At 36.5% G+C, this 144,179-nt stretch overlaps 1 long non-coding RNA gene and 1 other non-coding gene across 3 annotated transcripts; one reads left to right on the forward strand and one right to left on the reverse strand.

The window, feature by feature from the left end:
* Positions 1-7,842: 7,842 nt before the first annotated feature.
* Positions 7,843-93,864, reverse strand: LOC143669181 (uncharacterized). 2 transcript variants are annotated; one of them, XR_013168767.1, is made up of 5 exons: positions 93,800-93,864; positions 17,529-17,622; positions 16,864-16,920; positions 16,216-16,406; positions 7,843-8,082 (listed from the first exon to the last, which is right to left on the reverse strand). It is a non-coding gene; the product is annotated as an uncharacterized LOC143669181 (long non-coding RNA). The 2 variants fall into 2 exon arrangements; XR_013168768.1 differs by having other exon boundaries at positions 16,864-16,978.
* Positions 24,071-24,177, forward strand: LOC143669404 (U6 spliceosomal RNA). The gene has a single exon (XR_013168916.1). It is a non-coding gene; the product is annotated as a U6 spliceosomal RNA (small nuclear RNA).
* Positions 93,865-144,179: the final 50,315 nt, after the last annotated feature.

The following is a 144,179-nucleotide window of genomic DNA, read 5'->3' on the forward strand; positions in this document are numbered from 1 at the left end:
CCAAGGTTTTATATCTCTTTGGTTTTAACAGTTAATATAAATGCATCTATATTCTTTAACCTAGCATAAAAGTAACTCTTAAAATGTTTGGGTCACATTTCTTATTTGAGTAGCAGAATCGTTTCAGATTTTAATTTCTATTTATTTACTTTTATGAGTTTTCCATATGATTGACAATGAAAAGTTAACATTTTATATGAAAGTTATATAATTAAAAATAATTAAATTCATTAAAATTATTTACTTTAAACATAGATCAGAGGTTGCAAGGGGAAATGGGAAGTGAGGAAGGGAGAGTTTCTGTTTGGTAGGTATAGAGCATTTATAGATAAAAATTTATATATATATATATATATAGAGAGAGAGAGAGAAGGAGAGAGTTAGATTATTTTACACTTACTAAATGTTATGCACTTACTTGAACTACCAGGGAAAATCATAGTGAGTTTAGGAAATTATTATTTTTTTTAATTTTAGTATATTGTTGCTTCAGAGAGAATGGTACATTTGTGAAATAGCTTATCAATTATTGGCACCAAAAAAAATTTCATACCAGGTTGTTTATTTTATATAAAAGTGATACATTTACATTATTCAAAATCATCCGAAGCTACTGATGCTTTCCTTAGACAACTTTTTAAAAATATGAAAATACTAAAAAAAAAAGTTTTTGGAATGTACCAATACATTTTACCTTACTCAGTGGAAAAAAAAAAAAAGCAACAACTCACAAACGCTGGGAACAGAAACCTGAGTTTGAGTCCCTGACCAGTCACTTACTGATTCTGTAAACTTGGGAAATTCACTTAATATCTCCATCTCTTCACACTATCTATAGCCTCACAAGGCTGTTGTCGACAGATGCCACAGTGAGCCCAATGTTGTGAATTATAAATCTCGGGTCCCACTGGCTCATCTAAATTCACCCTAGTGTCCATGGATACCAGTATCCCTGGACTTTTGATGTTGGCTGGTTTTGAGTATTTGGAGAGAACAACCTTGCCATGAAATCTGGTATTTTTAGATGATCACTGTGGACAGAGGTGCTGATAAATCCCCAGTAGTTTCATGGGGTATGACTGCAGCACATGGCCAAAAGAGTAGAAAAAGAAGAAGGATGCAGTGGGTTTACAGTGGAAACTGATGTTGAAAGACTGCCAGGTAGGCTTTTCTGAGCCATACTAGGTTATGGGAGAGTGTATTACATAGCCCAATTTAGGCATGTTCTTAATCATAATTTGCAACCCTGTGGGTGTGAAACTATTATAAATAAGACTACTTGAAGATGCAACTTTTAGTTAATGTGTGGCCACCTGCATGAGGATGGCTCTGAATCCAGACTACTGGAGAGCTTGAAAACAAGAAGAGATTCTGAATGTGAGACAACCAGAGACCTGAAGTCAAGGGAACCAGAAAGAGAAGGGAGAGGGCATTTCTACGGGATGTAGTCAGGGATGAAAACCAAGGACCCAAGGGACTGCCAGCAGCCAGCACCAGGATGTTACAGATGTTTCAGGATGGTGGAGATGTTGGGGAGAAATCATCACCTTGCTGATACCTCGATTTTGGACTTTTCCTAGCCTCATAACCATAAGTTGAAGAATTCTGATTGTTTAAGACAAATCACTGTGTGTGGTTTGTCATAGCAGCTCAGGCAAATTGAGACAGTGGGCAATGCCTACTTTGGGGCTCTCTGTGAGGGAAGACGGTATTGTTCAGGGCATGCATTTCCCTACATGTTTTTGAATGAGATTACATTAATTTACTTGAACTTAAAATTTTATTCACTATTCAATTTGAAGTCAGAAGATCCTGGCATCTAACCATGTCTCAGGTAAAAAACAGTATCTGTTATATATAATCCTTTCCCCTCAAGATGGATCTTCTATATAGTAAATTGTGTAAGCAACTAGAACAAAAGCTGCCCCACTCCATATGAGAAAGGAGAGAGAAAGAGTCTGAGAACCCTCTAGGGTGGGGAAAAGGTTGAGGAGAACACGATGCTTGTTGGTTTTTTGGTTGAAAGCAGACAAGGAGGGAAGACAAAGGGGGAAACCTCAGGCAGCTGAAGAGGAAAGGGATGGAGCAGTGGAGAACTGAAATTTAAAAATGAAGGCTGGATGTTCTCTGATAGACACCCTCTCTCCTCTTCACGATGCGATCGTTAGTGGAATATCCATTTCCTGTTTTAAGTTTTCACGTTCACTAAAGTATCCCATTCTTGTTTTTTTTTTTTCAATCTTTATGTAAAAGCATTGACTTGTGGTGAGCTTGAAAGCATTTTACCCTATGGATTATTCATTTAATAAAATTAAGTGTGGGGAAAGAGAAGAACTTGGTCTTAGACACACGATGTCTTTGACTCATACTGCAGAAAATAGGATCACATCTTGAAAAGTTGGAAATAATAAAATTTAACAGCATGATCCCAAAACTTTATTTCAAAGCATCTGTCAGTAAGAGAAAAGGAGTAAATTGCAATATGGAGATTTGTTTGATCTGCCTTTGGAGACAAAATTAGAGCCACTTAATAGGAATGAAAAGGTTCAGAAACTGTCAAATTAAAACTCTGAGGAAGGCTCCAAGAGGAATGAAACACTTCTTCTATTTTAGGACTTAGAAGTAGAAATGCCATTTTAAAGTTATGTTTCTATTGAGTGACATCAGATTAAGTTTTGTTTGGGTTTTGACAGGCATGATGGCTTTAGTTTTGTTTCGCCAAATAAAATTAAAGAATGGACATGGGATTTTCTTAAGAGTGACTGTGCACAATATCATATTTCAGATTCTAACTAACCTTCTCTGGAGATTAGAGAATGTAAGAAATATCGATAGTCTGTGGAAGGTGGGATTAAATTCTTTCATCTGTTTTTCTTTAGTATTTTTCCTTTCTTTGTTTCCATACTTACTTTGCATTTAATCAGTTTTCAAGAACTTACACTTTTACTCAGTTGAAGATTATGCTGTAACAAGGCAATGTATACACATACTCAGTGCTGGGAATTATTTTTCCATAGATGAAAAAAGCAGAAATTAAGTATTTAGCCTTTTGCAAATGTTTTGTTCCTTTTGCACATAGTGGTTATGTATCCATTAATGTGGAAAATGAATAGGGTGTTTGAATGCTTCGTGCCTCATTCTTTTTTGTAAATATGTATTACTGAAGTTAAAAATAAATTCTAAATTCCCAAACTGATTAGTGGAATTTCAGGACATACTGTTCACTCATATTTTCTTTACATGGCTTGCCATTAATCTTTATTAAAACTGATGACTACATGATCAAAATTAGACATACAAAGAATACCATTTCTGGATTTTGTCTTACTTATGGATAAATCACTTGTATTCAAAGATAAGTCTTTTATTTCATAAACAGTAAAGGGTTCAGTAATACATAGCCATCTGGATATATTTTTTAAAGCTTTAATTTAACATTGAAATCCAGGGTATTAGGTTTTGTGCAAAATGAGGTTTTAATAATTTTAGCTAGTGTCTGTTGAATGTACTTAGTACTCTGCACTTAGTAGTTTCCATTCAGTACTGTGAATTCAGTAGTCCGTTCAAAGGATTCTGCTGAATACTCAGTAAATATTATCTCTTTACTTTTAACAACGACCAAATGGTGTAAGCTTTATTATTATTGTTCTTCAATAGATAAATAAAATGCAGTTTAGATAGATTTAGTACCTTTCAAAATCCACTCAAGTCAGATGACCAGACCACTAAGTGATCAACTTGTGTTTGAATCCAGGAAGCCTGCTTATGATCCTTGAGTTCCAAACCACAATTCATGCTGTTACTTTCTTCAACTCTTTTAAGGTTGATCATGATAAACACATAAATAAATAGAGGTATTCAACATTCAAACTATAGATGCTAAGAGATGGGAGGATTATGGTATGTAAGTGCAAAAACAATAAAAAAGGCAAAATATTTGACTTTGGATTACTACATTATTATTACCTTTCTTTAGTTTTAGCTTTATTTTTTGAGTTTTTGACCAATAAGAAAAATAACTCAAATTCCCTTAGCAGTCACATGTAAGTGTAAACATTCTGGGAATATGCTGAGGAATGGAAGAGATCGGAGAGTGGTGCTTCTGAAACTAACAGTGTTCTAACAGCAGGGAAGCAAACCACAAATGATTTGCTATTGATATTAAAGTGCTGAAGTTTGGTAAATGATTTAGTTTTTACAAATTAGATTGGGTCCAAGGTTACTGGTATAAAAACATCAGTTTTACTTGTGATTCAATAAGCCATTTTTATGTTGGAAGGATCTGTGTTTTAAGAACTGCACATAAACCTTGTGATACCACTGGGAGTGTGTCTTTAATAGGCTTTGGGGCAGAAAACAAATTAGAAGTGCTGTTCTCAGTCTTTATTGCCTTGTCACACTACTGGTTCACTTGACAAGCCATAAAATGGGATAGGGAATATTTGGGACTAAATAATACAGTATGATGCTGTAATAATACAGTACAATACTATGTTTATATTGTATGATACAATGCTTGAAGAACGAAATCTCCTTATACCAATTTTCTAGAAAGCTTTTTTACAACTATAAAAAAAGAGACAAATTCAGAAAGAAGTCCGCATGTGGCCTAAAGATAGTATCCCTGATATCAGATCCTCTGAGTAAATTTAGAGGACAGGTTTGATGGAGGCAAGTGTTTTATGCTCAGCAGTGCCTACAGCAATAGCCCACTCCTTTCACGTGTTGGTTCGTTTCTGTTAGCATTTTAATTACAGCACAGATTCGTCAATAATTCCTCAAGGTGGGAGAGATAATGGACTCTAGGTGTTCTGGGGTAGATAGAAAGAAATTTCCTATCCATGGTATAGTCCGTCATTAAATTCCCTTTTAAAAATCTCCATAACCTGTTTGACCCTTTTCTTGTGCCACCAACCACAATTTTTGAGGCCACCCATCATTTGTGAACTGGTTTCATCTGTTCTTTGGAGTATAGGTTCTGTAAGGACAGGGCTTTGCATTACTATTTGTATTGCCTCATAGTGCCTTTGAGAACGCTTTCAATAGAATTGGCACACATTTGCATTTGGGGGGTGAATGATTCTTTCATATTAATATAAATCTCCATGACAATTATTAAAGCCTGAGGAAATTTAGTCCAGCTGAGTTCTCTAAATGTTTCTAACAAATAACCAGTTTCCAAGAATATTTTCATTTGTTTGTTTTGTTAATTTAATAGAGTGTCTTTCTTAACATGGTTAAAATAATGCCTTGTATAAAATGCACACTTGAAATAATTAACATTTTATTAATTTTCAAATCAAATGTTTCAAAATAGAGATTAGACATAATTTGAAATACCATATGAAGGTTATAGTGAGAGAAAACATAATTATATTTTTAGGACCAATTTGACTTTATTTGAATGCAAAATTCAGGAATATTCATAAAACCCTACCTAGCCACTATCTTCTGCTGTTTCTGTCATATTTTTTACTTGAATTTATTGTAGCCAACCAAACATGTTTTATTAGATTACAAGAGTAGCTTGAAGAAAATACAATTTAGACTGGAAATAGGACAACTGATTTTTAATTAACTGGGTGTGTGATTTGGGGGCAGTTTAATATCTATGGGGCCCATCAAGTTTCTAATATGGGTGGATGTTGGTATTTGAGGATGAAGAACAATTTGTGATGCTGGTCCTACTTTTATTCTGATTAATAAAAGAGAACAACAAATTACAGCAAAAATGCAGAAAACAATGTGAATGTTTCACAAATAAATTAATTTTAATTTTCAATAGAAGTGATATAGTTTTTAAGATGTTTTATTCTAAAAAATAATGTGAAATTGTTCTTTTGAACTTAACTGGAATCATACATACACAGCACTGATCATGGAGGAATTTTTTATGCATCCAGATTCCTCCATAAAGGCTTCTTTAGGATCTCCTCTGGGGGAAAAGAGATTTTTCTTGAAAGTTCTTATCTACACATATACCTTGCTTAATGGAAGAGGCATCCTTGAGCGAGAATTTCTGTATTATGAATGTTCAGCAAACAACATTCTCCTTAATTTCCATCCATAATAAAATTTTGTATCCCCAGAAATAGGTTGATATATTGTCTTTCAAGAAAACTTGCTGAAATAATTAAATATCTGCATGTGAAAATTGAACTTCTATTTATACATTGTACCATTACAAAATTAATTAAAAATTCAGCATGAATATAAATGTGAAACTTAAAATTATAAAATGTCTAGAAGTGAAAATGTGAACTCAGATTTGGTAAAGGTTTCTTAGGTATCGTACCAAAAGCATGATCCATGAAAGAACAAATTGCTAAAATGAACTTCATTAAAATTGAAGGCTTCTGCTCTTTGAAAGACACTATTAAGGGAATAAAGAGAGAAATCATAGAATGGGGGAAAGATATAAAAATATAAATGTGATAAAGGACTTGTACAAAGAAGTATCAAACTCAGTAAGAAAATAAGCAACTCACTAAAAATGAGCAAAACTGATGGTAACCCCATAGATGAAAATGCACTGGACACGAATAGTCATTAGAAGATGGAAATTAAACCTATAAAGGGATATAACCACATACCTATCCTAATGATTAGAAGTGTTTGCTAGCATGCAAAGGAAATGGAACTCTCACACATTCCTGGTGAGAATGAAATGATACTGGTACAACCATAAGAAAACAGTTTGGAAGTTTCTCATAAAGTTAAATGCAAACCTATCATATGATCCAGCCATGCCTGCCCTCTCAGTGTTTGCTCAAGAGAAAGTCTATGTCCCCGTGAATTTTGTACACAAAAGCTCATGGCAGCTTTATTTGCTCTAGTTCAAATCTGGAAGCAACCCAAATGTTCATCAGTAGGTGAATGGTTGATCCAATTGTGGTATACCTTCACAACAGAACACTACTCAACAATTAAAATGAAAGAACTACTGGCACACACTGCAAGGGTGATGAATCTCAAAATAATAATGCTGAGTGAAAGTATTCAGGTGAAAACAGTTACGTACTGGATGGTTCCATTTACATAAAATCTGCTGTTTACCTCACTGATTTTTTTTAAACAATTGCAGATTTTACATATAAAATGTGCATTTGTTTCTTTATAAATCTACCTGGTCATTTTAGATAGTCTTTAGAAGAGAATAGTAAACCAGAAGTTAAACTGAATGTATTTCTCAGAAATGAAGACAGAGTGATAAAGAGATGGAAATATGAAAAAGAGGTTAAGAAACATGAAGGGTAGATTTTTAAAGTTTGCCATGTATCTAATCAGAATACCAAAAGAAGAAAAAAAAATTGGGGAGGATGGAGAAGGGGCAATATGCAAAGTGATAATTGGGGGAAATATTATATAATATATATTATATAACAAGCAGAATTTCAGACCACATATGAAGCTTATGGTGTGTAACAAGCACACCATGAGCCACATGTAGATATGTGGAAGCAAAATTGCAAAATCCTAAGTAGGAAGAGGTCATACAGAAAAAGAAAAGGAGCAAATTATATACAACAGAAAGAACAATTTGTATGACAGCTGACTTTTCTCTAGCCATAAGCCAAGCTGGTAATAAATCTGAAGTGTCGAGGAAAAAAAAAAAAAGTATCAGCCTAGTGTTGTATCCCCCCCACCTGCCTTTCTAAAATCAGGACAAGATGCCACCATTTTCAGATAGCATAAATTATGGGATTTGACCACAAAGACATCTTGCTAAAAGAGCCTAGCTAAGAAAGAAAAATACCCTATAAGGATGAAAAGAAGGGGCAAACATGTAAAAGAAATCTATACAGACCTTGTGTGAAATTGTAGCTATATCTGGTTATATGGAGTCATATTACAGGCTGTAAAAACAAGGCAGCAGGAGCAGGGCCAGTCGGATTCCAGGAGTTCACTGGGGTTTGATGCCTCTTCCAAGGAGAAGGACCTCAGGGTATGGCCACATGGTGTGTACGCCCTCCTTTCTGTGAATCCTGCCTTGGACAAATTTGCTGCGGATTGGAGTGGTGCATGTGCATCCATTTGATCCTGGACAAGTCATTGAAGCTTTTGGTACTTCAGATACTTCCTCTGTAAAATGGGGATAATAGTAGAGTGACTATCACATGGGTTGTTGTAAGGATAAATCAGTCGGTATAGGTAAAGAGTGTACGACAATGCCCCAGGCATAGTCTGAATGTGAAAGTGGACAGCTGTCATTCTTCCTGGCACTTCTACTGCTGTTGCTTATTTTATATATTAAAAAAAAAAAGTTTCCTAGGAAACTAACTGGATGCCAGAAAACAGACTTCAAAAAATGCAAGAAAGGAAATTCACAAATCAATCAGACATGTAGGTTCAGAAATTTTAAGTAATAAACTGAAATTTTAAATGTTGGCAAATCAAATCTACTAAAGTATAAAACATGCTCAATTTATTTCCTGACCAAGCAGAATTTATCACATTAATGCAAGGGTGACTTAGGATTAAACAACCTGTTAATGCAGCTTATCATTTTCCTTATGAAGATTCAAAGAAAAAAAAGCAATCAATGCAAAAAATATACACAAAAAGCTTATTTGAGATAAACACTAATTCATGCAAAATGACATTTAGAAAAACATAGGAGAAGGCAAGAATTTCCTAAACCCACTGAAAGCTTTCAAATAAAAATATCTAGCAAGTCATCATAAATAGGGATGGGCCGTTGGAAGCAATCTAATGCCAGAACTCAGACAAAGATGTCTCGTATCACAGCCTCTATTTGACATGGTAGAGAAGGATCCAACAATTAAAGGAAAAAAAGATAAAGAATGACAAAAGTGTGATAAGTGGCACTGCTACAACGAACAACTCTATGGGGCCCACTGCATGCTTCTGGAATGTGCAATAAAACAGTTCTGATTTTAAGAGTGGGAGGAAAATGGTGAAAGTGCCTTATTCACAGATTTGATTGTCTCTGTAAAGATTGAAGCTATGCGAACAGATTGCTAGAATAATAGATTTTAGCCAAATGAACAAAAATCAATATGACCGGCAATAATAATTTGACAATGTAAATCACTATAATAATAAAAATAGCATTACTCGAAATTATATATTTTTCAGACTATCTCTAAAAAAAAAGATGTAAAACCATGTGGAGGGATAAAATTATGAAACTAAATTAAAGGATGCTTATTAAATTGATGTATATATTTAATGCAATTATTTTTAAAATTTCTAAGAGCTCTTTGTCTAAATATAGTCACAAATTGATCCAAAAATTCGTATGAAACAACAAATAATTGAGAATTTTAAAATAATTTTGAAGAGGAAGAATAGAGGATGTTTATACTACCAGACAGCCAAAGTGGTGGTGAAGTTTAATAGTATTCATTCACAGACACACACATGTAAACATACATGTAGACAAACATGCATGCACATGTATGTATCTAATCTATACAACATATGCACTTATTTACATACATCGCATACTCACATATGTACCTGTATACATGTGTTAGATATTGCTATATACTTTGTGTGTGTAAATATACGTATGCATATGTAAATATATAAAGAAAGGAGAGAACAAAGGTACAGAATATTGAGCTTTGAAATGCAAAATCACAGTCTAGATAGACCGAAGATTTAATTGTGAAAATCATAACTGAAAACTTTAGGATTCTGTATAATTTAATAACCCTGAATTTTGAGTAGGGAAGGATTTTATAAGTGACAAAAAGGATAATCCATAAAGTGTTATTTATGAGGAAGAAATTCATACGTTTTACTGCTTTTAATTTAATTTGTTTAGTGCTAGAAAAGACACCACAAACAAACTTAAAATAGACACAAAGAGATTTTCAGTTCATCTACCCTCAAAGGATTTGAAACAAAATAAAGATCGTTACTAATCAATGAGTGAAAACAGCAATCTACTAATAACATGGGCAGCTATATGAATAGACAATTTACCAAAAAGGGTGCAATGACAGAGGATAACATAAATACAAGATGTTCATTAATAACCAAGGAAATGCAGACACTGGCAGTTTTAGTAGATGCCTGCAAAGTTTTGGTTATTCCTTCCTTCCCGATGTTGGGCGACCTGGAATTGCCAGTAAAACAGAGAGAGCCTCTGTTCTGTTTGTTCAGCCCCAGGGCCCACTGACCACCGGACCACCCGCCTCCCTCCACCTTCTCTCGGAGCCTCAAGCTCTAGCCCTGCCTTTCCCAGGCAGCCGAGGGGGAGGGAACCCACGGGTAGGGGTTCAGGTCTTCCAGCCTGCCAGTCTCAGCCAGTCGCCCGAGGCCAGGGGCATTCCACAGAGGCCCTCCACCGAACCTGCCCCTATGGCCCTGAATTCCTAATCCAAAACAGTAGCAACATAATTCGGCCGTTCTTTTACCCCTCTAAGTTTGGGGGTAGCTTGCTACACAGCACTACGCAATGCAAACACAGTTTGAAATAGTTAGATACTATTTGGCAACCTGTATATTACTCCCAACCCAAAATCTTTCAATGTCACCAAAAAATGCCAATTAATGTAGAACTCTTCTATTCTGCTGGTGGAAATGTAAATTTCTGTGTTCACGCTGGAGAACACTTTGGTAGTCTTTAACAAATTTAAGACAGCATTTGGCAAATGATTCAACAACATTATTCCTAGGATTGCATTTGTGCAGAAAAAGGGAGGAGAAGATTATGCATGCAGCATAGATTTTAGCAGTGAAAACCTGGAAGCAATTGAAATACCAGTCAATAGGGGAAATGGATAGATAATTTTTGCTCTCTTTCTATAGTAAACATATGTTCGGCAAACATTAGGCACACAATAAATATTTCTTGAGTAAGTGAATGAATTCAAGCCACATTATTCATCCATTAAAATGAATAAACAGTCTTTATGTATCAACAGAGATGATTCTTGAAAGGCAAGTGTCATCATATTATAGATATCATGATACCATTTAGGAAAAAATGAAAACATAAAATAACGCTCCACTATTTTCAGAGTTATGTGCTATGCATCATAAACATATTGAAGCATGGTAGAAAAGCATTCATACCAACTTCAGAATAATCACTGCCTTTCATCAATGACAGAAGTGATGGAAACAAGGAGTGTATTTTTTTAAAGTACAAGTCCTGAAACTTTTATTTTTATTTTATAAAAATAGAAGTCCTAAAACAAATATTGCAAAATATTGAAATTTGGATGGGAGGGTTGTAAGGTGCATGGATATTGTGTTGGGTTTTTTTTTTTTTCATCTTATTTTATATTTTTGAATTATATCAAAACATTTCAACCCTTTAAATTACAAAACTGCAGTAGGATCAGTGCTAAAATAGAGGTGTATGGCAAGGTGTGGCACAGTGAGAGAGAGATTGTGTGCAATTCAACAGCCATGTAAAGCCCATTCACCATGTATACAACTTGATCAGGTTTGCATTTTAGAGAGATCACTCTGGCAAGACAGTTTGCAAGAGTCTGGGAAAATTTAAAAGTTAACAGGCAATCACAGGTACTCGAAGCAGATGGAGGTGGAAAGAAAGGGACCTGATTAAAGGGATATTTAGGATGTAGAATTGGCAAGATGTGGTCACCCAGTGCATGTGCTAAGGTAAGGGCAGACCTGGAAGACCTTCCGGCTCTCTGCTTCTTCATGGCTAGGCAGGATGCGGAAAGATCGCTTTGAAGTAGGAGACAGCAAGCCCAGAGTTTAGACCTGACAAGTCCGGGATATCATTGGGATAGTTGCATAGTAAGGAGGCTACGAGAACACGGTATGTTTTGATTGAACTTCCTGCAGGAGCTCTAGCAAAGAAGGAGCAGCCTGTGGAATGTGGCTAGACGAGGCAGAGGGTACAAGAAAATCAAAGTGACCATGAGTGAGGGGAATCAGAGGAAGGCAAATTTGGGATGCTGCTGTCCAGGACAATCCGGAATGGTGATGGGTTAAAAGGTGAATGTAAAGCCCATTCATCATTAAAGTCACGCTGTGCTCTTTGCATAGACAGCCTCACAATTTAATCCAAGTCCTGTACTCACTGAGGGCCTGATGCATGCCACGCTCTGTGCTAGGAGCTGCGGTGGGAGCCAAGGCACAGACAGGTTCCATGACTCCTTTTTCAAGATGTGTCAGATGCTCCTTAGCACTAGCCATGCCCCAGCTTGCTGTCACCTCTAGGCCTGTGTGTACACCATTTGTCCTGTCTGGACACTCTTTATTTCCCTTGCCTTGGCCTCCTCACCCAGACCTCAGAGGGGATGTCTCTTTCAAAGACCCATTGCCCTCCCTCCCAGATGGGGTGCAGTACTGGAATAAGAAGGACTGTATCTCTGTGGCTGATACAACCCCTGTGCCCAATACAGTGCCTAATAATAGGCATTTAATGAATATTTGCTAACTATTAAGTGCTGTGGAAAGCACAGGATCTGCATGCAGGGGTCTTACTGTCGACCATATATAGGGTGTTTTGCTAAGAATCACACCCTGTGATTTTATGCTGTGTCTCTCTCTTGTTAATTATAAATTACTCAAGGTCACGGATGGTATCTTTTCCTGTTTTGGCATTGGCACCTCAACTTCCATAGTGTTCAAATAATGTTTCTAGCATTCACTTGAACAATATATTAGGCTATGAATAAGATTAGCTGATTTGTACCCTGTGCCCATATTAACTGTTCCACTGCAAATCTAATGATTTGTTGATTTAACCAAGGCCTGATATCCCCATTAGGTCCTATTAGCACCTCAATGTGAGCTTTGTAAACCTGGCAGAAGCTGATGAGTATCAACTACTAGAAATTTGTCAGAGTCTTTACAAAAAATTGAAATAGAGGAGCAGAACACTTCCAAGTAATGTTTTTTCTGAGTACGATTATTTAGAGGGTAGATGTTGTCAACATGATTTCTCAAATTCTGATGGTTAAAAAATAGACCTTAAATTTAGTGTTTTCCTAAATTTAGAATTATTTTAAGTGCATTTTAGTTAAATGAAAAAGACTTACATTTATTTAACCATATGGAACTTGAATTTTAAAACCTCTCAACATTTAATTCTAAATATGAGTTTGTTGTCAGAATTGGGAAGGTTTAGTTTGTTGATTTACATTATATTTCCAACGTACGCCTCTGTGCTTGAGAGATGGGAGAAATTAGAGGAGAGAGAAATAGAGTAGTTGACCGATGACCTTTTAAGTGGATCAAAACAACAGTCTATTTATATCCACTGGGAAATGCTCATCCCTTTGGAGGCATCTCATGGCCTCTTTCCTCTATGTGACCATTTTAGGTGTTACGTTTTAATCCCGATCTAAATAAAGAAAGTAAATACTGCTCAGGATCAAATTCCCAGTCTAGTTAAATGAGAAATCCATTAGGTTGGAAAATCTGTTGAAGTTGTATTGCTGTAGCCATTGATTTCTCTTTCCTGGTATCAGCTTGCAGTATGCATGGAGAACATCCTCTCATCCATTTACTAAGCTAGCATTGCCAACATGGGGTGATTAGCTGGACCCACAGATCATCTTCATGTAAACCCTTTACTTTGATGGCAACAACCTCACTGTGATGCCAAGGGTGTCCTAAGGACACCTGAGTGCTCACTGTTCTCTCTAACAGAACTCCCGAAATCATAGACTATAAAACCAAAATGAACTGTGGTTGACATTAGTAAGCCTGCTACGATTTCATTGTTCCATTCCATTACTATCTGAGCCACTCAATATCTATACTGGGAAAATTCAAATCACATAAACAAAAGGCAAGCAGTGTTTCTTTCTTAATTCACTCACAAGGTCCATCTTAGATTCCACCATAGAGGAAAAAACAAATACATCTTACTTTTCATGTGGAATCATTGAAAAGGGAAAAGTATAGGGCAGCCTGTCAGCCAAGCTTTACTTTGCTGGTCTGATTTATTTAAGGACTCAGACCCAATGAACTGAAGAGATCTTTCCTTGCGAGGCTCGTCAAGATCAAGTAGATTTGTTAAGGTATGGTCTTTTCATACATTGGCTCACATTGATCTTAGATAAGAGTTTTAATTTTAAAGAAACAGTGAAGAATGAAGTAAAATATGAGTATGGTGGCAATATGCCTATCTTTCCAACCAGGGAACTTCAGGAAATGTAAAGAACTGCTCTTAAAAATTGTGTGAGTGATATGTCCTCTCACTCTTATTGGCAGATAAGCTCACTGCTCTTCCTACTACGTGAGACATGACTTATAGGGGGGAATGTCTTCCTGGCAATATGGGACATGACTCCCAGGGATGAGCCTGGTCTTGGCATTGTGGGAATAAGAGAACCTTGATCAAAAGGGAGGAAAGAAATGAAACAAAATAAGGTATCAGATATTTCAAATAGAGTTGAGAGGTCATCCTGGAGATTATTCCTATGCAATATATAGATATCTCTGTTTAGTTTCTAGCATATTAGAATAGCTAGGAGGAAGCACCTGAAACTGTTGAACTGTAATCCAATAGCCTTGATTCTTGAAGATGATTGCATAACTACATGGCTTTTATGGTATGACCATGTGATTGTGAAAACCTTCTGACTGACACTACCTTTATCTAATGTATGGGCAAATGAATAAGAAAGTGAAGGCCAAAAAAACCCACAAATAAATAATAGAGGGGATAAGGAATATAGATTTTTTTGAAGTTTTATTTTTATTGCTTTTGGAGTAATGACAATGTTCTAAAGTTGATTGTGACACATTCACAACTATATGATGTTACTGTGAGCCATCAATTCTATACTTTGGAACATTATATAGTATGTGACTATATATCAATAAAATTGCATTAAAAAAAAAACAAATGCGGGAGTAATTTTGACACAGAGACCATTGAAAATGGCAATTCATTTCTACCCTCAACATCAAACCCAGCTTTCTTCTGAATAGCGTCATTGCTTTTGCTGACCCACTTTTAAAAATAAATATTTTAACATTAATCACACAAAATCATTGTGTGAGTGCAAAGAAGCATAAACTGGGATCATCTCTGACAAACCCCAATTATGGGGGTGAGGGGCAGAGCAAGTAAAGGTGAAATGCTAACAGTATCTATTAAGACTGAGTGACTGGGGCTTAGTTTGGAAACAGTGATATTCATTTGACAAATCTGGTCGAATAAATATGAAGCCAACCTCCGATATTAATGTGGAAGGTGAATAATTTGATTGGAATTATTAAGACCATTAAAACTGATTGCTTTAAGATTTGTTGTTATTCTGTTAGATTAAAAGATAAATCAATGTCAGCTTTTTTTTGCCAGGACCCTCCCAACTAAATCAATCAATGACTAACTTAGTGTGTGCGTTCTGTTTCCAGTCATTTTGGTTTCATTCTAACAGGCTAGTTTTTCCCCTTGAAGGAACTATTACTTGTATGTATGCAGAATGTGAATCAATATCTTTTCTTCCATTATAGCTGCTGGAAATTTTTCATTAAAAAATATGCAGTTTCTTTGCTTGATGGGATTGAGACATTGCACATCTTTAAGCCATTTAGATAAAAATGCATGCATGATTTATAAAACAAGCAAACAAAGCATGACCTTTCCTGAACTGATTAGCAGTGCTGTTCTTCAGAAAGGCAGTTGACTATAGATTCACTCACACTGAATGATTTTATAAGTGCATACGGGGTACAACACAAATGTCTATCATGAAAAAGTAATGGATTTGAAATAAAATTCGAACCAAACACCAGCAGTCTACCATCATAAGAAAGAAAACTCAATTCACTTTCCATGAGCCTGCGAGCCCTGTTTCACACTTCATAGGTGTAACTTAAGAATGCCATGCCAGAAATTATTTTAGTTTTAGTTTTGATCCCTAAAATATCCTTCATTTTCAATCCTAAAATATTTCTATGCATCAACTGATGCTTGCTTTAAGCGCAATAGAACCTGATGCACTTGAAAACAATAACAACTAGGCATTGATAGGCAGATTTCGTTTGTTTTTTTTTCCTGACAGCTTTTGTTCCCTTCTCTGTGATCCAGGGTATTGCATGAACGGAAGAAGAGTGTGATGTTCAGCCATCTGGAAATTGATTCTAACTACTCAGATGGGCCACTTTTTCAGTTACCAGAGGCATTGTCAAACAGTATAAAAGTACAGTTCTTTTTATTTCCGCCTTGCAATGTCAGACTCTCAAATTAAGATAGGCTTAGAACGATTGAGCTATCACACATTTAAAAATAAAAATGCATACCGCAGTTCACTTCCCAGTAAAAAAAAGCCTTCCATGCGGATGATGAGCTCACGAACCCGAAAATAACCGTCCTTTATCGTTGATTTGAGGCAGCTTGCTGTTGTTTACTTTAAGATCTCTGAAGACAGGCACTGTTTTTGTACATCTCTGTCACCTGAGGGCATGCATTGACCAGAATTTTGGGACTGTTTCTAAATAGAATGAAAATATGGAAAGCCGAAGTTTTAATAATATCCTCAATTTAATAGAGCATTATTGTGGTTATATGTTTACTTACTTCCTCCTGGTTAAAAGGCAGAATTATGTGAATTCCTCTTTTCAAGGAAATTCTTCAGAAAACCATGCTAAATATGTTTCCTATTTCTTCCTGCACACAATATTTTGTTTACCACAATATTACGCTCATGGGGACATTGGACAAATATTTCTCATCAACAGAAACAAACTCAAGTATTTTAAAGACAGCTTGTTTCTTTTTCAATTTCCTTTAATATGGTGTTAATTTTTAGGATGGACTTTGCTAGGGCAGTTCTTTCTTGCACGAATCTCAACTTATTTACATGCTGGTGTACATAAGGAAACATTGCTAAGTGTGGAGAACTATTTCTAGAAAACACTGAGAAGTAGGCCATTTCGTTGGCTTCTTACGTTTCCTGTGAGTGTCTCCCAAGAACTACTTCCAGCAGAGTCTCCATACTCAGGCCCCTTTTTACAACAGCAAAGAAGGCAGGAAATGGCATGTTAGAGTTTTCCGACTGATGTCCTATATTTTTTTAAAAAACCATGTAATTGGCAGTTTTGAAACAATGAATTCTATTTAACCCTGCAGAGGGATGGCTTAAAAAAAATTCACCAAGCAAAACTGTGTTTTAAAATAACAAAACTGCTCAGAGGAATAGACAAGCTGACCTTTGAAGAATGCTCAGTTAACATGATAATCTTTTATTGAAAACCCTCCGCAATGGCCATCTGAAATAGTAGAACAAAGGTCAAGCAGAGGCCATATTTTAAATGTTCATTTTTAATCTAGGACTGCTAGAGGAAAATGAAATGTAGAAAATGATGAAATTTTGTTTCAATGTTCCTACGTGAGGACAATTTATCTTGGAAAACAATGCAGTCCAGTCTTGCCCTAGTTGAGTGGGGAGAAGGGGACAGTGGATCTTTGCAAAGTAGTAGGACCAGGGTATGGACGAGGTAGCTGCGACTCTGCCTTGGGGAGGGGCAGATTATGCTACAGATCAACTTGTTCTATTTCCAATCCCCTTACGGAAGAAGGCCCTGGAAGAAGCAGCCGCCCGCCACTGACTCACCTACGATGCACCAGCTGATTTCCTTCGGAGTTCAGATAGCCAAATGCAATGTCACAGCAGCAGTGCATTTAGGAACTTGTTTGTTTTTAATTTCCTAAAAAAGCAGAAGAAATTTTTTTTCAAAGATGGCTTGAGAATCATTCTATTCTTGCATATAGTGAAGCCATTTTGCTATTAGAGAACTCTGCGAAGTAGGACTAAAAGTAGAAATAGTTTGTAGTATAATTCCCTCTGTTTCCAAATGCTTAGGTAACTAAATGCATGGAGAATTCCTGCAAAGAGAAATGCAACTAAAAGGAGGAAAAACTCTCTTTCATGTCAGACAACACAGCACCAAAATCAGCAGAGAAAAAACAATGAATCCATTTGGCCTGGGAACATTGGCGTACTGACTCTAAGCAGTCCTTAACCTCAGAAAAAAATGTTCAGGGTTCATTCCTATACATACAGAGGGGATTCTTCTCGCTTCACTTGTAGGACTCTGATATTTTTCTGATGCATCTCCTGTGAATCTTCTTTTAGGAATTTTTTTTTTTTTGGAGTACTAACTACTCTTCATTATGGGAAATGGTTGTAATAAAATGTTCAGAAATGGTTACACTGGAAATTGATATTCTCCAGATTCACGCTCTGCCTGTAGACATAGCGCATAACAACAACAACAAAAAAAGAAATAAAACATTCATGTACTTCTCTACTGATCATAACCCGACCTTTACTAGAGGATACTACCCTGGGAAAATAATAAAAATCTTTAAACAACTCTGGTTGTATTTTCTCTATTGAATTAAGGAATCTTATTCTGCTTCACCCAAGTAATATACCCTCTCCAACTGGGGAAGTATGCAGGTAAGTTGAAAGCATATTTCTTGTAAAAATTCAGGGGCTGTGACAATAAAGTTCTTTTATTAGTCAGGGCAGGCTAGGTTGTGCTGGGGTGACAAACTCTTCCCATATCTCCATAATTAACCCACACAAAATCTATTTTTTCTTAATCCTGCAAGTCCCACAGGGGTCAGTTGAGAGACTGCTCCACAAAGTCACTAAAGGACACATATTAGAAAAGATTCCACCATCTCAAAGCTCAACCAGGTGATATAATTGTCCTCAGTCTCTGCCAGAGAAGAAGAGAAAACCAAAAGGTAGAGCCCCAGCCACCAAATGCCCTAGCCTGGAAATGACACACAGCCCATGGCCAGGACTTGTTTGAGGTCCACTTATTTGTAAGAAGACTGGGAAGTAGAGTCCTCTGAGCTTCCAAGAAAGAAGAGAGGAAGAAAGAACTGGCTGGTGTTGTGTTCTGGAATTTTCTATCATAGGCTTATTTTTTACACATATGCAGATGAATAGAGACAAGTTTGTGTTATAGAACAGTGGAAAAATAAACTGGAGAAGTGGACTGCTGGTAGATTGCGGAGGGCATTGATGGTCAAGCAGAGGCATTTGTACTTTATCTTGTGGACAGTGAACCTCAGAAGCTGTTATTGGTGCCATCATGATATCATTTGAAGGTGAAAGTGCTATCATTTGGAGTGGAGGTAGAGCTGAAGATGGGCAAATTAATTGCAGATAGATACTCTATAGAATTTCCTCCAGGATGCCAATATTTACTGGTGTTTCCCTAGTTTATATTTATTTGGGTATGGGATTTTTTATTCCCTTATTCCCCACCTCTTTCATATTTGGCCTTGCTTGCATCTGAGAGTTACTCTGTGACAAGGTCACCTTTTCTTGGTTCATCTCACTGTCAGTTCCTGGTATTAGAATTTGGCATTTGCCAGCTCCCTGCTAGAGTCTGCCCCTGCCTTCCCCCTACCACAGCCAAAATTTGCAAAGCAGTCTGTAACATTTTTAGCAAAATTACAGGTTCCCGAACTGCTATAAGAAAGTTCATCCATCTCATATAGGCAAAGTGGATAGAAGACAAGAGAGACTGAGGTTAGAACACAATTCTAATTATTTGTTTTTTGCAGACAGTAAGGGCTTAAAGGAAGTGGAAGCAATGCGATTGAAAATTATTTGGAGAGTACAGGAGAATCTAGAGAATCAAAGGTGTCTGTTGGTGAACTTGAGTGACTGAAGAATCAGTACCTTATATGAAATTACTTAAGGAAAATTCTAGAACACTGCCCTTAGTTGTATATAGTTTTAAATACAACAAGTCCGTTCTTCAGATTTTTTCCAGATGTCTTTCTAAAACACAACTCTGATCCTGTCCTTTCCTGCTGAAACATTTGAAGTTCTTAATTATTTGGAATGCTATTTCCCCAAATAGGCTAATAATGTTACTGCACAATAAAGTCTGATGACTAAATAAATTGAATAAAAAATGCTAGGTTTTTCTTTGTAGGTATTCTTTGTAGGTAAATAACAATGATAAGTAAATGGAAATCACTTAAATAAAGTGGTTTCTTTAGTTGGTTTTATAGTGAATTAGAGACTAAATTGATTTAATTCTTCCAAAAAGATTATAATAAGTAAAATGAGAATTCTGGTTTGCCAATGGGAGGTAGTATTTAAAGTGAATTAAGTGGTTCTTTGTGCTGCAGTAGGAATGACAGAGAGAAGGTGAGGTAAGCACATTTGAGAGCTATTTAAGAGCTCAAACACTGAGGTATGGACATTTAAGCATGGCTGAGATTCTGACGTTATATAACTAACAGGGGTGGTGAGATAGGTGAGCTTGGAAATAATAGTAATATGTAATATTTATTGAATATTATGATGCCAGGTATTATGCTTAGCTCTACTTAGTTTGAATTACATGAATCTGAGTATTTTATATGAGAAAATCTAGGCAAAGATTAAAGAGTTCAAGGTTTTCATATTATAATTGATAGAATTAGCACTTGAACTCAGACATTTGACTAATGCTCTTAATCACTATGTTATACAAAAACTATATAAATACGCACATAGATCAACAGTTTAAAACTTGCATGTGGGGACAGAAGGGGTGGGAGACACCTTTTCTGTGGACATACAGAGTTAGTGGTACCTTTCTAACATCCCAAGAGAGTAATTCAATGGATGATTCTATAACTCAGAAGAGAAATTTGGAGATATGATTTGGGGATAATTGGCATAGAGATGGACACAGAATTCCAATGTGATTGTCATGGGAGATCAGAGAAGCCCAAGTCAAGAACAGTTTCATGTCATTGGTGGAGGAAAAAAGGCTCACTGGCTTCATGAGAACATTGGGGTGGGGAGCTAATGTAGGATTGAGTAGGATAAATAATGGGAAGTAAGGAAACAGCTGTCTTTAAAGAAGCTGTTCTAGAATTTGACTATGGATGGAAGAAGAGAGTAGGTTGTTACAGGGAAATGTGCAGATTAAGATTTTTTTTTCAATGGAGGAGGCCTGAGTATTTTTTTTTTAAGTTAAAAGGAATTGTCTTTTTGAGAAAGACATTGAAAACATAGGTGAGAGTAAGAATGACCAATAGTATAAGATTTCTGAGAAGGCAGGAGCGAACTGGACATACTAAAATAGAGGTTGGGGGAGAGGATATCTTTGTGAAGGAAAAGCATCTGCTATAATATTTTGGGAGCAGGACTGAAGAATATATGGGTGCCCCTGAGCGCAGGCTTACAGGGTATGACATGTGGTGGGAGGGGCCTCTGTCAGAGGGCTTCTTTTTCCCTGTAAACCAGACGGCAAAGCCATCTGCTGAGAAATAATGATGAAACATTCTCAGGACTCTTTCCAAGTAGTATAGAAAGTACTTGGAAAAAAAAGAAAACGTTGCAAGAAAAGCAATGTGCTATGCAGAGTTATTAAGACAACTAAAATCAATAATATTGAAAGACCAAATGGTCAATATTTGTTACATAATCCACAATTTTCATATTTGAATAATGTTTTACTGTTTATAACCCACTTCTGTCTACATTTTCTTGGAGCTTCACCATAATAATGTACTTCACAACATTTCCAGTAAGACAACTTTTACATCACTTATGTATACTACCTGATACAGATAACAATTAAATAAACAATAATTTTCTCATTAAGAGACAATCACCACTGACATTTTGACATAATTGTTTCTATGGTTGCTATCATATATGGGAGGGATCAAATATTCATTTAGCTTTGTAGTCTCCTTTTCTCCCATTCAAATACTCATTTTGTGCATTTTCCTACTGGAATTGTAATTGAAATTACATTGTATCAGTATAATAGGTAGACTCTCTGCTTCATGGTGCTGTGGTATTCTCTGCTCTCGCCGAATCTCCAGCTTTCTACAAAATATTTCCTCTTTTGTAGGATTCCAGTAAACTAATCAAGACCCACTTGAATGGGTGGAGACACATTTCTACCTAATCCAGCTTAAACCACTTTTGATTAAATCACATCTCCAGGGAGATGACCTAATTATAGTTTCAAGCATACAATACTGAATAGGGATTAGAAGAAATGGCTGTCTTTACAAAATGGGATTAGGATTAAAACATGGCTTTTCTAGGGGACATACATCCTTTCAAACCAGCACACTTTCTCCAGTCCTACAAGCTCATCCATTCTATTTCCAAATTTTTGTTAAACTACCTTCCTTTGAAAGATTTGGGAGTAAGTAGAATTCCTTCATTCCACATAGGAAATGTCTCAATTTTTGTTGGCCCCAACCTCTACTATTAGGGCTTAATCCTGAAGTTGTGATGACGTGTATGGGCATGGTTAGGACTTTTTTTTTTTTTTTACTACAAAGGCTTTTTGTGATTAGCCAGTGGCTTACACAGTGCCCTCCATCCTGAGGGTGCAGCGCAATGCTAATTTCTACTCATCACATCTACAGGACCACTTTTTCAACCCCTTTGGGAGATAATCCCATGACGATAATGGCACACTGTTCACAATGAAAAGTTACAAACTACCATTTTATGAAGAAAAGTTAATTTAAATTCTTAGATATAAACTTTCAAATAATGCCTCTTATCTTCAACAACTCTTCTTTTTAGATTAACTCGTCATCAAGTGCAAGTTTATGGGAGCATGGTGATGGTCTAGAGAGGTGTGGGATCTAGTTTGTCCTCTAGCACAGCTAGTCAATAGCCATGAGCTGTCTGGAACAACTGTTTGGAGCATTTCTGTATGCACATCATACACCTGGAAAAGGTGTAAGGGCTGACAGTGCAGCGCAGAACTCTAAGTAAATTCTTCCAGGCTGTGAATGTTGGTGCTGCTCCTCCTTAGGCATGGCAGGTTGTTTTGGAGTCTCTCACGAGTGCGAACAAAAGCCCTTAGGTGAGCAGTGGGAGCTCAGTTGCAGAATTCTTGCCTGCCATGCCATTCCCAGAGCCTGCTCATGCAGGGGAAAAAACAAACACACAAAAAACAAAACCCTCTCGACTAGGAGCAAAAGAAAGAGAGGTCGACTAAGCTCCAATTGCAGATGTCATTAACAAGTTCAGACTGCTGAATTCAAGCTCCTATCACAGATAAAACCACAAGGCAAATACAAAAGAAACCCAGCAGTGAGGAGGAGGCAGGACTGATGATAAAATAGAGGCTTTTGGAATTGGCTGAGCTCAGAATACAGGGAAAAGGCTGTGCCCCAGCAAAAGGGGCACGTAGAACTGGGTAAAACCTCCAGCTCTGAATTGGAGGTCTGGGAACTGGATTTGAGAAGGATTTTCTTCTTCTACTTCTCCTTGTCTTCCTCCTCCTTCTCCTTCTTCTTTTTCTTTTTAGCCGCCCATTAAAGAAAGACATTTTCAGTTATCTGCACTTCCCCATGCAAGGGCATAATTGAGGACTGCCTGAGAAACAAGGTAGCTAATCAGGTGAAGGAGACAGTTCACTAAAGTACATATATTCCCTCAAAAAAGATGGGGCGATGGCAAAACCCAGTGCAAGTGGTGGCTCCCATTCAGAGAATTTAGAACCCAGGACTTGGAATATCAATAGCACTTTCAATGTGAAGAGTAGCCTATCTCAAGCATACAGTAGTCTCAATCTATGAAAAGTGGAAACCAGTCTGCCTCAAAAATGTTTCTGGCAGTAGGGAAAAGAGGGCTATTTGAAAGACCTGTAACTTCTCTAGGCTGCTGGGAACAGGGGGCTGCAGATTGGCTTTTCACCCCAAAAAAGAGAAGGGAGCAAGACCCAGCATAGGTGGTGACTGTTCTTTAGAGAATTCAGACCCAAGGGACTGAAAAATAGAAACAGCTTAAATGTGCCTTTAGCCTCAGCCTCTGACTCAAGCACGCCCCTGGCAGGGACAGGATCTGCTGAGAATTAAAGGTTCCACACCACTTTACATTGGTAGGGGGCTGGGGGATGAGAAGCACAACCAGCCAGGTAGGATAAGAGAAGCACAGATGCATGAGGCTTCACAGGAAAGACTGACAGTCTGCTGGGCCTCATCTTCAGGGGAACTAGATACTGATTATACCTAGTTCATGAGTCGTGGGCCTAAATTGTCTCTGAAAATCTGATTGGGGTTGATCCTATCTGGGAAGATCATTTTCCCTGACCCAGACTTCCAGGTAAAGTTGCTAGAGATAACAAAAGTGGTGTTAAAACATAGAGAGATGTGCTCGCTTCGGCAGCACATATACTAAAATTGGAACGATATGGAGAAGATTAGCATGCCCCCTGCACAAGGATGACATGCAAATTCGTGAAACATTCCATAAAAAACAAAAAAAAACAAAAAAAAACATATAGAGGCAAAAAAAGAAAAACCCACGGATCACATTCCCTGAGGAGAAACAGGGTAGTAAGAGTTTCCCCTGGTGGTCAAACAATGACACACACACACAAAAGTTATTTCAAAAACTTCCATCTATACAGGGCAAGAACAAGCAAAATGAGAACTGAGAAATTCTGATCAGTTAAACAGAAACTACGTTAGAGGTCTAGAATAAGTTCAAATGAAAGTTCAAAGGAATAGATAGAGAACAAAGCCTCCCAACAAGAAAACTCTAAGCAAATGTGAGAAAATGACCTCCAGAATAAACTAATCAAGAAAATCAGATACCTAGGCACCAGTAAAAAAAAAAAAAAGAAAAGAAAAAAAAAATCATGAGCCATACTAAGAAGCATTTATGACCCAGTCAAAGGAAAAAGCTAACATTTCAAATGAGATACAGGAATTGAAAAAAAAAATGTATATATGTGTTATGGGTGTCCCAGAAGGAGTAGAAAAGGAAAAGGGGCAGAAAGAATAATGGAAGAATTAATCATTGAAAATTTCCCAACTCTTATAGAAAATTACAAGTCCAAGAAATTCAGCATACCCTAAACAGTATAGATCCAAATAAACCTAGACCAAGGTACTTACTAATCAAACTATCAAATGTCAAAGACAAAGAGAGAAATCTGAAAGCAGTAAGAGAAAAGCAATCCGACACAAACAAGGGAAGCTCAATAGGACTAAGTGCAGATTTCACAGCAGAAACCATGGTGGTGAAAAGGCAGTGATATGATTTATTTAAGATACTGAAAGAGTGAGACTGCCAAGCAAAAATTTTACAGGTGGAAAAAATGTCTTTCAAAAATAAGAGACAGTTTAAAATATTTACACATGAACAGACACTGACAGAGTTTGTGAACAAGAGAACTGCTCTATAAGAAATACTTATAGGATTTCTATAAGGGAGTGCTACAGGCAGATAGGAAAAGACAAGAGAAGTTTAAAGGAGAGGGTGGTAATGAAGATTATCAATAAAAGTAGCAAGGTAAAAGGAGAAAAATAAGATATTATATATATAAAATCCAGAAGAAAAAATGTTTGAAGAAAATACTTCCTTTACAGGAATAACATCATATGTTAATGAGCTAAACTCCCCAATTAAAAGACGTAGACAGGCAGAATGGATTAAAAAACAGGACCATCTATATACTGTCTGCAAGAGACATATTTTATATACCACGACAAAAATAGGTTGAAAGTGAGATTGGAAAATGGTATTTCATGCAAAAAACAGCCAGAAAAAAGCAGGGTAATCATACTAATATCAGATAAATTGGACTTCATGTGTAAAACAATTAAAAGAGACAAAGTAGGACACTATGAATAAATACATCAAGAAGACATAACAATCATAAATATTTATGCACTAAACCAGAGTGCACCAAAACACATGAGGCAGACACTGACAACAATGGAGGGAGAATAAATACCTTTACAACAGTAGTTGGGCCTTCAATACACCACTCTTATCAATGGATACACCATGTAGACTGAGGATCAATAAGGAAAAAGAGATCTTGAATAAAATGATAATTGACCAAGATTTAAACCAAACACTGTCATCCCCCTACCCCCAAAAGCAGGATACACATTTTTCTCAAATGCTCATGGATTTTTTTTGCAGTATAACCGCAAAGCAGGTTTCAATAAATTTTAAATGATCAAAATTATACAAAGCATTTACTTGAATCATAATGAAATGAAGTTGGAAATCAATAATAGGTGAGAGGTTGGAAAATTCACAAGTATATGGAGGCTAAACAACAACCAGTGGGTCAAGGAAGAAATTACAAGAGAAATCAGTAATCATCACAACTTATAGGATGCAGCAAAGGCAGAGCTGAAAGGAAAATTTATTGCTCTAATTGCCTATATTAATAAAGAATAAAGAACAAAAATCAATAACTTAGTTGTTCACCTGGAGGAACTAGGGAAAGAACACTAAATTAAAAAAAAAAAGAACCAAAATAAATGGAATTGAGAACATGAAAACAATAGAGAGTATAAATAAAACCAGAAGTTGATTCTTAGAAAAAATGATAAAAATTGATGGACCCTTAGCTAGACTAGCAAAGGAAAAGAGAGAGAGGATGCAAATAAATAAAACCAGAAATGGGAGAGGGTACATAAATACTGACCACACAGAAATAAAGGAAATAATGACAGGATACTATGAGTAGCTATATGCTAACAAACTAGGCAACTTAGATGAAATGGACGACTTCCTTGAAAAGTAAGAACAACAAACATTAACTCAAGAAGAATAGAAGACCTCAACAAATCAATCACAGTAAAGAGATTGAATCAGTCATCAAAAATCTTCCAAAAACAAAAGTCCAGGACCAGATGGCCTCACATGTATATTCCATGAAGTGTTCAAGGAAGAATTGGTACAAATCCTGCTCTAACTATTAAAAAAAAATTGAAGAGGAGGGAAAACTACCTCAATCATTCTATGAAGCCAACATCATCCAAATGCCAAAGCCAGACAAAGAAACTACAAGAAAAGAAAACTATAGGCTGATCTCTTTAATGAGTATAGATTGCAAAAATCCTCAGCAAAGTACTTGCAAATCAAATCCAACAGCATATTAAAAAATTTATACACTATAAACAATTGGGTTTTATACCTTGTATGCATGGATGCTTGAACCAAGAAAATCGATTAATGTTTTAATACCATATCAATAAATCAAAGGGGGAAGAACCATGTGATCATCTCAATTGATGTAGAAAGGGCATTTGACAAAATTCAGCATCCTTTCTTAAAGAAAACACTTCAAAGGATAGAAGTAGAAGGAAACTTCCTCAATATGATAAAAGAAAAATATGAAAAACCCATAGTTAACTTCATACTCAATGGAGAAAGAATAAGAGCTTTCCCTCTATGATCAGGACCAAATCCAGGATGTCCACTCTTAACACTGTTATTCAACACTGTGCTGGGTGTTCTAGCCAGAGTAATTAGGCAAGAAACAGAAATAAAAGCCACCCAAATTGGAAAGGAAGAAGTTAAAGTTTCATTGTTTCAGACAACATGATCCTTCATGTAGAAAATCCAAAAATATCTAGGGCAAAGCTACTAGAGCTGATAAATAGTACAGTGATGTGGAAGGATATAAGATCACTATGCAAAAATAGTGTTTCTGTACCCTAGCAATGAGCAATTTGAGGTGTAATTCAAGAAAAAACCTCTACTAACAATAGTAACCAAAAAAAATTAAATATTTAGGAATAAATAACCAAGGTGTCCCAAAAGGAGTAGAGAAGGAAAGGATATAAAAGACCTACACTCAGAAATCTAAAAAACATTGTTATAAGAAATTAAGGAAGACATAAATAAATGAAAGGGCATACTGTGTTCATGGATTGGATGACTAAATATATTTAAGATGTCAAAACAACCCAAATTGATATATAGATTCAATTGAATACCAGCTAAAATCCAAACATCTTACTTTTCAGAAACAGAGGACCAATAATGAACTTCCTTTGGAAGGACAGTGTGTCCCAAATAGCTAAAAACATCTTAAGAAAGAAAAATGAAGGGGGAGTGTGGAGAGCCGCCTCCCGGGTCAGGCCTAGTGGACACGCTGCAGCCTGCTTTAGAGTTCCCCCCGCCCATCGAGTGAGCCAAGATGGCGCCCGCATCCTGCCTCCGCGTATGACGTACGCACCCACCAACCCTATCTTCCAATCACCTTTGTATACGTGGCACTAACCTATTGGGTTTGGGCACAGTATATAAGAGGTTACCCGGACAGGGTGGGTGGAGACGACCCACAGGGAGCCGTACCTGACGGCCGCACAGAGGTTGTCTCCCCGCGGGGTATCTTGTCCCGCGTGGAATCTGTAACAGAGAATGCAAGCTTAACTCCAGTAAAGGTCTGTGCTTACAACTGCTACGTGTCTTGGATCTGTGTTTCTCACCAGCGCGGATTTGTCTGCGTCTCTCTGTCTCTCCTCATTGTCTCACCCGCCGGCCGGGGACCAGACGCTGAGCGAGAAGTCGCGGACAAGTGGTGGCCCGTACGGGGAAAGGCAGCAGAAGGGTTCCCCGTACGGGCCACCACTTGTCCGCGACTTCTCGCTCAGCGTCTGGTCCCCGGCCGGCGGGTGAGACAATGAGGAGAGACAGAGAGACGCAGACAAATCCGCGCTGGTGAGAAACACAGATCCAAGACACGTAGCAGTTGTAAGCACAGACCTTTACTGGAGTTAAGCTTGCATTCTCTGTTACAGATTCCACGCGGGACAAGATACCCCGCGGGGAGACAACCTCTGTGCGGCCGTCAGGTACGGCTCCCTGTGGGTCGTCTCCACCCACCCTGTCCGGGTAACCTCTTATATACTGTGCCCAAACCCAATAGGTTAGTGCCACGTATACAGAGGTGATTGGAAGATAGGGTTGGTGGGTGCGTACGTCATACGCGGAGGCAGGATGCGGGCGCCATCTTGGCTCACTCGATGGGCGGGGGGAACTCTAGAGCAGGCTGCAGCGTGTCCACTAGGCCTGACCCGGGAGGAAGAAAGGGAAACATCTTTAAACATTTTCTTGTTTTATTGTATTTTGTTTGTTTGTTTGTTTTTTACATGGGCTGGGGCCGGGAATCGAACCGAGGTCCTCCGGCATGGCAGGCAAGCACTTTGCCCGCTGAGCCACCGCGGCCCGCCCCAATCAGCGTGTGCCTACCCTACGCCGGCAGGCGCGGGTAACCCGTTGAACCCCATTCGTGATGGGGATCGGGGATTGCAATTATTCCCCATGAACGAGGAATTCCCAGTAAGTGCGGGTCATAGATGTCCGGGGCTGCACGCGCGCTACACTGACTGGCTCAGCGTGTGCCTACCCTACGCGGAGGCAGGATGCGGGCGCCATCTTGGCTCACTCGATGGGCGGGGGGAACTCTAGAGCAGGCTGCAGCGTGTCCACTAGGCCTGACCCGGGAGGCGGCTCTCCACAGGGGAGGTCTCACACTACCTGGCTTTAACTACAAAGCTGCAGTGGTCAAAATAGCATAGAATCGGCATAAAGAAAGATATATTGACCAATGGAGTCGAATTTGGTGTTTAGAAATAGACTCTCATCTACAGATAATTAATTTTTGATAAGGTATTCAAATCCACTCAATAGGAACATGGCAGCCTCTTTAACAAATAGTGTTTGGGGAACTGGATATCCATTTCAAAAGAATGAAAGCAGGTACTTATCTCACATCTTATGCAAAACTAGCTCAAAATGGATCAAAGACCTAAACACTAGAGCTAAGATCATAAAACATTCAGAAGAAAACGTAGCACAATATCTTAATGATTTTGTGGTAGGACATGGTTTTCTAGACCTTATGGCCAAAGCATGAGCAATGAAAGAAAAAATAGATTAATGGGATTTCCTCAAAATTGAATATTTTTGCACATCAAAGGACACTGTTAGAAAAGTAATAAGGCAGCCTGGAAACAATATTTGGAAACCATATATCAGGTGAAGGTTTAATATTCAGGATATATACAAATATTTTCATATGGGGGACAATATTTGGAAACTATGTATCAGATAAGGGTTTAATATCCAGAATATATGAAAATATTTTTGTGTGGAAGACAATATTTCGAAACCACAACGCAGACAATATTTGGAAACCACATATCAGATAAGGGTTTAATATCTACAATATGTAAAAGGATCCTACAACTCAACAATAAAAAGGCAAATAACTCAATAAAAAATGGGCAAAAAGTATGGATAGACCCTTTTTTAAAGAGGAAATGCAAATGGCTCAAAGCATATGAAAAGATGCTCAACTTCACTAGCTATTAGAAAAATGTAAATCAAAACCATAAGGTGATATCATCTTATACCTACTAGAATGACCATTATCATAAAAACAGAAAACCTCAAGTGCTGGAGAGGACGTGAAGAAATTTGTATACTTCTTCACTGTTGGTAGGAATGTAAAATAGTGCAGCCACTCTGGAAGGCAATTTGGCAGTTCCTCAGGAAGCTAAGTATAGAATGCCATATGATTCAGCAATCCCATTACTAAGTATATACTTAGAAGAGGTGAAAACAGGGACACAGATGGACATTTGCAAACCGATGTTGATAGTGATATTGTTCATAATTGCCAAGAGATGGAAATGGCCCAAATGTCCATCAATGGACCAGTGGCCAAACAAGCTGTAGTGTATAAATATGATGGAATATTATGCAGCTGTAAGATGTGATAAAGTCAAGATGCAAGCAATAACATGTATGAAACTTGAGGACATCATGTTGAGAGAAATAGGCCAGAAACAAAAGGGCAAATATTTCACAGTCTCACTAATATGAACTAACTATAATGAGTGAACTCTGAGAGTTAAACATAAGAGCACAGGTTATCAGGAAATAGAAATGGTGGAGATTGGGCATTTGATGCTGATGGAGTATAGAATGTTCAACAGGATTGATTACAAAGATTCAGAAATGGATTGCGCATTATTGTGTGATGGTAGTACAATACTGTAAGTACACTGAATAAATCTGATTATGAGAAAGTTGAAAGAAGAAGGTTATGACATGTATCAGATGAGAAAGAACGAGTATAAAAACTGGGACTATATAGCTTAGTGAAACATAGTTACAATGATGGTGATTAAATGTATAAATGTAAGAAAGTTTTTACATGAGGGAGAACACATGAATTTATCATTGTAAGGTGTTAAAAATGTGATTTTATGTGGAAAAATACAATTGAGGTATCAAATTAACAGTAACATTGTAGTTTTCCTTCATTAATTATAACAGAGGTAATATACAAAGCTAAATGTCAATAAGAGCTGTATATAAGGGAGGAGTATGAGATTCTTGTTGTTGTTGTTTCTCCTTTTTTTCTCCTCTTCTTTATTTGTGGAAGAAATGGAAACATTCTCATATAGATTATGGTGGTGAATGCATATGTGATTATATCAGGAGCCATTGATTGTACACTTAGGATGCATTGTATGGTGTGAGAATAAAAACTGTTTAGAAAAATAAACAGAAAGATACAAGTTCTGGAGAACATGTGGAGAGAGATATATACCTATTCGCTGCTAATAGGGAAGTAGAGTGGTGGAGCCCCTCTGAAGGTCCAATGGCCTAAGTATAAGGTTGTCAAATGATTCGAAACCCCATTATTAAGTGTATACTTGTTAAATACTGAAATCAGTAGATATCTGATTATATCATAAATAGATATTTGCACAAGGGTGTTTATAGTGGCATTATTCACAATTTGCAATGGCTGGAAGTGGCCTAAGGGTACATCAACTGATGAACAGAAGGGCCAATTGTAATGTATACATACAATGAAATATTGAGCGGCTGCAGAAGGAGTGAAATCATAAAGTGTGCAACTAGGTGAATGAGTCTTGAGGACAACATATTGAATGAAATAAGTCAGAAATGAAAGGACAAATACATGTTCTCACTAATATAAACTAATTATAATAAGCAAACTCTGAGAATTGAGTTTGAGCTTATAGGTTATCAGGGGATAGAAAGTGGGCTGAGATTGGACAATCAATAAAGGAGTACAGGATGTTCAATAAACCTCATTGTAAAGGTTCCTAGGTTGTAAGCTCTTACTGCAGTCACATCTATTCTTGAATGTTGTTATTTCTAAATATGAGATGCTGTGCACTTTGTGTATATCCTGCTAGTTACTTGGAATTTTGGGTGTCTGTGTGACACCTGAGACTAAGAATTAAAGTTCTGCAGCTCTGAAAGTCAGCATTACTCCATACAGCAACTGTTAAAGAAGCTGAAAAAGAGATCAGACTTCATTCAGAGAAATGAATCAAATGGACTTGGTTAGGACTAAGGTAAATCAGAATACAGGGTAAAAGATAATATTACCTGTATATTAAAACCTCAACTTCTGTGTGGGACCAAACTAAGAGATATTTATTTGTTCCAAAATTTAAATTTTCTGTAGCACAATATCTATTTTAACCTGTCTGGTCAGTTTATTTAAACAACATAATAGGACCTAGAATAAGGAATGAGATCTTGTTACTCTTTACAGGCCAATGTAATACCCCAATACATTCCAGAGTATCTTAGGCAGAAAATAAAAAAAAAATTTGCAAAGTCCCCTTGAAAAACTCAGGAAAAATGAGGTACTATTAAACTTCCCCATCTGGGGAATCTCTGATATTCTCTCAAGCATTGTGTACCCCAATTTTTATAAGCCAAGGTTGATACCCCTTTCCATCACCAAGAAATTAAAATGGTCAATGACCAGATATCACTGAGGTTGAGGGAATGATCAAATGTGAGAGAGGAAGTATAACTGAGAAGTTAGGATTTAACAAATGATTATGATTACTGGCTCATTTATAGATATTTCTTTTTAGTTTCTAGTATACTAGAATACCTAGAAGGAAATATCAGAAATTGTTGAACAGTAATCTAATAGTCTTGCTCTTTGATAATGAGTGTATAACTACATAGTTTTTTTCATGTGACTGTGTGATTGTAAGTACCCCCTGGTTAAGCGTCTTTCCTTTATCCAGTGTATTGGTAGTTGAATAATAAAGTAAAGACAAAAATAATAATAATAATGTGAGGGACAAGTAGAATGAATATTTGGGGTGTTTTTAAAATTTTTATTTCTTTTTTAGAATAATGAAAACATTCTAAAATTGATTATGGTGATGAATGCACAATTATATGATGATACTGTGAGGCATTGATGATAATTTGGATGAATTATATGGTTTGTGAATACATCTCAATAAAACTGCATTGAAAGAAAAAAAAAAACAACAATTTTTTGCTGAAATCTAAATGAATATTTCCATTATATTATTCTGGGGGCTTGCAAAAACTTTCCTCTTCCTGTCTTTAACATCACAATTTTGAAATAGGAGAAACAGCATGTGCAATAGGAGGGGAAAAAAAAGTACTGAAAACAGAAATGATAAATTTAAACTTCTAGGAAATAAAAGTACAACCAAAGTTCTGTTAGACTCGAAAAACAACATTTTATCAAATTCCATGCTCCAGACATAGAAAAGCATGCAAGCACTCTCCCCAGTGACACCTAAAATGACCCTGGGGCAAAACTTTTAGTTTGATTTTTAATTTTCTGGCATTAGTGTGTTTTCATCATTTACTATTTCTTCTCCCTCTCTGTGCTCCTGGTGAAAGGTGATAATAACCATCTTACTCTTGGTTTTCTTTTGACGTGACATCCACATTTCTATACATTCTGCTTCTTCACATATATCTAAAATATGAATTTATATATATATTTTAAATTAAATGGTTTCATTCAGTGGTTGTTATTACAAAGATTGCCTCTCTTGAGTAAATTTCGGAAAAGTCTCCAAGCCAAGGATGTTATTTTAAAACTACCTGTACTAAAAGTTACCAATATTTCTTATATTCTAATTTTTACTAACTTCATAAATCATAACTTAATTGGATGGACGAATAAGAAATGAATTATGGAAGCAAAGAAATTAGCTAACATACAGTACCATATTACATGAGAACAGTCAGCTTTGACCTAAAAACTAGTCAAAACCTATAGATAGCAACTTCATCTTCTACTAATAATCTAAAATCATACAGCATTTTGAATTATGATACTTTCTCTTATATATCCTCTTGTTCCAGCTGAAAGCTAAGGATTATTCAAGTTTTTGAAGTCAGAAATCTACCTCCTATACATGTTTTTCTATGGAGAAAGGAAATTCAATACAAAGCATTGGGTTTGTCTTTTTGAAAATAGACAATAAAATATGAGATGAAATCACTTTTCTTTCTAGTAAAATGCACACATTTATTCATTATAATAGTAAATTTTCTTCCTTTGAGAAATATCAACAACTTCTAGCAGTTTTTTCAAGTTTCGATTACATTTATTTTTAACTAGGAAAGCAGTCACTAGCACTTGTTTTTATGAATATTAGTGGTGAGATTGCCTCTTTTCCTCCAGCAAAAATGAAACAGTAAATAGTAAAAACAAATAAATAGTCTATCATTTCACTTTTAAATCATATGCTTGTTTTGCTGGGTTAAATAGAATAAACCACAGTTTATCTTTACCCACTATGGAGAAGTCACAGACCCTGATGGCAGACAATGAGTTTACAAGAATTTTTTATATTAAAAAGTTCACTATCAAACCAAAATTTAAAAATATGATTGGCACAATTAATTATTTCAGAGCATAGCTAAAGACACTACTCTAATTGTTTTACCAAGGTTTATCTTAAAACTAGTTAATTTGGGAATGCCAAGTGGTGTAGCCACTGTGGAAAGCAATATGGTGATACTTCAAAAATGTCAGGATAGAATTACTGTGACCTTCAAATTCCACTCTTATATATATATACTAGGAGAAATTGAAACCAAGGACTCCAATACTTGTTCATAGCAGCATCATTCATATTAGTCCAAAGGCAGAAATAATAAAAATGCCCATCAACAAATGAACAGATAAACAAAATATGTTACATGCATACAATAGAATATTATTGGGCCATAAGAAATAAAGAACTTCTAATAACATGCTGCAGCATGGGTTAAACCTGAAAATATGTTGAGTGAAATAAGCAAGGCGTATATGAACAAATGCCTTATGACACTTATATGAAATATCAAGAAATAGCAAATTCTGAGGGGCAGAAAGTTGATTAGAAGTTGCCATGCAATGCAAGCGGTGAGGGTTTGGGGTGGGGGTAGAGAGTACAGATAAATATTGGAAATGTTAAGATAAAATTAATTTAAAAAACTGGTTGACTAAGACAAAGGAAATACGTCTCTGATTTTAAGGGATTTTCTTGCTCATCATTACTCAGAAAACCTCTCTCTATTTCACTACCATGAATAGGAAACTCTTCCTTTTGTTGAAGGTTTCCCATTCATTAAGAATTCCTACTTAGCGTGCTATATGTATACATGACATTATATAGAAAATATCCTTGAGTCCCAGAGTGGAGTATTAGTCCAAACCAAATTAAAAAAATGTCTGAGCAGAAAAATGGTAGAGGATAGCTGCCTACAAGTCAAAGACCTGGCAAGGTACATGGGAGAATACTAAAGTTATTCCTTCTTTATTGCAGGATTTTCAGGTTATTCTACATGTAATGCTCTCAAAAATCCAGTTTTCTCAGATTTTTTTCCTGAAATGTAAATACACTTATACTGCTCCATGTACATTAACTTCTTTCCCTTCTGTGATTTAATGACTATGCAATGGCCAGTGTATAGTGCGTTGTCATAGCATAAGACACATTCATTCTTGTGCTCATCTGTTTCAGTAATTTAGCACATTGTTATTGACAACTATTCTCAGGTGAATACCCTGGGAGAGGTCTAAAAATGCAAAAATGAACAAGCTTCTCTTTTAGAAGATCACAACCTATGAAATAATTAGGAACACACACATATAAATGAAAGTTTTAGGAAATGAGCATTACTATATTGGCAAGGATGAAGTCCTTTCAGATTTCCAAGAAAGATAAAAATGCTTCTGCCTAGGCCGTGCAGGCCTCTGAAAAAAGATGAAATTTGAGCTTGTCCTGAAATTGAGTATGGACCTGCCATGGTGTGGTAGTTAGATTCAGTTGTCAACTTGGCCAGGTGAAGGCACCTAGTTCTGTTGCTGTGAACATGAGCCAATGGTAGGTGAATCTCATCTGTTGCTAATTACATCTGCAGTCGGCTAGGAGGCATGTCTGCTGCAATGAGTGACGCTTGACTTAATTGGCTGGTGCTTAAATGAGAGAACGCAATGTAGCACAGTTTAAGCAGCTCGGCATTCCTCATTTCAGCACTTGCAGCTCAGCCCAGGCCTTTGGAGATGCAGAAAGAAGTCACCCCAGGGAAAGTTGTTGGAACCCAGGGGCCTGGAGAGAAGACCAGCAGAGACCATCCTGTGCCTTCCACGTAAGAAAGAACCTCAGTGGAAAGTTAGCTGCCTTTCCTATGAAGAACCAACAAAATAAATCCCCTTTTATTAAAAGCCAATCCATCTCTGGTGTGTTGCATTCCGGCAGCTAGCAAACTAGAACACATGGCAAGCCAAATGAGAGGTGCTCTCAGGCAAAGCCTGCTGAGTCATCTCCTATCTCCTGCTTACCAATGAGTGGCAGAATGAGGAGTTATATTGACTGAAGTTTAATGTCTGCATGTCAGAAGGAAGGAGAATGACTCAAATGGTAGGACAGTGTTACTGTTTGCAAAGTTAAATTATTTCAAACGTTGGCAGAGAGAAATCTCCAATTAACATAGGAGCAGCATTTTCAGGATTATAAAGTAATCCTTACGAACGAGATCATGAATTTCCAGAACATCAGATTTGTTCACTAAGAGTGGAATTTGCTAAAATTTTCATTATCTCATCTACCCTTGAATGAGATGCAACTAGACTGATCCAGGAGAAAAATAACAGTCAAATGAGCTTTACTGTTGAAATGCAGCTGGATGATGGCAAAGCTAACATATGACAAGACTGGCTGTGACATTATTAAGCAGTATGAATTTATCATATTCAAAACATTTGGTGTCTGTTGTCAACACAGGCACATTTCTAGATAAACCCTAGTGAGAAATATGCAAAGATTTTCAGCTCATGGTTCAAGTTGAATTATTTTATCAGTCAGTAAAATTAAAAAAAAAAAGATTCTCATCTGTCAATTGTTAGGGAAGTCATTTAAACTTGGATAACAAATACTGTTCTTAAATGTATTCAGTCACTTTCCATCCATCTTGTTGCAACTCTCCGTTTGTGTTATAGGATCTTGTTGGGCAAAATTCCTGTTACTGAGTAGAGATGTTACTGAGTAAATGCCTATTACTCCACATTTAGTACTTGTGATTGTCTAATAATTTCATGCTCTCTATACTGTAAATTCCCCTGGTGCCAGGCTGTCCTTACATCTCTACATGTATACAGCAAGAACTCAATACGAGTTTAAAGGGAGTGGGTCCCATGATATTTGCTTCTTTGACCCTCCTTTATTTGAAAGTGAAATGTTGATTTTTTTCTGTAGTGTATTTTCGTTTTATTGCAGAATGCAAGAAAATCCTTTTATTCCCTCAAGTCTGTTTGAGTGCTTTATATTACATATCATTGAGGAATTGGGTTTCAGTGTGGTATAGGGCTTTTTCTCCTACAGTGAAATGCTTGATGGCTTACATTTCGCTTTTTTAAGATTCTGCAATCAAGCTCTCTCTCACCCACTATAATTGGACCAGGCACACAGAGTTCCAACTAATAATGTGATTTCTTGCATCATTTTGCACCTTTAACAATTTCCTCAATGACTCAAATCCTTTGGCCTTTGAAATGTATTTTGTTAACTGGAAAGATGTAAACAGCTCATTTAATTTGACCTTCAAATGTTTCTTCCTTTCTCATTCCTTTAGTGGGAACATAGCACAGCCCTTAGTACTCTCTTTAGCTGTGAGGTGGCATCCTTCTCCCTACCCCCCCGCCCCGCACCTCCGCTCTTCATGGTACCAGTCAAGCTCCTTCAATACTGACAAGCAATTATTCGTTTTTGTTTCCTTTACACTCTATATTGGCAAAACAATCATTGAAAGGAATTGTGGAGGTAGAAACCATTATCTCCGCACTATTGTGGTAACATAGCTCTTAGGCTTGCTGAGAATATCCATTAGTTTTGCTCTCTTATCTAAAAATGATTTCTTCTTTGCCTGGTATGGCCCCAGGCATTGAATATTTCACCAACTTCTGCAACATTAGGGATGGATACCTTTATTTCTTCAATAGCTGAGGTCTTTTCCTTATTGGCCTTTGTTCCTAGCTTAAAGGCATTCTTGGCTCATTTCAATTCCAGTTGTATTAGCTGTTATTTGGGTACTTTTAAGAAGCCTATTTGACTGAAGAGCTTTTTTCCCCATCTTTCTTCTCTCAGTACTGCTCTGACCTCCATCTGCTTAGGTAAATGCATCCTGAAACACGTTCAAATAGAATGCAAGTGTACACAGATGGAACAAGGACATTTAGCTGGGTTCTTCACTCAAATTATGACCAACAATGTTTGCCTTTGAGGTCATGATAATTTGTGATTGTTTTAAGCTTTGGAAATAGAGCAGGTTTTGCTTAGAAATATTATTCTTTCAAATGTTATCATTGCCCCTCAAGTTCAGTCATTTTTTTGAAGGTGTTGTCTTGTAGAAATAAGTGAAGACCACCCATATGCAAACAAAGGCTGTTTGTTGAGAGCTTGCTGTATCGAGGATTGACCACAATCCCCTGGGTTTAGTAACAACTCCAAGATCGACAAGGGAGTGGGAAAGCTGATTAGAGGTTGTTGGCATGGGGAGGCTAGAGGTGGGCTAACTAGAAGTGGGGCAGCATATGTGACTGTTTAAGCAACGCATTTGACTTTTTTCTGGTTAATTCTAAGTTGAGAGCAGTATAAAAAAGTAGGGAAGATGGCAGTCATTGACCAAACCTTGACTGTTCTGGGCTTTTTACTGCAAAGCTTGTAGGTTAGAAATCTGTCATCATTTGTTGTCTCTTTCAGTGTTCATTCCTCAATCTCTAGAATGTATCTGTCCTGGAAATAGAGTATTTAAAACAACCCTCAAGACCCAGAAATAATGTTTTGTATTCTGCTAAAAAAATCACTGGAGCTACTGACATCTAATAGATCTGGTTGGAATCTATTTTTTTTTTAATATATACTTGATGCTGTAATAAGTCTAGAAGAATATAAAAATGCCTGATTGGTAAAGAAATTTCTAGATGGTTCTTGGGAAGGGCTTCACCCATTTAATCATGGCTTTGTAGACTGAATGACCTTGAGCAGTCATTCAAACTCTCCAAAATATATTCTATCAACCAGATAGGAGGACGTATAATCACATTATTCAGTTACTCAGTCTTTAAAATTGTTACATCAATTTAGTCTTATAGAAAATGAAATTAGAAAGCTATTTAAAAGACAAAATATACACAGCTATAAGTCACCAGGGTCCTCAAAACACATGCCAAATTCTCAGAGAAGTGACAATGCTATGTCCTTTGAAGATAGGGAGTTTTGTGTCATTGACTGCACAGGAACAGGGCATGGTGGAGCAGCTCCATGGACCATGAGATATTGGAAGAGCAGGCAGGGTTGGGAGGGCTTGCTGGTATCCACTACTCACAAGTCAGGATTGAGTAGGCCAGCCCACTCATTTTAGAGGGAAAGGTGCCCAATTTTTTGTGGCTCTCTGAAAGAAACAGAAAGGGTGATTACTAAGGAGAGACACTACCAAATATACCATCTACTAACTGCCTGTGAATTGAAATAAAAGTAAATTCAAATTATTATAAGGAGCACTCCCTAGTGTTCTTAAATTGTAGCATAGATATAACTCCTGATTTATGTGTCTCTAAAGGTGGCCTGAACCCTGTAGCTGCTTTGATTTCCTGCCTCCTCTCCTACTCTTTTGGGTCAGCAATTACATTAAACTATTACAGTAATAACAGAGAGTATCAATACCTATCTTAAAAAGAATTGAATTCTAACCATTGTAGGCATCATCCCTGGGTTATATTCTGATGATTTGATGACAGATATATCGTAAGTGATCAGTCAATATTTCTTAGAGGATGAATTTTTTTTTTTCTTACTACTGGGTAAAATTTTGCCTTCAACAGAGAATTAAATTTGGCATGTATTTACACATATTATGTAAATTTCTTCCTGTAGCTTTACAATGCACATAGATTTATCCTGCATTTTTGAATACTAAGAATTAAGTTATACATGTTTACATACATATATATATTTCCCATTGTTAAATTTATATTGAGTCGAATGATTGGATAGCAATAAACATTAAGAAATGAGTGGCTGAGATACCTGTGAATTATTTACATGTTGTAACAGAGATAAGCTTTCAGTTATACATCCCATTTCAACTCTCAAATAAAATATCCATGAATCTGGGATATTGTGGCTTTTGTCATCCTTTCCACTGTGTGATTACAATGCCGTGTGTAAAGAAAAGGCATCCCTTGTGGTTGACTTAAATGTCCTTCAGGTATACAATAAGGATTCTGAAATTCAACCCTTTTAGAGCAAAAAAAAAGTTAGTGTGAACACCCCAAGGGTGTGTAGCCCTTTGTACTTAGGGTGAAAATCTAACATTCATGATGTTCTTGTATGTGAATTGTTGGTGATAAGTGGTGAAGGGGTGAGCAAAGAAAAAGGGGGATGAGAGTAGAGTGGGAAACATGCCCATAAAATGAACCAAGTAACAGAAAGAGGCTTGATTCTGGAAAGACCGCAGCTACAGAATGAGTCAGACCCAGCAATGATGTCTCATCTGAGCCCTTTTACTTTGTTCTCAGTTCCTTCCTGGTTCAATCATTTTGCTCAAATCTTTTCCACTTCTTTTAGCATCCACGGTTTAACAGTACAGTTGGTAGAGCTGGGAGGGAACGAAGGTCAGAATCTTTGTTGCTTTCTGTTTAAGTACGAGGAATGACTACTTACCCTAGACATACCGTAAACTCTTTTTGTCAACCTCCAAATCATTCCCAGAGATTCATTGTACATATTTAGGATTCTCAGAAATGAGAGATTTAGTCGCTATCCATAAAGATGATTTTGTTCATACTTTATGTAAAGTGTGACAGCTGAGAGGTCCCAATCAGACCAGACTAAACTGGAGTGTTTGCAAAAAAAATGAATATTGGTTTCATCACCCAACACTTCAGTATCTGGCTACACTGTCTTCTTCCTCTACTATTGGACAAGTTCCAAAGAAAGTTTTAATTTTTGACACGAAAACTTGGCCTTCTGAGTTTTTGCATAAATACATTTCAGCCAATAATATCTGGTGGGCTTCTTCTGCAGCAGCTGCCTCTATTCCTTGTTTGGCAAACTCTCCCCTAGCATCCCATCTGTGACAAAATGCCACATCCTCAAAGAAGCAATTAGGTGCCTTCACACTGTCTCATAGCTCCATATCTTCATTCACTCATTCATCCATTTATGCAATCAGATTCATTCATTGAATGCCTTCTATGGGTTGGGTTCTATTCTAGACACACGAAGACTTCAGTGAACAAAATGGAGGAAGCTCCATGCCATCCTGGACCTTACATTGGAGTGATGGGAGGTTGGAGGAAATAGGCAAAAACCAACAAACATTTCAAGTGGGCAAATTATAGAAAATGTCAGGCTGTGAAACATATAATGAAAAAAAATAGAGCAAGGAGGACAGGCAGGGACTGGTGGGGAGATGGTGCTGGACATGGAGTTCAATACTTTGGGTCCACCAAGACCTCAAAGAGATTATAGAGAAAAAAGGACAAAAGTGAGGAGGGAGGACTGATGAGTTCATTCCAGACAGAGGGAAGAGCTTAAATACTTCAAGTCAGGAACGTGATTTGCATGTCCGGACCAGAAAGGAAGCCAGGTGGCGGAAGTAAGGGAGAAGAGTTGAAAGAAAAAAAAGTCATAAAGGTGAAGGATGAGACTGTGCAGGGCCTTGCAGATCTTTGTAATGCCTTGGGGTATTGTTCTGAATGAGATATTTGAATAGATGAATGACACATCCAATGAGTTATAAAGGGCTTGCTCTGGCCACAGTGTAAGAGTCAGACCTTGTGAGATGGGGTGGGGGTGGGTGGGGGCAGAATTGTAAGGAGACTCTTACGGGCTCCAGAGGAGAGAGGCTACTGAGCATTCAAAGTGTTGATAGGTGGTCAGAGGCTGGATCTCTTTGGAAGGTACAGTCTAGAAGACTCCCTGACAGACAGAGTATGAAGTGTGAGAGAAAGAGAGAAATCAAAGATGATTCCAAGCATTTTGGCCTGAGCACTAGAAGGGATGGACTCTATACCTGTTTTAATACCTGTGGATGAAGCTTATCCAGGGAGAAAGATAATTCAGTATTGGAAATGTTGAATATGAGATGTCTGCTAGACGTCATGGGATTTATCAATTCATATTTATATGTATGGTCGTGTTTTAATGTCTCTTTAATGTCCTAATTTCTCAGTAAGTCCTTAAAGTCTATGTAGGCAGGGATCATCTCTATTTTGTTCTTTTCTGCATTTCCATTGTGGAGCATGACACCAAGCACAGAGCAGGTGCTCAATAAATCTTTGTTGATTATCTCTGAATTGAAGTAAAATTTTTGCCCCTGAATTTTTGAAACCCAAAAAGTCTGCTCAGGGATACACGGGTCAACAGCAATAAAATAGACAAGCTCTAAAGTGATTAAAATCCTATGTATTATATTAGGAAATGGTAAAAATTCCCACCACTATCACAGCAAACACCAATCACGAAGATAAACTGAAATGCTCTGAGAGTTTTAGGTAGAATCCCTTCCCCTCTGATGTCCTAGCAGATATTCCAAGAAGCTTCCCCCACTCATGATTTCCAGGAAACCCATCGAGCCCACTCCAGCCCATGCAACAGTCCCATGAATCCTGTTGCCTTCTGGCAGCTGCAATCTGGTGATAACCTCCTTTTCCCAAACTCTGCCCTCCAGCAGTTACAATCCTGCCTGACTACAGTGCTTAAAATTTAAATACTGCTAATGAGGAGCTACCAACTCCCCACTTAGAGCATCCCCACTTCTACCAACCAATGAGAACCTGCCTATTTCCCCTGCCCAAGTTAGGCAATGAAAGTCCACCACTTCCCTTTCCCTCCTTCCCACCAACCACCCTGTATCAGCTGTGCCCCTTCCACTGCTCTGAGCTGTTGCCATCTTAGGCTTCAGATCCCTGCTCTTGGCCAAACAGTAAAACTTTGAGTGAAATGCAGGGTGTTCATGGATATTTACCAGGATTTCTAGAAGCAATAAGCAGCACCCCATCATATGCGCCATATTTTGTGAACAATAAAGAGACGCAGAAGTCAAATAGACTGAGGTCTCTTTGCATGTGTAGGTCAGGGAGAGGGCACTGTGAATTTTATTAGTGATGCAAGTTAAATGGGAGACTGTGCCTAAGATCATTCAAGCACAACAAGCTTCACATGGTCATAAACACACCAAGGCAGCGAGAGGCAACACTGGGCAAATGCAAGCACTCCTGCTAGAGGCAGATCTGTAAGGTAATGTTCAGTAGAATACTATTGTCCTTCCAGAGAAAGAAAGATCTGAAATGGACTTACTCCATTCCTTCTGGGATCACCAATAAAATAAGAGCCTCCTTATTTTGGAAGGAAGGAAGTGTTTCTCACAAATTTTTCCTTTGTAGGGAGAGGGAGGGAATATTATTAAACCTCTAATGAATGGAAATGTAAAGGATGTAATAAATGCCTGTCAGTTCCCCAAATAAAAGGTTAACTCTCACAAAGGGCAGGCTTAAAGAGGAAATGACGTGAACACACTGTTGAGAGTAATGAAGAGGAGAGAAATTCTGGTCAGTTTCTAAGCAGAGGAAATTCCTGCAAACGCCATCAAGCAGATTGCTCAGCATTTTTCATCCTGTTTAGATTTGGGGAACTTGACCTATTTTCCCAACCTGACTTTTGTAATTATCTATTGCATCTTTAGAATGCTGGCAGCACTAAAGTCCCATCCCTTCACTTCTCATTTGGTGTGGGTTCAGACTATATGCTTACATGGAGACAGAGCACATTGCAAGACTGATTGTATATACTAGCTACATACCATAAAACTAATCCTCTGTTCAGCTCTGTCTTCTCTACTTCCCACCCCTTTCTTTCCTTCCCCCTGATCTGTTCACCCCCATTCCCTTCCCATCTCCTCCCCTCTCTAGGGGGACCTTCCTCAGCATCATGCATTAAGTTCAATTAAAGACCAGCCATACACTGAAAGCTCCCAGATATCCCTGGGCATGCTCTCTTCTCAACTTCTCCATTTGGTGGTCCAAAAGACATTTCTAACTTGACGGGCCAACAGAGCCCTTGGCTCTTGTATGAAACCATCCTTTTCCTCAACCTTCTGGTAGCTGATAGTGGCATCAGACATTACTCAGGAGCTCAGGCCAAGAACTTCGTAGTCTTGTGTAAATTCTGCCTTTTCCTAATTGGAGATCCTATCCATGAATAAGTACTGTCAGCTCTGCTTTTCAGCTGTAAAGCAAATGTATCCACTTCTCATTAACAAACAGCAACCCTCCTTGATCAAGCCTCTGTCTTCTATATTACCAGGAATGAGAAGAGCCTCCTAACTGATCTCTTTATATGTCTCTTCCACCCTGCAGTGTATTCTCAGGACACAGCAAGAGGCATGTCTTAAAACATAGATTGCCAAAACTCTGCCTTTACTTGTTGTAACACTGTTCATGACTTGGATGGCTTTTCTTTATTGGGGCGTTGTCCATCATGTGAACATCCATTATCACACTTCAGCCACATGAGTAGATATTGTAATATGATTAATTTTATCTTAAACATAACTATAATTATAATCTAGAAGTTTTTATTAATTAAATAAAACTGATTTGTCCTTTCCTTCTAAAATGCAGCAATTAAATGCTGACATGAGGTGGGGGCAAAGGAACGCATCAATTAATTTTTGGTTTCTGGTTACTTGGAGCACACAAGAGTGAAGTAAAATGAGTATAGGGGATTAGAGGTTTATTGCATGGAAGCACCCTGAGTGGGAAGGAGCTTCCCTCTAGCTCCTCCAGTTTGGACAAGATGCCATTTATTGAACTGTAAGTTCACTATCACTATATTATGAAACTCTTTTTTTTTTAAGCAGGAAATTGAAACTGGGAGAGGAAATCCTTTTGTGACAAAGTTTATCCTGAGGTCAACTTTGATGTAATAACTATAAAAGCTCAGACAAAATGAAAGCAAGACAGACAGACAAGCACTTTTTTCTTCCAATGCTTCTAGAAGTGATTAGCAGATGCCATGAAATCAATAGCTGTAATTCACACAAGAGTTTAAGACTCTTCCAGAATTAACATTAAGGTCTTTCTCCAATAAGGACAAGGATCTATTATATAGGATATGGTGTTTTCTGCAGGTTGCTGTTGTCTCCAGGAGAGAAGCTTATATAACATTTACATTCAGCCTGTTCTTGTAATTACAGGTTTGCATGTTGAAAGAATGACTCTTTCATTTGGAATTTGTCTTCCAGCTAAGTCCCACAGAAGAAACTGCATTCTCTCCCCATACTCTGGTACATTTACATCTAAGAATTCAAAAATCATAATGCACACCAAAGTCATTGAATCCTCAAATAAAAGCTCCTAATTGTGCTAATGGAGGCTACATCATTCAGATCAATTGAATCCAGGTAACACCTGAGGCTTCACTGAACATTTGATATTAACCCTCCATTTCTCATCTTTCTTCCCCTCCCTTCTGACCCAACTCCTGGCTAGATCTCAGCAGTTTAAAACGAGCAGCAGAATTGCACCAATTTGGCCTTCTCTCTTCCTTTCTTTCCTCATTCTCTTGCTGCGTGGAGAATAAATTACAAAGTGGAGGTACCCAGGAGGCAGTGAAACCAGAAGCATGGTTTCGTACAGTGCCTGATGCAGCACCACATGATAAAAGCTTCCTTGTTTAACTTACATTAGCAGCAATTTTTTGTTAATCTCATGTGTTACAGTATAGGTAAGTGATCAATAACACTGACTGGGTGTGTATGATTTGCTTTCAATATTTGGTCTGGTCAGAGGAAAAGACAAGAGAAAGCAAAGAAGATTGTGACCATTTCGTGTTTACTTTTACAGGCTTTATCCAAACAATGCAAAGGCCTCTCAGCTTCAAATAGGAAGCAGGGATCATGACCAGTTATTATTCTCTAGGAGGATAGGAAATTTTAATACTTCATTCATAATTTTCCAAACCAATATTTATACTGTTACTTATGTGATAAGGCAATAGGTGGCATATTGGATTGGTTCTTCTCTCTTAATAGCAAAATATTCTTGCAAAGATGGGTCAGGCAAATTATCCAGAAATAGCTGATTTTATAGTATGTTAGTAAAGGCTACTGAGAACATTACCAAATAGCCTTTAGGAATAAATGTAGGTTTACATTGACTCCCCATGCATATCTGAAATCATTGCCAAATTTATGGAAAAAGATGCTTACTCTTCAGGTGACACAGATGTGTATTCATTTTTGCCTCTGGGCCTTTCTCCGGTGCCATGCATAAGGTGGTATATGATTGATTGGAAACACTTTAGTGAACAAGATAGACAAGATCCAAATTTAAATGGGGTTGAGTACATCTATGGCACACTTAGTGTTGGCCTGAATTGGAGAGAAATACTTCAAACGTGTTGACTGCTGATCCTCTGAACAATCCTAGGAAGTAGGTAATCGTAGCTCCATTTTACAGATGATGGAGCCAAGGCGATGAAAAATTATCTACCATCCCCCAGAGCTATGGATGTGATGAAGCCTGGACTCAAGCCTGATGGCTCCCTTGTTCCCCGCCCCTGAATATAGGGTCCAGGCTCTTTATATGGACTCATGTTATCTCACCGTGAGCCCACAGGAGCTTCCACTCTAGTGAGGAAATGACAATAAATAAGACAATAAGGAAAAAGATAAATACCTGTTTGAAAGAAAAACATCCTAATTCTGAGCCTTGCAAATGTTACCAAGTCTTTTTATAATTAGGACTAAGAAAATCAGTTACCATTTGGGGAAAAACTTTGTCCTGTTGTCCAATACAGGGTGACAAGCCAGGTGATCGTTCAGCTCCCGCAGTAACTTGAAGAGGTGGGTTTCTAGTTCAGATTCTGTCAAGGGAGTGATCTGGCCAACTGGCTATAAGTGCATTTCATGTCATTTCTTTGTTTTATATCATTTTGCATTTCATGTGGTTTCTTTGTTTTACATCATTTTGCTGTTCTTAGGGTGTGCAACCTTTATGAAGAAGGGTAGATTTCCTTCCACCTTTCTTAAAAAAGGTATCTATGATATTTATCTACATTCACCTTCATCTCAGCCCAAGCATCCTTAGGGCCGGGGATGGGATTGAGTTATACACATCTTGGAAAAATGTTTTCTTAGAAGGCAATATCTAAAAATCACGGAGCAGAATACTAAGTGTCATATCTTATATTGCATGTCTGAGGAATAATAGGCTAGCCAGTATTGCAGTAACCCAAGACTCCCCAAACCAGTCTTTTTTTTAGAAAAAAAAAAAGGTTGCACTTTGTATATATCCACAGGGGTCCAGGCTGGTAGAAGCTCCACCATTTTGCAATTGCACCATATGAAGCTTACTGGGTTACCTTGGCAATGGAGATGGCATCAAAGTTTTGTGATTTAGTTTGGAAGTAAATGTGCCACTTCTACCTGCATCCCATTGATTTAATCTACATATATGGCTCCATTTGACTCTAAAATTGCTAAAGAAACTGGGGCATCAGATGGAACCACTGTCTTCCCCAGAGCCCACTCTGTTGGTCAATAACTCTTTGCTGATTTCTTTTTATACTCAGAATATGCACAACCAGTCTCAAAGGAAACAACGCAGGATCAATCCAGTCAAAACCCTGAGCTCAAAGTCTGAGATTGCTGGCTTTGCATCTGTTCTCTACATCAAATTTGGACCTGGTTATCTGTGACTAGGGACAGTTGAACCTCAAAGTAAAGGTATCTGTCCACCAAATAGTGGGTGCTAGAAAGTAGTAATACAAAGACAAGATCAACAGAAAACTTTCTCATGAAGGAAGAAGAAAAAGTTGTCACTGACTCATTAAATTTCTGAAGCCCCATTGGACAAATATTGTGAGGACTCCTTCCACTGGGACTGGGAAATGTTATTCAAATGGGAACATTTTGCTCACTTATCCATTGCTCATGAAGGGCTGTTTGGGGATACCGTTACTTTTCTTTTATCCTCCTCGGCCCCATCTAAATTGAACTTCAGGGAAAATGAATTCTTGGGCTTTGAGCAGCTTTCTCAGCTCACTTCCTATTACAAGAAAACTAAGCTCTGATCAGTCTCAGGGCTTTTTAAGATCTAGATAGGTTTTTGTTTGTCTGTTTTTTGGCAGGTCCATTCTTTAAAAATATAATAGATTTATTATATTTATGATTCCAGGTCTTTCCATATGTTACTGAAGTGTCTTATTATAGTTTCTTAAGTGTAATTCTCATATCAATTCTATTCTACCTTTCTGCGTTTGTATTTCTCCCTCTTGATAAAAAAGAGAGTTAACCTGAGTGTAAGGATTCTCTTAATCAAATTTGACCTGACCTAATTTTTTTTTACCAACAGGCAAGACTAAATCTGTCATTCAAAGTCAGGGCAGTGTTAGGAACCCAGGTCTCAGGGAGGCTGAGGGAGGCTTCTCATGTGCAGGAACTGTTTACTACTTGATCTGATCGCAAAGGTATATGTGCCGAAATTAATTGGATGGCATATGATTTATGCATCTTTCTATAGACATATTATGCTTTAATAAAGATTTTCTCTTAAAAATGGTACTAAAAGAAATTCATCTTCCTTTACTGATGGACTGGCTAAAGAGTGCCAGTACAATCACACGCTAGGTAACAGGACATTAAGGAATTTCAGGCCACTCTCTTGTTAAAAAGAACAATCAGTGAGTTGAGAATAGCACATGGGGCACTTTTCCATCAGAGAGATCTGTCATTTCTTAAACAGGCAGCAGAGGATGAGAAGTTCATTAAAACCCTCCAGTAACTTGGCTACAGAGATGGAAGAGGAGTTCAGAGTCTACAAAAGAAAGGACACCCATACACCTCACAGTCTCAGGTGCTGGATTCCTATGGGCTACATGTTAGGACAAAGGTGACATGGAAATAAGCCAGCCCTCCAAGCTGCTGCAGCTCAGTATGAAACCATCTCAAATCCTGATTAGATAAACAATCTTTGATTACTGAGGCCCCTAGACAAATTGTCTGCAAGAGACAAATTGGATCCTTTGTGAGGAAATGTAAAATTATTTGAAGCTTCAAAATTATCTACAGAATCTCATATGCAATATCAGTCACCCTTTTAACAAAGTATAAAAGAAGACAACAGTTGTTTTTAAAAATGAAAAGAAACAACAGATCAAATAAAGAGATCCAGGCAACTGTTGGATACAGAGTTTAAATTAGTTTGAAAACACCGAGTGTTGGAGAAAATATGGATCACTAAGATCTCTGATACAAATTCATATAAAAGGAGGTATTAAAAAATTGAAATACCCATTTCCTAAAACAATCTGGCATCATTTTATAAAATTGAGCACTGAGATTCCCTTTGAATCAATGATTTAATTATTTATTGTAACACCCAAAAGAAATGCAGCTAGAAGGTAATCCAGGACTTCTGAGGTCGGAAACTTAATATTGGGAGTACCCATAAGTAAAACTAATACAAAATTATAACTACTAAGTAGGCACAGTTCTTTGAAAATAACTTCTTTAAGAGGGATATCTGAAAAGCAATCTTCATGAATTTTTGTTAAACTGCTGATAGCATAGCGTGAAAGACATCAGCAGAGAAGGAACAATCACATAAAAGGGAAATTAAAGCAGAGCTGCATCATTAAAGCAAAGAATATTTCAAAGAAAAGATAGGTGGCAGTGTCCAAAGAAAAACCAAGGAAGAAGTGAATCCTAATATAAAAGTTTTTAAGCAGATTTGTTGAGGTATAGTTACAATACAATAAACTGCACATATTTATAGTGTGAAATATAAGATTTGACTCATTGCATGTATATATGAAACTACCACCACAATTCAAATGATGAATATATCATTACATCCCAAAGGTTTTCATGCCACTTTCTAAACACTTCATCCTATACCTGACCTTCCCACCCCTATCATGATACACACACTGATTTGCTTTATGTCACCATAGATTATTGTGATGGTTTTAAGCCATACATACCCAAGAAAACACATGTTATTAAGTTTAATTCATTCCTGTGGGAGAAAACCCATTGTCAGTAAGACATTTTGATGAGATTACTTCCATTAAGATGTGTCCCAGCCCAATCAGGATGGGTCTTAATCCTATTATTGGAGGCCTTTATAAGCAGAATGAAATTCAGACATGAGAGCGAGAAAGCCACAGGAAGCAAGAAAATGAATCGAACCCAGGAGAAAGAGAGACCAGAAGATGCCATCAGGTGCTTCGCCATGTGCCAGAGGAACCAAGGGCCATTGGCAGTCAAGATGATGACTTGATTTGGACATTTTCCCAGCCTCAAAATCATGAGTGAATAAATTCCCATTGTTTAACTCTACACATTTCATGTTATTTGGTTCAGCAGTCTAAGATACTTAAACAGAGTTTGGTACCAGAAAAGAATGGGTTACTGCTCTTAAAAATACCAAAAATATGGAAATGACTTTGGAATTAACTAATGAGTAAAGGACGCAAGAACTGTGAATCACGTGACAGAAATGGTCTAGTTGGTTTTAAAGAGACTGTTGGTAGAAATATAGATGCTAAAGGAACTTCCAATGAGGTCTTAGAAAGTAATGATGAATGCGTTATCGAAAACTGGAGGAAAGGTGATCCTTCTTTTAAATGGCAGAGGACTTGGCGAATTGAGTTCTGATGTCCGATGGAAGGCAGAACTTGAAAGGAATGAACTAGGATATTTAAGTGAGGAGAATTGAAAGCTAAGTGTGGCACGTGCAGCCTGGCTTCAACTTATAACTTATAGTAAAGTGCAAGAGGAAAAATAAAGACTGAGAACTGAAGTCTTGGGCACAAAGAAACCTGAAATTGATGGCTTGGAAAATTCTAAACTTCGAGAAAGTGAGTGCCCAGAGGAGAGTGGTCATGTCAGAGTTTAAGCGAATCCTAGAATTTCAGGTAAATAGAATCATGCAGTATGTGTACCATTTTTATCTGGCTATTTTTACTCAATGTAATTGTTTTGAAATTAATCCAAGTTGTTGGGTATATCAGTATGCAATTCCTTATTATTGCTGAATCCATCATTTTATGGAAGTATCACACTTTATTTACTTGTTGATGGGAATTTGGATGCTTCTAGTTTATGACTGTTACAGATAATTCTCAGATAAATGTGACCTTGACAAGGAAACCCTGGCCACAAAAGGGGATTGGGAATTTCTATTTCCAGTTCTGAAGGGTGTTAGGGTGGCCAGGAATGGGTATACAGTTTCATTCTTTTGTGTAAGTACCCATGTGTAGAATGGCTGGGGGACACATCGCAGGTGTATGTTCGGTTTTTAAAGAAACTTCCAAACTATTTTCCAAAGTGACTCTGCACTTACACATTCCCAACTATAGTATATGAGATTTCTGGGTAGTCCAAATTCACATCAACTCTTTGAATTGTGAGTCATTTTAATTTTAGACATTCTAGTGGATGTGTCATGGGATCCCATTGTGGTTTAAATTTACATTTACCTAAGGAATGACAATATTGAACATATTTTCATGTGCTTGACATTCATATAAAATTTTAATGAAATGCCTGGTCAAATCTTTTGACTATTTTTTGATTGAGATGTTAGTTTTTTACAATTTAATTGTTGATTTTTGTGAGTTCTCTATGTTTTCTGGATCTAGAACCTTTATCAAATCTCATCTGCAAGTATTTCTTCTAGTATGTGACTTAATTCTCTTAATGACATTGAAAAGATAAAAGTTCTGAATTATGATGAAATTAAATTTTTCTTTTTATTAGTCATGCTTATGGTGACATACTTCAGAAATTTGTGTTCCATACAAAGTGACAAAGGTTTTCATTTCTAAATTTTATTCTAATTTTACAATTTTTAAAATTTAGCTCTATGATTCATTTTGCGCTAAATGTGTATACTATGTGTGATACGGATTGACATTTGTTTTTGTCCCCATATGGTTGTCCAAATGGCCCAGCACCATTTGTTGAAAAGACTATCATATAATTATCTTTGCAGCCCCTCTAAAAAGTGAATTGGCCTTCCCTCCTCTGCCTGAGGGTGGGCTAAGTTAGTGATGCACTTGCAAAGAAAGAAAGGAGAGGAAAAATAATAGTAACTTTGCAGTGGAGGAACCTGGAAAAAGCCTCCTTGACTAAGAGTTCTAACATACCCACCTGTCATGTGGGTATCCCAGAGGCCCTGCTACAATGTATGATCAAAACAAAAACAAAAACAAAAAAGATGCATTGTGGATTCTGGAACACAAAGAGGGCATTAATGAAATCACTGGTGAAGTTCAAATAAAATCTACAGTTTGGTTAAGTAGTACTTCACCAATGTTGGTTTCTTAGTTTTTCACAAATGATCCATAAGAGTGTAAAATATAACACTAGAGGAAATTGAAGTTTGCTTAGGAAGACATTGGACCTCTTGTACTGTCTGTAATTTTTCTGTACATGTAAGATTATATGAGAATGAAAATTTTTATTTAAAAAGTTTGATATTAGTCAATAGAAAATAAAATTCACACTCCCATGTTGACAAGGACTATGAATGAGAAGTTCTGTGCTTCACTTTTGTACTGGGTATGAGGAGGTAAAGATGAAAGCACAACTCCCTGCTCTCATTATGTTTACAATTCACTGTGAAAATGCTAAGTAAAATACAGGAAAAACTCTATACATGAAGATGGAAGGAGTAATGGTGAAGCAGAATACAATCTAGAAAGGAAAAAGGAAGAGGGAAGAATTTGTCTATTTCAGTAATTTCAGGAAACATTCTGAAAGAGGTAAGAAGAGTGTGCAATGGTGTCTGTGGAGGCAATGAGGAGGGAGCATAACACAGAGGCGAATCCAAAATGGTAACCTTTGTGATAGAAATTGTGTACGTTAAGATTCTGAGGACTTTTGGCAGAGGCTTTGGTTATCATGTAGGTATACCTGTTCTATAGCAGTCATGACAATCAAAGTGACTTCAAACCCCTAAATCCTCAGAGCCACTCACCCTAAAGTAGCTGTTGGCCACCACATTCCACAGAATGACTTTGCCCAGCAGTTGATTGGAGTTTGCACTCAAGTCAAGGGCATATGTGTGTAGTGTGAAGTGTGAAGTGGCCTGATCTAAAAATATCAGCTTAGCTATTGTGATTCCCATTTCAAAGATTTGGATAAGGAACTCCTAAGAAAGCAGAGTAGCCATCCTCAAAGACATATGTTCAAGGCCATTACTTGTTGGGAAAAAGAGACTGGCCCTGATGACTGCACTCAATAGCCAGAGAATTCATGAATAAACCAGACTTTTGAGATGAAGAAAGAGGCTGAGTAGAGCTACGAGAAACTGGTTTGAATTGGAAAGGCACAAGAGGACCAGGCATAAAGAGAGCAGTTTTTTTATATTACAAATGGAGCAGCAGATGGAGGGTCCACAAGCTAGTGCTCATTCTAATCCAGTGAGTGCTAGCTCTGGTTTACCTCCCTCCTGGCCTTACAGTCACTCCCTCCTTCCTAAACTGAGCTAGCTTGAGGGAACTTCTGTTTCTCACAACCCAAAGAACACAATCACAGTGCATATGGGCAATATTAGAATAAGTGGAGGGGTGAATGTGTTTAAGTTGTTAACTATGGAGTGTGCTTTGGAACTCATGAGCTTCTGCCACATACAAAGCACTGGGTGGGGCATTGGAAGGACGAAGGGTGTTTTTACCATAGTTTCTGCTTCTTAAAGCCTCCAACCTGCACAGTGGGAGTTGTAGTTGCCACAGGATAAGATTTTGAGATATAAGAAGCTATAAGAAGAGTGTGAACCAGTTAACTAGTAGATTAAATAATATAAGAAAGTTGGGCAATATGGAGAGCATATGGGATGCTATTAAAAGAATGTTCACAATGTCCACAAAAGCTGCCAGGGAAGACTTCATTGGCAAACTGATACATGAGCAAGTTCTCAATGGACAAGTTGCTTTTCCTGGAGTATACAGGTTTGGCAGGTTCTACACTCCTCCCGCCCCCCCGCCCACTTTTTGATGTTCAAAACTATTCTGACATATCTGATGGACTGAGACAGCCAGATTAAGGAACAGCTGGTAAGGAAAGTGGTCTTAAAGGAAGGAAAGTGGTAGCGGTGGGATGAATTATCTACCCTACAAAAAGGCATGTTTCTCGTCTTAATCCTTGTTTTTGGGGGTGTGAACCATTATAAATGGAACCTTTTAAAGAAGTTATTTTTAGTTAAGATTTAGCCTGACTGAATCAGGCTGTGCCTTAATCCATTTCATTGGAGTCCTTTATAAGCAGAAGAAATTCAGAAGCATCAGTCCAAAAAGGTCTGATGGGAAGAAGCCAGATGTTAGTCACAAACAGGAAGAATAGACACAAGGCGAGATGGCCATGTGATGCCGGCAGAGATGAAAGCCAAGGAGCCCCAAGAACTACAGCAGTCCAGGACCAGAATGCTACAAATTTTGGGGAGCAGACATGGCTTTGAAAACTTTGGACTTGTAACCTTCTATATTATGAGCCAATAATTCCTGTTGTTAAGCCAACCTATTTTGTGGTATTTGTCATAGAATCTTGTAAAATTAAGGCAGTAGGACTGAAGCTGAAGGGCGGTCCTAGAGCTGAGACTACACAGGAAAGACGTGGCTGTGGGCAGTTTGTGACTGTTGGTTAGTCTCTCCTCATGGGTACTCTTCTTACCTAGCGTCTGCAGACGTTTTCTCTGAAGGCATTGATACGAAAAATTTAGGGTTTGAGGACTGTATATAATCTGTGATGTACATTTTTTCCCTTTGCTTTTTTTTTAATAACAACTCTTTAAAAGTGTAAAAACTGTACTAAGCTAGAGCAGCATAAAGAGACCTCCGGCCAGTGTCCCAGTGGCTATAGTTTTCTGACCCCTGCTTTAGACGAACTCTGTCTTATGTGAACTAACAGATCACCCAGAGGTGTAGTATTGGGGACTGTGACAGCTTTGGCTTGGAGCACAAACGAGTGAGCTTCACCTTGAAGACACGAGCCTCTTCTCTCTCCCATGAGGAACTGCTCTGTCCTGTCTCTTCTAATGGAGGAGGTCCCTACACAGACCATCAGACTCTAATTTCCTCAGGTTCTGCAACAACTCGCCCAGCATGCTGAGGGTTGTGGCTGATCTCAGAATCTCCTGGGCAAATCCAAGGGTAGTGCTGAAGGCAACCCAATGACTGGGTCCACGAGTACAGCCAAGGTAGAGAAACACACCAAGTTCTTCTCCTTCCTGGGTGGGGGAAGATGGACATAGCAGACCACGGGAAGCCCTCATGGAGGTCCTCGGGATCCATGGGTGGGAACTTCTGGAAAATGCTCAATTTCTTCTTGTGTTGGCCTTGACCTAGACATGTATTTGTCTGTAGGGGTCAACATAAAGATTTCCCTGCATGTACTCAAATCCAGGTGCTGTCATTTCAGAAGCATATGCCTATGGGAAAATTTCCAAGCTTCTCTGTACCTGAGGTCCCACACATGCAAAGTAAGAATAAGAACAGTGGCTGCCTTATGCAGTATAGTGGCAGTGCTTAAAAAGGAGGCCAGAAAGAAAGAAAAGGAAGAAAGGAATGGAAGGCTTAGAGAGGAGCTGACAGACAATAAACCTATAGTCAATGAAAAGTGTTTCTGTGTGATGAAAATAAGACAGTAAACATACTTATAGCAAAGTGATAACACTAGATGTCTTTGGATGGTGGCTGTTGCAGTTGAATTGTGTCCCCTAATATGTTCTGTTGAAGTCTTAACCCAAAATACACCAAATGTGACTTTGTTAGGAAATAGGGTCTTTGGAGATGTATTAAGAGACGCTACACAGGAGTGGAACGAGCCCTTCTCCAATATGCCTGGTGTCCTTATAAACAGAGGAAATTTAGACAAAGAAACAGGGAGATAGAGGAGAAGACACCTGATGCCAGAGGCAGAGATTGGAACAGCTGCAAGCCAAGGAACTCTGGGGTCATCAGCAGCTGGAAGGAACAAGGAAGCCTCTTCCCTTAGAGCCTCCAAAGGGAGCATGGCTCTGCCCACACATCAAGCTTGTACTTCTGGCCTTCAGAGCAGTGAGGGAATACATTTTTCTCATTTTAAACTCCCTAGTTTGTGGTATATTTTTATGGCAGCCATAGAGAATGATAAAGTGAACAATGAAGATTTTAATCTCCATCTGTAATCTCTTCCATCACTTCTTTGTGCACATAAATTGAGTGTGAACACTTTTAAGGAGCATCTCATCATCGTGACAGTCTGGCCAACCTCATTATATAATTCTGAGGATGTATACTGTGTCAGGTGATCGGATGTCACCTCTCTTCTCCGGGATTGTGCCCTGTATTGTAAAGGTGAGGCTTACAAAAGGACCTGATCTCAGCATAACGTGTTTTGTCATGAGGCAAGCAGGGAATTCTCAAGATGTCACACCTCCACCATCAAGGAAAATTAAGCTCTTGTTCATACATTTGCCAGAAGTGATAAAACACTTTTTCAATATCATACGGGTGATAAAACACTTCTGGCAAATGGCCAACAGCTCGTCAATCAGGATGGTGATATTGGGTGCTTATTTATTAAACAAATCAAGTATCCATTTCAAATCATTGCCCTCCCAGAGTTTCAGAACCCACGTTACCTGTCATGTTGAATGCTTGGAGATGTTACTGTTGCTACTCCTAGTACAGCTCTCCCCCACTCCTTTTCATCGGAAAACCTAGCAGCAGCCTTGACTAACGTAAGGCCACTTAATGATTAATTAGTGTCTCTCTCATGCAGCACATGAAAACCATGTTCTCACCAGAGAGTCATGATTAACTTTGAGCTGCAGATGTTGGAACAGTTACCACGTAGTAATGCTCTGCTGGCAATTGGTATATTTAGGGATTTTCATGTTTGGGGATTTAATTGCATTGCTAGAGAATATTTGCTTCCTATTATCCTTAAAACAACATCATTATGGAAATCCTATAGATGCTTATGGAAAAAATAGATGTAAACACATGCAACATAAATGATGTATCAGTGTATTTATATTCATGTGTATGTATATATTCAGGCAATTTTCTAGCTTTTGCTTGAAACCCATTTGTGAAATCTATTTGAAGAAATGCTAGATACTTGCACATGTATTATACCTCAATTTTTTTTTCTGGTTGAGAAATGTATTCCAAAAGTATGGATAAATTAAAAAGTAACGGGAAAAGTTACAATTTTTACACCCCAAGTAGCTGAGACTAGCTAAAAAACAAGATTGATCTTAACCACAAATGCTAAAGGCCTCTCTTCACTCCCTCTTTAAAATATTTCCTTCAGTATGTTTGCAAACATTTGGGTTGCTGCAGACACAAATTCTAATAACCCGTATGATATTGAAAATCTGACATTGTGAAAATATATTACCGTGCACATAGCTTGAGGGAATAAGGAAGTCAGAGGTTAGCTCATACATACAGACATTTTTTTTTTTTTTATGTGTGGTACTTTGTTTTCCACCTAGCTTTAGCCACTGCATTATTCCTCAAAACTTAATATTTACTCAGGACAGCATTAACTGAATTTGATGCTTTTTGTGTGACTCTATTTTTCAGTCAAAGTACAATGATAATTTTTGTTCTCAATGCATAGATACTTTTCCCTTAATTGTGTGTGACGAGAAAGAGAATAAGGCACACCGAGAATATGGATTATCCTATTCTAGGCCCTTATATAACTATGGGTCGTTATTGATGATATTCTACTAGATGGCAGAATAGGGTCGACGGTGGAAGTAAAGCAATAGAAGCAACTTGTTGAATTAATGCAGAATCCTGTTTGCACAAATAATTGTGCCCTGAATTCAGACATACACCCAAATTTCCAGCGGTGTGAGGAGTAAATGGGATGCTGAAAATGAAATCACTTTGAAAACCTTAGAATAACATACAACTCTGAGATAACATCATCATCATCATCACCATCACTATCATCATTTGTTTTCCATACTCTTATTTTGACTTTACCCTATCGAATCTTGTCTACAGGACTATAGTTAATACACGCATACACATTCACACACACACACACACACACACACACACACACACACACATTTCCTTATGCCTTTTCCAAATTTCATACAAGTAGAATCACAGAATGTGCAGTTTTCTGAGACTTGCTTCTTTCACTTAGAATGAAGCCTTTGAGATTCCTCCACATCAATGTGTGAACCACTTGTTCATTCCACTTTATGGCTGAGTAGTATTCCACTAGACGGCTATTTCACAGTTTATTCATTTCTCAACTGAAAGATGTTTGGGTACTTTCTAGTTGTTGGTGACTATAAATAAAGCCATTATAAATGTTTGCATACAGTTTTTAGTGCAGACCTGAGATTTTATTTCGTTTGGGTAGTGTCTAAGAGTCAGATTGCTGGGTTTTATGGTAAGTACATGGTTAACTTTATAAGATTGCCAAAAAGTTTTCCACAGTGGCTACCATTTTGCATTCCTACCAACAATGCATGAGATTTACAATTACTATTTTTCCTACTCAGACTTTTAAATTTATTTTTCTTTGATTTTCTCTGTTCTAATAGTTATATGATGGTATCCCAAGGTTTCAGCTTGCATTATCCAAAGAAAGATACCCAGCACTTTTCCTGTGCATATTTGTCATTTTTATATCTATCTTCAATGCTAAAGTCTGTTTGAAATTTTACCCATTTTTGATTGGATTGTTTGCTTTCTTGATGTTAACCTTTGAAAGATTTTATATATAATATTCTGTATGTTGGACGTCTGCTAGATCTCATTTGCAAATGTGTTGACCATTAGGTAGCTTCTCTATTCATTTTCTTCACATGTCTTTTGAAGAGCAACTAGTTCTTCTTTTTATCAAAGACCTTTTAACCTGTTTGTTTTTGGGTGGCTCATGCTTTTGAAACTGTATCTCAACAAGTTTTGACTGAACTCCCTATAGTGGTTCGAAGCTGTGTGTACCCCAGGAAAACTGTGTACTTAAATTTAATCCATTCTTGTGAGTGTGAACGCATTATGAGTAGAACCTTTTATGAGGTTTCCTCAATTAAGATGTGACCCACCTCAGTCAGGATGGGTCTTCATCCTACTGCTGAAGTGCTATATAAGCAGAATGAAATTTAGGTACACATAGAGGAAGCCACAGGAAGCAGAAGCAGAATAGAAACAAAACCCAGAAGAAAAGGGAGAGACCAGGAGATGCAGCCATATACCTTGCAATGTGACAAGTTAAGGACCCTAGCATTACTGGCAACCAGCTCCAGATGGTCACAGTCTTTGGAGAAATGGTATCACCTTGATTTGGATTTTCTCTTAGTCTGAAAACTGAAAGCTAATAAATTCCCATTGTATAGGTTGACACATTTTATGGTGTGTGTTTGTGCAGCCTAGGAAATTAAAATACTGCTTGTCACCAAATTTTTCTCCTTTGTTTTCTTATACAAATTATGGAGTTTTAGTTTTGCTTTTAGATCCTTGGTCAATTTCGAGTTAGTTTTTGTATGTGAAATAGAGATGATCCATTTCTTTGCATATGGATTTCCAATTATTCCTCATCATTTGATGTAAAGTCTATCTTTTCACCATTGAATTATCTTTGCAATTCTGTCAAAAATCAATTGACTATATATGTGTAGGTCTATTTCCAGAAATTGTGTCTTCTTCTATTGAACTGTATGTCTATTTTTCTGTCAATACCAGACTGTCTTGTTACTGTAATTTATAGGAACTCTTGAAATTAGTCAGCGAGTGCCCTGAGACTCTATAATTCTTCTACTTCTTCTTTTTTTTTTTTTTACACAGTTGCTTTGGCTATTTTACCTTTCTACATAAATCTTTTTTTTTTCTTTACATGAACAGGCACCAGGAATCAAACCCGGGTCTCCGGCATGGCAAGTGAGAAGTCTGCCACTGAGCCACCGTTGCCCACCCTCTACATAAATTTTGAATCAACCTATTGATATCTACAAATGCTGTTGGGATTTTATTGGAATTTTATAGAATTTAAATAGAATTGTCAATTTTTTGACAATTGACATCTTAATATTTAGAGTCTTCCAATTCATGGCTCAGATGTGCCTTGGTATAGACTCCATATTTCTTATGCTTATAATTTCATGAACTTCTTAGTTACATAAAATTATTTTTAATCGACTTTTGACAGTTTACCAGTATTTATTCAAGTATTTCCCATCCCCCTCCTCTCTCTCCTTTGTGAGCTACAATTACACTTAAATTAGAGTGTTAGAATATTTCACTGATTCTCTATTCATTTTTTCAACTTTTTCCTGTTTCCTTTGAATAATTTATGCTAATGTATTTTAAATTAAATGCATCTTTTCTTCTGTGTATGTAGTGCACTATGCCTCTCATACTGTTGTTTTTTTTTAAGGCTTCAACATTATAGTTTCATATCTGGGAGTTTTAATTGAGTCTATTTTTGTATCTTCTATGTACCTTCCTAATATGGCTATATTTTCTTCTCTCTCCTTGAATACATGGAATAGAGCCATAATAACAGTAATTGTCATAACTATTTGGATGTGATTTACTGTTTGATGGAAGGAGTCCCAACTTATTACTCTCATTTATTATAATTCCACTGGTTATCCTGGTCTATTTTATTTTCAATGTGAAATTTAGTATTAACATGTCTGTTTCCCCAAATAACATGTTGTTATTTTTATTGAAATGACACAATACTTATAAGCATTTAGGTTTGTTTTATATTGCAAAATGTTAGATCTGCCTATCTATGAACATTGGTATTGCTTTTCATTTACTCTAGTTTTCCTTTGTGTTTACAAACATTCAAATTTGTCTGGACTCTTTGCATTTCTACACATCTGCTGTGTTTTGTTATTTTTGTTTCTGGGCTTAACTGGCAGTACAAAATCCATGTAAGGGTAAGGTAGGAATTTAAGGAGGTGTGACTCACCTGTGATAACAAGCTAATGTTTTTCCAGTACTTAATATGTACTGACCACTGAGCTAAATTTTTTTAAATTGAAATATCTCATTTCATCCTGCAAACTATCCCTTGATGATGAAACTTAGTTTTAGAGAGATTTAGTGTCCAGCTGCTGGTCCTATACTTAGTATGTGGTAGAACCTGAACTTGAGTCCAGGTGGTTTTCGTTTAATAGTGATTTATTCAGGGACTACATTATAGTAGATGTTATTCAAGTTTGTGGGGAAACAGCCTTGTATCCTCATGGAGCTTACATTCTAGGCCCTTGGAGCCTGCTTTCTCAACTCATATGTTGAATTGCCTGCAATACAAATCCTACGTCACCAGAATTTTACAGTGTAGTATTCAGCAATCCCTTTGTATTATAGCCTAATATAAGCATTATAAAGGGTTTGCCCTGTCAACATATCTCAGCTATGAGAGAACTTGTTAAATCAGTTGTTTAAAAGTTTTCAGTGAGATTTAATAACATATCAAAGTACAAAGCAGCAAAATATTTGTTTGAAAATTTTTTTGAACTTGAAAACCTCAGAAATCTCAAGGCAAGGGAGTCATATACCAACCCTAAGAAGTAGAACATTAATGGATTATTTTATTAAAATTACTATGAAGAATGCTGCGAAGTAGAAGGCCAAGTAAAGGTACAGAAAGTGAAATCACACTTAGTGTAATATTGATCTCTTAGAGGTAAACTCATGGTGAAAGAGGGTAATATGTAATTGATTAATTTACAAAGTAAGCTTGGAAGCATTGGTGCTATAACTAGTTTCTATTGTCTATAAACAAATTACCAAAACATTTAGTTTACTTTCTATCTTAAGTGTTAACTTTTGTGTATAGAAGCAACCTATGTTGCTTCAGAACTTCATACACTTTTCTATAACAGTAATATTATAAAAGTCTGTCTTTGGAAGTGGTAAGCATTATAATCAAGAAGAGTAATTATTGAAATATTGTCTAACACAGTTAAATTGCAATTCAGACTTTCAGAACTATAGTTGTTCATTTAGAAATTTAATTTCTGAAAATTCTATTTCAGGACTTTTACAAATAAATTAGGGGAGCTTACAATGTTCCTTTGCTGACAGATGTCCAGGAGAAGTATTAAAAATGGATGCGCATCTAACATTCTGACTTTAAGGCTCATCTCCGAGAGTCTCTAAGCTGGTCATTCTCAGCACCTGCTGGACAAGAGCTTGTTGAGACTCGGTTTTGTTTATTAAAGGCTATTTAATGGTTGTCCTGTAGTCTTGCAACATATTATGATTTTTTTTGTCTAAATTTACAGGAAAGTTTACAATATTCTTGACATTCTGTTCCTCCCAGAGAACAAAATTTTCCCAAGACATTCTTTCCGGAATGGTGTTTGATACAGTAAAAATGATGTTATTTCCCCAGGACTTACGCTGTCAGAGCAAAAAATCCATGTCTGTAATTCCCAACAAGTCACACTGAATGTGTACTCGAGTGAATCAAATTAATTATGAAAATAAACACTCATGGGAAAGTAGACAGTAAAATGATTAAGTGATTTTTTTTTAACTGTAATGGATTTGCCCCTGAAAATATGTAATAGCTACTACTATTATTAGAAAAATCCACTTTCTTATTTTTAGTAGACATGTAATATCTAAGGGTCTAAAATCCTACATGGATTATATTTCATTCTATTCCTAAATGAATTAATCTCATCATATATATGTACATAAAAAACAAGAGTTCATCAATATATCTCAAATTAAGGTGAAGTTAACTTTCCCAATAGTTAACGTACTAAAAGTTCTACAAATGTTACCATAAAATGCCATGTTCAAAGTATGAATATTTTCAGATAATTTATCATAGGAATCATTTGCAAAGGAGGATTCTTCTGAGTCAACAGTGTAAAAATGATGATCATTGCTCTTTAACGCAATTCTGCAGCTCTCATAAAAGAAAACATCTCTATTAAATTTATCAGTAATCCTTTATCTCTGATCTGTGCAAACTGAAGTAAAACCTGTTGAGGTTACAACACTCTTATAAGCTTGCCTGCATGCATTCATGCACGCACACACACACATACACCAAAAAGGAAGGCGGGGTAGATTTTTCCGCTCAACCCTATGCTCATAAACAAATGCTCTGAGAATAGTTTGTTTCTCTTGAACCAAGTTTCTATTTTTAAAATCTTCCTCCACATACATCATGTGACACATGAACTCTAATGTCCTGACTTATTGTCTCTCTGATAACTTAATTGGAACCACTTCTCTGTTTAATAAATAGCTTAGTCACATATTTGGGATTCTATTATGCTTCAGGCGAGTTTTGTATTTTTCATTGAAATGATTGGAGCTGTGTAAACCGTTTGGATCTCGTAAGGGTACGTTTTTCTTTCATAAAATCAACACTTCCATTGTGATTCATACAGTTTCCTAAAACTAATGTTGTTTGAAAAGTATTTCTGACTATCATAACAATACCTTCTTTATCTAAAGTTCGTTAATGCAAATATTCCAGGTTAAGGGTGAGAATAAGAAAAAGGATATAAAAAACATTTAGCAGATGAATCAGGTCAATTTTTCATTGTTCCAAAAGTTGTTTGGAAGAGAGATCAAAAGACGGCTTCTAGGACCAATTTTTCCCATTAAAAGTTAGCTGTTCAAAAAAATTGTCCCATTAAAAGTTACTGCATCACAGCAAATCGTATATTTGGAGAATTTAGATGTTGTCGTTTAATCATAAAAATCAAATGCTTCTGCTTGTCATAGCTAAGAAGCCGCTGAGGTCATTGGCCCCAGGGAGAATAGCATCTGCCTGGAGGCTGAGAAGGATATTATGTTGAGAACCTGGAGGACCAGAGACCGCAGTTCAGCATGTTCAGCCTGTGGCATGGGCATGCAAACTTCTAAGTGAGTGGCAAGGCCACCTGAGACTTAGAAGTAAACTGGTAGTGCACAAAATTTCACGTGGCAGAATGGGGTCCCGAGCTTCTACCCCCTGAATCCCCATCAGTGTGCATATGACATTTTCAATTTTTACTTAATACCTGCATCTGGGCAGGAAGCAAACAAATGTTGAAGTGACCCTACATGTCCCAACCACAGCCCTGCCTGCCTACACATGTGCGTATATGCACAATCATCTTAATATTTTATAGAAAAAAATCACTGGGTAGGTTTTTAATTAAACATTTTAAGACTGAGGGGTCTTAATGTCAATGACTCACTGCTGATTCAGATCAATTAAAGTGATTGAGTCTTCTGTTCTACCATGGTTTTCATGGATTCAGCCTACAGCATAAAGCAAGAGAAAATGTATCTACACATTTTGTGAAGCATAGGAAAAGAAATGGAAAAGAATTATTAAGATATAAATTATTATTATTATTCTAAACATGAATCATTGACTTGAAATGTGTAATGGACCTGTTGGTCACTTTTATTTTGCTGTATTAAGACTGAGGCAAACATTTTAGTGCAGTAAACAAATTAACTGAGTGCTGTTCCCTTTGACCATATATCTAGAGCCTTCAAAGTTCTGCAGCCTGGGGACCTCTGCTAATTTATTTTATGAGTAGAAGTTCTTCAGTGTAATGACTTCATTCCCTTTAATCAAAATAATATTTTTCTTTCCATTCCCAAATGCAATTTAATCAATCAGCTTGAGACGTGGTAGGATACATGGAATCTGAGAATCTCATGGCGAGACTCATTTTCATGACTATTACTTTTGGGTCCTTCCATTATATCTACCTTCTTCAGGCCAGAATTATTTTTCTACTTATAATATTAGAGCAGAAAAATCTTCGATTACTTCAGGGGAGACTTTATGTACAAGGAGCCTGCTTTTATGACTGAACTGTATAGAATAAATATGCAAATGTGCAGGTAGAAAGTACAGAAAAAAGCATGACCTGATTCACCAAAACATTGCTTTCAAGTTCCAGGAAGTCAAGAGGTGCTGATATTGAGAATGTTAGGACAGTTAGGAGGGGGTCTTTTCAAGTGGCAATTCTGTCTTCTTCTTGTAGTGACATACAGCAGATAGTGTCTACCCAAACACATCTCTCCTGGCCCACCCAGATCGTGACACAATTTAGAAAAGCAGGGTGCAGAGTCCAGCTAAAGCACAGTATGTTCTCTCTCTCTTTCTCCCCATCTCTTCCTCTTTCTCTCTCTCACTTATGTGCTTTTCTTTTTTCATTTTTGATAGGGAACTAGAGCAAATCCTATGGCATTCAGCAAAGCATTTCTTGATAGATTAAGCTTTTATCCACAATGTCCTTGATGAAAGTAGATTAATGGATATGCGAGTTACTTTTTTGAAAAGATTGAACTTTACTAGGATAATTTTACATTTTCCCAACTTGAAATTTCACAGGTCACATTCATAAGCATGGCTTTTAAGTCCACGGGCAATAAAAAGGAGAAAATTTATCTTACTGTCAAAACAATAATAACTTAACTATATAGAGTTTAAACAAAAATTTGAACTCAAGCATAGCAAATGTTTACTGTTTGGGACTTGACCTTTGATTGAATTATCCTAGCTGCAGGTTCATTACTTAAAGAAAACTAAGTTCTCTTCTTGCTCTTGTGACATGTAGCAGTTCACGGCCTGCTCATGTCTTTTTCATCTATCATTTTCTTCTTTTTTCATTAGTATATTATCTATAGTAACCATCCTAAAAAGGAAAGTAAGATAAAAATAAAAACCTACAACGTCTTAATAACTGATAACAGTTGTTCCCACTGTGCTGTGGCATGGATGAAATGTGTTTCTGTTATCATTCCATCTGTTCTCTTTCATAATCAGGTAAATATATAAGCTGTGAGTGAGGGTGATATAATTTATTATTCTGCAGATAGCCTTTAATCCTTTCTGTTATGTGTATTTTAGAGAATACACACACACCTACATATGTACCTATGCATTGCATAGGTATATATGCATGATTGTGTGTTTGTGTGTGTATATATACATTATAGATTCCTTACTTAGAATCTGTTTCCTTTGTAAAGGCTTTGAAACATTTAGTCTTTCTAAACTCTTTTGGATCTTTTTAAAATTTTTTTAATGAAGTTTAAAGCCATGCAAGCAAATACCACTAGGTTCTTTCAAATCAAAAACACATGCTGGAAACTCAAACAACCCCTGACCCTGCCCCCCAAAGAAAATAACGAGAATTTTCATCTGCCAAAACCTTTGAGTCCCTTGAGGAACTTTATCAGATTAAAGAGAGAAACACTGACTATGTCACTTATCAGCTCAGTTGAATCTCACAAGTGAGAGAGTTGTATAGAAGATGTTAAGATGGCAGCCATCTTTAGGGAAAGTGTCTGGTCATCAGGGGAAGGAGAAATGGAAATGAACAATATGAAGGAAAAAATAACTTTAAATCTTAATGACCCATCCACAAAGTCCTGGACATAAGGAGGCACAAGGATGAAAGGCATGAAAGAGAAATCATGGTGTGTGCTCATAGCTCAATAAGGAATGCACTCCATCCCCATGAGGCAAAGATAAAGAAGACTGTCCTGCTGGCTGAAGAGGGCACTGTCAAAGGAGCTGTATCTTAATTGGTGATCCAAGGGGAAACTAGAATATCTTATTAAAACAAATGCAAAGACAGCAAAATGTCATAGAAACAAGAAAGAAGAAATAAAATCACTTTATAAAATATATATAAGGAAAATGGTATTAATTTAGTGATAGGTAAACTTATATAATGCCCTAATTTTTGAAAGAAATAGGAAACTGATATCAAATATTAGAAATATTCTAAAATTCCATGAACTCTATTTATCCCTCTTTTTCATTTATTTCTACTGTACCTATCATGAGATTGAACTAAGCATTGGTATTAAGCTTCATTACAAAAAATATCAGATTTGTACCTTTTATTATACATGAAATAGTAGATGCAACATTATGGTTTAAAAACATAAGTGACAATGGTAATGATTCTTACAATATTAATTTTTTGTTCCTAATTGAAAAACTTTTCATGTGATATGCAATTATTTTAGAGCAGACGGTGTTGCATTTTCTCATGACAATTTCATCTTCTCTTTCTACCCAAATTAGTCTCTCTCTGCCACACCCCATGTAATCATCCTCCACAGTGTGTGTCCGTATTATTCTATTTTCATGTGTTGAAATACAGATATAAACACCAGCACATATTCCATATACAAGTACAGTTTTCCTTCTGTCTTTGATTTTAAAAATAGGATAATATTAGACATACTTCTCTGTACTCGGTTTCTTTACTCAGAAATACCAGGGAAAAATTAGCTCTAATTAGTGCATTTTAAAAAAGTGCATGATATTCTACTTTTTCCAACAATTCCCCATTGACTGAGTGTTCACTTTGCCTCTTGCACGTCCTCTTTTACATCTGTACATGTTTACATGTTTACATTCAATAATTTTACTGTTATGAGATGGAGCTATAGTTGCATATTTGCTGGTTACAAACACATGAGGAGTCATAGATTCTGATAAATAGTTTCATTAAAATGGTTTGAACACATCATATCCCAATATAGCGTCACATTCCAAAAAGCAAAGGTGCTATTTGTTATTGTTCTTATTTTTTGCCACTTAGGTGGACACAAATAAAATAGGTTCTAGAAATTTTCTTTTTAGCTTTCATTTATACGATAGATATGGATGTTTACTCTTTCATCTGTATTATGAATATTTTTCCAAATTGAAATATTTTCTATTGACTTCAGTTTAGGTAGATCTCGCTATAACATTAAAAAAATTGCTATAAACAAACTTCTGGGTTTTAGTCTTCATAAAAAATATGTAATCTCTGTTTAGATTGTACTCTCTTCTTCTAAAATACCTTGCAATGTTTCGTTCTTTTTAAAAATAGATTGTAAAGTATTTTTTTCCCAAATTTTAGCTCATATACTACTGTAAATCTGATTAAGGCAATAACATGCTTAGTTTTAGTTTTATCATTTGTAAAATGGGGAGAATGATAAATATCTCAGTGCTATTTTAAAAATCAATGTTATTGTAAAAAATCACATGGTTGACAATGCTTCTATGTAAATGTTTTTTTAAATAAACAGAAAGATAATCAGGAATCATAAATAATTTTCTGAGATATTTTACAAATTTTATGTGAAGAATACAAAATTACAGTGTAATTTCAGAAAGCTACTTGGTCCACGACATACTTACTGCTCAACTTACGTGTTGCAGTCTAAGGATTTATGTTTTGTTTGAGTTTGCTATAAAGTTCTGATGTTAAAATCTTGTTTATTTCGTTTGAATTTATGGTCCCATCTAAAAGTATTCTAAGCCACTTCAATGTTCTCCGGCAGTGCTGAATTTCATGAGTTAATGATACATTGGCTTAAAAGGAATTTCCTGTTTTCTGTTTTGGGTGCTTTGCTGTTTTTGCAGTACGCCTCCAATTTTATGAGAAAGTTGCATTAAAAAAAATGTGACAGTGTGAGGCTATGCCCCAAAATACCTTTGGAATAAACTATCTAGCTTGTAAATATTTTTTTTTCAGGAAGCAAATATTTAAGAGGAGAGGCAAGCAAAAGCCTGTTGAAATTAATAAATAAAGTATAATGCTTTTAGTCATAGAACCAGCAAAACCCTTGTGTTGCTGCACAGAGACTACTTCATTCATGTTTCCTTCCTGACTGATATAAATTAGAAAGGCAAATCTATGAAAATTATCCTCATTATCAAATTTTAGTCTCCTTACGATGGTAGTTATAATTTGGCCTCAACCTACTCAGTTCTCAACCACGTCACCTTCCCCCATCTGTCATTCTCAGGAATTCCCAATGCAGCTGAAACTCTTCAAACTTTCATTCAAAGACACATGACACAGACACATTCTTTAGCCTGGGAGTTACTTCTCTGCTTTTCTTTGAGCGAAAATTCCTATTATTTTTTTGCTTCTGACCCTCAAAGGTGTTGGCCCCTCTGTGAAAATTTCAAGAGTATTCTACTCTCAATCATAACTCATTTCTCTCTTTTTCATGTTTCTTTGCTTTTTATATTTAGCTCAGATATAGCTTGTTGATCTGTCTGATGAAAGATAATTTTTAAATTTAAAAGTAAAATCTGTATAGGCTACTCTTTCTCTCAATGAGTGGAACTTTATTCAGAAACAGGAACTTATAGTATGAAATAAAAACATAAAAAATCTTAATACTCTTTTTTCCCCACCACCACCCCCAAACGGTGGATGGAAGTGGGATGCTTTCAAACCAAAGAGGAGAGTTAGGATTTCAATTCATGGCCAGTTTGCACACATTTGGGTGGCAATGGCAGTGAAGAAGGGGCAGGATCAGTGGTCCTGTTGGAGATTCTTCTGAGAGAGATGGAATCTTTGCATGAAGTCGGAGGCAGGCAGAAACTTCCATCAGTAAAGCTCGAAATGCACCACAGAGCCAGGGATGGGACCTGTTACTTTATACTCTCCTGGACAGAAGCCTTCACTAACTTTCTCTCCCCTTATAGGCTCCAACTCTATTGAAGAGCAGGACAAGCCCAGGAAACTTACTCCCTTCAAGGGTGGCCAAGGTGACGCCCAGAAATTTACTTGTGGTGACTCCAAGCAAAAGCACTAATTATTTTTAAAGTCACAATTAAAGCCATAACACATTTACAATTTGAACCATCCACACAGAAGTCTATATGCAAACTGGAGTATTGCTGGCAAGTTGCACAATCTATTTGGGCCTCATTTACTTTAGAAGGCATTCTAATGATTAAAAACACATATTTATTAAGTAATATTTTCTTGAATTTAGGAGTGTTCCAGAAGAGGATTTTGTGAAGGCCCTTGTAGCACAAAACCACACATATTTATTAAGTAATATTTTCTTGAATTTAGGAGTGTTCCAGAAGAGGATTTTGTGAAGGCCCTTGTAGCACAAAAACTTCTCATGCTGCATGTTAAAACTATTTATTCAGTTGTGCATTTCCTTCACTAAACCAGGAGATCCTTGAGGTCAGTGAAATGGAATGAAAAGCATATGGACTTTTTGGTATTGCTTAGCCATGTGTTTAGCTACTACAAATGTGACCATGTACAAGTTACTTAAGTTTTTGAGCTTTGTTTTTGTTTAATCTGTAAAACCTCCTGGAAATGATTCTGCACAAGCCTGCCTCATCTGAGATGCAGGCTGCCTACTTGTGGTGTGAATTAGTGAAGTAATCAATTAGTGAATGGCTCTCTGTGTGAAAGGATTCACAGTGCTATTCATTGGCATCTATGTAGTGGTGACACTAATGTTCTCTATTTCAGGGAAAGCATGCGCTTTATAGAATCATGCAACAATGGTGCCGAAGGTCTCAAAAGGAAAGGAAGGGGGCCATTTCAGAAACATCTGGTGCTATGCCTATGCAGCTTAACAGTTCTTCACAAGCCATATTACTTATTCTATCTTGTTAAATTTTATTGTGATGTGTTTAATTAATCATTATCTCTGTCTCCCTATATGCATCCCTAAAATGGGTAAGAACTGGGTTTCCAGCAAATGTCCCCATTTACAAATGATGAGTACTCTAACCTGAGTTCATATGACATGCAGGGCCAGCAGATTCTAACCTGGTGAGAAAGGTGGGTGAGAAAGATGGGGCAAGGACACAGAAGGAACGAGAGTAGAATTGAAAAGTGAATGCAAGAGAATTAATTACATTTGGAAATCAATTTTGTCTCATTTGAGATTAATGTCTGTGATTATTCAAAGTTTCATAAGTTAATGAGTCATAAGATATAGAATCAAGGTGTACAGGCTAACTAACTTTAGAACTTAAGTGAGATAGTGTTTATAGAGTGGTTATTTAAAAAAAAGTAAAGTAACTGGAAGCTAGAAAGATATGTTTACTGACAGAAGCTTGTGGAAAGAAGCTGACTTAAAAGGAGCTACTTGTTTGGATCAAGGAAAAGTAGCTTAAAGACAAATATTGTCAGAGGGCAACAAACCTGTGGTTAAGTTCAATGAATGAACACATCATCTTTGCAATCAAAGCAAGAAGAAGACTAAGCAGTTTTGTCTAAGTATAAAAAAGAATTATTTGTGGATGTTTATGAACTCAAGTGCATACTTTTAATGAAATTTTTATTCCAAAGATTAAATATGGAAAATGTCCCCCTTTTATCAATGCCCTTCTGTTTCATCAACAGAGCTGAGAGGCATTTAGTAGTTGAGAGCTTAGTGCTTCCTCCAGACTTCATCAAACAGGATAGCTGCGAGAGTAATCCACAGTTCATATGGGTGGTGTTATTTCTCTGCAGAGTGTTGTACTTGCCCACTGGATCAGAGATATCAGCGATACACATTTTCTTATCTTCAGTTTTGTGGCTATAATAAGGTGTTATTAACTCTCTCACTTAAAAACACACTTAAAAAATATTTAGCTATTTTCCCAAATGCTTGCGATGAGCCCTTCTCCTTATTTTAAAATTTGAGCCAGACTCACTTTTATATGTGCAAAATCACCAATGCTGTTAAACTGAAATCCATTTGATTTTTAAATTTTATTATCTGACATTACATAAGGATAGCTCCTTATTATTTAACATAAAACATCACTATATCTTTACATCTGATGATAAATTATTTATTAAGGAGGGAAAGTGTCATGAATTTTTTTTTCATATTACAAAATTGGGTCGAATTTGAACTTTTAATCCTAAAAATAGAATGATTAGATTATAACTGTCTCATAAATTTCAGACAACGTCTGCAAATGGCAGCTCTTATCACTGTGTGATTCACATTACCCAGACCTTTTTGTGGAGCAACGAAGAAAGTGAAACTCCTTTTTTTTCATTACATCATCTTGTATAGCATGAAAACTGAAAGAGCTGTGAATAGAGCACTCCGTGTTGGAAAAAGTGCTCAAATGGGAATTAGAAGAGGCATATTTTGGTCCATCCAGGAAAAGACAAACATGAAAGACCTTGGACAAATCACTTACCATCCATGAAATGTTGTCACTTATGAAATAACAAGGCTAGGCTACACGATTCCTCTAAATCTAAAATAAAGTCATCATTTACCTATCAGGCCAGATTCTTGAGACACAAAACACAAAATTTATTCTTGATGCCAGTCTAATTTATCACTGCTATCTGTTAAAGCTGTTCTCTTTGGCAGGAGCAATCTTATCTCCATCTCCACAGTCAACTGGTCCAGACCTTCAGCGTATTCCTGCACTATGGCAATGAGCCCTCGTGAGTTTCTCTTTTGCCCCATCAGTGTTGCTGGCCTTCAATATCTCTTTGCAATGCTACTCGAGGGCTCTCTCTAAAACAACAGCTGATAATGCCATTGTCCCGTTAAAACCAATCAAACTGTTTCACCTTAATTCTTAACATGCTACTCAAGGTGCTTCAGGATCTGTCTTCTCTTCACCTCTCTTCCTAACCTCCTTTCCCACCAACTTTCTTTGTCCATGACTCGGTCACTTGGTTTGCATTGGGGGAGTGATAGGACATGAAGCAGAAAAACTGGCCAAAGATGAATTTATGGAGACCCTTTGTGCTATATCAAGAAAAATTAGAACCTTATCCAGTTTAAAGGAAAAGGGATTAAATGAAAAAATTTGAGGTCATACATGTCTTTTAAATGGTCACCTAGTATGTAGTATATACCAGTATGGAGGGTGAAGACAAGAAGGAAGATAAAAAGATTCCTGTAGCAGTTCAAGTGAGGTTTGATAAAGGCTCACATTGAGACACGAGAAGAGAAGGACTTGAGGGGCTTTTAGGGGGGCAGAAATAGAATTTACTGATTGCTTAAACCAAGAGAAGGGAGGAATCTAGGACAATATATTAGTTTTTGGGCTAAGGAGACTTTTAGGATTTGGGTGCCTATAAATAAAACAGGAAATAATAGTTAAAAAAAAAGGACAGGATTGAAAGGAGAAGTGGATTTAAAATTGTTTATGTTAAATTTGGGATTCCTTTAGGGCATATAAGTCATATTCAGAAGTAAGCTTAAAATATGGATCTTTATCAGTTAATATCCTGTTTGTCTTCATGTAACGGAAAGCCTACAATCTGTGGTATGAGTGCAGGGCAGCTGGTATCTGTCTGCTCTTCAATGAAGCTCGCACCCATAGACCTTTTCTTTTCTTGGCTTTACTCTCATTCAGGCCTCTCAGTTGTCACCCGACGGCTTTTCCATCTCTACCCAACACTCACATCCCAAGTAAGATGAAGGACGAAGGGTCAGAGTCAAAATTAGAAATAAAACATTTAAAGAAACTTCCCAGAAAATGTACAACACCTGAATAGTGGCCTAAAGGATTCTGTGGACCTACTCCCCAGTGAAACGACCAAAACTGATGGTTATTATTTATCAAAATCAGTCATTTAAACTTGACCCCTGCCATGTAGCATATAAAAAAATCAGTCATTTAGGTCTTTGGATATTGTCTTAAGAGTACACAGCAAACACAGAAATATTTATTAAGGAATAGCTAATCAATCTTTGTAAGAAAAGTAGAAGTTTATTGCACATGAACCGTGACCTGCTCCATTCCTATTGTCCCTCCTTGCTCAGCACGATGAAAGCTGTACTGTGTGTGTGGCCAAGAAGATGGTCTCCTTCTCTCCACAGCTTCAGGCAAGGGCTACACTATCTCTGCAGGAAATGAACCACCAACATTTCTCATACTCCCCAGCACAGTGCTGCGGAGACTAAATTCCATGAGTGTGCATTGGCTCACTTCCTCCAACCAACCATCACTTGGAGAGTTGAGGCTTTGTCCCAAGTTTGGTAGACTGAGAATATTAGGGTCCTAATTGTCCTCACTCCAGCTCACCCATAGAGTTTGCATTCCTTGTTGGGAATGGTAAGCTCAGAATTACAGAGGCAGCCTCCCCAGCTTAGAATTGCTCTCTTAAAGCAAGGGTCTCACTCCAACAGCCATGAGACACTATCCCCACTCCCAATTCTAGGGAAGTGGCTTGGAGATTTTGCCCACGGAGAAAGGAGGGCATTGAGAACGACCATGCAAAGCTCTCCCCAAAGGAACTGACTTTATTTGGAACAAGGTAGAGGGAAATTCAAGCCTAAGGGTATTACCAGAAATAAAAAAATAATAATAATTTGTTGTTAAGAAATTAAGAGGGACGGGCCACGGTGGCTCAGCAGGCAGGAATGCTTGCCTGCGATGCCAGAGGACCAGGGTTCGATTCCTGGTGTCTGACCATGTAGAAAAAAAAAAAAAGAAAAAGAAATTAAGAGAACAGCAATAGCCTGAGCCCTCAATCTTGGGGTTTGTTCATATGAAACTTATCTCTGCAAAGATCAGGTAAGTCTACTTAAAATTAAGCCTAACAGTCACCCCTAGAGAACCTCTTTTGTTGTTCAGATGTGGCCTCTCTCTCTCAGCCAACATGACAAGCCAACTCACTGCCCTCCCCCTCTCTATGTGAGACATGACTCCCATGGGTGTAAACCTTCTTGGCAACATGGGACAGAAATCCTAGAATAAACTGTGATGCAGCATCAATGGACGGAGAAAACCTTCTAGACCAAAAGGGAAAGAGAGAAATGAGACAAAATAAAGTGTCAATGGCTGAGAGATTCCAAACAGAGTCGAGAGGTTATCCTGGAGGTTATTCTTACACATTATATAGATATCAACTTTTTAGTTAAGCTGTAATGGAGAAGCTTGAGGAAAGTGCCTGAAAATGTAAAGCTGTGTTCCAGTAGCCATGTTCCTTGAAGGTGATTGTATAATGATATAGCTTTTGCAATGTGACTGTGTGATTGTGAAAACCTTGTGTCTGATGCTCCTTTTATCTACAGTATGGACAGATGAGTAAAACATATGGATTAGAAATAAATAAATAATAGGGGGAACAAATGTTAAAATGAATTTATTAGATTGGAATACTAGTGATCAATAAAAGGGAGTGGTAAGTAGTATAGAAAAAATAAGGGAAACAAAGGCTAAAATATATTGAGTAGATGGAAATACTAGCAGCCAATGAGAGGGAGGGGTAAGGGGTATAGTACGTATGAATTTTTTCTTTTTTTTCATATTATTTCTTTTTTTGAATTGATGCAAATGTTCTAAGAAATGATCATGGTGATGAATAAACAACTATGTTGATGATATTGTGAGTTATTGATTATATACCAAGAATGAAATGATCCTGTGGTAAAAATGTTCATGTTTATATGTTGTTATGTTTAAAAAGTATTAAAAAATTTAAAAAAGAGAAATTAATGGAAGGCTAGTAGCTCCATAAACAATAAACTGAACAGCGGGTGAGCTCATTCTGTAGGGAGTACTGACAGTAAAGACAATTTGGAAGAGTCACCCTGGGATCAGAACAAACTTCCACAAGGACATCAAAAACTACCCTTGCTACGAGGTCTGGATTTAATCGATCAGACTGTGAACTAATTTATGTTCCAAGATATTTTCACAAAACAAGAGAGTAATAGAGAAAAATCAATGAAGGCTAAGAGCTGGGCATGACATCAACAGAGATACACAGAATTAACACAGGGACAAGGGAATGAGATAGGTAAAGAGTCCTAATGAAACCACTGTCATCCTGCATGACCACGTGCATGCTGAAAGCTGTGACCACTGAGGAAAACATTAGAGGCTTTGCACTTTGGGGAAAATGCACTTCATTAACATAGTCGAGCTAACTCACTTGTTTCTTTCAGCACTTCAGTATGTCATCCCACTTCCATACAATGCAAGTTGTATGTGTAACTTGCAAATACGCATGCAAACAACAACAATAACAGGCCCTAACAAAAATGTGACCCATACACAGGAAAAAAAATGCAGCAAACAAAACTATCTTTAAAAGGGCCTAGATGTCAGACTTTACAAATAAAGCCTCCAAAGTAGTCACTATAAATAGGTTCATAGGACTAAAGGAAATCATGGTGAAGAAATAAATGAAGGTAGGATGATAATGTCTGATCAGATAAAGAATAAGAATAAAATGATAGAAATTATAAAAATAGCCAAAAGAAATTCATCAGATGAAAATTATAATAACTTAAACTTAAAAATTCACTAGAAGAGGAAAACATAGCTTAAATGTAAAAATTCACTAGAAGACAGCAGCAATACATTTGAAATAGGGGAAGAAATAATCCATGACTTAAAGACAGATTTATGGAGATGATACACTATGAAGAACACACTGAAGACAAAATATAGAAAAATGAACAGAGCCGTAGAGAAATGTGAGACACCATTTTGTGTAATAGGAATACCAAGGAAGAGGAGAGGAAGAAAGAAATATTAAAGAAATCATGGCTTAAAGCTTCTCAAATTTGATGAAAAATTTTATCACACATACAAGAATCACAAGGAGCTCAAATTCTTCTTAAAAAGTAGGAAGAATGCAAAGAAATATTTGATGAGACTCATCATAGTAAAAATGTTGAAAGCCAAAGACAAGGGAACAATTCTTAAAAGCAGCAAGGCACAATGGTTTGACATGTCTAAGGGATCTTCAGCAAAATTAATAATCAACTTCTGATCAGAAACAATAGAGGCCAGAGGGAAGTGGATGACATATTGAAGTGCTGAAAGAAACAAAAAGCTGTCAGCCAAGAATTTTATATGCCGAAAACTATCTTTTAAAAATGAATATGAACCAAGGAAATTTACAGATAAATACCTGAGAAATTTTGTTGCTACAGACTTGCCTTAAAAGCTACCAGCTTATGTTCTTTAGTTTTTCAGGTTGATAGTAAGTAGCCAAAGACAATTATTCAAATACATACATGAAAAAAAGAGAGCACTAATAAATGTAGTTTAAAAAGACCATGTAAATGCATTTTGTTCTTTCCTCTCCTCCAAGTTTACAGACAATTTTATAAAATAATATGTGAATAAATGTATTGTCAGGTCTACAACATATACAAATTTAATATATTTGAAAATAAGAGGAAAAAAGAGGTTATTGGGAGCAAATTTATGTTGGATTAAGGAAATGACACTGGGTGGCAACATATCCGTAGTAACAAATGAAGAGAACCATAAACGGTAAATAAGAGTTTAATATAACAAATTCTGTAAATACATACCTTATCTTCTTTATTCTCTCAGAATCTTTAAAAGTCATAAACTATATGAATAATTATAAAATTGTACCATTGAATTTGTAAAATAGATGCATTATGTATAACAATAATAATCCAAAAAGGGGGAAAGGAATAGAGTTACGTAGGAGTAATTTTCCTACGTTTCACTGGAAGTATAAACCTGAAGTCAGTTCTGAAAAGTCAGGCTGTATATGGCAAACACTAATAAAACAACCATTGATGAAATGACTCCAAAATATTTAGTAAAAACTCATTATAATTAAAATGTTAAAGTAAAGAAAAAATACATTTAATAAAGAAGAAAACAATACAGGGGTGATAGAAGAATAAAATTACAAGCAACATACAGAAAACAAGAGTAAAATGCCTGATACAAGTCTGGTTTTATCAATAATAACATTTAAATGAAAATGATTAAATAATCCAAACAAAACATGCAACTTTTCAGATTATATAAAAAGCCCAATCCAATTCTATGACATTTAGAGGCCCACACTTTAATTTCAAAGATACAAAGCACAAAAGCAAAAACAGAAAGAATTAAGGACAAAGACAATTGAACAATGGAATAAGATATGTCAATAACTCAATTTCAATGACAACTAAATAAGTAGTCAGATGATGGACAAGGATATAGAAGAACTGAACAAAACTATAAAACCTAATAGATCTAATAGAAAATTAGGACAGAAAATTCCATTCAAATCAACAGAATTTGCATTGTTTTGTAGTACCTATTGAGCATGTTCCAACATAGACCATCTTCTAGGCCGTAAAATAATCCAAATAAATTTTAAAATACAGAAATAATACAAAATATATTTGTCACATACAAAGAAATAAATTAGAAAATAGAAAAAGACATGAGAATTTCACAAATGTATAGAAATTTAATAAAATATGCCTAAATAATAATTGGATCAAAATATAAATCACAAGGGAAATTAGAAAATACTTTGGGAAGAATCAAATTGAAAACATAACATAACAGACATATGGGGTTCAGCTAAAGCAGTTTTATGGAGAAATTTAAATGCTTATACTAAAAAAAGAAGACATATTTAAAAATCAATAACCTGCACTTACATTTTTTTTAAATTTTTTATTTTTTTATTAATTAAAGAAAAAAAGAAATTAACACAACATTTAGAAATCATTCCATTCTACATATGCAATCAATAATTCTTAACATCATCACATAGATGCATGATCATCATTTCTTAGTACATTTGCATCGATTTAGGAAAAGAACTAGCAAAATAACAGAAAAAGATATAGAATGTTAATATAGAGAAAAAAATAAAAATAATAATAATAGTAAAAAAAAAGAAAAGGAAAAAGAAAAAAAAGACAAACAAACACACAGACAAAAAAACCTATAGCTCAGATGCAGCTTCATTCAGTGTTTTAACATGATTACTTTACAATTAGGTATTATTGTGCTGTCCATTTTTGAGTTTTTGTATCTAGTCCTGTTGCACAGTCTGTATCCCTTCAGCTCCAATTACCCATTATCTTACCCTGTTTCTAACTCCTGCTGGACTCTGTTACCAATGACATATTCCAAGTTTATTCTCGAATGTCGGTTCACATTAGTGGGACCATACAGTATTTGTCCTTTAGTTTTTGGCTAGACTCACTCAGCATAATGTTCTCTTGGTCCATCCATGTTATTACATGCTTCATAAGTTTATTCTGTCTTAAAGCTGCATAATATTCCATCGTATGTATATACCACAGTTTGTTTAGCGACTCGTCTGTTGATGGACATTTTGGCTGTTTCCATTTCTTTGCAATTGTAAATAATGCTGCTATAAACATTGATGTGCAAATGTCCGTTTGTGTCTTTGCCCTTAAGTCCTTTGAGGAGATACCTAGCAATGGTATTGCTGGGTCGTATGGCAATTCTATATTCAGCTTTTTGAGGAACCGCCAAACTGCCTTCCACAGTGGTTGCACAATTTGACATTCCCACCAACAGTGGATCAGTGTGCCTGTTTCTCCGCATCCTCTCCAGCACTTGTCATTTTCTGTTTGGTTGATAATGGCCATTCTGGTGGGTGTGAGATGATATCTCATTGTGGTTTTGATTTGCATTTCTCTAAAGGCCAGGGACATTGAGCATCTCTTCATGTGCCTCTTGGCCATCCGTATTTCCTCTTCTGAGAGGTGTCTGTTCAAGTCTTTTTCCCATTTTGTAATTGGGTTGGCTGTCTTTTTGTTGTTGAGTTGGACAATCTCTTTATAAATTCTGGATACTAGACCTTTATCTGATCTGTCATTTCCAAATATTGTTTCCCATTGTGTAGGCTGTCTTTCTACTTTCTTGATGAAGTTCTTTGATGGACAAAAGTGTTTCCTTTTGAGGAGCTCCCATTTATTTATTTCCTTCTTCAGTGCTCTTGCTTTAGGTTTAAGGTCCATAAAATCGCCTCCAATTGTAAGTTTCATAAGATATCTCCCAACATTTTCCTCTAACTGTTTTATGGTCTTAGACCTAATGTTTAGATCTTTGATCCATTTTGAGTTAACTTTTGTATAGGGTGTGAGATACGGGTCTTCTTTCATTCTTTTACATATGGATATCCAGTTCTCTAGGCACCATTTATTGAAGAGACTGTTCTGTCCCAGGTGAGTTGGCTTGACTGCCTTATCAAAGATCAAATGTCCATAGATGAGAGGGTCTATATCTGAGCACTCTATTCGATTCCATTGGTCGATATATCTATCTTTATGCCAATACCATGCTGTTTTGACCACTGTGGCTTCATAATATGCCTTAAAGTCAGGCAGCGCGAGACCTCCAGCTTCGTTTTTTTTCCTCAAGATGTTTTTAGCAATTCGGGGCACCCTGCCCTTCCAGATAAATTTGCTTATTGGTTTTTCTATTTCTGAAAAATAAGTTGTTGGGATTTTGATTGGTATTGCATTGAATCTGTAAATCAATTTAGGTAGGATTGACATCTTAACTATATTTAGTCTTCCAATCCATGAACACGGTATGCCCTTCCATCTATTTAGGTCTTCTGTGATTTCTTTTAGCAGTTTTTTGTAGTTTTCTTTATATAAGTTTTTTGTCTCTTTAGTTAAATTTATTCCTAGGTATTTTATTCTTTTAGTTGCAATTGTAAATGGGATTCGTTTCTTGATTTCCCCCTCAGCTTGTTCATTACTAGTGTATAGAAATGCTACAGATTTTTGAATGTTGATCATGTAACCTGCTACTTTGCTGTACTCATTTATTAGCTCTAGTAGTTTTGTTGTGGATTTTTCTGGGTTTTCGATGTATAGTATCATATCGTCTGCAAACAGTGATAGTTTTACTTCTTCCTTTCCAATTTTGATGCCTTGTATTTCTTTTTCTTGTCTAATTGCTCTGGCTAGAACCTCCAACACAATGTTGAATAATAGTGGTGATAATGGACATCTTGTCTTGTTCCTGATCTTAGGGAAAAAGTTTTCAATTTTTCCCCATTGAGGATGATATTAGCTGTGGGTTTTCCATATATTCCCTCTATAATTTTAAGGAAGTTCCCTTGTATTCCTATCTTTTGAAGTGTTTTCAACAGGAAGGGATGTTGAATCTTGTCAAATGCCTTCTCTGCATCAATTGAGATGATCATGTGATTTTTCTGCTTTGATTTGTTGATATGGTGTATTACATTAATTGATTTTCTTATGTTGAACCATCCTTGCATACCTGGGATGAATCCTACTTGGTCATGATGTATAATTCTTTTAATGTGTTGTTGGATACGATTTGCTAGAATTTTATTGAGGATTTTTGCATCTATATTCATTAGAGAGATTGGTCTGTAGTTTTCTTTTCTTGTAATATCTTTACCTGGTTTTGGTATGAGGGTGATGTTGGCTTCAAAGAATGAATTAGGTAGTTTTCCCTCCACTTTGATTTTTTTGAAGAGTTTGAGGAGAGTTGGTACTAATTCTTTCTGGAATGTTTGATAGAATTCACATGTGAAGCCGTCTGGTCCTGGACTTTTCTTTTTAGGAAGCTTTTGAATGACTGATTCAATTTCTTTACTTGTGATTGGTTTGTTGAGGTCATCTATTTCTTCTTGAGTCAAAGTTGGTTGTTCATGTCTTTCCAGAAACCCATCCATTTCATCTAAATAGTTGTATTTATTAGCGTAAAGTTGTTCATAGTATCCTGTTATTACTTCCTTTATTTCTGTGAGGTCAGTAGTTATGTCTCCTCTTCCATTTCTGATCTTATTTCTTTACATCCTCTCTCTTCTTCTTTTTGTCAATCTTGATAAGGGCCCATCAATCTTATTGATTTTCTCATAGAACCAACTTCTGGTCTTATTGATTTTCTCTATTGTTTTCATGTTTTCAATTTCATTTATTTCTGCTCTAATCTTTGTTATTTCTTTCCTTTTGCTTGCTTTGGGATTAGTTTGCTGCTCTTTCTCCAGTTCTTCCAAGTGGACAGTTAATTCCTGCATTTTTGCCTTTTCTTCTTTTCTGATATAAGCATTTAGGGCAATAAATTTCCCTCTTAGCACTGCCTTTGCCGCGGCCCATAAGTTTTGATATGTTGTGTTTTCATTTTCATTCGCTTCGAGGTATTTACTAATTTCTCTTGCAATTTCTTCTTTGACCCACTCGTTGTTTAAGAGTGTGTTGTTGAGCCTCCAGGTATTTGTGAATTTTCTGGCACTCCGCCTATTATTGATTTCCAACTTCATTCCTTTATGATCCGAGAAAGTGTTGTGTATGATTTCAATCTTTTTAAATTTGTTAAGACTTGCTTTGTGACCCAGCATATGATCTATCTTTGAGAACAATCCATGAGCAGTTGAGAAAAAGGTGTATCCTGCTGTTGTGGGATGTAATATCCTATAAATGTCTGTTAAGTCTAGCTCCTTTATAGTAATATTCAGATTCTCTATTTCTTTATTGATCCTCTGTCTAGATGTTCTGTCCATTGATGAGAGTGGTGAATTGAAGTCTCCAACTATTATGGTATATGTGTCTATTTCCCTTTTCAGTGTTTGCAGTGTATTCCTCACGTATTTAGGGGCATTCCGGTTCGGTGCATAAATATTTATGGTTGTTATGTCTTCTTGTTTAATTGTTCCTTTTATTAGTATATAGCATCTTTCTTTGTCTCTTTTAACTGTTTTACATTTGAAGTCTAATTTGTTGGATATTAGTATAGCTACTTCGGCTCTTTTATGGTTGTTATTTGCATGAAATATCTTTTCCCAACCTTTCACTTTCAACCTATGTTTATCTTTGGGTCTAAGATGTGTTTCCTGTAGACAGCATATAGAAGGATCCTGTTTTTTAATCCATTCTGCCAATCTATGTCTTTTGATTGGGGAATTCAGTCCATTAACATTTAGTGTTATTACTGTTTGGATAATATTTTCCTCTACCATTTTGCCTTTTGTATTATGTACATCATGTCTGATTTTCCTTCTTTCTACACTCTTCTCCATACCTCTCTCTTCTGTCTTTTCGTATCTGACTCTAGTGCTCCCTTTAGTATTTCTTGCAGAGCTGGTCCTTGGTCACAAATTCTCTCAGTGACTTTTTGTCTGAGAATTTTTTAATTTTTCCCTCATTTTTGAAGGACAATTTTTCTGGATATAGGAGTCTTGGTTGGCTTTTTTCTCTTTTAGTAATTTAAATGTATCATCCCACTGTCTTCTAGCTTCCATGGTTTCTGCTGAGAAATCTACACATAGTCTTATTGGGTTTCCCTTGTATGTGATGGATTGTTTTTCTCTTGCCTCTTTCAAGATCCTCTCTTTCTCTTTGACCTCTGACATTCTAACTAGTAAGTGTCTTGGAGAACACCTATTTGGGTCTATTTTCTTTGGGGTGTGCTGCACTTCTTGGATCTGTAATTTTAGGTCTTTCATAAGAGTTGGGAAATTTTCAGTGATAATTTCTTCCATTAGTTTTTCTCCTCCTTTTCCCTTCTCTTCTCCTTCTGGGACACCCACAACATGTATATTTGTGCAGTTCATATTGTCCTTGAGTTCCCTGATCCCCTGTTCAAATTTTTCCATTCTTTTCCCTATAGTTTCTGTTTCTTTTTGGAATTCAGATGTTCTATCCTCCAAATCACTAATTCTATCTTCTGTCTCTTTAAATCTATCCTTGTAGGTATCCATTGTTTTTTCCATCTTTTCTACTTTGTCCTTCACTTCCATAAGTTCTGTGATTTGTTTTTTCAGTTTTCCTATTTCTTCTTTTTGTTTAGCCCATGTCTTCTTCATGTCCTCCCTCAATTTATCGATTTCGTTTTTGAAGAGGTTTTCCATTTCTGTTCGTATATTCAGCATTAGTTGTCTCAGCTCCTGTATCTCATTTGAACTATTGGTTTGTTCCTTTGACTGGGCCATATTTTCAATTTTCTGAGCGTGAGCCGTTATCTTCTGCTGGCGTCTGGGCATTTAGTCAGATTTCCCTGGGTGTTGGACCCAACAGGTTGAAAGATTTTTCTGTGAAATCTCTGTGTTCTGTTTTTCTTATCCTGCCCTGTAGGTGGCATTCATGGCACTCGTTTGTCTGTGGGTCCCACCAGTAAAAGGTGCTGTGGGCCCTTTAACTTTGGAAAACTCTCGCCGTGGGGGAGGTTCGCCAGCTGAAGCGGCTTGGAAGAGTGCCAATCCGAATCTCCCAGCCAGCCCGGGGATCTGAACGCGGGGAGGGTCGCTGGCTGCCGCAGCCCGGGGGAGTGCCCATCCGAATCTCCTAGCCGGCCCAGGGCGCGAAGCTTAGTGGGAGGGCGCCAGCCCCCGCGGCCCCGGGGAGTACACTGTTCCCAGCCAGACCGGGAAGCCACGTGTTTGGAAGGGACCCCGGTCACTGTTCTCCGCGGCCTGGGGATCTCTGATCCAATTATCCCAGTTGGTCTGGGGGGCCGTGTGCGGGGGGTCGTCATCCGCCAAGGGTTGAGGGGACTGCCTGTCCAATTCTCCCAGTCGGCCCAGGAAGGGGGGAGGGAGGGACTCTGGCCGCCTGCCGCCCTGGCCTGGGGAAGCCGACGCCCCTCGGTGATCTCACTGGAGCGGGTTCTCCCAGCCAGTCAACCGTTCCAGAATGGGGTACGTTGTCTTCTTGATCTCTGTCATGGCTCCAGGAGCTGTTCTGTATCGTTTCTACTCCTCTAGTAGCTGTTATGGAGGAGGAACTAAGACTCGCGCGTCTTACTAAGCCGCCATCTTCTCCGGAAGTCTGCACTTACATTTTAATACAACTGGAAAGAAGAGTAAAATAAACCTCAAGCAATCAGAAGGAAGGACATAATTTAGGTTAAATTGAAAGTACATTAATTACAGAGTAGAAGAAACAACAGAATAGATCAACAAAACCAACAGGTTATTTGAAAAGTTCAACAAAAATGACAAACCTATAGCTCAATTAATCGAGGGAAAAAAGACAGAAAGTTCATATTACTAAAATCAGGATTGAAAAAGGGGCCATTAATTATCTTAGAGAACTAAAAATGATTATAAGTAAAAACTATGACAGTTACCTTGATGATATGGACAAATTCCTAGAAAGACATAAACTACCAAAATTCACTCAAGAAGAAAACAATCTGAATAGACTTACACCAAAGAGATTAAGCTAAACTCTTTTAAATTATATTTAAAAACACCTCACAAGAAAAATTACAGTTCAGCATGACTTTACTGGTAAATTCTAACAAATGTTTACATAAAAATTAATACCAATTCTTCAAAAACTCTTCCAAACACTGCAAGAGAAAGGAGAACTTCCAAACTTATTCCACAAGGCCAGTATCATCTTGATAACAAGGTCAGACAAATTCATAACAAGAAAAGAAAACTACAGACAAATATGTCTGAAAAAAGGCATTAAAACACTAACAAACATAATATGGCAACATAAAGAAAAGATTATAAACCGTGACCAAGTGGGTTTTATTCCAAAATGCAAAGTTGGTTTGAAATCTGAAAATCATTAATGTAACACACTGATTTAACAGATTAAGGGTCAAAACGATTATCATCTCAATGGATTCAGAGAAAGAGTTTGAAAATGCCCAATTCCATTTCATGATAAAAATTCCCAATAAACTAGAGTAGGAAGAAACTTCCTCTACCTGATAAAGAGCATCTACAAAATTTCAACAGTTGACATCACTAACGGTTAAATTAATGCTTTCCCCCTAAGATCAGAATCAAGATCTGAATTTCCACTTTCCCCACTTTTATCCAGCATTGCACTAAAAGTTATACCAGAATAATTAGGTAAGAAAAATGAAATAATAGATGTCCAGATTGGAAAGGAACAAGTAAAACTATCTCTATACTTGTAGATAATATAATTTTACATATAGAAAATCCAGAAAAGTGGCAAGGGATGAGATAAATGTAAAAATCAATGTCATGTCTATACTTTAGAAATGAACAATCCAGAAATAAATTAAGAATATTACATTAATAACATCAATAAAATACTTGAGTAAATGTTTAAAAGAAAATGCAATTTTATACTCTAAAAACTGTAAAACTTTGTTGAGAGAAATTAAAGAAGACACAAATAATCATAAAGACACCTTGGCTCATGGATTGGAAGACTTAATATTGCTAAGATGTACTATTGCCAAGGTAGCAATACAGAAATTGTCCTACGAATTAAACGTAATCCCTATCAAAATATCAGCTAAAGTTTTTGCTGAAACTGATCCTAAAAATTCACAGTTTGTAGGGCCCAAAATAGCCAAAATCATTTAAAATTACCATAGAGTTGGAGGACTAAAACTTTCCACTTTTAAAATTTGCAGCAAAACAATAGTAATCAAGACAGAATGTTACTAACATAAGGATAAATCGAAAGAACACAACTGAGAGTCAAGATTATTCCATATATATATATATATATATATGGAATATATATACATATTTTATTTACTTATTTATTTATTGGGCATGGGCAGGCTCCAAGAATCCAACCCGGGTCTTCAGCATGGTAGGGAAGAATTTTCCCACTGAGCCACCATTGCAGGACCCCATTCCTTATATTTACCATCAATTGATTTTCAGCAAACGTGCCAAGGCAAGTCAATGGCGAAAGAAAAGTCTTTTCAACAAATGGTAGAGAGACAACTGGATATCTACATGGAAAAAAATTAGGTTGGACAACTTCCTCGTGTCTGCCACAAAATTTCATATACCTAAATGTTAGAGAAAATCATAGAATTCTTGGAAGAAAATATAGGATTCTTTCCTTGGATTAGGAAAAGCTCTCCTAGATGTGACACTAAAAGTACCATGTGACCAAAGGAAAAAAAAAAGGGAATAAATAATATAACTATATAAAAAATTAAGAAAACTTTTTTTTTGCTTCACCATGAAGAAAGTGAAAAGACAAGCTAAAGAGCAGGAGACAATATTTGCAAATCATGTATCTGATGATGAATTTTTATCTAGAATATATGACAACTCAATAATATAAATAAATTACCCAATTAAAAAGGGGCAAGGGATCTTGGTTTAGGTACCCTTAAACCCACCTTCAGGTTCAACAATTCACTAGAGAGGCTAACAGAAATCATAAAAGTTGTTATATCACAGTTATGGTGTGTACAGAGTGTGTATGGTGTGTAAAAGGGTACAGAATAAAATCAGAAAAGGATAAAAGTACATGGGGCACAGACCAGGGGAGCTGAGGCATGAGCTTCCAGCTGCCCTCTTCCAATGGGGTCCTACGACTGCACTTAATTCTCCCAATAGTGATGTGTGACAAATAAAGTACAGCCAGTCCATGAAACTCATCTTAGCCTTGGTGTCCTGGCTTTCATTCAGGGACCCACATAACTGATCTCACTCTGTCTCTAACCTTTCCAGGAGTTAAATGGGCATTGCAAGGCCTAAGGCTTCCACCATACATGACATTGGAGCATAAATTATCTGGTGTGGTCCAAGGCCTCAGGTTAAAAACAACAATCATAACTCAGGATCTTCCAAGGGCTTAGAGGCCATCTGTAAGGTACAGACCTTTATTTGGTATGTGTAGTACTTGAACATTCTATATCTGCCCTACAAACCCTTTACTGTATAGCATTAATAGATGTTTCTCCAAAGAAGATATGCATATTGTCAATGAATGCATGAGCAGGTGCTCAGAACTTTTAGTCATCAGAGAAATGAAAATCAAAACCAGAATGAGCTACCAGTTTGCGCATACTAGGATGGCTATAACCAAAAAGATAGATAACAAGGGTTGCCAAGAATGTGGAGAAACTGAAACTCTTAAGTACTGCTGGTGGGAGTGCAAGATGGAATGGAAACTTTGGTTTGGTTTGGTTATTCTGTCTACGCTTAAACATCATATTATTTTGTAACCTAGCAGTTGCACTCTTGGGTATGTACTTAAGAGAAATTAAAACCTATACTAACACAAAAACGTGTATATAGATGGTCAAAATAGCACAATTCTATTCATATAGTCAGAAAACGAAAATGACTCACATGTCTCTCAATTGACAAATGGGTAAATAAATGTGGCATATTCATACAAGGGGATATTATCCAACAATATGAAGAATTAAAGCGCTGATACAAGCCACAACATGAATGTCTTAAAAATAGTATACTAAGTGTAATATGCCTGTCACAAAAGACCACATAAATGCAATTTCATTTCTATGAAGTGTCCAGAATAGTTAATTCCATAGAGACAGAAAGTAGATCAGAGTGGTTGTTTGGGACTCAGGTGGTTGGGGAAGGAAAGGGTTTGGAGTTTCCTTCAGCAACTCTGTGAATATACTAAAAAGCACTGAATTCTACACTTTAAATGTGTGAATTGTATGGTATGTGAATTATATATCAATAAAGCTGTTACCAAAAAAACTTCCGAGAACACATCTGTTTCTATCTTGTTGGTTACCATTTTGTCAGATGACCCTTCCTAGCTGTAAGAGGAGCGAAGCCTTAAGAGAAAAAGTTGTAATAGCATGAGGCATTGCTGATCTGATCGAGTTTTTGAAAATGTATTTATACACGTGTGTGAGTATAATTTTCACACCCACTCTGAAACTTGAAAAATACACGTAGATAAATATGCATGGATGCCCAAGGTATCTAGAACAACAGTGTGTTTTAAATAAGGAGAAAAGTATCCCCATTGACAAATACCATGATAGAAGGGAGTGATAGTGGAGATGGTTCTTTTGAAAATATTCTTAGATTATATAATTTTAACCTAAGTTAAAAAAAAAAAGCATGCTTGAAGTTTGTAATGAGATGGGAAGAAGTCTTCTGCTTTGAGAAGTGGCCCCATACCATCCACCCTGATCATCTTCAGAACTCTGCTAGTTGAAAGCTTTAGACCCTGCTCCAGACACTGCTATTTACGTACCTGGTATCTATTCTTGTTACTTCTTTCTAAAAAAAACTTAGGTAGATAATATCTATGGCCATCTATATCTATATCACTAATAACAGTTTCACTTTCATTCGTATGGGAATGCAGTGTGGAAAGTATGCTATTTGAAAAATCTTAGAAGCCTGTCATGTCAGTATCACTAGTTACCCTACCTAGTGAATAAATAAAGACAACTTGTTTAAGACCATCTGCAACCAGTTAGTTGTGCAATCTAAGACTGGAAAATCCCCATTACTCTTTAGGTTGTTGTGGTTCAAAACACTCAGTTCTTTAGGTAAAAAAAATCAGAATACTGCTTCCTATATCTGTACCTATCATTTATGCCAGATATATTTCCCAAGATTCATATGGAAATATAATAGTGTCTCCTTTGAAAAACTTCATTCAAATTTCACAGGTTTCTGGATTAATATAAATCCTGTGCCCAGGCATTTGCCTATAAAAGTGTTGTTCTAACTTTCCTTCCAAACTTATCTCCTAATGCCCACTGTAGTCTCCCCATGTTTCAACTATATTATCTGTACTTCCCCTGGATACTGTCACTTCTGTTCATGCTTTCTCCACCTGGAATTTGCTCTCAAACTCCCAACCTTCCATGTCAACATTAGCTCGATCTTTACAGTGCATATTTCTGATAAATACTGATAATATTTCTGCCATCTTGTGTTTTCTTAAACCAACAATATTGTTTTCTTTCAGCCTTTGAATGCCGCTTTATTTGCATGTTTACATTGCATTTATTTTACTTTTCCTTAAGTTATAAACATTTGAGTGACCTACTCTGTGACTGTATTTGGCAAGTCTTGTGATGGTTCTCATTCATATCTCTACCACTTAACCTTGAATAAGGAAGGAGATCAACCTGGGAGAGCTCTAAGGACCTGTGATTGAGAGGTGTCAGACATATTTCTTGAATATAACTGTGTGATGCCAAAATCCCAGACAAAGCATGCTTTACTACAATAGGAATCTGAGCATATGCAGGAGAAACTACCAGGGGAACCAGATGGACATTGGGAAAATAAACATTAGTCAGTCAGTGGACTGGCACAACACATAAAAGTCATCTCCTGAGAAACAAATTCAAAGTCTGATTACCTTATTTGAACTCATGAGGTTTTGTAGAGCTCTGTGCATTTTCAAAATGAAAGACTTCCAAACATGAGCTGCTGCAAACTTCAGGGATTAAACTATTCATCGCAGTGAGAGGATAGAGCAGCTTTGAGCAAAATCCGTCACTTGTGGTCGGCAGAGAGGATGCTGAGGTCTCAACCTTGTTTGCCTTGAGTACCACATTCAGCCCTCCAAATTTCAAAAACAAGAATATTGTCAGCTATATGAGTGTTAAAAAAATTAATTGATATCTGTCTTCTGGGTTCCAATATTACTTCCAGTATTTTTCCAGTTATTCACTGCTTCAAAAATTATCTACAATGTACTGTTGCTTAAGTGTTGCTAAATCTTGTACTTTTCCTTGCTCACAGCAGTGATGGAACTCACATCTGGAAAGCTATAGCATGATGGAAGTCTTTAAAGACCATTCATTCTTTGAGAAAATGCAGCTGTAGCTGCGACACTTAGAGCACTGCATTGATCTCCCGAAACATGGGAAAGGGAAAACAGTTTAAAGTCATATGACAGGTTATTATTTTGGTAAATATGAAATGTTCATTGGAAAAACATCTTGGGTTTGATTTGTCTGCATAACCCCACAGCAAATCTAAAATCTATCTCATATCCCTACCCCCTCCCAAATTGACATCAACAAATATACCATCTGAAAAAAAATAAACAAACAAACAAAAACCACCTGGAGTATTAAAGTCATTTAACTGGTTTGATTTATGTTAATGGTACAGAAGAGAATATTTTTTGGTTTTCAAGAACATAACAGGCAATTGATGTGCCATATTGCAGTATGGTTTTAGCTATCAACATGTCAAGATTTAGTTTTGCTGTTAACATTTTACGATTTAGAAGGCTATAAGAATATGTGCAGTGTAGCAACGACACCGGCTTCATTCCCTCTGCTATATTTATTGGGCACTTGATTTTCCCTGTTTATAGAAGAAATTGAAAAAGAAAGAGAGTAGGAGATATAGACAGGCACCTACTAATATTTCATTTTCTTTATTATGTCATGTAATGAGAAATAAAGAGACAAAACACCGAGTTCTTAATAGCCTATGCTCAGACCAAAAGCATCCCAGACAGAGGAATCCATAGTATATTTTTATAGGTTTATTATCTCCAACAGATAACTGTGTCAAAGAATGTACCACTTGAGCCCAGCCCTTCATCAATTACAAGAATTTCAAAGTTAAGAATGCTCTGTCCAGAGACTGAATTGGGAATTCTTGGTGATGATACCATATAAAAAAGTAGGACAGAAGGTGAGAGCAAAAGAACAATCTCCAGAAGGCTTTAATATTGTTCAAATTTAACTCTACCAGGAACTTCAAATGAAAGGGCAAGGCTGCATGGCTGCAGCAAATGGGGCTAAGTTGATGCATAAAGAGTCAAAAGAGAAATAAAATATTAATTTATTGTGTAATCAAGGACTTAATTAGTAACATCACTGGCAAGGCTACCTTTGGCTGGTCATCATTTTCTGGCTGTACACACATCACTAAAGTCTGAGTTTGCTGCTCCCAGGAGCTCAGTCAATATCAATATTTATGTAACTAGTCAATCTCAAGCTCAATACCCAGAAACAAAGACTTAGTTAATGAGATAAGTAGTATATGCACACATACTTGTATCATGACCAAATAAAATACTTCAGACTCAGCATACATTTTTAAATGATACTCTACAATGAGCCAGATGGAGTCATTTTAAAAATAATTCTATTGAACAGCTTCTTGAAAGGAAGGATTTTCCTTTTAAAACAGAATCAGCTATTCATCAAAAAGAGAGAACATTATGTTCTTGGCTTAGATTTCTTTAAAGAACTCAACATAAACAGGAGAAAGAAATTCTGGAATATGCATGTTTTTTCGTTTCCCTTGCATGCTAGATTGAAGATTGGAGGCATATAGACTTAGAAATAATATTTTTAATGTGAGTGCTTGTGTGTGCATATATATATATATATATACTCACATGTATACATATAGACATATACATATGAATACACTTATATACACAAAAATAAGTATTGGAGCCATTGAATGCCTTGTAACATATAAAATCTAACACAGTTCATAATAACAGCCCAGTCCTTTTGTTTATTTATACCTTAATCAACATTTAGAATATTTACATTAAATTAAATCATGGCTATTTCAGTAATCAACGCATTAATCGCAAAACAACCTAAGAATAATTTATTTATAAAGCAATGGGTGAGGATAGGAAGAAAAGAAGAAAGAAGGGAAAGAGAGATGAGAAGGGGTGATGGGAAGTGGGGCCCTTGGAGAGAAGAGAGGAGAAAGTGAAGATTTGGAAACAGTGATACATATTCTTAATATATGAGTGGAATATGTTTGCCATCATAGGGAACACAACAGGAGAAAGTGTCAGCCTCTATATAAGCAGTCACTCAGCCAATAATTTTGGTACTGGATTTTGGTAATAAAAATTCATTTAAATTTCATAGGGCAGAGCAAATCATTTCAAGCATTAGCATGTTGATATTGCTCAGCCAATCACCTTCTCTATCAAACAAAAACTTGAAAATGATTTCAAAACATAAGTGAAGGTTGTCATCACCCTGATTTGAATTGTCAGGACTAGCTGACAATGAGTTTCCACTGAACCAGTTCATGCAGGGGCCCCTTTCTAACTCAAGCCAAGGATGTTCATTCAGCCTAAGGACAGGGCTGCTATCTTTCCGAAGGGACTTGGCATGAGTATTTTCCTTGTTGTAAAACAGGAAACTTTAAATTCTCTTCTCCAATAGCACCACAGCCCCCTAGTTATGTACTTCTGGAGCATTAACATTGGGTCTTTTCCATCTTTGTATAAATAAGATAACAAATGTAATTGTGTCTTGCACATATCAAAAACTAAGCTAATACTCCACTATGAAACCTTAGTGGGAATAGGCAGAGTATAAATAAATAAAATAAACACAGACATTGTATGTTGGACTCAATTGAAAATGATGTCCAATGACATATAAGTCCCAAAGTAGAAATTCCCAGGTTCAAGGATATAGATAGCTATAAGGTAAACCATCTTTCAAGCACAAGGATTAAACGCATATCTGAGCACATCTGATGCATTTTGCCAATGCCCTATGCTACAGTACATAAAACAGGTCATTGTTAAATTATTTACAAATGATAAACCATTAGAAAACCAACGTGGTGTAAGAAAATATTATTCCAATGTAAAACAAAATTCTTCAAAGTGGCTATAATGAAAGGCCTGGCAATAGCCGTTTCCTAACATGAAATTCTATCTAACAGCATAGCAGCCCATAAAATGAAATTATGTTCTCTCAGTATATGTCAGCACTGATGATGTCTAATCAATAACTCTGCTGCTGTCAAGCTCAGGTTGAATTTGTAAGGAGGAAAAGCATGTTTCATAGTTCACCTTGGTGATTTCATCAAGAAACTTAGTTATTTTAACTGAAATTTCCTTTAAAAACCTAAAGAGAAGCAGTTATATTTTAGGTGAGCTGCACTTTTAGTGACTAGAAATATTTCTAATCTATTTTGAAATAGACTGAATGATGGAAACATTTGAATTTATGTCTCAGTGACAGTTGAACAGATTTTTATTTTCCTGTTTATATTTACATAACAAGAAAAGAAAAATTGTTTTTTCCATGAAATATATAGCTATTATTGTCAAATAGAAATGTCAAATCTGGTATTTCTTGAAATTTCAGAGCAAAAGATTTTAAATCTGTGCTCTTTTATTATAGCCAAGCACCTTTAATATTTTAGTAACAATAATTAACGATAATACTATCTAGTAGCTGCACAGAGTTTTATCATTTACGGTGTTTCTATCTAGTCAAAATTATAGCATTTATTCAATATTCATTATATGCTTAATTTGTAGAATGTGATATACCTGATATGCCCAAAACTGAATGGCTTTTTGAAAGGAGAATTTATTAAGTTGCAAGTTCACAGTTCCAAGGCTGTGAAAATGTCTAAATTAAGGCAAGGCTATAAAAATGTCCAAATTAAGGTATCCATGGAAATGTACCTTGGTTCGAGAAGACTGATGATGTTCAGGGATTCTCTCTCAGCTGGAAAGGCACATGGCAATGTCTGCTAGTTTCCCTTCCAGGAACTTTAACGGGTTCCCCAGGGCTCCGACCATTCTGTTCGCTCTGTTGGTTCTGGTGACTCTAAAGCTCTTTCCAAAATGGTTCCCTCTTAAAGGACTCCATCTTGAATAGGTGCAGATGTATCTCCATGGAAACCATCAAATCAAAAGTTACCACCCACAATAGGTCATATCTCCATGGAAACAATCTAAAAGTTCCACCTAGCAAAATTGAATGGGGATTTAAAGAACAGGGCTTTTCTAGAGTACATAATGGCGTCAAACCAGCACATTATGCATCATGTATAAGACATATTATAGTCCAATAAGTAAATTAAGAAACTAAAACCTTAAGATTTTAAGTATCTTATACAAATTTTAAAAAATAAAAATGCTAGTGAGGATCAGAATTTGAACCTAGTTCTGTTGTATTGCGAAGTGCGTGCTCCTTTGCTTCAATGCCATGCTCTGTAGATGTTTCATTAGTTGTGATGAGGGAAATTCACTGTTACTCAGAAAACATGCCCCAGTTCTTGTCCTCCATGAACCCACTGACTTAGACCCTGAATACTTAATTATACTTGAAGGGCCAACAAAATCTCCTCTTTTGTGAAGATAATGCATTTGTGGTCCTTATGTGGAACTAGCTTCTAACTTTCATTTCTTTAGTAGCCAAATTTTAATTTCCTCTTGAAGAACTTTCCTTCAGGAGTCCATTCTGTTCTTAATTAGAGTTATTTTTTGTGTGTGTATCCCCAATGGATATTAACTTATTTGATGGTAGAAATCGCATTTTATGCATTTTTCTATGGATTGCAATCTCTAGGACAATTGTAAACATTTCGAAAAACCAGTAACATTTTTTTTTGAAGGGAAAATAACTGAAAGAAGTGGGTTGTCCTTGGCACTACTCCTGATGTTGTACCTGAGTTCAGTACTCCTTTAGGCATAGTAGTTTGTATGCGAAAAGAAGTCTTGCATTTCGTATAACAAGCTTGAGTAATGGATTTTTCTTAAATATTATGTTATTATGACATCAATCTTAGGATGATAGGGAACATGTGTCTGAAACTCAAATATTGTGCTTTTTGTTAGTATCGGTATGTTATGCTGTGCTTATCTGTAGCTTCTTCAACCACATGACTCAAATCCAAATGATTCAAGATAAAAGAAGACACACTTGAATGTCTCTTGAATATCCCCCCTCTAATCCTTCCCCTGTCACTGCTTTAATTCTACCGCATTTATCAACCAACTCTTTTCTGTTCTTCTGCCGAAACATTGCCAGGAGATGGCCTCTAGTTTATTTTACCCACCAATATATATTCCAAACTGATGTTGAAAATGATTATCACCTGGCTGCAAGCATTCAAGAGCCCTCTACTACTCAGAAAAATCCAAGGTGTCTAACATGGCATAGGAGGCCCTCTCTGACCCAGCTAGTGTATTCCTTATGGTTTACGTATTTCCCTTCTCCCTATTCATTTCTCTCTCCTGCCTCCTCACAGAATTGGTCAACCTTGCTTGTGGCTTTGAAAAGTGAAACATCATTTTCCAGAAAGGCAGGGGATTAGGCATTCCAAGCAGAAGAAACAAATGAGTAAAAGATAAGAGGCATGGTGTGGTCAGATAAGGGGGCTCTTTGAGAGTTGTGGGATTGCTCAACATGAAGAATGCTCTTACGGTAGACATCTCCTAAGAAAAGTATTTATTTCTTCCTTTATATCATTTAATGTGTCATATAGTGCTGTGTGTATTTATCTGTTAAAAACTGCCCGGAGGTTTACGGTCTATCTGTGAAAAACTAGATCCGTGCACAGTATTTAGCTCCTAGCAGACACTTTCATGGGTGTTAAACTATTGGGCTTTTGAGAAATGCTTTAATGATTTCTGAATTAATTTCAACATCTCAGGTCACTGGCATTTTCAAGAAAAGCCTTGATAAAACTGTAAGTAAAACAAGGTATGTACCAGCAATAGTGATATGTCTAAAAGTCCATAGTGGACTTCATCTTTCAGATCCCAGTGGTTGGAAGCACAGGGGTGTCAATAAGTATTAACTTCTTAAAAAAGCAATTAAAATTAATTGATGGCATTTATTTCAATTTGCTGTGCAGAGGTCATTAAGATAGAGACACTGCATAGTCATGAAGGAAGGGCGGCCCTTTATTTTGGTCCAAGGACCCCAGACATGGGGAATTGCTTGCTTTTCTATTGGGATTGGGTGGGGAGGATTTTTAACATTAAATGGGAAGATTTTTTTATTCTGGAATTCCTCTGATTTTAGCACTTTGCCTTTGCATGAAATCTAAACCATGGTTAATGGTAAATTAGAAAACAGAGAGAATATTAAGAAGAAAAAAAGCAATATGTTCTGAATGTAGTAGTAGCTCGTGAAAGCCCAGTTACAGAGTTATCAAACCTAACTAGGGGTCAACACCCGTCACCGAAATCGAGGGAACAGGTAGGAGTATGCAGGGAATGGATGTTAAGATGAGGGTGACTCTGCTAATAGGAGTATGTCAAAGATCAAATTGTGAAACGATTTGTTCATACCCGCATTTTTATAATTACATAGGATAAGAAAAGCAGAAGCCACAGAATTAAAGCAGAATGAGGGAGAATCATATATACATGTAGGACATATGTTCCAGTTATTTGAGTAAACGAAAAATGTCATTTTTCAGAGCAACATAAACATAAACATATAGTTATCATGGCTTAGCCTTCTTGGAGTCCACCAAATTTTGACAAATATCTCAAGTTATTCACTTTCTAGTAAGAAGTCTATTTCCTTCACATCAAGTATAGAATTGAACTTTATTGTTACAAAAATTATTTTATTAACACTAGTCTTTCCCACCATTGGAAGCCCTGAATAGAGATGGGAAATATCTCATTTTTCTCATTGTTTTGTGTCATTGTCTGGCACAACAGTTTGGTATACAAAATACTCAACATTTATTAAATGATTGATGCAAATACACAGAATAAAAACTAAATGGATATAAACCAGATTGTCGATGAAATGTTTATCTAGAGTGTCTCACTCTCTATGCAATATATTTTTCCATTGTTAAATATCAGCGTAGAGGCATTTATGTTTTACTGTGAATTATCTTATTAGTTAGAAGTGCACATGCTAACTTAGAGATTGTTAACCCACAATGGAAAAAATGCTGCCTGTGGCTGAAATTTCAATTTCCTCAAACATAAAATCCTTATTTTAAAAATTGTTATGGCTTAGAATAATAATAATATCAGATGAGATTGGAATTGATGTTTTTAGAAATTTAATGTGGTAAAATTCTGGAATGTTCACTTTTGTGTAATAAAGAAAAATAAGGTTCAAATCAGTAGCTAAACTGATGTCTTATTCAGGCACGTTTATGCAAATGAGTATTTAAAGCTTCAAGAACAGAAAGTGAGACTATTATTTTGGAAATTGCAGCAAAGTTTAATTTTTTGTTGAACACTTTCTTTCTATTCTATCTCATTAAGTATCTAATTCTACAAAGGAGAATATAATCTCTGTGACTTAGTTTATTTATTAAAAAATTTTAATTTGAAGACTACTTATATACTATTAAAAAAATCAAATAACACAGATAGAGTTATAAAAAAGAGCAACTAATTTCTGCTCCATCTCTTCCAACTCCCAGTCCAGCTCCTGGCGGACATTAACTGATCTGTTGCTTTGTTAGTTTCCTCTATATTTCTAAAATAAAATGTTTATACTGCAATCTTTCAATAGTAGAAATGATATATTCTTTGTTTTTTGATAATTCAGAATATAATGCTCTTTATCCTACTACCTGGTTATCATATTGAGTTGTGTAACTCTTTTTTCGGAGCATTTCCCAATATACAGGAGCCACTCCCTTGTGGGAACTGTTATTATTCCATTGAGGAGTCTGAGGTACATAGGGGTTAATAACCTGCCAAGGGTTAACAGCCAGCCCTTTGTGGGGCCAAAGATGTTTGCTTCCTTGAGCCCTCTCTTCTAACCATCATCTCCTAATTCTTAACATCCTACAACTTACTTTGTAAGATGAGGATTTTATTCACTATAAAGTCTAAAATATTCATTCTGCAAATTTAATTTTTGCTTAGTGTTACACTAGATCTCAGGGACAGAGCTGTGAGGTTCTTACCCTCATGGAGCTTCTATTCTTCTTGGAGGGAAAATAATATAAATAGACAAAGAACCAGGACTATTAAAGGGGCTTAACTCTCTAGGATGGCTTCTCTAAGAAGTCGGTTCTTAGAGATATGGGTCGCAAGACATCGTTTTAAGCAGACCTCTTAGGCAGAAGGATGAAATAATGCTTACCCCAAAAAAGCAGGAACCAGCTGATGGGTTTCTAAACAAAAGTAGTTGGTGTGACAAGGAAAGAGGTGCCAGCAAGACAATGAGGTCAGGATGAGGTCACGTGAATCTTTGAGTCTGAGATAGCAGACACTAGCAAATACTGTGCAGGTCTGCATATATATATATATGCATATATATATATGCATCTAGGTGCACAGTTTCCTACACCGAGATACTTCTTGGCTCTGCAATTGCTCTCTCTGCAGGGACTGGGCAGTCTGGAAACACCAAGGAATTAGTATCCCTAAGAGCAATTTTCAGTGAACGATGGAAGTTGAAGGAGATATATCTCTGTCTATGTCTAACTCTCTACCTCTCATCTATCTATCTATCTACTATCTATCCATCCACCTATCTATTAATCCATCCATCTATTTCTCTCTCTCTCACTGATTCTGTCTTCATTGCCTTGGAGTGGGGCGAGCTGAGGCACCTTCCTCAACACCTCAGGATTGGTTTCTGGGGAAACCCAGTCTAAGAAACATTTAGGGCTTATCCTAAATGTGTTAGTATGCAATTAGAGACATTTCAACAAGGGCAGATCATCATCTGAGTCACTTTTTAATTAAAAATGCAATCTGAGTAGATGTAATTTTAGCTTTTTAGAAAATGGAGTGAGTAGAGGCAGGCAGACATGTGAGAAGAATATTGCAGAAGCCTTGGCCAATATGACAGAGGACTGAAGTAACAATGTATAGAGAAGAAAAAATAATGAATTCAAATATGTAATGAAAATGAATTGACAAGGCTTACAGAGGGAGTGGTATAATAGTGTGAGAAAAAGAGAGGTGTCAACAACTGAGGTTCTACCTTGTTGAATGATGTTGCCATTTAAACAAGAAAGAGAAATCAGAAAGAGGAGCAGGTTTACAGGGTAAAATCATCTCCATTTTGTCTATGTAGAGATTAGGATGCCAAATATTTGGGGAAAGAGAAATTTCAGGGTGCATGTGAAGCTCAGAAAAGGCAGCACTGGCAATTAACATTTGAGAGTTACTGGCCCATAGAAGGATTTAATCCTTATGTCTGGATGCCAACCACTGGGAGAAGCGTAGATGAAAAGGAGAGAGTGCCAAGGACCGAATCCCTGGCCCTCAAATGGGGCTGCGATTCCTGCAGAGGAAACTGGCAGGAATGTTGGAGTAAGAAAGTACCCAAAGGGAAAACAGCCTCTCAGCAAGACAGAGTCGGAAACATCGGGAGGCATGGGCATGCATGAAGAATGTTATTGGTCTTTTCGAGATCAGGCACTGTTCAGTTGGGGAAAAGAAACCTGGCTGAAGGTGATGGAAAAGTAACCAAAAATGCAAGGTAGGGGTTGGGAACAGGGATTTTCAAATGCCTCTCAAGTAGAGCTTTTTTCTGCATGAAGGAGAGAAGAGATATGGGGGACAGCCTGTGGTTTATGGGGGTGGAGTCAAGGGGCCACTTTATTGTTTTTTTAAGATTGAACTTGAAAGATGTTTGCATGCATATGGAAAACATTCCATTTTAGAAATCCTGTCTTTCTGTTAACTTCCCCTCACTGCTCAAACCGCCCAACCTATTCCTACTTTCACGGTCTCTAAATTGACTACATTTAAAATTTTATTGTAACTATAATGATGCCTTCAATATTCTCAGGTTGATATTTGAAACAAAACGAAACAAAATCATAAAATGATTTTATTATTTATTTGACAATTGTGTATTATATAGTTTGACAACGTTTCCTGTCTTTTATCTACTTTGATTTCTATGGAGAATAAACTTGCATTTTCTTCCTTTCTACTCTTTTTGTCTATCTTTTAATTAAGGTAATTATTCAATATTATTAAAAAAATATCAACAGGTTAATTTTCCTGTGTACCTTCTACTATCCCCTGCCCCCTGATCATTTGTGGACTCACTGCTTCCCAGTCTTGCTTTCCTGCTGAGATCCTATAATTGCCCTGTACTCTTCCAGGCTTTGCATCCACTCTTTTCAGTTTGTTTTATTTTGGCTCACTCCTGAATTTCTCAGAGCACTTCCCCAACTATCTTTCTAGAACAGGGAAAAGAGCACAGATTCTGAATTTTGTATTACAACAGCATCTTTAATTTATAATCATACTGGCTGGTCACTCAATTGAACCCCTCAGTTGGATATAGAATTCTAATATAGAAATCCATTTCTTCAGAATTTCAAGGACTTTTTGTCCAGTTTCTTCTAATAAGAGAGATAGAGAGAAATTGATCATAGATCTGAGGCCAGACTGACTTACCACGGAGTGTTGTTTTGTTTTTCTCTTCTTCCCTGAAAGCTTTTATCTTTTATTTATCACTATTATTTTCTGATTTTATAGACTTTATTTTAAAGAACAGTTTTAGATTTACTGAAAAATTGAGCAGAAAGTTCAGAGTTTCTATATATTGGTTCCCTCCACCAACAACAAATTTGCTCTATTATTAACATCTTGCATGGGTGTGGTTCAGTTATCATTAAGGTACCAATATTTATATATTATTATTAACCAAAGCCTATAGTTTAGATTAAAGTTCAGTCTTTTTTGTGTAATTCTATCGATTTTGACAAATGCATAATGTCCTGTATGCACCATAATGTCATACAAAATTATTTCCCTGTTTTTCAAAAAAACCCTTGTACTCCACGTGTTGTTCTCTCTCTGTCTTCCCGTGCAACTTCTGGCAACCACTGTGGTTTTTACTCTCCGTAGTTTTGCTTTTTCTAGAATGTCATAGCATTAGAATCATATAATATGTATTTCAAAGTAGCTTCTTTCACTTAGCAATATGTATTTAAGGTTTGCCCATGCTTTTTTGAGGCTTAATTGTTTGTTTCTTTTTATCTGAATAATATTCCATTGTATAGATGTACCACAATTTGCTTAACCATTTACCTAGTAAAAGACCTGTTGGTTGCTTCCAGTTTTTGCTGATTATAGAAAAACTGCTATAAATATTTATGTGCAGTTTGTCTTTCAAAGTGGCTCTGCCATTTTGCATTCCCATCGGGAATGAATAAGAATTCAATTTGCTGAATCCTCACCAGCATTTGTCATTGTCATTAAAAAAAAGAATTAGCCATTCTATTTGGTTTGTATCAGCATTTCACTGTTGTTTTATTGTGTAATTCCCTAATGAAAAACGATGTTGTACATCCATTCATATGCTTATTTACCATCTGTTAATACTCTTTGGTGAGATGTCTGTTCAGATCTTTGGCACATTTTTAAATTGTAAAGATGAGAATGACAGCTTCCAAGCTCTTTACATGTCAGAGCTGAAACCAGAAGTCTAAAAAAATTATTACTTTTTTAAAATAGAGCCCATTATTCTCATAAAATTTGACAATGGTGCAATAATTTGTTTTTTATTCATTCATTCTGCTATGCACTCAATAGATTCCTTCCATTTATATACTCATGTCCTTCATGAGAAACCATTTTATTATTTTTGTTTGGAAAATTTTCTCCAATGCTATTCCATTTTCTCTCTGTTTGACGTCAACATTATTGAATGTTGGTACCTATGGATTAATCCTAAATGACTTTCATCTCTTCTTCAAACTTTCATCTCTTGCTCTACTTTCTAAGAGATTTCCTTGAATATATGTTCCTGTCCTATCACAGTTTGTGGTTAGCAACTTCAGCTCTCTGGAGCTCAGCTCTGAGGGTGGATATTGTTCCAATCTTCTCCCGAACAAAAGTGCTGGCAAAAAAGACTTAAAGGTGCTATGCTTCCTCAGGCCTGCTGGTGCAGTTAGTGAAGGGCTACATTTTTCTGGGGAGGTCAAGTAAACACAGTCTTGGGGACTGATGGAAGTAGCTCTTGGCACCCTTTCTGATCCCTCCCCAAGGCATTTTGGAGCTGGTCTGCACACCTTTAGTGGATCTATGGGCCTCTACCAGCTGGGAAATACTGACTTGAGACTTGCTCTGGAATTTTATATTCAGTGAGACTTTCTTTCAAAAATGAGGGAGAGATTAAGGTATTCTCAGATAAACAGAAGCTGAAGATGTTCATACTAGCCCTTCCTTACAAGCAATGCTAAAGGGAGTTCTTCAGAATGAAAAGAAGGCACATTAGATAGCAGTTCAAAGCAGCATAAAGAAATAAAGATCTCTAGTAAAGGTAATGATTTGGGTAATTATAAATGCCAGTAATTTTATATTGTATTGTTTGGTATTTAACTCCACTTCTAACATCTTACAGGCACTAAAATAAAAATAAAATGCATAAAATATGATAAATATATGTTTAACATGCAATGTATAAGGATGGTAATAAGTACAAAAAAAGGTGGAGCTTGGAGGGGTACAGAAAAAGCATATTGGTAGGTTATTGAAGTTAAGTTGGTATCAAGCCAAATATGAGTTTTATATATTTAGGATGTTAAATTTTAACCCCATGGTAACCACAAGTATAATAGAAGTGAAATATGTATAGATAGAAAAGAGTAGTCAGTGATTATAGTATAACAAACACACAAAATCAAACATATATTAAAAACAAGCATAAATGAAAGAATTAAGAGACAGAAAAATATAAGAATTACAAAAGCTAAATAGAAAAATGGCATCATCAAAAGTGACTTTAAATGCAAATTAATTAAACTTTACAACCAGAAGGTAGAGATTGACAGAATGGATAAAAAAGCTTTATCCAACTATATTCCATCTGTGAGAGACACATCTTAAATTCAAAGATACAGGTTAGTTTCTAGATACAGGTAAAAGGATGGAAAAATTTTACCATGCAATTATTGACCAATGCAGAGCTAGGAAAGCTGTGCTAATATCAGACAAAATAGACTTTAAACCAAAAGCTGTTATGGAACAAAGATGGTCATTATGTACTGATAAATGGGACAATTAAAGAAGAAGATGTAACAAATATACATATACATGCACCTAACAGCAGAGCCCCAAAATATATGAAGCAAATACTGACAGATTTGATGGGAGAAATTGATGGCTTTATTTTAACAGTGGGAGACTAGTATAATTTCAAAAGTGGATAGAATATATCTGAAGATCAATAATAAAATACAAGACTTGAATGATAAGCTAAACCAACTAAACCTGACATACTTGTATACAGTTCACACAATAGCAGCAGAATACACATTCTTCTCAAGTGCATGTGGATCATTCTTCAGGATGACCATATGTGAGGTCACAAAACAAGTCTCAATAAATTAAAAAATGTAGAAATAATACAATCATATTCTGTGACCACAAAGGAATGAAGCTAGAAATCAGTAACAGCAGGAGAAATGGAAATTTCTACAGTAAAAACATCAGTTATTTGAAAATTAAACAACTTGTTTTTAAATAACCAATCTGTTAAAGAGAAAATCATAAGAGATATTAGGAAATACCTTGGGTAAAATGAAAATGAAAATACAACATATCAAATCCTATGGGATGCAGCACAGGCAGTACTGAAAGGCAAATTTATAGCTATAAATGATTACATTATAAAAGAAGAAAAGACTTCAAATCAGAAACCTAACCTTAAAACTGGAGGAAATAGAATAAGAAGAGCAAACCAAACACAAAATGAGCAGAAGAAAGGAATTAATGAAGGCAAGAGTAAAGGTAAATGAGATGGAGAACAAACAAACAAACAATAGAGATAACCAACAAAGCTAAAGGTTGGATCTTTGAAAAACTGATAAAATTGATGAACCTTTTGCAGGACTGAAAAAGAAAAAAGAGAGAGAAAGGATACAAAAAATAAAAACCAGAAATGTAAAGGGGAACATTATTACTGACTCTACAAAGATGAAAAGGACAATAAGAGGATAATATGAACAACTGTATGCCAATAAATTATATAAGGTAAATGAAATGACAAATTATCAGAAACACACAACTACCAACATTGAAGAAATAGAAAATCTCAACAAACCAATTAGTAGTAAGGAGATTGAACCATAATCAAAACCTCCCCACAATGAGTATTGTGCTATCCTAAAAAGCCCAGGAGCAGATGGCTTCACAGGGAAATTTAACCAAACATTCGAAGAAGACTTAGCTCCAATCCTGCTCAAAATCTTTCCAAAAATTGAAAAGTAAGGAACATCTCTAATTTATTCTGTGAGGCAAGCATCACCCATATACCAAAACCAGGTCAAGATACCACAAGAAACAAAACTACCAACCATAATCTATTATGAATATAGATGCAAAAATCCTTAAATAAATACTAACAAACCAAATCCAACTGCATATTAAAAGAACTGTACACCATGGTCAAGTGAGATTTATCCCTGGTATGCAAGAGTAGCTCAACATAAGAAAATAAATTAATGTAACAGCATGCAATAATAGAATAGAATGAAGGGGAAAATGCATAACAAGCAATTGACAAAATCCAGCACCGCTTCTAGATAAAAACTGTTTAGAACACTTGGAAAAGAAGGAAATTTTGTCAACATGATAAAGGCATCTATGAAAAAATGACAGCTAACACTGTACTTAATGGGGAATGGCTGGAAATTTTCCCTCTAAGATCAGGAACAAGAGAGGGATGCTCATTGTCACAAATGTCATTCAACATTGACTGGAAGTACTTGCCAGAGCAATTAGGTGAGAAAAATAAACAAAAGGCATCCAAATTGGAAAGAAAAAAGTAAAGCTTTCTCTATTTGCAAGTGGCATGACCCCATACACAGAAAATCCTGAAAAATGCACCACAAAGCTCCCACAAGTAATATATGAATTCAGCAAAATGTTAGGGTGCAAGATCAACACCAAAAAAACCCCCAAAAGAATCTGTTTTTCTATACACAATCAATGATTGATCAAAAGAAGAAATCAAGAAAAAAATCCATATACATTAGCAACCAAAAGAATCAATATCTAGGAATAAATCTAACCATTGATCTAAAGGACTTTTTACACAGAAAACAACAAAATTGTACTAAAAGAAATTAAAAAAAAACCTCTATAGATGGAAAGATATTCCATATCCATGGATTTGATGACTAAAGATTAAGATGTCCATCCCACCTAAAGTGATTTATAGATTCAACACAATTTCAACACATTTCCAAAAACTGTGTAGATACAGAAAAGCCAATCATTAATTTTTTTTTTTAACATGGGCAGGCACTGGGAATCGAACCTGGGTTCTCTGGCATAGCAGGTGAGCATTCTTGCCTGCTGAACCACCATGGCCCATCCCCCAATCATTAAATTTATATGGAATGGTTTGGAGCCCCAATTGTCCAAAACCATTCTTGATAAAGAAGAATCAAGTGGAGGACTCACACTTCCCAATCTTAAAACTTTTTACAAAGCCATAGTAATAATAATAATAATAAAATTAGGGTACTGACACAAAGAAAGGCAATGAAATTAAACTGAGAGCTGAGAAACCGACCCTTACCTTTATGGCCAACTGAGTTTTGACAAGGTGGCAAAGACCACTCAATTGGGAATAGTCTCTTCAACAAATGGTTCTGGGAAAACTGGATCTCCACTTGCAAAATAAGGAGGACTCCTATCTCATATGTTATGGAAAATTCCACTCAAAATATATCAAAGGCCTAAATATAAAAGTGAAAAATATCAGACTCCTAGAATAAAACATAAGGAAGCTTCTTCTGCGCCTGATGGTAAGCAATGGTTTCTTAGACTTTCTACCCAAAATAGAAGCAACGAGAGACTGGATCATCAAAATCAGACACCTTTTTACCCAAAAGGACATCATTTCAGTAGTGGATAGTAGTGATGGTAGCACAACATTGTGGGCCTAATTACCAGCACTGAACTACATATGTGAACGTGGTTAAAAGTAGAAATATTAGATTGTCTATTCGGTAACAGAATATATATAATTTTAAATCCATGGAGTTTCACTAACAGACTTCCTTAAGTCAAATATGGACTATAGCTAATAGTACAATTATATAAATGTGCTATCATCAATTGTAACAAATATTCCACACCATTGTAAGGTATTAATAATAGGGTGGTATATGGAAATCGTGTATTTTATGTGTGATTGTTTTGTTATCCCACAGCTTTTCTAATACAGAAAGAAAAGCTGATGAGATTTCTTTGTATATGCATGGTAATTGTTGACTGGTTGTACATCCATACAATGGAATATTGTTCAGCAATAAAATAACTGAGCTATTATTTATAATATCATTTATGAGGAAAGTTTATTATTGGGAGCTATAGAAGTAAGGTATGGTGATATATTCGCTACTTAAGATGGAAATTTAATATATTGTGTCCTTTTCTAGAAAGCTACATCACTTTCTGAAGTGTGAAATATGCATAAGTTGGAAAGAAAAGATCTGAGTGGGGGAGCAGAATCTGGCAGGAGACACAATGGATGTGTGGAAGGCATTTCCTGCCAGGATCTTGCCATAGTTACATCAATATTGCCACGACCTCCCTCATGCCCACCCACCACCACCATCACTGTTCCCACCCTTCAGCCCAAGGAATACGTTGGGATTCCCCACTTTAGCCTTCTGTGAGCTACGTGCAGGTACCCCGTCAATTCCAGATAAAGCAAAGATCAAACCTAAGTTGAGACCACTGTTCCCCTGACAACCTGGCACTTCAGTAAAAGGCTTCTTATCAGAAAAGATTTAATATCTGTAAACCATAGAACTCAAAGTTTTTAATACTTCCAGGGTTCATTTGCATCCTGTCACTTGCAGGAACTAATGTCCAACCTCACTTCATTTCTCCTTCCCTCCATCCCACATTCTCATCCTGGGTTCCAGTTTTCCCATGTCTGGCTAGCAGTTTTTCCTAATATAAGCTATACATTTATACAAATAACTTCCTCTGAGGAGATAGCATCTTAGAGTGTTCCTCTGCCAGGGTGTTTGGCAGTTTTTCAATGTTTTTCAGGAATCACAGGTCCTTTGCTTAAAGGGATGCATTGCCACTGATAATAATGGAGCAGACATTGTAATGGACCAGCCTCTGTAACATATTAAAGTTACTCTGAAAATATTTTCAAAACACCTAGGAGGATTTCTCAGCTATAATTTATAAAGTACATCATATAGTAATTAACACTTATGCATCCATCTTGAATAAAGTTGAATATTGTTGATTCATGTTCCACTTGCCCTCCTCTTACTATGTTTTAGACAACAACACTGACAATGACAATAAAACTAAAAAGGCACAACAGAACTGATCTAAATCATACATAGACGCACTTGAGGTACTTCCTGCCATGAGTGTGCAGAGTCCCTCTAATTGGCCATTTGGAACACTATGCGTAATACGTGAAACATTATACTAAAGAGACAATGGATTGTCATAGCCTGTGTATTAGAATTTTATCCTCTCACTTCTGATTTAGGACCCCAGATCAAAATGAGTTTGGAAGTGGATATGAACTCAAAGTAGCTAGAAATAACCTACAGTTATTGGTTCCGGAGCTGCAGATGGTTCAGGCCAGGGATTCAAAGGCAGCTGGAGGAGGCCATCCAGGTGGAGTTGCTGAAACACCCATTAAGACACCAACTCTAACCAGGAAATGTGAAGGTGTCTTAATTTGTTGGGCCAGCCATAAAAAGCACCACAGGTAGGTGGTTTCAAACACAGAAATTTATTGTGTCACAGTTCCGGAGGGAGGAAGTCTGAAATCAAGATGTCAGCAGGTATGTATGCCCTCTGAGATCTGTAGGGAAGTCTCTTGTTTCATGCCCCTCTCCCAGCTTCCAGCAGAATTGCCGGCAATCCGCAGCCTTCTGTGCCTCAGATGAAATGGCATTCTCCCCTCTCTGTCTGTCTGCCTGTCTAAATTTCCTTTTCTTCTAAGGAATGTGATCATATTAGATTTAAGGCTCACCCTCACCCATTTTGGCTTCCTTAACATCTTCAAAAACCTTTTTTCCAAATGAGTTCACATTCACGGGACCAGGAAGGCCCAGACATGCCTTCCTAGGGGACACTATGCAACCTGTCACAGAAGAGGGCTCTGGGAAAATGTAGCAGCTTTGCTAAGCCAAGACAATACAAAACCCCCACAGTTGGTAAACATGAAAGTCTACAAAATGGCCCAAGATGTGCATTTTCCGCTATCTATGCAGTGGCTCTAAGGGGCAGTAGCTGAGTAATTAAAATCCCACCATCAGAAGAGTTGTTATTCAAGCCATGCTGGTGTTTTCAGCTGTGAAGTCAAACATGGGACTTTGACTGCATAGCATGCCATGCAATCCTATGCATGATCTTTCAGTCCGCAATTCTTTGATGGCATAGCAATAAAAATATACATTTATAGCTACCAAATGAATAACACAGCCACACATATAAGCTAATAAGCCCTCCCTCCCTCTCCTCAGTCCTTTCTATTGCATTTGTCTCAGTGCACACACAGAGCTCACAGCCTAAGGCAATGCCATAAATTACTTCAATGTTAAAGAGAAAAATGGTTCTGAGTGAGTGTATTTAAGAAAAGCACTGTGAGTGCCACAGACAGGACATATGTGTAAGTGAAATGAGAGGAATTTGGCTTTGATCTAATGGTTTCATTGATTTTTCCTAAGCAGGATGGAAATTACCTGCATGGGAACCTAAAATAATTTGCTCTTTAAGTTTTGGGTTTTATCTTAGTAAGTGAATAAGGTATTTGTATTCTATATGGAAATGAGCTTGTGTGTTTTGACTTTATGCATGAGGCTTGGACCCCTTGGGTGTCCTGGGGGAACCAGCTGATTTCTTCCTCTGCAAGGCAGAAGTCTGACAGCCACAGATGTGAGCTGCTCCAGCTCTAGGCAATTAAGCAAGATCCTCCGGATGAGCTCCAGGTTAGCCAGGGCACTAGAGGCCATCCACACTGCTGGAGGCTAAGGGACAGGTGAGGAAGAGACCTGAAGTCGCTCATTGGAAAAGAGCAAAGAAGCAAAAGTTACGATCCTGAGCTTTTCCCTTTTATATGTTTGTTTTTGTGTTTAGCTTTGCATTTCTTTAGACAGATTCAAATAAAATGAAAAGCACCCATGATAATGTTGTGTCATTGAATATGACTCTTCAGAGTTACCACGCCTATATGTTATGCGTGGTATATGTTACATTATCTATCAGTTGTGTATTTTATTGTAAATAATTTGATTTTTAAAACAACCAGCTGAAGCCTATCTCAATATTGCTGCTTACATATTAGAAAACGGAGGCTCAGAGGGGGTGAGTGCCTTTATCGTACATTTGATAGACTGTAGATGACCCGGCCAATACTGAGACTCAGATTTCCCTACCTTCAACCCTGGGGATCACATTAATTTCTTTCTAAGTAGACAGGTACTCGTGAGTTAGTAAGGTACATAGCCAGTATCATTGGCCCAGTTTCATTGGCTTCTCAGGCACACCTTTCTCGGATTATGCCATGGTTTCAGTATATTCCTTATAGAACTAGTTCTATATCGTCTGAATTTATCCATTAACACAAGAGTTACTAATAGTTGTATACTTGCAGAGAGCACTTGGCAAAACTTTTGGAAGAAAATTTAAGCTGTGAATAGTCACCACATCTAAGGAGTTTGTATTCTGATGAGGAGGAAGTTAAGGGAAAATAAAATATTGAGCAGCTTCATGGGCTGTAATTATGCCAGATGTATTAGAAATCATTGTCACTTAATTTTTCCAACAATATGAGAGAGAAGGTGTTCTAGTTTGCTAGCTGCCAGAATGCACTATACCAGAAATGGAATGACTTTAAAAAAAGGAACTTAATAAGTTGTTAGTTTACAGTCCTAAGGCCAAGAAAATGTTCCAATGAAAGCAAATCTATAAAAATGTCCAAATTAAGGCATCCAGGGAAAGATACCTTGGTTCAAGAAGGCCAGTGAAGTTCAGGGATTCTCTCTCCACTGGAAAGACATGTGGCAAACGTAGCAACTTCTACTGGCTTCCTCTCCAGGCTTCTTCCTTCACGAAGCTCCCGGCAGCATTCTCCTTCATCTCCAAAGGTCGCTGACTGGTGGAATCTGTGGTTCTTTCATCATTCTGTCTTGATTCTGTGGATCTCTTCTCATTCTCAAAAAGGCAGTCTCTCCAAAATGTCTCCTCTTTTGTAGGATTCCAGTAAACTAATCAAGACCCACGTAGAATGGGTAGAGCCATGTCTCCATCTAATCAAGTTTAAAATCCACAATTGATTGAGTCACATCTCCATGGAGATAATCTAATCAAGTTTCCAGCCTATAGCACTGAATAGGGATTAGAAAAAATGACTGCACCCACAAATTGATTAGGATTAGAACTCGGCTTTTCTAGGGTACATAAATCCTTTCAACCCAGCACAGATGGCATATTATTACCTTCCAAAGCAGGAGGCTGAAGTAATGAAGCTAAGCAACTTCCACCAAGGACAAGGAGAAAGATAGGGGTTCAGCATGGATTTGAACCTATACCTGTCGAGTGTCAAGATAAAGAGTCTGTCATAACGTTTGCTGCACACTTAACCTGTGACAGGGAGTCCACTTGGTACTTTTCCAGCATCATTTCTTCTATTCTTCCAGCAACCCCATAAAGTTAGTAACCTATAGACCTCATTTTACAATGAAGAAATGGATGCCATTTAAGTTGCCTAACATCCATGGCCAGTAATTGGCAGAGAAGGAAACAAGTGGCTGATTTCAGGCTCAATGCCCTGATTGCTGGTGCATATATGAACATGTGCCCAACACACAGGAGTTCAACAACTTATTTAAGAGACTAGATTGAAAAAAAATCACAGAGCAGTAAAAGACCAAGTCCTTCAATATGAACTACTACAACAGGATGCTGTTTTGTGAGTTTTTTCTCATTAAGCCTCAAAATATCTCACTGAGAGATAACTTCTATTTTTAACCTACTTATTTCTTGTAAACATAAAATTCCAGGAACTACTAATCAGAAAAAAAAAGACTTTCTTTGTTGTAAACAGGAAATGGATCTAGATACAGTGTATTGTAAATTGTGTTCTTTGAATTACTCTGAATGGAAGGAAGTAAGAACCACAAGGAGAACCGAATTAAATAGATGAGTCACTTCTGAACAAGAGTAAATGGAGCGATACCAGGTTTACTTAACACAAGTCTTTCCTTCAAAAGAATGTCTACAATCTCTAAAATTAATTATTCCTACCTAGAATTGCAATTAATATTGTTCAGGAAATCTGGCCAGCATTCCCCAAGACTGTTAAAGTCATGAAAATCAAGGAAGATTGCGAAATTGTTACAGACCAAAGGAGACCATGGGTCATTGCTATCAGGTACCCTGGATCCCAGAAAAGAAAGAGGATAATAATGGAAAAACTGGTGAAATAAAAATAAAGTCTTGAATTTGGTTAATAATATTGTAACAATGTTAGATTTTTAGTTTCAACAAATGAAACATGCCATTTAAAATCCTAAGAATGGGCGAAACTAGATAAGGGTTATGTGAAAATTCTTTATACTATCTTTGCAAGTTTTCTGTAAATCTAAAATTATTCCAAAATCAATACGTAAAAATAATACTTTGCCTTTTTTTTACATGAGGAAATTGTCTCAATGAATTTTAGCAAAAATAAAATAGTAAATTTCTTGCTCTTGAGATTTGTTTAGCGAATATATCAGAAGTAGGTAGACAAAGTAACAATAATACTTTGAGATAAAACTGTGAAAAGAAACAATTATGAAATATTCTAAATATAAGAAAATATAAAAATGCTAAAACAAAATCCACATATGCTCACTCAGCTAAAGAAATAAAACATCTCAGTTGAAGTCCCACATGTATACTTCCTTAGTCACATCCTTTTTCCTTCATGGTAGTAGATGTTAAAAAAAAATTTGCAGTTTTTTCCATGCATTTCTTCATACGTTTAATAGAAGTGCACATATACTTTAAAATAGTTTGTATTGTACGTACGTTCACTTCATATAAACAGTAAAAGTTTTCCACAGTGTCATTTTGCACAGTGTGGAGTATTAAAACTTAAAAATTTTTAATTAAAAATTTAAAAGAATGTTCATATTGTATATTGACTGGTTTTATTAATATATTTTTTTTTTTTAAAATGAGCCTGGAACAATTTGTAGTGCCAGAAAGTCAGAATTTTTTTTTTAAGAAGAAAGAAAAGAAAACAAAGATAGTGGTATGTCAAAGGTACATAGGAGCTTACTCCAAGAGTCTCCAACAACCAAACTGGAACAATTTTAGCAACAACAACAAAAAAGTAGTATTGGATTATAACCCAAACTATAAAATGAAATCTATCTGTATGTCTATACTGATATAAATAAATGACTGAATATATAAATACATGGTGGAGAAGAGACAAATCTACCGTGCCAAAGAATTCCAATTAATTTATGTACACACTCTTTCCTCAAGGAGGTGGAGCAGAATTTTTCACTTAAATGTGGGCTGTGCATAGTGACTTCCTTCCAAAGAGGACAGTATGGGAAGGGGTAACTTCTTGCTTTACAGTAACTTTGTAGTAGAGAAACATGCCAAGCATATGCCTGCCAGACGGTCAAACTCAACATCGTCAGTGATAAATCACGTGGATAGTACATGTCCTTGATATGATATGGGTTTCCTCCCCAAAACCCATAACCCCAGACTAATCAGGAAGACGACTTCAGACAAATCTCAGTTGAGGGACATTCTACAAAATACACAACCAGCATTCTTCAAAACTCACATGGTCATCTAAACAAAGAAAGTCTAAGAAGGTGACAAAGCCAAGAGAAATTGAAGGAGATGTGAAGTGTTCCAACCCAGTTCTTGAAGAGCACAAGTGGGGCAGCCCCAAGACTAAAGAGCATGCCAGGCAGGGAAATAGACATGAATTTTATTAGGACGTATGAACAGGAGAAGTTTATTTCTGAAGGCAACCATTCAGGAAATGGAAGTCAGCATTCTGTAAGAATGGGGGGTGATGCAAGGGCAGCTTATGAGGGTTTAGGACAAGAACATTCCATAGGGTATGAGAACAGAATTTCTACAGAGTCTCATGATACAAGGTTTGGAGATTTGTTATCAACATATCAGGGTGGAGGAGTTTGAACGCTTTTCATGATAAGTGGTTTATGACACCATCTGTACATTCTTTTCCTCCCAGAAGAGGTCTGTTGACATCTAACTTCTGTCCAGGTCACACAGGCGCTTACGTGCAGTAGCTCAGTATGCGGGCGGACTCCAGGCCCTGCCTCTCCACAGATGACTAAATATAATGACGGATTCTGGGATCAAAAAAGGATATTGGATAAAAACTGAGAAATCTGAATAAAATGGATGTTAGTTACTAAATGTATCACCATTAATTCATTACTCATGACACATATACCATAGTACTATGAGATGTTAATAATGGGGAAACTGGGTGAGCCAAAGTAGAAACTCACTGTAATATTTCTGCAATAATTTTATGTATCCGAACTGCTCTATTTATAAATGTGTGTTTAAAAAGAAGTAATATTATTGGGGATCACTGGACATGCTTCGTGGATATTACTTATTCTCAGAAAAGTTTTCCTTAGTTTCATAATTTGAGGATATTCCAAGAAGCTTACTTACTTCCTAGAGATAAAATACCTCAAGTTCATATTGCACTGATTCAAATTATAGACTGTTGAGCATTCACATAACCTCTCTATTATAACTCTTTAACCTTTGTTATATGAAGAATTCTCCATGGTCCTCAGAATTCTTTCCCTCCCATCTCCCTTCTAGAAAGGTTTTTCTTCCCAGTTGAGGGGAGTGCGGTTATCAGAGAGCCTTCTCTGTCAGTTCTCTCACCATCTGTCTTGACTGCAGATATCCCCTCTCCTAGGGTTTTGCCCACATCCTAGGGTGACCCACATCCAATGAGTCAGCAAGGTGGGGTCTAAGGGCTTGGATATTTTGTCCAAACAGGTGACACTTGATGGGACCTCCTCCCTCCAGGGCTTTTCCCTGTATAGAAGCATGTTTTCTGGCCTTAAGTTGATTTTTCATCTCCAATTTCTAATAAACAAGTGTATCCCAAACTCTGATTTAACATTCATTTCCAAAGAACCTAACCTGTACAATAGGGCAAAGTAGAATTATAATATACGTAATTGCCCCCTTTATTTTGGCCCATATTGCAAACATAAAATTTCAGTGTAGGCTTCATTTCAAAAGTTTCTTTAATGCTCTTGGTTGAGAACTGCATTTCAGACACCTTTCAATTCAATAGATTGTGGCAGATTGGCCTAAAGACCAAGCCAAACCAATGTGCATTTTAAAACAATGATGTACTACACCTTATAAGCTGGGGATAGTTTTACACAAAGGGTTGAGAAATATTTTCAAACTAATGGCAAACCACATACACAATACAAACCAAAATACTTAATATACCATGACCCACTCTAGGTTTATTTCATGCACACAAGGGGAGTTTGAAATTATAAATCACCTAAAACAATTGACCAAATCAACGTACTAAAGAACAAATGACATCTCAATAGATATAGAATAAGTCATTGGAAGAGTCAACATCCCTTCCTGATAATAGATATCTTTCAAAAACCTGCAGGAAATATAACATTTAGTTGTACTATGCCAGAAACACCCATTCCTCTTAACAAAAAAAAAAAAGGAAAATAAAAGAGTGAGTGATGGTCTTCAGCCTCTACCGAAGGAAGTAGATTGACTTTTCAGCCTCTGTACCGTGAACATTTGAGGCTGGCTAGCCTTTGCTGCGGCGGCTGCCGTGTGCACCACAGAATGTTTAGCAGCTTCTCTGGTTTCCATCCACTCGATGCCTGGAACAGCTTGTGACAACTGAAGAGGACTCCAGGCACTGCCTAACGTTCTCTGGGAAGCAAAACTGCTACCAGTTGAGAACCGTTGTTTCCGATTACATTGAATAAAAGGATAAATAAGAGAAAGTATTAGGAAGGAATAAACAAAGTGGTTCTCTCCATGGTCCATGGAATAGCCTGCATAGAAGTTCCAAGAAGTTATTGAATGAATCATGAAAGTTACTTAAATGACTTTAGTAATTTTACAATATATGTATTGATATTTAATACACTAAATATCAGTATGCTAACATTAGTTGTATTCCTAAACCTTAGCCACTATTACAAAGTGTCCTTTTAAAAAGACTATTTGGGATAGGAACAGAAATTATAAGAGGGTTGGAAACAAAACTAAGAAAAAATATGAGAAACTTTAATGAAATAAATTATGAAATTTGTTGAATGACTTTTAAAAGTGCTGCATACGTACAGGTATAATGGTTATGGACAAGATGAGTTCATAGAATAAATATGTTGTTTTTCCCCACAGTGATCTATAAATTCAAAATGATTCCAATAAAAATCCTAGCAGGAATTTCAATGGATAGTGACAACCTGGCCCTTTAATGTTTATGAACGAACAAAGGGAAAAGTACATCCAAGACCATTTTAAGAAAGGAAACCAAGATAGAATGACTTCCCTTACTAATGTCAAGAGTTATTGTAAAGTCATGGTAATGACAATATTCGAAACTGAAACAGAAATAAACAAATGAACCAATGACCGAATAAACAGTGAAATGACTGTTCATTTATGGAACTTGATATATCACAGAAGTTACATTGCAAATGAATGAAGAAATATTGGATTTTTCTGAAAATGATGTTAGAAAAAATGATTATGCTTACAAAAATTGGATTTATTCTTCATACCATATATACTGAAGACAAATAAACTGTCTAATGTGAAAAGTAAATGTTTAAAATTTAGAGGAAAATATATCAAATAACATTATGACAGCAATGTAGGAAATAAAACTAAATTAAACTATATGCAAAGGTACAATTTCCATGCACAAAGTGTGGTCAACCTGATTAATAATGAAGGAAATGCAAATGAAAACCACAATGATAACTTTCTGCACCCATGAAATGGGCAAAAATAGTAATATCAAGTTTTGGGGAGAATAGAGAGCAACCTGAAGATGTATTAGTGCTGGTGGGATGGTAAATTGGTTCACTCACTTTGGACATTTGGTGCAATATCTTGAATAGTTGAATTGAATATATCTCTGATCCAGCAGTTTTATGTCCAGTCTATATTCTAAAGTTGGAGAGAAACCCTCTGTCCCTTGGGCCAAATCCAACATGCCACCTGTTTGTTTAAGGACTATGTACTAAGATGCTTTTTCTATTTGTAAATGGCTACATTTTAAATGATTGTTCAATACCCATATAACATCTTCAATGTTGCCTCTTGGTTAGGAAAGCCTAAAATATTTAATATCTAGTCCTTTAAAAAAGTTTGCTGACCCTGTTCTACAGATATTCTCATATAGTTATACCAGAACATTTGTACAGGAATGTACATAGGCATAATTGCTTATCATAATCATTTTATTTTGTGAGAACATAAAACATTTTAGATTTTTTATATATAAACTGTAAAAATTTTCTGCAGCCATCATTTTCGACAGGACTCCTTTTTTGCACCTTCTTCCCTCCTTCTCCTCTTTCCTTTCTCTTTTCTTTTCATTCTTTCTTCCTTTCCTTTTAACATTTTGTTCATGTTGCCTATTATGTTACTAGAGACTTATTTCCAATGACTCAATAGTTACATCTTTCTTCCTCATTTCACTCTTCTGTGCAGCCACAGCATCAAGCTGGTAAAAATGAAATGTTACAGTTGACAGTGTTGAATATTATTTGTTCCTATCACTGTTAACACTTCTATTATTATTGAAACGTTTAGATCACCACTGTCAGTTCCAAAGAACCTGCTGACATGCCAAAGAAAGCTTTGATAAACAGTTCTGCTGTATTTCCTCTGTATTTTTCATAATCCTTGTTTGAAAATCTTTTTCTTTTTCCTCGGGATATTTATTTTGAAAAAGAAATCTTAGTTTTTTTTTTTTAAGAGCTCATCAATTTCTGCCTCTTGCTTTCCTCTTCAAGTTTTAGTCATCTGTTTATAATCTCAGAATTGATTGCTGTCGAGGCGATTAAAATGTCACAAATATAGGATTATTGTAATTCTCAGTGGAGAATAAGCCATGGATGATTTTCTAACGAACAAAGATGTCATTTTCATGTAAATATATCAACCATTTCAAAGTGACAAAAAGGAGTGAAAGACATAAATATGAGATCTAATATTACTGATTGTAAATGAAATGGAGAAAGATCAAAATTTCACATGAAACATTAATATCTCTGAGAATATACATATACATTTTTTTGAGTTCTGCAGTTCTTTGACTATGTGCAGGCTTAGAGCCTGTGTGATCCATACACCCTTCTAAATAGAAATGCATAATCGAGTTCAGTGTATGACTTTGAACAAAAGAAGTCCAATTCTTGTTTGTAGAAACCAGTGTCATTCTGCCATTCTACTCTCTTAAATTGCATTTGAATGAATGGTATTTTAAAACAATAACAATGAGTGGCATTTAAAACAATGCTATTCTGGATTCTCATGAAGTTATAAATACTACATTGATTGCACACTAAATGGGAGACCCTCTATTGATTGCTTTTTTCTAAGTAATTTAAATCTGGGGCATGCTTGTGTAGATTGTTATATCTTCTGAGCATCTCCCTCTTCGCCCATGGAGTGTGGGAAGGCATTTCCCTGTGCAAAGAGTCCAGTAAGCTTCTGTTAATAATCATCAATTTACTACAGAGAACTTATCCATTTACGTCCAAAGAAAAATACTGCCTTGACAAACTTTTGAATGGGTAGAGTTAAAGAGAAATTTCCTTGCCCTACTCTCATGCCTGCCATATTTCAGCTCCACCATATTTCAGCTACACCAGCTTCAGCTGGAGCAAGGTCAGAAGGCATATTGTGGGACGCACTCTGGTCATGAGGCCGTGTAGCTGTCATGGTGTGCACAGTCAGGCAGCACTGCACCAGCACTGGGCCACTCGGGTTGTAAACTTTAGCCATGACTATCTCCAGCTAGTGCATTGTGGGGAATTTCTTGAGGCGCTAATGACATCATCCTCTCAGATCCAAAGCACATGCTTCAACAGTCTGAGGACCTCTAACATCATTTGACCAACTAATCCTTCCTCTTGTTTCTGGGACACCTTTTCTTCTTGTTTTCTTTCTAACGTTCTGTCTTTCTTTGCAGGTCTAATTTGCAAATCATTTTGTCTATTATCACCCACATGTTTTATATTTAGTGCTTTTCTCTTTTCGTTCTTCACCCTTGTTTATTAAATGATGTTCATACTTATAATATCTTCAAAAAGCTTCTCTAGTATTTTGACTACTGAACCTGTTAGAAAGTTCTAGCTTTTTTCTTGAGGTTCCTCCTACAAATTCAGTTGTATACTCCTTAGCTTTGCTTGGTTTTCTTAGAGGCCACTCTAGAAACATATGCCACATTCTTCATCTGTTCCTATGAAACCCCATCTATCTATCTCTATATTTTTTCCTCACTTATAAATGGCACTATCAATTTTCTTCTCTGGCTAGAAAGCTAAAGTTCTTCTCCCTTTTCATTTGTGCCCCAACCATAATAACCTCAGTCAACAACTGTTGCCAGTTCTGCTCCATCAAAAACTCTCAGATCGGCCCATTCTTCTTTACCCTCACTGCCACAACCTTAGTTTAGTTGCTTCTGCTCTGTTCCATTGACAGTGCAACAGCTTTCTGTAGCACTTCCCAATATTTAAGCCACTCTTCCAACCTCAGAGTTACTGTTTTAAATGGGCAAGTCAAATGTGTCATTTCCTTTCTTATAATCCTTACAATGTTCCCTTTCTCTGTCAGGGGTAATGTGATTGAGTGGCTAATGTTACAGAGCCAGACAGCCTGGCTTCACATCTGGAGAACACTTAAAGTTGGTGAATTTGGCCAATTCATTTCACTTCTATGTGCCTCATCTTTCTTATCTATAAAATGGGGTTAATTTTGGAACTACCTCACAGGGAGGGAGAAAGGAATTATTTAATTTCAGTAACTGCAGCCTAATGACTAAAGGATTATGGTCAGTGTTTGATAAATATTGTCATAATCTTGATTATTATCATCATAGCCCTCATTATCATTGGCATCACAGGGAAATAAAGAAACTCCTTGGCATGGCATTCAAGTCCTTCCTTATCAATCCTACATTCTGGAAAAGAGTCACATCTTGATAGGACCCAATGAATAACTCCTCCATAAGCATGCAACTCTCCCCTGCCTTTGAATGCTATTCAGCTGGGATGTCACTCTCCCTGTTGCTCGCTTTGCCTGCCTACATAATGTATGGTTTGTCTCTGAGCTATCTTTCAAAATCACCAAAAACCTCTCCTGCTGCGCACAGGCAGTCAGGCTCTCTTTTGCATTTTGATGCTGTCTTGTGCATATTTGTATTAGTGCTTTAACCCATTATTTTATTTATGTTTAACCCCTGTCATTCCTATAAGGTTATGGATATCATAGAGAGCATGAATTGTGCTTTATTCAAATCTCTAGTGCTTTGCACAGTGTATGTGGAATACCATAGCCCCCTAAAGTTATTCTTAAACAAGTAGCGTATACTCATTAGTAAGTTTTCACTTACAAAGTCATGCTTTGAAATAAGCATACTTTTACCTGAGTGGAGGATCCAGGTTGGGCTTTGGAGGGAGAAGTATTTAATATATTCCTTCTAAAATTCCCAGTTTCTTCCATTGCGGTCACTTTCTACTGATCCCTTTCTTTATGCCTCACATTTGTTTAATTATCAATCTAGATTCTACCTCTAGAACACCTCATGAGTCTAGCCTTTGTTCTCCACTCCAATGCATCAGTTCTTTCCTAAGTCTTGGCATTATGTTCATACGAGAAATCCAACACTGCCTCTCTCCTGTGGAAAGATCCTTTAGCACAGGTAAAAATCTGCACTCCGTAGTGCTCAGTTCAAAGCTTTTTATGATGTCTCTCTGGGAGATTTATTTTCTATGATTGCTTGTAAGAAGACTCAACTCTTTGCACCTCACACCATAAGGGGCGGGGGGGAAGTCTCCCACTCTTCTGTACCTTTGCACATTCTCTTCCATTTGCCTAAAATGTTAAGAGTTTCACTTGCCTGGACCATTGGTTGTCCCAAATCCCCAGTTCTTTCCCTGTTTCATTTGTCCAGTCATTATTTAAGCTCATTAAAGCCACTCACCATAGCTGCTTCAAATCTTTTCTAGTTTAGTCAGGCTGCTTACTTACACCAGTGGTTCTCAAACTTTATGTTAGAATCAATCACCTGGAGATCTTGCCAAAAGGCAGATTCTGGTGCAGTAAGTCTAGGTGGGGCCTGGGATTCTGCCTTTCAAATTCTGCATCAATGGTGACCTGATGCTGATGATTCATGAGTCATTGTTTGCAAGCTACCTCTTCTGTCCTCAGTCAGAATATATAGATGTGCCTACTGCTGCCCAGTGGAAATAGAAGTGCTCAGGCAAGAACTACCTTCCACTTCCTGTGTTGTTACACCTGTCCACTTCCCCATGTCTTTACCATACGAGCTCCAACTCAGTACTGTCCCAACCCAGGATCCAGTCTCAGTCCTCCCTAACTCCATACCTATTTTCATCTTTAATTCATCCTCTTTCATTTCAGCACCCCTTCCCCCTGCTTCCTGAAAGACCTCTCGCCATCAGCTAGAGTTTCTTCTTTTCCATACTTTCAGCTATATTTTGTTTCTAGTGTACCTTCCCAGGTAGTTTATAAGTATGTCGATTGCCTCCTACCTTTATGAACAAACAAAAAAAATGCAAACCAAAATATTTTTTCTAGCCCACACCTTCCTCCAAATGCTACCATCTGTATCTTTCTATTCATTGTCAATTTTGGGGGGAAGATTGCTCCTTCGGCAACATCTCCATATCCCTCACCCCTCGTTTAGTCCTGAATCTCCTGAAATAAATGCCAATTTTTTTCACTGGAAAAATTACCATCAAAACTGCCAAAGATGTCTTTATTGTAAATGCAATAATGACTTATCTTTAGCTCCTGCTGCACTTCATAACACTGATTTTTCCCTCCTTCATAACACTAATTTTTCCAAAACATTCTTTCTTCCTTTTGATTTCCAGATGGTCTTGAGTCTCCTACTATATTTTCTTATATCCTCTTTCCTCGAGTCCTATTCTTAATTTCTCATCTTATCATCTTATTTTACAAACTCAGTCCTCCATTTTCATCCATCTATATACATGGCTATTTGCAAATGATTGGTAAAAATTTTCAAAAGTATATTTCCATCAACGAACTTTTGAATTATCTGAGTTTCTCTGCTTTCATAAATCAAAGCGCTTAAAGTTTAATGTGAGTGAAAAAGCTCAATATATTTTCTTCCCAAGTTTCTGTTTTTTCTTGTATTTCCCATTATGGTGGGGAATCTAAAGAGACAATTTGGAATTCAGCCTGGATGCCCATCTACGTAGGTGGACCATCTTTCCCCTCTCTTCTCTTTCTTTCCATCTAATATTAGGCTCTCATCTTTCTTTCCTGGGTGACATCAATGATGTCTTATCTTATTTGCCAGATTCCAACCTTTTTCTAACAACTCATTCATTCCCAGTCAAAAGAACAATTTTCTTTCAAACTCACTGTGTCACTTTCCTACTGAAAATTCCTCTATTCCCTGAGCTTAAGATTTGATCTTCCAAAGTCATTCTTTTTCCTAGCATTTTTGGGGGAACATTGTTTCATGCTACCCCCTCCAGAGCTCACTTATCTACATCATGTCTATGGCAGGTGCTTCTTTCACATACCTGGCAGCTCAGCCTTGACCCATCCATCTCTTGGTTCTGTGTTCCATGACTTTGTAACAGGTGCCATGTGGTGGAAAGATGGTTGATGGGGGCAACTCATCCACAATATCACAGAGTCAAGGCCAGTTTCTACTCAGTAACATCTGTGCAAGCGTTGGGCACCCCTGTGTTTGTACTAATCTTTGTACATTTGAGCCAATTAGTATGTGAGTTAATTCGTGTGTGAGCTGCTGGGCCATAAGCTCACCTCTGAAAAGTCACTATGGTTAGAAGATTTGGTGCTTGATTGGCCATGCCAAAGGCACCCTCTCTGTCCTTAGAATTCAAGGTGGAGCTCTACTTGCCCAGGGGTAAGGTTGACAGTGCCAGAGGGGAAGTTCTTCAAGGGATATGTGGGGTGATATTATGAGAGGAGGGAGAGATACCTAACCTCATCCTAACTGATAACACTGGTAACACATTTGTGGTACCTGGCCTGTCCTCTGAATCTTATTTAGGTGCTGCCGCTCTGTGTGCCTCCAGGACCAGGGCTCAAAGACATGTCACCCTTAGTCATAGTCCATAACCTTCTCATGATAGAAGCCTATTCTTGACCATTTTTGCATCCCCAGCAAAAGTCTCAAAATTTGGAGACATGACCCATTACCTGTTACAAATTTGGTGCAAAATAATGTCTTTCTTTACTTACTGGATTGAATAATAAATGAAACCTATTCTAGATCCCAGTTTATATTTCAAAACAGAAGCCTTAACTAACTGCTTCAGAGTTAGTTCCAGCCTTTCTACATCTTTTGATTGTGATTTATCTGCTTGCGTATGTGTCACTGAAAGTGCCTTATTAATCTTACTGAACTTTAAGCAAATATATATTGCTCAATAATGTTTGGTGAACAAACGAATGAAGGAACATGTGAGTGAGTGAATAAATGAATGATGAATGGGGAATACTTTACTCCCCAGCTTTCCTGCGCTTCATTAAGTTCTCTAGAGGCAGACAGGATAGATTAAGCACAAATTTCATCATTATACAATTGAGAAACCAGAAGCCCTAGAAAAGCCAAATTACATTTGGGACATTCTTTGTGACCTTGAGGATGACAGAATAAAATTTAGGTCCCGGACTAAGTGAAGAGTTCCTTTTTCTGAGTTGCAGAGATGAGTTCATATTCAAGCATCTCAGTTTTCATTCATAGACACAGGGAGAGTTTTTCAGTTCCATATTAGACATTCAGGATGCATAGTTTATTTCCTTAAAGGTTATAACATCTAGCATCTAATAAAGTTCTCTTAGCTTTATATTCTGCATTTTCACTTTAAAAGTAAAATGATAATTTTATTTGCTAGACTGCAGGTAGAGCATGCTTAATTTTTAATTATTAGGTTATATTCTCCAGACTTGTACTCTAATTTATTAAAGGAAGATCAAGTCATAGCAGAATTTCTTTGTATCTTTACAGCAAGAAGGGACATATAAGGAAATGCACTAGCTTTTGGTTTTATTGAAAGGTCAACACCTAAACAATGCCCTTCTTCAAGTTACCACATGGAGAGAAATCACAACTCTTCCTGCCAGTTTGGTGGGATGGATCCTGCAGTTAATTTCTTCAATTTTCTAAATCCAAAAGCCCAAACAGCAAGAATCCACTTGGCTTACACATAGGAAATGTTCAATAATGCCCTCTGGGGTTGCTGGACAAGTGAACACCCCCCCCCCCTTTTGTTTAAAAAAAAAAGTGTTCAATAAACATCTGCTGGACCTGATTTTTACTAAATATTAGTATCCTTCCACCCTGATTTTCTTCTGTTTTTTAACCCTACTTTTAATTTATTTTCTACAATTTACTGTGTTGTGACCTTAAGTAAGACCTTAATTAATAGGTAGGAGTTTTTTTCATCTGTTAAATGGGGAGCATAATTCATTTCACAAATATTAAATGAGTATCTACTCATTACAATCCATTAAGGAAGACAGCCATTGACTGTTATTTTATAAACTTTGCATTTAAAGAGAAACATGGAGTTTTCTAGACGTATTTAATGATCCACAATGTAGTCTGTGGGTCAGTTAAAGCCTCTCAGGGTTGTTGGAGAATCCAACTACTTTTTATTTCTTTTGGAAAATATCCCTAAATATAACGTGATTTTACATTTGCCATTGAGACTCAAGATTTGGAGGCACCGCTTCTTTAATTGTGTCTGAATCTAACGGACAAGAAACATTTTGCTGCAGTTTTAATTTGACCGTTAGAGTTTATAAAAATTTCTTCAAGGTACACCTAACCACAGCAATTCATGTTTAGAATTTTGTTTAAGTACTACTATTGCTTTTCTAAGGCAGGTAGATAAATGGCACTTCCCAATCACTAGTTCTAATTCGAAGTTTCTGCTAATTTAACTCAATTCCCTGGGAAATTGCAGTGATGTTGATTGTGCCAGGAAATACTTGTTGACTCCCACCTTTCTGGAGAAACGCTCCATTTTAAATCTACACATTTTAAATGTATCCAGTGCTTGTGACAAATTTGGCACTCAACAACAGTCTTGCTTTAGAGGCCTTTGAAGAAACCTACATTCATTCCATTTTTAGTAGATTCCTTAATATTTTTTAGAATTATTGATGTTGCCATTACTTGTGATGGTTTTTAAGCTTTATAATTGAATTTTCTGCATTTGTAATTTGTAGTCTCTTATAAGTTCTTATTCTGCAATAATTATAGAGTCACAGGAAGTTGCAAAATGTAGTCCTGAGAAAATATAGGAGAAAATGTATGTCCCTACTCAGTTAACCTAAAGGTTACATCTTATGTAACTATGGTGGAATATAGAACCAGGAAATGGACATTGGCATGGTGACTCTACACGTTGTATTTTACATCACTGTGTAGCTACCAAACCAATCAAGCTGCAGGATCATTCCTTCACCTCAAAGACCTCACTTTACTACATCTATACAGTCATCCTTCCCGGAAGCCTGGCAAGCAATAATCTCATTACAATCTCAATAATTTTATTTTTCAAGAATAGATAAATCAAATCATATGACATGTGACCTTTTGAGACTGACTTTCCACTCAGCATAATGCCCCTGAGATCCAAACAAATTGCATATAACAACAATCTGATCCTTTTTCTTGCTTGCTAGTATCCCCTGCTTTGCATCTACCCAGTTTGCATAAACACTTGCCTACTATAAGGTAATTTGGTTGCTTCCAGTTTAGAGCTTTTACAGATAAACTGCTATGAACAAGCATGTAAAGAGTTTTGTGTGGAAATGTGTTTTCATACTACTGGGATAAATGCGAAGGATGAACTTGCTGGTGTGTGTGGTATGTGTAAGTTTACTGTTTGTAAAGAAATGCCAAAGTGTTTTCAAGAGTAGCCATGTCATTATACCACCCCACCAGCAATCTACAAGAGATCCAATTTCTCTGCATCCCTATCAACATTTTGAATTTAACTTTTCTAATAGAGGTATAGTGATATAACTTTGAGGTTTTAATTTGCACTTATCCAGTTGCTAGTGATGTTGAATATCTTTTCATGTACTCATTCCCTCATTGAATAACCACTTCTGTACAATGTCCCTTCACATCATTTGCCGGTTTTATATTCAGATTGTTTGATTTTTATTCTTGAACCTTGAAAGTTCTTTACACATTCTATATGCAAGCCCTTTTTCTGATATCTGGTTTGCAAGCATTTTCTCCCAGAGTGCAGCTTATATTATCACCCTCTCAACAGATCTTTCACGGAACAAATTTTTCCAATGTTTATTATTTTTTATGGAAAACGCTTTTGGTATCACATCTAAGAACTCTTCAACAAGTCTTGATGATTTTCTCCTATATTTTCTTCTAAAGTTTTTAGTTTGTTTTAGATTTAAACCTGTGATCCATTCTGAGATAATTTATGTACAAGTTTTAAGGTTTAAATCAATCTTCTTATTCCCCATAGATTTCCAGTTCCTCCAGACCATTCTTGAAAGCACTATTCTTCCTCACTTCAATTGATTTTGGACTTGGTAAAAAATAATTTGGCCATACTTGTGTGGGGCTGTGGACATATTTTTAGTAGCTCATGATTCAAACCTGGGACCACCTCACTGCTGGATACCATGTTTGTCCTTCTGGATGCCTCATCACCTCTCCCATTCTCTTCTGTGTCCAAGGTCCAGCATCAATGAATCCTCTTGTCTTCTGATTTCTGATGGAGTTCAGCCCGTATGAGGCCTTGGCCGCATATCAGAGGATGGGAGATGAATGATGTGGGTATTTGTTCTGAGGATCCCTCCCTGCCAGTTGCTGACCAGTGTTTGTATGTCTGTACCAGATGCCACAGCTGATTGGGTATGGGAGGGACAGGGACTCTGGGTTCCAAGAACTGTCTTGTCCATCCTTCTTCAAGCTTGAGGATGGTAAACACTTCACACTGTTGCTAACTCCTTTCTTATGGGTTTCCCTTAACTCTACCCACAACTAAGCAGCCCCTTTCATAAACACTCCTCAATGACCTCATTTGAGTGTCTTCTATTTCTGGTTTTGTTTGATGCAGTTATGTTCATCCATATTTGAAATTACAGCGTTAATCCTATATTTCCACAGTTTCCAAAGTAAACTTTCAGTGGTTTCCATTCAATTTATTATTTTATAACTCCATCTAAAGTGCCTATCTATTTTTCTAATGATGATCTAGGTAACATTTCCATTTTTTAACATTGCTATTAAGAATATGTTTTCCATTCTGGGCTGGCCACAGTGGTTCAGCAGGCAGAGTTCTTGCCTGCCATGCCAGAAACCTGTGTTTGATTCCTGGTGCCTGCTCATGCAAAAAAAAAAAAGAACATGTTTTCCAAAATTGGCCCATCCATACCCCCAACAGCTTCCTTGGCTTATTTCAAAGAAAAGCACTTAGTTTGGAAGTCTGGAATCCAACATTGTCTTGACAAGTTTAATCCACTGAAGCTAATCAAGCATGTTAACTATAACAAAAGGTGATGTCTAAATAAATACAAAACAGGACAGAGAATTTGACCTATTATAATGTAGTTTTCCTCTTCTCCTGTTAGCTTTATGGTTCCATTTCAGATAATCAGCCTTGTCTGGCTACAAGAAGAACTAAGGACACTTATCTTCTCCATTTGGGTTGTGAGTCTTCAGTGACTTATTGTGAGACTTCTTTTGGTAGGTGTGCATGGCACATCACTGCTCTTTTAAATTGATCATGTCCTGTGTTTGATACTTGGATGTGCGCCACTTGGTTCACACAGACTTCTTTCAGATTATTGTTCTAAACGTTCATTTTGCTCTCTCCATTTTACAGGGATCCAGAGTTAGTCTGCAAATTATGCTGCTGGGTGCTATTAAGGCAGATCTCCTGTTGTTCCCCCAACTCGTTTTTATTTCCTACATGGTGAGCTGCTCAAGCGTCCTGCCATCATGCACGAGCTGTGTGTGTCCAAACTAACAAAAGTGAATTGCTATCAGCCTTCCTTCCAAACTGGCAGCTACCGTCTTCAAGATGTTCTTTGTTGATGACTTTATGTTCTAATATCCAATAGGTAAGTGCTTTTGAAATCAGGTAGACATATATGTTAATCAAAAGCGGAATCAATAGTAATTATTTCCATCTTTCTCAGTCATCTTCTGGTCCTTCAATGCACTGGTCTGAGTGATCAGGCCAGAAATGCTGAGCATGTATTGACCCAAAGGGGAAAATGAATACTTTAACCACATTCACATAAGCATTCCGCAGATCCCTCCAGAAGTCCATTTTCCCATGGGCCCTCATTCTGTAAGAGTGCTCATATGTGCTAAGGACTGTCCCATGTGCTGGGGAAAAAGTCTCTTTTCTCATAGAATGTATATTCTAGTGAAAGGAATAGATAATAAACCAAAAATCAAATTGATATGAATATGACATTAGCTAGTGTAGAGTTCCAGCAAGAAAAATAAGCAAAATCAAGGCATTAGAGACTGAGAGGTGGCAATATTTTAGGTAGACTAAAGAGAAAAGGTTATAATGAAGGCTTTGGTTAAAATGAGATGGGGAACCATTGCAAGGGCAGTTTGCACAGGGTGGTGCCAACATCTAAAGGGTCCTCCTGGCTCCTGTGTGAGTAATAGAGTATGGAAAGTCAATAATTACCAAAAGAAACATTTAAAAGGAAATTGCAATAGTCCAAGCAAGAGTTTATCATGTCTTGGGCTACAGAATCCCTTAGAATATTGGCTATACTGATTGAAGGTCTGGAAAATCTTCACAACAGAGGTGAGTACATGGCGGAAAGTTCACACATTCAGTTTTGTAGGCATTTAGTTGATCTGGGTGTCAGTAAAGACTGGCTTTGCCACCAAGAATGTATGTCCCCTTGGGCCGAAAATTTAAACTCTCTGTTGTACAATTTGCCACTTCAGCTTTCAGGCTTTGGACTAAATTATTCAGCACAATAACCTCCAACTCTGACTATCTGCGTTTCTCTGCAGAATATTATAAAGAATATAGAAAATGAAAATTTGCCGGGTGTCGGAGTATCCTATGCCAATCTCCTACTAATTGGCCAAGAAACATTAAGAAACTACTATTATATGGTAGAGTAAGAAAGTTTGAAGACATTTTTTGATAACTTTTAATTTTTTGCAATGGATAATAAATGTGCAAAACGACATTTTAAAAAATTTATTCCTAGGGGCTTTTTCATGATTTTTTTGGATTGTCTGTAATTATGTGATCCAAAGCCACCAACTGAATTAAACAACCCATAACCATTTTAAAGACTCAGGATAGAAAGGAAACATTGCAGAATTTAAATCCTGCTTCGATGTGATGACTCCTGAGATTTTTATTGACCTTGGTGGGCCTTTTGGAATTTGAGTTCATTTATAATCAAAGTAGAAAAAACTGTTTTGAAATGCTATTTAGAAGCGCAAAAGAATTATTGGAGCCTGAATAACTTTCATTACATGGCATTTTGATAAGGTCATTGTAAATGAGTCAGTAACACGGATTATATTTCCTTTAAAAATACACATCATTTCATGACAGATTTGGTCCAAATTCATTTTGGCTTTTGCTGAATCCCAAGTGTTTTTCCTTCTTCTTCTTTTTTTTTTTTTCTCTTTAAATTCTCCAATAAACTTACTAAATACACAATCTAGGTGTTTCACCTTCCTCTTCCACTCACTGCCCTGCTGAGGTTAGCCTCAGGCTTTTCTGTAATAGCATGTATCCTTAGAGCAGAGGCTTATGCAGGGAAGCAGGAGAAGCACCAGTCTAATAAAAGCATGGGATTTTTTTTTTCCTTTTAAACAAGGAGAGCTCTAAGGGAATGATATTGTTCCAGAGTACTGACTCAAATCTGTTCTGTATTTGAACTCTGTGATTATGAAATTTCAATTATAGCTATAAAAAGCAAAGCTAACAGACACCAGAGCATGCCAAAGAAAAACAGGATGTTCTTTTTTGATTGGGAAATAATTATCTAAGTTCAATGGCTGGGTCCATGTAGCTGAGTTTGCATTTACTGCCCCTCATTATAGAATCAGTTGAATTATGGTAAATTTTCCCCGAGCAGTCATGCTGTCATTCAAAAGGGTGATTTTGGGGGGTTGTAAATCTCTTTAGTTATCACTTCAGTCTATTTTTAAAATGGATTTGAATTCCAACGGGAAAGAACAAATTAAGACAGATCTTTCTCTGCCTGGGATGGACCAGCCTGTCCTTTGGCACGTGTGGACCTCTGTGGGATCTACAGGGCACTTCCTCTACTGGGAAGGTCTTCTGGTATCTCGTTCTCTACATGAGTGAGATATAAACACAGCCTGCTCCCTTCTTCCTTAAGAACATTCCACTGAGCCAATTGTGTCTTCATCAACAGAATGAATTCTGTTGAGGGAGAGAAAAACTTTTTCAAATTTGAGAAATTAACTCTATTTAAAAAATAATTTTAGTTCCCTTCATGACTATAGGTTCTTACGTGGTTCTAGTAAAGATATAACATACATAATTGTTTCACTGAAAGTAAACTAAGGGATTGCACTGAAAGTACTTAAGAGAAGGGATTCACAAGGATAGTGACAGTATAGAAATCATATTTATATATTGGAAGTACTATTTAATCTAGCTGATATAATGGAACAGGAGACAAAATCAGATACTTTATAGTGGTTTGGAGCAATGTACCCAGAAAAACATGCTCTGAAACTTGATCCATTCCTGTGGTGTGAACCCACTGTAAGTAGGACCTGTAGATGAGGTTGCTATATTTAAGGTGTGACCCACCTCAATCAGGATGGAGTCCTTTATAAGCGGAATGAAACTCTGACAGAGAGAGAAAGCCATGGAAAGTGAGGAGGTGAAAGTCACCAGAGCTTGACGGAGAAGGGAGAGCCCAGGAAAGGCCATCAAGTGCATTGCTATGTGACCGAGGATCGCAGGCAGTCTGCCCCAGAATACCAGTCTTCGGGAAGAAAGAATGGACTTGACACCTTAATTCTGAACTTCTCCTAGCTTCAAAACCATGAGCAAATGCATTCTTATTGTTTAAATCAACCCATTTCATGGCATTTGCTTGAGCAACCAAGGAAATTACAACACTTCCTTACTCTTTTTTGGGGAGAATCACTTACAATGACCATGATCTCTTTGGGAGAAATGAGGGCTATTAATTTTGTTCTTGCCAATAGGGCAATAACAAGTGAACTCATATTTTAGAACTAGATCTCTTAATGTCAATATTAAGTTTAATTTTTAGTTGTAATATCTATTACAGCACAAATTTAGAAGAATAGGCAAATCTTTTTGGTTGGGTTCCTTTGGATGCTTTGAAGTGCATTCTGCAATTTATTATTTCTTTAATTATGACTATGAGTTTTGATAGAAAGCATTTTGTTATGGAGTTAGATTTAGTCATTGTTTTCGCTTTGACATTTCTTCACTTGCAGTTTGAGGTAAATTAGTCAAGATATTTTCTCCAACTAATTTTATCTATTTTTTGAAATATTTTTTCCTCATTGTTGGTTTTCTTTCTGGTGCTATCTATTATTAAAAGTTGGATATTGGGTGGGCCATAGTGGCTCAGCAGGCAGAGTTCTTGCCTGCCATGCTGGAGACCGAGGTTTGATTCCTGGTGCCTGTCCGTGTGGAAAAAAAAAGTTGGATATGGAAGTATGTAATTTTAAAAACTCAATAAAGGCAAAAATAGAAGAAATATGCATGCAAGTGTCCCATCTTTTATAATTGCTAACATCATGGCCTTTATCATGTTATTTGTTCTTTTATGTAATGTGGTGTTTTGATGCTGTATATGCCCCAGAAAAGCATGTCCTTAAAGCTAATCCATTCCTGTGGGTGTAAATCTATTATAAATAGGACCTTTGATGAGGTTCCTTCTGGTAAAGTGTAGCCCCCCTTAGTCTATCACTGGAGTCCTTTATAAAAGAATGAAATTCAGACAGAGAAAGACAAAGTCACCATGGGCAAGAAGAACCTGAAGAGAAGAGAGACCAGAAAATATCACCAATGGCTTTTGCATGTGACAAACTAAGGACTCCAGGACCCCCAGCTCCAGAATGCCACAGTTTTGGGAAGAAAGCATTGCCTTGATGATGCCTTGATTTGGACTTTCTTTTAACCTCAAAACCATAAGCTAATAAATTCCCATGGTTAAAGTCAATCTATGTTGTGGGATTTCCTTGAGGCTAGGAAGCTAAAACACATAGATTTTGATTTTTGAATGAATGTCTGTGGTCACTTGCTTTTAGCTTGAAGAACTTACCTTGGTATATTTGTAAGGAAAGTCCAGAATCAATGAATAATCTCAGGTTTTGCTTATCTGGACATGTTTCTTTGCTGGATTTATTATTTTTTAAACTTTTTTTAATGGATTTATTTTTGAAAGATAGTTTTGTTGGATATAAGATTCTTGGTTGACAGATTTTTTTTCTTTCAGTATTTTGAATATGTTTTCCCACTGCCGCATGGCATCCACATCCTCTTTTGGGAAGTTAGCTGTTAATCTTCTTTGGTCTCCTTTGTGCATGGTGAGTCATTGGCCTTTTACTTCTTTCAAGACTTTTTTTTTTTTTTTTTTGGCTTGAAATATTTTGAAATACAATGTGTCTGGATATTGATCTACTTGTGTTTATCCCATTTGGAGTTCACTGTAGTTCCTAGAAATATAATAATGAATATTTTTTTTCATTGAATTAAGAAACTTTTCTGGCATTATTTCTTTAAATATTTTTTCTACTCTTTTCTCTCTTTCCGTTTGGTACTCCCATTACATGTATGCATACACACTTAATAGGTTCCACCCTCCCCCAGTGTTCTGTTTTGTCTCCATTCTTCACTTCTCTGTGTTCTTTATGTTGCAAAACTTCTATATGTGTATCTTCAATTTCACAGATATTTTTGACTTAGGAAGCAAAGAATCTGAACAAGCTATTAAAATTTGATCAAAGACTAAAAGGAACTGTGCATAAAAAATTTATATATAGTGTTCATATATAGTGTTGAGCTCCTCTGTTATATTTCTTATTTTGCTAATTGTTGTTTTCAACTCCAGGCAAGAATTTCCATTTGGTTCTATTATATAATTTCTATATCTTCATTGATATTCCTTATTTAGTTAGACATTGTCTCCATGCCTTCATAAAAATTTTTTATGCACAGTTCCTTTTAGTCTTTGATCAAATTTTAATAGCTTGTTCAGATTCTTTGCTTCCTAAGTTAAACACCTGAAGCTCTCTCAAAGAGGATTTCTCTTGCCTACTTTATTTCTAAGAGAACGGATCATATTTTCCTGTTTCTTCCATGTCGCATAATTACTTGTTGAAAACTGGACATTTTGGATAATAAGTCTTTACAAATATATCAATCACCTACCTGGGTCTTATTTCATTGATTGTTTGTTTATATGTATAATTTTCTTTATTAGCTCAGTGAGGTCATTTTCCCCACGCCTTTCACTCTGTTGTAATTCTCAAAAACCAAAGCTGCACTCAGTCTTCCTGATATCCAGCTCTCAGGATTGGCAGTGGTTTTTGCAAGCTATTTTTTGACTCTGCTTTTCCTTATCTCCTTGTTTAGCTTTTGCTTGTCTGCCTGTAATGGTATCACACTCATACTTAAGCTTTCACTAATTCAATATTCTATTGTCTGACAATACTTTATGTTCTATGTTGTTCCACACAGTAATTCAATTCCTCTGGTGACCCTTTGGTGCTGAAATCCTGGAGACCCATTTTGAGGCTTGCACTTATTCCAGGAGAGCTCTTTTTAGCGGTCTTTTTCTCTCTTTGCTTACCATTCTGTATGTGGCTGTCCTAGAGTTACCAATCTCTTCTTAATTGCTCAACACCAAAGTTCCCATTTTTCTTGACAGTTTCCATTGGCTGAAATTCCTCATGCTTTGCCTCAAACAGATTCATTTGTTTTAGGGACAGCTATGGAGCTCTCTGCCCATAAGTCTGCTTTTCCCTCTGCAAAAAAATCTCAGCACCACTGCACCAGTGCTTGGAGAGGAGGCAGAAGCTCATCTCTCAGAGTGACTCTGCTCTATGACTGGGGTTTTACACAGAGGAAATAACCCCTGGTCTTCTCAGCTTGCCTCTCCCCATGGAAATTTCATTCTGTAAGCAAGGTGGGAGAAGCACGAACAGAGCCCAGCACTGCTGGCCTGCCTTCTCTGGACTAAAGCTTATGCCCTGTGAATGGGTACTGAATGGAAAAAGGGAGCCCTAAATCCCTTGGTTGCACTTGACTATAATAGAGCTTTGGCAGCACAGGACTTGGAGAGGAGATAAGTCAGGAGTCTGCCCCTCCTAAGGAAGAACTGTAGCCCACAGAGCTGGGAATAGGAGTCCTGTCTTTTTGGCCACCCATCCTGGAGTACAGCTTCTGTGAAAGGCAGAGAGGAGCACGTCAGGGCTCATATGCCACAGATGCTCATAGTTGTTTCCAAGATTTAGTAGATTTTATTCGCATAAATGTGATTCTACTTACTATGTGTCCTTAGAACAATTACCAATTACCAGAGACCTAAATGTTTGTTGTGTTTTTTTTGTTGTTGTTGTTTGTTGTTTGTTTTAAGTAAGCTTTACCTGTTTTTGTGCAGAGAGGGTACATGGAGTTCCTCATACAAACATTTTGGAAGTCTTAGCAGATTTTAATAAATTTATATATTTCTTTTTGAGTGAACTTTGATAACCAGTATCTTTCAAGGAACTCATCCATTTTTTTGTTATTGAATTTATTAGCATGAAGTTGCTCCTATAATCTTTTATTATTATTTTAATATCCATTTTTTCTGCACCTGTTGCCCTTCTTTCCTTCCTGATATTGGTAAGTAGTCGTCTCCTCTTTGTTCTTAATTAATCTTTCCGGAAGTTTATCAATTTGATTCATCTTTGCAAAGAGGTAGATTATGGTTCTCTTAATTTTTCTCCATTGTTTATTCAACCTTTATTTTATTATTCCATGCCCTCCTATTTTTGTATTTTCCTTCTTTTTTTTGATTTAATTTGTTCTTCTTTCTTTAGTTTCTTAAAGGAAACTTAGGCATTCACTGAAAAATTTTAAAATGATTATCATGTACTTGTATCAATTTTAATCCAAGCACTGCTATAATTTGTCCCCCCAATTTTTATAAATTGTTTTCATATTCATTCTATATAAAATATCTTTCAATTTTCCTTTTGATTTGTGTTTGACCTTTGGGTTATTTAGAAGTCTTTTATTTAATTTGTAAATTTTGGAGATCATTTTATGCGGCTTTCTATTATTGCTTTTTATTGCTTTTTACGTTTATTGTAACCAGAGGACATAATTCAAATTATTGAAATTTATTGAGACTCATTTTATGGACCCCAAAATATCTTATCTTGGTACATATTCCAGTCACAATGAAAAGAAAGTATATTTTGCAGTTGTTGGATGGAATGTTCTATAAAGGTCAGCTAAGTGAATTGTCTGATAGTGCTTTCCAGGTTTTTCATATCCGGATTGATTTTATGTCTACTTGTTTCATCAATTATTAAAAAAGAAATCGCCTTCATCTCTGATATTCTTTCCCATAAATTCTATTTGTGCTGGCCTCCCCAAACTCAACGCTCTGTTTCTTCAACTCAGTGGGACCGTTTGCCCATGATCCGGTTCTCCTTTCCTGAACTTTCGCCTGGAGAATGTCACCAACTAGAAAACTGAAGTGAACACCTGGCTCACCTGGCTTTCTCCTCTCCCTCCAGGTCATTGTCCTGTGCTGCCTTCTGTTAAGGTCTGAAAACATTCGTTTCACAAATGCTTACCAAATTCTTTTGGTTCTTCATAGATAGAGAAAAATTTTTAATATCGTTTTGCTTCTTAAATTGAAAGCTTTATTTTTTTAAGTTTTTTTTATAATCTAAGTCAATTTACAACAATACTTTTTCTTTCTCTAACAAATACTCAGGCCACTTTCAAATATTTTGATATGCTATACTTTTATTGTCAATTGAAATTGCTTTTTTTTAATTCCCAATTTTCTTCATCATTAATTTTAATTACACTGAATTTTTTGCCAACGTCCCTTATTTCAGAAAAATAATTTAAAGCCTTTTTTCTCCACTAGCCCACCAGCCCCATTTTCAAATCAATGTTACTATAACTCTAGACTATAGATCACCATTGTAATTTTGGTTGATACATTGTTTTACATTAAATATTTGATCCTTTGACTCATTTTTTTATTCATGCAAGTAAAAAACTTGTTCTGATAAAGTTCATCCACAGAACTCTTCAATAATTCTCAAACTATGTGGTGAAGGATCTTCTCTAAAGTTTAGTATTATTATTTCATTTAATTCTTCATAGCCCAATAACACGTAAATTACTGGGGAAAATGAAACAAAAAATGAAGACAGAATGCGAGATTAATTTTTTAAAATATTAAGTGCAACAGATATTGCATGTAATTTTTGGTTACTAGTTATAAAAGTTTCTACAAAAATTTCTAAACATTTGCTTTTAATTTATATACTTGTCCCATTATGGGATAATAGTGCTTCAGAGAGTGCCCTGTTAATATGATACATTACTTCGAGCAGGGGCTCGAAGCTCTTCACATTGGACTGTGGGATGGGTGTATATTGGTTTGTGCATGAAAATATGTTCACCATTAAGACATGATAGTAGCAGGATAATCACCTGGAATACATACAGTTCATGAATCCTTCTTTCTTGTGCCGAATCATTTAGATTTTTCTTGTATATGTCTATGTGTATGCAAAGGAAAATACTGAACCACTTCAAGGTAATCTAACAGATGGATCCATTCCCTTTCAACTTTGTTCATCTCTGGCCTTGGCTCTGTGCTATTGATGCATGAACTGAGTTCTCTACAGAAATTACATAGTAGACATTTAACAAAGGATAGCACTTTCTCCTTAGGCTTTTTATGAGATAGAATTAAATCTTCCTGGAATACTCACCTTGTTATAATCCACATACTTATCTAATTGTGAAAAATTTTTATTTGAATTAGATTTTTTTTTCTGAAATACATTATTGAAAAAACAAGCACTTAAACAATAAAGTAAATCTATTTTTGGGTTCTCAAAGTATAAAAATGGTAGAAGATAAAATAAGCAGCAACATAATTCATTGTCTTTCACTTAAAAATAATTTTTAAGAAAACTAAACACAAATCTTATTTAGAAGAGTGTGTTTTAGAGGAAAAGATCATAGCACAATGTGCTATAGTTTTTACTCCTTATCTTTTACAATAAGGAAACCAAGTAAAATGCTACCTAGATTTCATACTATTGGGCATTTTTTGTAGGTCCTAGACAAAATACAGTAGGCCCCTTGATATTTGTATCTTGGAAAGTCAATAAATCTACTTTTAATATTTGTTTCCCATGCAGCACTCTTATTTGCTAAAGCTTGTGACACTGTTTTCTTTTTTTTCTTACCATATTCATTTTGAGAGATTTGATCAATGTTAAGAGTTTCATCCCAATTAAAGCTGCAGCACTTGTGGGATAGAGCATTTAATTCCCAGTAGCATGCCTCCAGTGCGCTTTTCCCTCTCACAGGGAAAATTATAGGGAAATATGGACGCACTATCACGTAGTTACCAAAAAAAAAAAAAAGGCAGCTTTAATTGACCTTATCACCGAGGTCTTAGTGATACTACACTTATTGACCTTATCGGGGACCATATTACTGAGAATATACAGTACAACTTCCCTGAAGAGTAGAGCAAACCCTACAAAAGACTTTGGATAAGGTAGGAAAAAATCCCTCCTTGTACCAAGTTCCTGAGATTTTGGTGCTGTCTATTACCACAGAACAACCTACCATACACTGACTGGTATTAAAACTAGTAAATCAAGGTGACATCAATAGTTCTTTGTAATGTTTCAAGATAGATAAGATTACTTCTAGATTAAATTAAAGAGATAAAAATAATTATTACAAACCATTTTTATGTTTCCATAAGATATTAAATCCATTTTGCCAGTTTTGTTGATGTTTACATAATCCCATAAGTAATGTTTTCATGAGGATTAGATTTTTAAAAACACAAAATGCATAGCTGACATATTTTTGAATGGCATTCATATAATTTTCTCCTCAGCACTCAAGTTTATCTTGTGCTTTTTGCTGCCATAAATCATGTGCGGGACTGCTTCGGACTCATTTCCAGGTAATTAGGTGGTGTAACATGTCATATCCTGGGAAGAATGCGGCTGGTTGTCCAAGTGGTATAACCAGATGGATAGAAAATAGGGGGCTTTGCCACAGGAGCGAAGTCACTGCCATTTTTTTCCTCAAGAGATGCCCCTAGGCTGTTGACATCTGTTGTTTGGCTCAAAATGGAGAAATTGAATCCTGAGGATGAAGAAATAATCTGGGTATGTCTAATTTCCCATAAAAGAATGAATTTATAATCTAAGTGGGAAATGTTTCAGCAAACCACAAGTTGATAGAAACTAGTGGCGGAATCCACAAGACAAGTCTGAGATGAAAGTATTTATGGCAAGACTGACCCGTTGTTGAGCCATTGAAATGATATTTATAGTTCTCCTAGAGTACTCATTTGTAAAAACAAGCCTCAAAGGAAGCAAAATTGGCTTAGTCAGTCATGGTAGATATTCTCCATTCTGTCGCTGTATCATGATTTTCTTTAGAAAGTTGTTCTTTTTTTACAATGAAGTGCTGTAGCCCCTCAAAGTGAAATTTCAGCTCCTTACACTTACTGAGCATCTTACTTGGTTGAGATCACCCTGGTGATTTTCAAGAACGTATTAGTCCTGCTGGAAATGCTTCATGGTTTGCTTCATGTATCATGTGGCACGTTCCTGGCCCAGTCAGTCTTCTAAGTGTTTCCCCCATCTGGGAATAGGCAGTTTCATGACTGTTGGTTATCCACTGGTTAACAATTTGCACAATATACTGTAGCTCTCAACTATTACCACGAGAAGGGGGCAGAAACTCCAATTTCGTTAAAGGTTGGTTTGCACTATTTGAACTCTAAAAAAACTCTCTGTATTCCCTCCAGAAACTGATCTGTGGATTTTTGCCTAGTGTGTTATCATGAACACTGCACTTGCTTCAACATTCAAATTCCTTGGAATCATTGAAAATTCCTTATGTAATGGAAATTAATTCCATAGAGTATTTTAAATTGGCCATGGGGACACTATACTGGGGAACAAACTTCTCTCAGCTGACAACTTCCAGGTAAGATGAACATGCTATCCATTGTCATTTAAAAAAAATGTTCTTTAAGATAATATTTTTGAACTTAACAAGGACGAAAAATCACATAACACCTATCCAGGAGTTTAAATTCCTTATTATAAAACACATACATTTAATTTTATATGTTCCCACATAATTTTGTGGTTAAACATCTCAGACAGATTCAACTGAAAAGACATTTAAACAACCATTGAAAGACATACAAATATTTATAATACCTTCTCACTCCCTAAACTTCCTCTTTACTTTCTCAGGTTAGTGACCAAAATTTATGAGCAGGGCTTATTTTGCTACTAATGGCAATCTACATAAATCAAAATCTATCCAGAATATTTAACTAGTTCGGTCACTTTCATTTCTAATTATGGCCCCTCCTAAGAACAAGTGTAGCTACTTACATGCAGTGGTGTTTATTATTTCCCCCAAATAAATGTATTAAATTGCTGGGTATTTCTACAAATCTTTTTGAACAGTTTTCAGATTTCCTTTCTTTCTGGTGATTTCTTTAATTTCAGGCTTTGTTTTATATACAAAGAATTTCTATTTATTTTTAAATGCCAAATAAATATGTCATCAAATCTGTGCCTGAAACTGGCAATGGAGAATCTGTGCTATTTAAAATAAATAGGTAATGATTCAGTGAATAAATTTTTTTTTCAGTGAATAGATTTTTTTTTTATTAATTAAAAAAAGAATTAACAAAACAATTAGAAATCATTCCAATCTACATGTACAATCAGCAATTCTCAATAACATCACATAGTTGCATATTCATCATTTCTTAGTATATTTGCATCGATTCAGAAAAAGAAACAAAAAGACAACAGAATAAGAATTAAAACAATAATAGAAAGAAAAAAAAACAAACAAACAAAAAAACAAAAACAAAAAACCTATACCTCACATGCAGCTTCATTCAGTGTTTTAACATAATTGCATTACAATTGGGTAGTATTGTGCTGTCCATTTCTGAGTTTTTATATCCAGTCCCGTTGTACAGTCTGTATCCCTTCATCTCCAATTATCCCTTCTCTTTTTTTTTTTGTTTTTTTAATTAACGGAAAAAAAGAAATTAACCCAACATTTAGAGATCATACCATTCTACACATGCAATCATTAATTCTTAACATCATCACATAGATGCATGATCATCATTTCTTAGTACATTTGCATTGGTTTAGAAGAACTAGCAACATAACTGAAAAAGATATAGAATGTTAATATAGAGAAAAAAAAAAGTAATAATAGTAAAATCAAAACAAAACAACACAAAACAAAACAAAAACCTATAGCTCAGATGCAGCTTCATTCAGTGTTTTAACATGATTACTTTACAATTAGGTATTATTGTGCTGTCCATTTTTGAGTTTTTGTATCTAGTCCTGTTGCACAGTCTGTATCCCTTCAGCTTCAATTACCCATTGTCTTACCCTGTTTCTAACTCCTGCTGAACTCTGTTACCAATGACATATTTCAAGTTTATTCTCGAATGTCCGTTCACATCAGTGGGACCATACAGTATTTGTCCTTTAGTTTTTGGCTGGATTCACTCAGCATAATATTCTCTAGGTCCATCCATGTTATTACATGGTTCATAAGTTTATCTTGTCTTAAAGCTGCATAATATTCCATCGTATGTATATACCACAGTTTGTTTATCCACTCTTCTGTTGATGGAGATTTTGGCTGTTTCCATCTCTTTGCAATTGTAAATAATGCTGCTATAAACATTGGTGTGCAAATGTCCGTTTGTGTCTTTGCCCTTAAGTCCTTTGAGTAGATACCTAGCAATGGTATTGCTGGGTCGTATGGCAATTCTATATTCAGCTTTTTGAGGAACCGCCAAACTGCCTTCCACAGTGGTTGCACCCTTTGACATTCCCACCAACAGTGGATAAGTGTGCCTCTTTCTCCGCATCCTCTCCAGCATTTGTCATTTTCTGTTTTGTTGATAATGGCCATTCTGGTGGGTGTGAGATGATATCTCATTGTGGTTTTGATTTGCATTTCTCTAATGGACAGGGACATTGAGCATCTCTTCATGTGCCTCTTGGCCATCCGTATTTCCTCTTCTGAGAGGTGTCTGTTCAAGTCTTTTTCCCATTTTGTAATTGGGTTGGCTGTCTTTTTGTTGTTGAGATGAACAATCTCTTTATAAATTCTGGATACTAGACCTTTATCTGATATATCATTTCCAAATATTGTCTCCCATTGTGAAGGCTGTCTTTCTACTTTCTTGATGAAGTTCTTTGATGCACAAAAGTGTTTAATTTTGAGGAGTTCCCATTTATTTATTTCCTTCTTCAGTGCTCTTGCTTTAGGTTTAAGGTCCATAAAACCGCCTCCAGTTGTAAGATCCATAAGATATCTCCCAACATTTTCCTCTAACTGTTTTATGGTCTTAGACCTAATGTTTAGATCTTTGATCCATTTTGAGTTAACTTTTGTATAGGGTGTGAGAGATGGGTCTTCTTTCATTCTTTTGCATATGGATATCCAGTTCTCTAGGCACCATTTATTGAAGAGACTGCTCTGTCCCAGGTGAGTTGGCTTGACTGCCTTATCAAAGATCAAATGTCCATAGATGAGAGGGTCTATATCTGAGCACTCTATTCGATTCCATTGGTCGATATATCTATCTTTATGCCAATACCATGCTGTTTTGACCACTGTGGCTTCATAATATGCCTTAAAGTCAGGCAGCGCGAGACCTCCAGCTTCGTTTTTTTTCCTCAAGATGTTTTTAGCAATTCGGGGCACCCTGCCCTTCCAGATAAATTTGCTTATTGGTTTTTCTATTTCTGAAAAATAAGTTGTTGGGATTTTGATTGGTATTGCATTGAATCTGTAAATCAATTTAGGTAGGATTGACATCTTAACTATATTTAGTCTTCCAATCCATGAACACGGTATGCCCTTCCATCTATTTAGGTCTTCTGTGATTTCTTTTAGCAGTTTTTTGTAGTTTTCTTTATATAGGTTTTTTGTCTCTTTAGTTAAATTTATTCCTAGGTATTTTATTCTTTTAGTTGCAATTGTAAATGGGATTCGTTTCTTGATTTCCCCCTCAGCTTGTTCATTACTAGTGTATAGAAATGCTACAGATTTTTGAATGTTGATCTTGTAACCTGCTACTTTGCTGTACTCATTTATTAGCTCTAGTAGTTTTGTTGTGGATTTTTCCGGGTTTTCGACGTATAGTATCATATCGTCTGCAAACAGTGATAGTTTTACTTCTTCCTTTCCAATTTTGATGCCTTGTATTTCTTTTTCTTGTCTAATTGCTCTGGCTAGAACCTCCAACACAATGTTGAATAATAGTGGTGATAGTGGACATCCTTGTCTTGTTCCTGATCTTAGGGGGAAAGTTTTCAATTTTTCCCCATTGAGGATGATATTAGCTGTGGGTTTTTCATATATTCCCTCTATCATTTTAAGGAAGTTCCCTTGTATTCCTATCTTTTGAAGTGTTTTCAACAGGAAAGGATGTTGGATCTTGTCGAATGCCTTCTCTGCATCAATTGAGATGATCATGTGATTTTTCTGCTTTGATTTGTTGATATGGTGTATTACATTAATTGATTTTCTTATGTTGAACCATCCTTGCATACCTGGGATGAATCCTACTTGGTCATGATGTATAATTCTTTTAATGTGCTGTTGGATACGATTTGCTAGAATTTTATTGAGGATTTTTGCATCTGTATTCATTAGAGAGATTGGTCTGTAGTTTTCTTTTTTTGTAATATCTTTGCCTGGTTTTGGTATGAGGGTGATGTTGGCTTCATAGAATGAATTAGGTAGTTTTCCCTCCACTTCGATTTTTTTGAAGAGTTTGAAGAGAATTGGTACTAATTCTTTCTGGAACGTTTGGTAGAATTCACATGTGAAGCCATCTGGTCCTGGACTTTTCTTTTTAGGAAGCTTTTGAATGACTAATTCAATTTCTTTACTTGTGATTGGTTTGTTGAGGTCATCTATGTCTTCTTGAGTCAAAGTTGGTTGTTCATGTCTTTCCAGGAACCCGTCCATTTCCTCTAAATTGTTGTATTTATTAGCGTAAAGTTGTTCATAGTATCCTGTTATTACCTCCTTTATTTCTGTGAGGTCAGTAGTTATGTCTCCTCTTCCATTTCTGATCTTATTTATTTGCATCCTCTCTCTTCTTCTTTTTGTCAATCTTGCTAAGGGCCCATCAATCTTATTGATTTTCTCATAGAACCAACTTCTGGCCTTATTGATTTTCTCTATTGTTTTCATGTTTTCAATTTCATTTATTTGTGCTCTAATCTTTGTTATTTCTTTCCTTTTGCTTGCTTTGGGGTTAGCTTGCTGTTCTTTCTCCAGTTCTTCCAAATGGATAGTTAATTCCTGAATTTTTGCCTTTTCTTCTTTTCTGATATAGGCATTTAGAGCAATAAATTTCCCTCTTAGCACTGCCTTTGCTGCGTCCCATAAGTTTTGATATGTTGTGTTTTCATTTTCATTCGCCTCGAGGTATTTGCTAATTTCCCTTGCAATTTCTTCTTTGACCCAGTCGTTGTTTAGGAGTGTGTTGTTGAGCCTCCACGTATTTGTGAATTTTCTGGCACTCTGCCTATTATTGATTTCCAACATCATTCCTTTATGGTCCGAGAAAGTGTTGTGTAAGATTTCAATCTTTTTAAATTTGTTAAGACTTGCTTTGTGACCCAGCATATGGTCTATCTTTGAGAATGATCCATGAGCACTTGAGAAAAAGGTGTATCCTGCTGTTGTGGGATGTAATGTCCTATAAATGTCTATTAAGTCTAGTTCATTTATAGTAATATTCAGATTCTCTATTTCTTTGTTGATCCTCTGTCTAGATGTTCTGTCCCTTGATGAGAGTGGTGAGTTGAAGTCTCCAACTATTATGGTATATGAGTCTATTTCCCTTTTCAATGTTTGCAGTATATTCCTCACGTATTTTGGGGCATTCTGATTCGGTGCGTAAATATTTATGATTGTTATGTCTTCTTGTTTAATTGTTCCTTTTATTAGTATATAGTGTCCTTCTTTGTCTCTTTTAACTGTTTTACATTTGAAGTCTAATTTGTTGGATATTAGTATAGCCACTCCTGCTCTTTTCTGGTTGTTATTTGCATGAAATATCTTTTCCCAACCTTTCACTTTCAACCTATGTTTATCTTTGGGTCTAAGATGTGTTTCCTGTAGACAGCATATAGAAGGATCCTGTTTTTTAATCCATTCTGCCAATCTATGTCTTTTGATTGGGGAATTCAGTCCATTGACATTTAGTGTTATTACTGTTTGGATAATATTTTCCTCTAACATTTTGCCTTTTGTATTATATATATCATATCTGATTTTCCTTCTTTCTACACTCTTTTCCATATCTCTCTCTTCTGTCTTTTTGTATCTGACTCTAGTGCTCCCTTTAGTATTTCTTGCAGAGCTGGTCTCTTGGTCACAAATTCTCTCAGTGACTTTTTGTCTGAGAATGTTTTAATTTCTCCCTCATTTTTGAAGGATAATTTTGCTGGATATAGGAGTCTTGGTTGGCAGTTTTTCTCTTTTAGTATTTTAAATATATCATCCCACTGTCTTCTAGCTTCCATGGTTTCTGCTGAGAAATCTACACAAAATCTTATTGGGTTTCCCTT

The sequence above is a fragment of the Tamandua tetradactyla genome, chromosome 25 (assembly GCF_023851605.1).
Source record: "Tamandua tetradactyla isolate mTamTet1 chromosome 25, mTamTet1.pri, whole genome shotgun sequence".
Taxonomy (NCBI): Eukaryota; Metazoa; Chordata; class Mammalia; order Pilosa; family Myrmecophagidae; genus Tamandua; species Tamandua tetradactyla.